Source organism: Salvelinus namaycush, chromosome 14 (assembly GCF_016432855.1).
Source record: "Salvelinus namaycush isolate Seneca chromosome 14, SaNama_1.0, whole genome shotgun sequence".
Lineage (NCBI taxonomy): Eukaryota > Metazoa > Chordata > Actinopteri > Salmoniformes > Salmonidae > Salvelinus > Salvelinus namaycush.
The window spans coordinates 13,602,091-13,746,269 of NC_052320.1; the positions used below are offsets into that span (position 1 = coordinate 13,602,091).

Consider the following 144,179-nt stretch of genomic DNA (forward strand, 5'->3'; position numbering starts at 1 on the left):
CAGCACATGGTTAGCTAGCTAACCTCTGACAGTTCAGCTACAGTTGGCTGCGCTAGCAAGCTTGCTAGGTAGCAGCATAAAGTCTGATGCTTTTTGTCATGCATGGTTGGGAATTCAGCTAGCTAATGAGCTAGCGAAACATTTAAACTTACAGAGTCAGTCGTAGATTCCTGTTTATCGACAGCCAGAGCCCAGGAGTCAGTAGCCATTGTTCACGTTTAATGTATATTATTTTACACCAATTTTCAGCTACACAACAAACTATGAAATGAAGCTGGGCGTCGAAAGGGATGCTGCTGCCTGCTAAGCAAAAGAAGCTGCCGCTGTTGCGCACCTAGCTGCACTCTTTCTGATGGGAACTCGGAAGTGGAATTCTGAGTTCCCATCAACTTTGTTTACCCCATTAGTTTGTGTAGGCCTTCGTTGAAAATGTGCAATACTACAGGCTCTATTAGAATAATACATTCTGTTATCAGATAAACAGGTTTGGCTATTGTTTTGTTTATTAATCGTCCACTTATTACAGCTATAAAGGATGTGTAATTTCTAGCTAATTTGGCTTTTTCTTTTGATTTGTCATCTGGTCCCAGAAAATCTGAGTAGTGTTGATAAAACGTTTACTGGAGACAGGAGAACAAGTGGAGACATAGGACGAGGTGGATAATTGTATAATAAGGCAGGTTTATTCAAGTGTAAAAATATTAGGCAAAGCGTGCAGCACGGCTCCTTCTGTCTGATTCGTATGGAATCGTCAGGAAAAGAGAACGCTCTAAACAGTACATTCAGATTATATAGGCAACTAGCAAAGTAGGTTGATCTTGTCGTCTGGCCTTCCGATTGGTCGATCTGGGTCGTGGGTTGTCCTGTCCGGGCCTGATGTCGACATTCCATTGGCTCTTCCCACAGTCCTTTGTCTTGTGCTCCAACCTTGAGTTGTGTGTGTCTGTGATTGTCATGGGGGAGGGGAGTTGTGTGTGTCGGTGGTTGTCATGGGGGAGGGGAGTTGTGTGTGTTGTGTCAACTATAGCTAATGTTGAGAAGTTGTTAAAACAAGTTACCAATATCGAATACAATTTCTTACAGTAGGAGAAGAGATGGCGGTCCTGATGAGTGACCCAGCCAGGTAGAAGAGACCTGTCAGTCCACATAAAGAGAGAGGGTGAGATGAGGCTGGGGGAGGGGATTGATTAATTGTGGAGCTAATGCAGCTTCAGCCAATAACTCCCACCCACATCATCCCTCCCTCACAAATGTGTTTTAAGATGCCATTAGAGGTCTACATCGATTGTCGTGGTTACGTCCTCAGTAAAAACAACACCAAAAAAACAGGTGGATCAGATTAACAGTGGCCACAACGCAGACAGCCAAAATCCTATCAACCACATTAGAATCTAAACATTATAGGCTTTGCAATAAAGCAGAGACAGAGCACTGGACTGGTGAGGGGGAAGGTTGATGCCTGGATGGAGGCGAGACGAGCTTTATGTTCCCCCCTCCCACTATTTATTGTTCTCCACGCCTGGCGTTGCATTTAATTTAGTCTGATCCCCCAGCTATCAAAAAGGATGCATGAATGGGGTCTCTCGTCATCGATTGCAGGGAAGAAGGAGAGTGGGTGGTGCTGATGCTATGAATGCAGAGGGGAGGAGTAGTAGGGGAAGGGGAGGGCGGAATGCTAATCTGTTGCACAGGTTTCTCGCTCTGTATCTCTGTCTGTCTCTCTCTCTCTCTCTCTCTCTCTCCCTTTCTTTCCCCGTCAGTGAAAACCTCTAACTCCAGCCACAGGGAGGGGGGAGAGACTGAGCTGAGATACTTTGTATAACCACATGTTGCTGTGCTGACTATATTGCTGCCAAGGTTGCTGCCTAGTGTCCACTGTCCTTCTCTGTTTTGTTTAGTTCCTCTGTGAAAAGCCAGAGACATTTAATTAATAGTTTATTTCCCCACCTCTGGTAGCTGGCATTTTCCACATACTCTAGAGGAAAGAAAAAAGGGATGGAAAAGAAATAGAGGCGAAAAGGACATATTTCATGAAAAGTGGGTATCCAAAAGACAGAAATCATCATCTCACCCCCAATTTACACAAATGAAAGGTAAGACTTCAATATTTCTGTAGTTGTTGCTGAATATTGTGCATGTATATTGTATATTGGCATTGATATGTTTGCAATTATATCAGCCAGCAATGAAATCCAGCAATAGCAATACAAACCATTCTGTATTATCAACAGATGGTTATTTCTGACCTGTTTCCTTGGAAAGCTGCTGTTATTGTGGTGTTATCATGACTGTACTGTATGGTGACTATGTGGATGATATTAGGCTATGTTTGGATGAGCCTTTCTGAAGAGCTCAAGACAATTCATACGACAAGGAGAGGGTCTCATGGGGTCTGTCACTTGGACACACTCATTATCACAGCCTGTCAGACTGAAAAAAGAAACTCCCATTAAGAGACAAACACTAATGGATTACCTTTAGGATTTTGCCATTATTGAAAAGGGCATAATATCAATCAACTTAATTGTGAACATTTTATGATTTTGCCCCAACATTTTTATTCCTCTTCTCATTTTTGGATATATTATATTATTTTTTAAAGTAGATTTAGGTTATTAATCACGGTTATTAATTATAGGTTATTAATCAATATGAGGCTGAATAATCTGATTGCACAATGCATTTCTGTATTGTCACAGCTAAAACAGTTTACAGTCCAGTTATGCTGTTCAATTTGTTTTTAGAATAAGGGAAGAATAATGGCATTGTGATGTGAGAGATGTTGCATTTTAGAGGAACAAGACACTCCATCTGCTTGTTCCCATCTTGTGTCCCTTAGGACACGTGGTGGCACTGTTGACACTGATTGCAGAGCAGGTGTGCGCAGTGAGCACTGTGGGTGCATCTGTCTGGCCTATTCCTTTTCACTAAATGACAACCTTGTGCCGGGCCAGCCAAAACCTCCTTTTGATTAATTAGTATGAGGAGGTGGCACACTTAAAACATATTTTTTAAATGAATTATGGATCCTGTAAATTGTGGATGCATTATGACAGCAGACAGTCATCTTGTCCAGGCAGGGAGTCAGGAAGACCAATGATCTTGAGATCCATCATGTAGATAATTCACAAAAATACTATTTGGCTGAAGGAGCAGTTTGGAGTTTTTCACTCTGTCTAAGTATTGTACTGTATGTAGTCTTACAGCCACTAATATTGGCATATTAGTTTGGAGGGACACTGGCCAGTATCATCAGCAGGCAGGCAACGGCTCAGTCTCTATGGAAATTTGCTGTCGTCACAACACCACGCATAAAGGCTGTGTTAGAGGCTCAGGCTATGGCTCTCTGAACACAACAGAAACCCAGGACACCACAACATAATAAAGTCTGGGTTGCTATATACAGTGCCTTTGGAAAGTATTCAGACCCCTTGACTTTTTCCACATTTTGTTAAGTTAAATCAAATCAAATCAAATTACAGCCTTATTCTACAATCTATTAAATATTATATTTTTCTGAGCAATCTACACACAATACCCCATTATGACAAAACAAAAACAGGTTTTTAGATTTTAAAAATATAAGTGCATCCTGTTTCCATTGATCATCCTTGAGATGTTTCCACAACGTCATTGGAGTCCACCTGTGGTAAATTAAATTGATTGTACATGATTTGGAAAGGCACACACCTGTCTATATAAGGTCCCACAGTTGACAGTGCATGTCAGAGTAAAAACCAGGCCATGAGGTTGAAGGAATTTTCCGTAGAGCTCCGAGACAGGATTGTGTCGAGGCACAGATCTGGGGAAGAATACCAAAACATTTCTGCAGCATTGAAGGTCCCCAAGAACACAGTGGCCTCCATCCTTCGTTTGGAACCACCAAGACTCTCCTAGAGCTGGCCAACCGGCCAAACTGAGCAATCGGGGGAGAAGGGCCTTGGTCAGGGAGGTGACCAAGGCCGGACGGAAGCCACTTCTCAGTGAAAGGCACATGACAGCTCACTTGGAGTTTGCCAAAATGCACCTAAAGACTCTTAGACCATGAGAACTCTTTGGCCTGAATGCGTAGTGTCACGTCTGGAGGAAACCTGGCACCATCCCTACGGTGAAACATGGTGGTGGCAGCATCATGCTATGGGGATGTTTTTCAGCGGCAGGGACTGGGAGATTAGTCAGGATCAAGGCAAAGATGAACGGAGCAAAGTACAGAGAGATTCTTGATGAAAACCTGTTCCAGAGCACTCAGCACCTCAGACTGGAGCGAAGGTTCACCTTCCTACAGGAGTGGCTTCGGGACAAATCTCTGTCTTTGAGTGGCCCAGACTTGAACCCGATCGAACATCTCTGGAAGAGACCTGAAAATAGCTGTGCAGCAACGCTCCCCATCCAGACGGACAGAGCTTAAGAGGATCTGCAGAGAGGAATGGGAGAAACTCCCCAAATATAGGTATATCAAGCTTGTAGCGTCCTACCCAATGAAGACTCAAGGCTGTAATCGCTGCCAAAGGTGCTTTAACAAAGTACTGAGTAAAGGGTCTGAATACTTATGTAAATGTGATATTTCAGTTTTTTTATATATACATTTGCAGAAATGTCTGAAAACCTATTTTTGCTTTGTCATTATGGGTTATTGTGTGTAGATTGATGAGGGGAAAAAACGATCTTACCAATTTTAGAACAAGGCTGTAATGTAACACAATGTGGAAAAAGTCAAGGGGTCTGAATACTTTCCGAATGCACTGTAGGATGACATTTGCATGAAAATACAGGTCGGCCATAAGCATTGTCCACTTCTCACAGCCCAATCTCATCTCGCACCCTCATTCATGCAATATTCTACCAGACCAGTGCACCTTTGGTGTTGATCATCTGTTTGATGGATGAGTCATGCTTTTTCTATAGTGGGAATTTGAAATGTTGTGTCCTGAATATAACCTTGAAAAATGTATATGTCTTCACTTGCTGCCTTTGCCTTGCATGTACAGTAGATCAGAGGCCCCCAACCATACTACATTAAAAATATCTCTCTCTAATGTTTTTGTTTTCATTTTCACCAATCGCCTTTGTAGTCTAAGCATAGTCTAAGCATGCAAGGACTGAACTGATAGTTTGAATTCTCCTGTGGTTTTATTGTCTGGGCCTGCTCTGCAGGGATGTAATGTTTTTGCTGATCAGAATTCTGGACAGCAAAAGACATGATTCTACTTCAAAGGCACTACAAAGGCCCTTACTGTTGTCTTTGATGTTATTGCTGGACAACAATGCAAGGGTGAGGATATCAGAGCTAGACTTATACTGATGTTTGCTTGTTTGTTGAATTATTGTACAAGTTATTCAAAAAGATTCTGAACATTATGTTTTTTACCCTCTGTCTATGATTGGCAATGAAAGAAACTCACCATGCCAGGCCTGATCAACAAGGGGAGTCAGAATGCTCTGCCTCTCAGTGTCTGCGAGATCACTTCCTGTGTCAGAGGTTACACCCTGGCCCTGACAGCATCCATGACCTACAATAACTTCGAGGACAATCCTATTGAGGGTGAGAACCTCATTTGTTATTACAAATATAAAAGTTATCATGAACATTCTCTGGGGGCCTTATACAAGTGTGTTTAGAATTATGACTCTGAATTTCCTTCCCTTGTCTCTGAGGTAGCCTCCAGAGCTTCCACAGTGCTTCTCAATATCAATCATTACTTTTAGTTAGTTTAGTTAGTTAGTTAGTTTTACTTAATTGCCTGTTTGTCTCTGGTTAATGTTAACTGTATTTGATGTAGGTGTCTTCATTTACCCGCTGGAAGAATGCTCTACCGTGGTGGGATTTGAAGCTATGATCTCCAACCAGATAATAACCGTGCAAATCAAAGACAAGTCCAAGATTGATGACTGTTACTTTGATTGCTGCACTACAACTAATGGTGCCCTTCAGAGTGGCAGTGGTAAGGATGGGTCTCATGTGAAGTGCTGTGGTCAGTGGTTGTGTAGTTTGGTCCCAGATCTGTTTGCACTGTCTTGCCAACTCCTATGGTCATTTGTATGACAATGACAGTAGGAGATGGAAAGACAGCACAAACAGAGACCAGGCTAGTGGTTTTGGGTCCAACTATCTTGATTCCTAGTCTAATCAATAAGGATAACATTTCTCTGAAAAATACAAAACATTACCATTTATGTGAGTTGTTCTGCTATGGTATTCCAGGACATATTGTGCTGGATGAGGACTTGGAGAGGACAGTTTTGGTGGTGAACCTGGGGGTCATCCCCCCTCTGGAGACGGTCAACGTGTTGGTCAGCACCTCCTCTGAGCTGCCCACCCTGCCCAATGGGGGTATCCGGGTCACCTCACCCACCGTGTGCACCCCCAGGGTCCAGAGGACCATCAACGAGGAGCAGGGACTCTCCCCAAACTTCCACAACAGAGCGTAAGAATACCGTGACAGAGTGTCATCATCATAACCACAACTGAATATCATCACTGTGCCACAGCTGAATGTCAATGCTGTCTTGTCCAAATCAAATCTCTATAGTGCCATTTTGATCTTTAAAGGAAACTTGAACTTTAACTGGTAACTTGGAGGTTAAGTTATTCACAGCATGCATGCATGCATGCATCAGACATCAATTATTTCAAATGTTGGGCTCCCGAGTGGCACAGCGGTCTAAGGCACTGCATCTCAGTGCTAGAGGCGTCACTACAGACACCCTGGTTCGAATCCAGGCTGTATCACAACCGGCCGTGATTGGGAGTCCCATAGGGCGGCGCACAATTGGCCCAGCGTCGTCCCAGCGTCGCCCAGCGTCATTGTAAATAAGAATGTGTTCTTAACTGACTTGCCTAGTTAAATAAAGGTTAAATTAAAAAAAGAATAATAACACAGACAGAGAGATAGCCGATTGGTGGACAAGTGTAACGTAGACGCTGGGAGTTGAGAAGCAGGTGGTAAGTTTAATATAAAAAACATGGAATGATACAACATAGGAGTAGCATCTAGACATGAACAACAGAAACAATAATGCCTGGGGAAAGAACCTAAGTCAGTGTCAGATAAAGGGGAGGTAATGAGTGAGGTAATGGAGTCCAGGTGTGCTTAATGATGAATGCCAGGTCCGTGTAATGATGGTTCCCAGGACCGGTGGTTAGTAAACCGGCAACGTTGAAGCCGGAGGGGAGGAGAGGGAGTAGATGTGACAACAAGACTATGAATTAAATGACTATGATTTTCTATTGTGGTATTTTCTGGCACAGGAGGGACAGCAGGCATAATTGTGCCCTGGATCCAAATGAGCAGACTCCTATCACCCCCCAGCTGTACATGGCTCAGCTGCTGGAGGAAGAGGCCATCAACTCCATTGACTATGAGTTTAGCTTCCAGCTGGAAATCAGAGCCCCGTATCTCCTTGCAGGTCAGAGACACAACATTCAACCATCTACACATTGCAGTTTATTTGTACTATATTACAATTTATGCTCCACTGACCAACAGACATCTTTCCTCTATGAGTACAAAGCTACCTCTGTTCACACAAACAAGATTAATTTGAGGTTTTTTGTGATATCTTGTTCTAGTATTTTCATGTGATTCCACTGTTTATTCTACACTGTAGATGCTTTAGAGGTGTCTTTGTGCAGGTGTGGAAAGCCCCTCTCATGCCATCCGGGCCGACGCAGACCCCCTGGCCCGCTCAGCCACCAGCGTCGTCATCACACTGGCTGACAAGTACACCTACGACTGCCCTGTGGAGATCATCATCTACCCCAGTGGTGGGTACTGTACTGTTGTGGACACACCACCCACCATTCAGCCTGCCAGGGACTACCATTACTCACGCCTCTTCAAATACAATATCACATACACAGAATAGGCCAGTGTTACATTTTACGTTTTAGTCATTTAGCAGATGCTCTTATACAGAGCGACTGGATAGCTAAGTGAGACAATGACACATCACAATCGTATCATGTACATTTTCCCTCAACAAAGTATTCATCAGCAAAGTCAGTGCTAGTGGGAAAATCATTGACTATGCGCTGCAAACAATTCGCCCTGTTATTTATATGTGGACAGTTCATCAGATCACACGGGAGTTGAGTCATCAGCCTTCGTCTGAGGGCATAGCGGGATTTCTTATAAGTGTCCGGATTAGTGTCCCGCTCTTTGAAAGCGGCAGCTCTAGCCTTTAGCTCGATGTGGATGTTGCCTGTAATCCATGGTTCTGGTTGGGATATGTACGTACGGTCACTGTGGGGATGATGTTGTTGAGGCACTTATTGATGAAGCCGATGACTGAGGTGGTATACTCCTCAACGCCATTGGATGAATCCCGGAACATATTCCAGTCTGTGCTAGCAAAACAGTCCTGTAGCATAGCATCCGCGTCATCTGACCACTTCCGTATTGAGCGAGTCACTGGTGCTTCCTGCTTTAGTTTTTGCTTGTAAGCAGGAATCAGGAGGATAGAATTATGGTCAGATTTGCCAAATGGAGGGTGAGGGAGAGCTTTGTACGCGTCTCTGTGTGTGGAGTAAAGGTGGTCTAGAGTTTTTTTCCCCTCTGGCTGCACATGTGACATGCTAGTAGAAATGTGGTAAACATGATTTAAGTTTGCCTGCATTGAAGTCCCCGGCCACTAGGAGCGCCGCTTCTGGATGAGCATTTTCTTATTTGATTATGGCTTTATAGAGTTGGTTGAGTACGGTCTTAGTGCCAGCATCGGTCTGCGGTTGTAAATAGACCGCTACAAATAATATAGATGAGAACTCTCTTGGTAGATAGTGTGGTCTACAGCTTATCATAAGGCGAGCAATAGCGAGACTTATTTAATATTAGACATCGCGCACCAGCTGTTATTGACAAATAGACACACACCCCCACCCCTCGTCTTACCAGACGTAGCTTCTCTGTTCTGCCTGTGCATGGAAAATCCTGCCAGCTCTATATTATCTGTGTCGTCGTTCAGCCACGACTCGATGAAACATAATATATTACAGTTTTTAATGTCCCGTTGGTAGGATAATCTTAATCGTAGGTCATACATTTTATTTTCGATATGATTGCACGTTAGCCAATAGAACGGATGGCAGTGGGAGTTTACTCGTTCGCCTACGGATTCTCAGAAGGCAGCCCGACCTGCGACCCGTTTTCCTCCGTCTTTTCTTCACGGAAATGACAGTGATTTGGGCCTGTTCTGGGGAAAGCAGTATATCCTTCTTGTCGGACTCATTAAAGGAAAAAGGAAAAAGCTTCTTCCAGTTCGAGGTGAGTAATCGCTGTTCTGATGTTCAGAAGTTATTTTCGGTCATAAGAGATGGTAGCAGAAACATTTTGTACAAAATAAGTAAAAAAGCAAGTTACAAACAACGCAGAAAAACTAACAAAATAGCACAGTTGGTAAAACGTCATCCATCCTTTTCGGCGCTATCTTATCATGATTCCATATGTTATTTCATAGTTTTGATGTCTAAACTACTACAATAAAAAAAATAGTAAAAATAAAGAAAAACCCTTGAATGAGTAGGTGTAATAAAACTTTTGACCGGTAGTGTATATTTACAGTATATACTGTATATATCTCTCTCTCTATCCTTATTTTCTTCTCTCTCTCTCTTTCTTCAAACCCCCATCCTCCCTTCTCTCTCTTTCTCTATCTTAGTCCTCTCCTGGTTGTCTTAATCTCTGCCTGAGCCAGTTGTCTCCCAGAGACAGGAATTAGTCCCCAGATTGCTTGTCCAATAAGGCTCTAAAGAGAGGGCTTTGTTTACAAACGGCCCTGGGGACAGTGGCTTGCTGTGCAATTCAATTCAGTCCACTGTGGGACTGGGGTTTCAATCTCATCAAGGAGACTGCTGAGCACAACCAGATGGCCATGGCAATAGAGAGATGTATGGAGTGCTTGCCGGAAGCAGTTTTCCCTCAGTTTTTGTATAGTGAAATTAACTTAAAATGATTTTGAAAAGTGACTGTTGGACGGTTTTCATCAAAAGCTTGATTTACTAAATGGTCAATAAAAACAGTTCGCCATGAACTTCACTGCAGAGAGATGTATTGATGGATGCCTGTGGAGAGAAGAATATGAGCAGAAAATAGCAAAGCACTTTCAATCACAGTAGTGGAGCTGGCATATTGACTTGACAGCCACAGCATTTCTCTGGAATCAAAATCCAAGAGGGACCTCAGTCTGTGACTAATCACTCATGGACAGACTACGTAAGCATAAATGGTACCATATATCTGTCATGATAAAACGGGATGCGTGAGATAACAAGCAGCATTGTTCCTGTGCTCAGGACATATCACGATTTTGCAAGTATTAGCATTTTTATTATTTTTGAAGGGGAGGGGACATTTGGCCCATAGACTTGCCCGTAACTTGCAAAGAGAGTGGGAGGAGCTCTTCGTTACGGTTCCGCTCCTCGTTCTATCACTTCTTTTAACACCCAGAACTTAATTGAGCACCTGACCAATTACGCAAGACTTTAGTTATGGGTTAACCGAGATTAGTCTGTGACAGAAATATATACTACTTGGCCACGTCTGCCTTTTCTCTGACAGGTGTTTGCAGGAATTGCGTATTGTACCCTTCTATCAGTGTTATGGCTCATACTGAAACCTGCTTGTTGTCAAGGTGATACTGTACCATATTAGTCTAGTGCCCATTGTTTCCTACTAGATCCTCATCTGCCTCTTGTGCTGATTGAGGATGGAGACATGACACTGGAGGAGTACGATGAACACCTCACAGGGAAGAGTGACTACATCAAGGCCATGAAGAAGGACTCCAGTAATGAAAAGAAAGTGAGTGCTGCATCTGATCTGATGTGATCTGTGTCTTACCCAGTAGCCTTATTGAGTGACAAAGAGGCAGCTGTCTGAGAGGACTCATATAGATTAAAGAGGCTTTGTAAAATGGCAAGATGCTGCTTATAATTAGAGGAGACAAGCATATAGCATCATGAATATTCAATAACAACAGATAATGAGACCTCTCTTATAAGAGTTTTGAAACTAAAGTAAAAGTGCAGTAACTGCAGTCGACTGTGGTATTTTGGATGCAGTAATTGCAGAATACTGCAAAATAAACGGTGTTATTTTCGACGCAGTACTTGAAGCATACTGCAGTTATACTGCACATTAACTACATTTATACTACAGTGTACTGCAGTTATACTGCAAAATAAACTGTTATTTTGGACGCAGTACTTGAAGTATACTGCAGTTATACTGCGCGCTGACTACAGTTATACAACAGTGTACTGCAGTTATACTGCACACTGACTACAGTTGTACTACAGTGTACTGCAGTTATTCTGAACATTAACTACAGTTATACTAGTGTACTGCAGTTATACTACAGTATACAGAAGGTATACTGCACACTAACTACAGTCATACTACAGTGTACTGCAGTTATACTGCACTCTGACTGCAATTTCTTTTTCGTAAGGGCTGCGTATCCACACCGTTTGCCAGTTTTGTGTGATTTGTTAGACCTGGTTTGGCCTGTATTAGTAGTGCATTCCAGTATTCTTGTGTCCATTATTATTATATGAAAGCAATTTATTTATTTCAACCTCTCTGAGATCATTTTAAAACCACACATGAATGATAGACATTGGAGTTACAGTATGTTGTTTGAATGGTGAGTTTATTATTTTTCTTGAGGTGAAATCGTGTCGGTACAGATTGTACCTTATTCTCCACATGTCTGAATGGCACTACGGTGGTAGATACAATTACATCCTTAAGTGACCAGTAGACCTCAATGGGAGGGAGAGAGAGGACACTTAGCCTAAAATGATGTGTGGGATTAAAAGGGTTTACTATGGAAACCACAAAAGGTCCTCAGTGTTCTGCTTGGAATTTCTACCTGCAAGAACACATGCACCAGTTGATTGAGTGTCCTTTCTCTTTCAAATCATTTGGGTGTCATTAAAAACAAATTCCCAACCGTAACTTCCTTGAATTGTACATTTCTATTTAAGAAGCATAGCTGAAATCAGCTTATCAAAAACGTTCCGTATGGAGAATATTTTAGTGTTAGATCTACGTATCTAATGGATCTTAGCATGAAGGAAACAGCTGTGTTGTAGTTTAGGGGAACGCTGCCTTGTAGAGCTATAGCTAATTTTAATAAAATTATAATTATTTTCTTATCAGATGTGACATGTAAGATATGTATAAAAAAATGACATGTACAAAGTCATTGCTGTATGTGAATATTGCTTTTATTCAAAGCTTGCATGATGTGATCTCATTCTCTTTCTTTAATACTTTTCTTACTGTATCCTCTGACCATGTTATCCTCTGACCATGTTAACCTCTCACCATGTTATCCTCTCACCATGTTATGCTCTGACCACATTATCCTCTCACCATGTTATCCTCTGACCATGTTATGCTCTGACCATGTTATTGTCTGACCATGTTATCCTCTGACCATGTTATCCTCTGACCATGTTATCCTCTCACCATGTTATGCTCTGACCACATTATCCTCTCACCATGTTATCCTCTGACCATGTTATTCTCTGACCATGTTATCTTCTGGCCATGGTATCCTCTCACCATGTTATCCTCTGACCATGTGGCAAAGTGAAGGTGGATATCATTCGTAAGCGTCTCCACAAGGACATCCTCCACAACCCTGCGGTTATGCTCAACTTCTGCCCAGACCTCAAGTCCATGACCTCTGACCTGAGGAAGGTGCATGGAGAGTTCATCTTCCTCATCGACCGCAGTGGGAGCATGAGCGGGGTCAACATCAGCTGTGTCAAGGTACTGTCATGACTTCATAACACGTTGAAAACCCATTCGTAATCTATTCTTAATAAGGGCATAAACATAATGAACTGAGTAGTTTCGCAAAACTAAACCTGGAGGATGGAGACTTATGGACAACTAAAGTAATGGAATGAATTATGAAGGAATAACATAGTTTACTAATTAGATATGTAAGATGTGCTATTAATGACTCAATGACTCACTGGTAATTTGATGGAAAGGTCAATGGAAACTCATCTCAGCTCAGCCTTTATTTCCAGTGCATCTGACTGTAATGTTACATGATTGGACTGGGCTGAGAGTGGTGATGTTTGACTAACCCCTGTTGGTCTGTCACGCACAGCAGGGAAGCGTGACTCATACTCAGAAATCTTCTGATTGGGGAGAGATGGGCATCCTCTCCCTCTGACACCCCAAAGCCTGACTTAAATCAAATTTTATTTGTCACATGCGCCGAATACAACAGGTGTAGACCTTACAGTGAAATGCTTACAAGCCCTTAACCAATGATGCAGTTTTAGGAAAATACCTAAAAAATAAAAAGTAAAAAAAAGTAAGAGATAAGATTTTTTTTTTTTTTAAGAGCAGCAGTAAATAACAATGGCGGGGCTATATACAGGGGGTACCGGTACAGAGTCAATGTGTCAATGTGCGGGTGCACCGGTGTCGAGGTATTTGAGATAAATATGTACATGCAGGTAGGGTTGTTAAAGTGGCTATGCATAGATAATAACAGAGAGTAGCAGCAGTGTAGTGGGGCGGTGCAAATAGTCTGGGTAGCCATTTGATTAGCTGTTCAGGAGTCTAATGGCTTGGGGGTAGAAGCTGTTTAGAAGCCTCTTGGACCTAGACTTGGCGCTCCGGTACCGCTTGCCGTGCGGTAGTAGAGAGAACAGTCTATGACTAGGGTGGCTGGAGTCTTTGACGATTTTTAGGGCCTTCCTCTGACACCGCCTGGTATAGAGGTCCTGGATAGCAGGAAGCTTGGCCCCGATGATGTACTGGGCCTTACGCACTACCCTCTGTAGTGCCTTGTGGTCGGAGGCCGAGCAGTTGCCATTCCAGGCAGTGATGCAGCCCGTCAGGATGCTCTCGGGTGCAGCTGTAAAATCTTTTGAGGATCTGAGGACCCATGACAAATCTTTTTACTCTCCTGAGGGGGGATCGGTCTGACCTGACCTGGCCCAGCCAGTCCGATGATGATGAAATCATTTCTCCTCGGTTTCTTTGATCTGCCAGAAACTCCCCCAAAATGCCAGGCCCCAATTTGATAGCATCTTTGACTGAATATAAGGAGAAAGAGAGATTTCTATGACACCAAAATGCCAGTGACCCCAAAATGCTAGCGAGCACCAATTTGATAGCACCTTTGAAAATGGGAGAAAGAACAGTGGAGATTTTCTATGACACAACGACTTGAAATTGACACGTTTCCTGTGAGCTGACTCTCTAATCAATCTCTGCAATAACATTCTCTATCCACTTTCTCTGTATTGTTGCATGTCATGAAGAAAGTCCATTACATATAACAAGTGCTTCATACGTGCATGCTTTATGACAGAGAAAATGCCATTACTGTTACTCAATGGGTCAGAGGAGGGTTGTAAAAGAAAGGAAATCATGTAATTTCTGTCAACTTTTTGTCATAGCAACACAGAAATGACAGGATTTACTTTCTCTTCACCATTATACACTGAGTGTAAATAAAACATGACATAGACTGACCAGGTGAATTCATATAAAAGCTATGATACCTTATTGATGTCACCTGTTAAATCCACTTCAATCAGTGTAGATGAAGGGGAGGAGATGGGTTTAAGAAGGATTTTTAAGCCTTGAGACAATTGAAACATGGATTGTGTAGGTGTGCCGTTCAGAGGGTAAATGGGCAAAACAGTATGCAGTATGAGAAAATTAAAAGTAGCCACCTGTCACGACATAATTGACCGACTCCCACCACGGTAAAGGAGGTGCAGCGGTTCTTAGTGTTTGCCAACTACTACCGGAGGTTTATCCAGCGTTTTGGTCAGGTGGCGGCTCCCATTACCTCACTGCTGAAGGGGGGCTCGGTGTGCTTGCAGTGGTCAGCTGAGGCGGACAGGGCTTTTAGTCACCTGAGGGCTCTGTTTACCTCGGCTCCCGTGTTGGCCCATCCAGATCCCTCTTTGGCGTTCATAGTGGACGCGTCCAAGGCTGGGATAGGAGCGGTGCTCTCTCAGCGCTCGGGTACGCCACATAAGCTCCGCCCCTGTGCATTCTTCTCGAAGAAGCTCATCCCGGCAGAGCGAAACTATGATGTGGGGGACCGGGAGCTGTTGGCTGTCGTCAAGGCCTTGAAGGCGTGGAGACATTGGCTTGAGGGGGCTAAACACCCTTTTCTCATCTGGATTGACCACCGCAATCTGGAGTACATCCGGGCGGTGAGGAGACTGAACCCTCGCCAGGCAAGGTTTTTCACCCGTTTTGTGTTTACCCTTTCCTACCGACCAGGCTCTCAGAACGTTAAGGCAGATGCATTGTCCCGGCTGTATGACACAGAGGAGCGGCCCATGGATCTCACTCCCATACTCTCGGCCTCTTGCCTGGTGGCACCGGTAGTGTGGGAGCTGGACGCGGACATTGAGCAGGCGTTGTGTAAAGAGCCCGCTCCCCTTCAGTGTCTGGCTGGGCATCTGTCACGCCCTGGCCTTAGTTATCTTTGTTTTCTTTATTATTTTAGTTAGGTCAGGGTGTGACATGGGGAATGTATGTGTTTTTGTAGTGTCTAGGGGTGTTGTATGTGTATGGGGCAGTGTCTAGTGTAGTTGTCTAGGTAAGTCTATGGTTGCCTGAAGGGTTCTCAATCAGAGACAGCTGTCATTCATTGTCTCTGATTGGGAGCCATATTTAAGGCAGCCATAGGCATTAGGTTAATGTGGGTAATTGTCTATGTTGTACGTTTGATGCTTGTGTATGCACTTACGTCATTAGCTTCACGGTTGTTTGTTGTTTTGTTTAGTTTGTAAGTGTTTAGTTCGTGGTTCATCTTCGTCTAATAAAAGAATATGTATTTTTCTCACGCTGCGCCTTGGTCCACTCTCTCACCTCAAGACGACCGTGACAGCATCTGTACATTCCGTCTGCTGTCCGCGACCGGCTGATCTATTGGGCCCATACGTCACCCTCCTCTGGTCATCCTGGTATCGGTGGGACGGTGCACTGTCTTAGTGGGAAGTACTGGTGGCCCACTTTAGCTAAGAACATGAGGGTTTATGTTTCCTCCTGCTCGGTGTGCGCCCAGTGCAAGGCTCCTAGACACCTGCCCAGAGGTAAGTTACAACCCTTACCCGTTCCACAACGGCCATGGTCGCAACTGTCGGTGGATTTCCTGACTGATCTTCCTCCTTCACAGGGTAACACCACGATCCTGGTCGTTGTGGATTGTTTTTATAAGTTCTGTCGTCCCCTCCCATTGCCCGGTCTCCCTACGGCCCTACAGACTGCGGAGGCTCTATTTACACACGTCTTCCGGCACTACGGGGTGCCTGAGGATATAGTGTCTGATCGGGGTCCCCAGTTCATGTTGAGGGTCTGGAAGGCGTTCATGGAACGTCTGGGGGTCTCGGTCAGCCTTACCTCAGGTTTTCACCCCGAGAGTAACGGGCAGTTGGAGAGAGTTAATCAGGATGTGGGTAGGTTTCTGCGGTCTCATTGCCAGGACCGGCCGGGGGAGTGGGCAGCGTTCGTGCCCTGGGCAGAGATGTCCCAGAACTCACTCCACCACTCCTCCACTAACCTTTCTCCCTTCCAGTGTGTATTGGGGTATCAGCCCCAATACAGTCAGGATGAGGCTCCTGTGGTGGACGACTGGTTCCGGCGCGTGGAGGAAACATGGGAGGCCGCCCATGTCCACCTTCAGCGCGCCGTACTGCGCCAGAAAGTGGGCGCAGACCGTCACCACAGTGAGGACCGGGTCTGGCTCTCGACCCGAAACCTGCACCTCCGCCTGCCCTGTTGGAAGCTGGGTCCGCGGTTTGTGGGGCCATTTAAAGTCCTGAGGAGAGTGAACGAAGTATGTTACAGGTTACAGCTTCCCCCCAATTACCGCATTAACCCCTCGTTCCATGTGTCTCTCCTCAGGCCGGTGGTGGCTGGCCCGCTCCAGGAGTCTGAGGTACGGGAGGTTCCTCCGCCCGAGGGGGCCCCGGCATACTTTCGTTCATTCCATCTGATTCGAGATGTCGGGCGAGGGGCCTTCAGTACCTCGTGGACTGGGAGGGGTATGGTCCGGAGGAGAGATGCTGGGTTCCGGTGGAGGACGTGTTGGATCCTTCTATGCTGCGAGATTTCCACCGTCTCCATCCGGATTGCCCTGCGCCTCGCCCTCCGGGGCGTCCCCGAGGTCGGTGCCGACTTCCGCCGAAGTCGGTCCCTCTCCTTGTTCGGGCGGTGTTTGGCGGTCGACGTCACCGATCTTCTAGCCATCACTGATCCATTTTTTATTTTCCATTGGTTTTGTCTTGTCTTCCTTCACACCTGGTTCCAATCCCATCAATTACATGTTGTGTATTTAACCCTCTGTTTCCCCTCATGTCCTTGTCGGAGATTGTTTTATTGTATGTGATTGTGCTAGTATGTGTTGGTGTGCGACGGGTTTTGTACCCACTTTGTTATTTTTTATATATTTTGGTTTTTAAAACGCTAATAGCGTTTCAATCGGTGACGTCACTCGCTCTGAGACGTGAAGTAGTTGTTCCCCTTGGCTTTTTTGGCACGATGGGTAACGAAGCTTCGTGGGTGACTGTTGTCTGTGTGCAGAGGGTCCCTGGTTTAAGCCCAGGTAGGGGCGAGGAGAGGGACAGAAGCTATACTGTTACATTGATGCTGTTGACCCGGATCACTGGTCGCTGCGGAAAAGGAGGAGGTCAAAAGGGAGGTGAGTGTAGCCGATGTGAAATGGCTAGCTAGTTAGCGGTGGTGCGCGCTAATAGCGTTTCAATCGGTTACGTCACGCGCTCTGAGACCTTGAAGTAGTTGTTCCCCTTGCTCTGTAAGGGCCGTGGCTTTTGTGGTGCGATGGGTAACGATGCTTCGTGGGTGTCAGTTGTTGATGTGTGCAAAGGGTCCCTGGCGAGAAGAGCACTTATTAAACGACTCCGTTTATACCAAGTTCGTTCTCCTGAGCCTGACTTCCCTGCAGCCAACACACACCCATTACACACCCCTTTGCCTTGATGACAGCTTTGCACACTCTTGGCATTCTCTCAACCAGCTTCACCTGGAATGCTTTTCCAACAGTCTTGAAGGAGTTCTCACATACGCTGAGCACTTGTTGACTGCTTTTCCTTCACTCTGCGGTCCACCTCATCCCAAACTATCTCAATTGGGTCATTGTGGAGGCCAGGTCATCTGATGCAGCACTCCATCCCTCTCCTTCTTGTTCAAATAGCCCTTACATATCCTGGAGGTGTGTTGGGTGATTGTCCTGTTGAAAACAAATGATAGTCCCACTAAGCGCAAACCAGGTGGGATGGCGTATCGCTGCAGAATGCTGTGGTAGCCATGCTGGTTAAGTGTGCCTTGAATTAAAAAAAAAAATCACTGACAGTGGCACCAGCAAAGCACCATCACACCTCCTCCCTTCATCACGATTGGAACCACACATGCTGAGATCATCCTTTCACCTACTCTGCGTCTCACAAAGACACGGCGGTTGGAACAAAAAATCTCAAATTTTGACTCATCAGATTTCCACCGGTCTAACATCCATTGCTCGTGTTTCTTTGCCCAAGCAAGTCTCTTCTTCTGATTGGTGTCCTTTAGTAGTGGTTTCTTTGCAGCAATTCGACCATGAAGGCCTGATTCACGCAGTCTCCTCTGAACAGTTGATGTTGAGATGTGTCTGTTACTTGAACTGTGTGAAGCATTTATTTGGGCTGCAATTTCTGAGGCTTGTAACTTTAATGAACTTATCCTCTGCAGCAGAGGTAACGCTGTGTCTTCTTTTCCTGTGGAGGTCCTCATGAGAGCCAGTTTCATCATAACGCTTGATGATTTTTGCGACTGCACTTGAAGAAACTTTCAGTTCTTGAAATGACCAATAAAATTTTATTTGATTTTTTTCAGTCATAAATAAATGAAACATTCACAAAGAAAAGGTATTAAATACACAATTTGGTGTAAAAAAACAACAACATAATACAGTGAAATATGATTACAGCCAAACTTGAAATGAATGGTTGTTATTGAGCATACTCTTTCTAATAATACACTGGCCCGTCCCTCTGTCACAAAGAGATAATAATAATAATAACACAATGGATTATGTTGCACTTCTCTAGTGCACCACAAAGATGCTCTCCAGTGTATAGTAACTAGCCTGCTGACAGAGAAGATGGAGATAAAGTTGTAATCTGGTCATACTGCCGCAGCCGAAAATGTTTAAAGGTCAAGAATAACACTTGCAGCCAGGTGAACAAGGCTGGTTGTTAGAGAGTGTCTTAAAGATTGACCGCCTTGTCTGCCTGTCTTGTTCTTTTTCCTTTTCATTTCCAGCTCTCTCCCTCTCTTTCCCTCTTTTCTCATTCTCCTCTCCTTCGTATTGACGTTGTGTTTCTATCATTTCTGTTCTGTTCCCAGGATGCCATGGTGGTGATCCTGAAGAGCATTGTGCCTGCCAGCCTCTTCAACATCATCGGCTTTGGCTCCACATTCAAAACACTGTTTTCTACCAGTCAGAGCTATGATGAGGCAAGCAGAACATAGTGTTTCTTTTTTCAGGTCAATATTATTGAACTGCATGTCAGTGATAAAATCTCTATTAGTAAATGCTTCATCTTGCGTGACAGATTTCACAACTACAGGTAGTACAGGTAGGGGTGACAGGTAGCATAGTGATTAAGAGCGGCGGGTCAGTAACCCAAAAAATAGCTGTTTCGAAAATTCTGTTGACGTGCCCTTGAGCAAGGCTCTTAACCCTAATTGCTCCAGTAAGTCGTTCTGGATAAGAGCGTCTGCTATATGACAAAAAAGGTAAACTGTAAATGTAGTCGGAGTACGACTATAATTCACAGACACACTTGTCTGCCTCTATTAGATGACTAAATGTTATTGTGTGTATTCTTATAATAAATGCTGCTATAATATGCTTCCCCCCTGTCTTTTCTCTGGGCAGCTACAAGTGTCTGTCACAAGAGACTCAAGACTAGTAAAATGCTTCTCTCCTGTCATCTCCATGCTTCAGGAAACAGTAACCATGGCTTGTGAGTACATCAGAAAGATCCGAGCTGACATGGGCGGCACCAACATCCTGGCACCACTCAACTGGATCCTGAGGCAGCCCATGCACGCGGGTCATCCACGCATGCTCTTCCTGCTCACAGATGGGTCCGTCAGCAACACAGGGAAGGTCATCGAGCTGGTCCGCAGCCATGCCCGCTACACCAGGTTAACACACCATCAACTTACTTAACTTGTCTCCAATTGCTATGGACTACCGTATTCAAAATTATGGTATTTCCATGTAAAAGATCCCATGAGCACCAACATGTGAAGTTCATAAGAGCATATTAAAGTGGGTGTCAAATGAAAGCTAAGAGTCTATATTTTGGGGAAATGAAGATACATTTTCCAACCATTTTCCATCTTAAGTAAAGGCTTTGATTTCTGGATAAACATACAGAAAAAGGGGTCTTAGATAACATCTACCATAAAAAGTCTTAAAAGGTATTAGAAATTCTTCAAAACACAATAATGTTTAAGTAGAGATCCCTGCCCACTAATATCAACACAAATGTTTGCCATCTGTAAGTTTAAGAAACATTGCCTTGCGGCTTGAAATTCCGTTACCAAACCTACATATCTTTAAGATATTTTCTAATTTCTCTCCCTTGTGAGGTGGGAGGATAATGAAAGTTCACAGAAGTAACAAGTAATGATAGACATAATTATATTTAATGCTATCAATCTAGTTTATGAATTATTAAGTGATTAAAACTCGTAATTCCATTGCCAAATTGGTAACTGAATTACCCAAAAATCAGTAACGGAATTACTGCAACTGAATTGGCTACAATGGGAAATCATAATAATACTCACAGTTGGGTCTCCTGCTACTGTCCTCCATTCCACTGGCATACTTTTATGTTCAGCTCATAGGGTCTCCTGCTACTGTCCTCCATTCCACTGGCATACTGTTATGTTCAGCTCATAGTGTCTCCTGTTACTGTCCTCTCTTTCACTGGCATACTGTTATGTTCAGCTCATAGTGTCTCCTGCTACTGTCCTCCATTTCACTGGCATACTGTTATGTTCAGCTCATAGTGTCTCCTGCTACTGTCCTCCATTCCACTGGCATACTGTTATGTTCAGCTCATAGTGTCTCCTGTTACTGTCCTCTCTTCCACTGACTGTTATGTTCAGCTCATAGTGTCTCCTGCTACTGTCCTCCATTCCACTGACATACTGTTATGTTCAGCTCATAGTGTCTCCTGCTACTGTCCTCCATTCCACTGGCATACTGTTATGTTCAGCTCATAGTGTCTCCTGTTACTGTCCTCCATTTCACTGACATACTGTTATGTTCAGCTCATAGGGTCTCCTGCTACTGTCCTCCATTCCACTGGCATACTGTTATGTTCAGCTCATAGGGTCTCCTGCTACTGTCCTCTCTTTCACTGGCATACTGTTATGTTCAGCTCATAGTGTCTCCAGCTACTGTCCTCCATTCCACTGGCATACTGTTATGTTCAGCTCATAGGGTCTCCTGCTACTGTCCTCCATTCCACTGGCATACTGTTATGTTCAGCTCATAGGGTCTCCTGTTACTGTCCTCCATTCCACTGACATACTGTTATGTTCAGCTCATAGGGTCTCCTGTTACTGTCCTCCATTTCACTGGCATACTGTTATGTTCAGCTCATAGGGTCTCCTGTTACTGTCCTCCATTCCACTGACATACTGTTATGTTCAGCTCATAGGGTCTCCTGCTACTGTCCTCCATTCCACTGACATACTGTTATGTTCAGCTCATAGGGTCTCCTGCTACTGTCCTCCATTCCACTGACATACTGTTATGTTCAGCTCATAGGGTCTCTGATACTGTCCTCCCTTCCACTGGCATACTGTTATGTTCAGCTCATAGGGTCTCCAGCTACTGTCCTCCATTCCACTGGCATACTGTTATGTTCAGCTCATAGTGTCTCCTGCTACTGTCCTCCATTCCACTGACATACTGTTATGTTCAGCTCATAGTGTCTCCTGTTACTGTCCTCCATTCCACTGACATACTGTTATGTTCAGCTCATAGTGTCTCCTGCTACTGTCCTCCATTCCACTGGCATACTGTTATGTTCAGCTCATAGTGTCTCCTGCTACTGTCCTCCATTCCACTGGCATACTGTTATGGTCAGCTCATAGTGTCTCCTGCTACTGTCCTCCATTCCACTGGCATACTGTTATGTTCAGCTCATAGGGTCTCCTGCTACTGTCCTCCATTTCACTGGCATACTGTTATGTTCAGCTCATAGCTATTTTCTTTCTCTTTCTGTTGTCTGGTGGTCAAACCAAGTGTGTTAAAACAGTCTGCCCCACTGAGCACCAACCGACAAGTAGTTGTAATTTGGTCAGTCCATAGATTAATTGATTACGATTGAACTGATTTAGTTACGTGCATTCGGAAAGTATTCAGACCCCTTGACTTTTTCCACATTTTGTTTAGGTTTACAGCCTTATTCTAAAATATATATATTTTTAAATGTCCTCATCAATCTACACACAATACCTAATACATTTTTGCAAATGTATTCTAATAAATAAAAAACAGAAATGTCACATTTACATTTAAGTATTCAGACCCTTTACTCAGTACTTTGTTGAAGCACTGTTAAGAGAATTTTGTTCTCAATGTTCATAAACTGAACTTCAATTAAACTACTCTGTCTGTTACTAAGAATTTGTAAGGTTCTTATTGAAATGAAACAGACAGAGGCCAGTCTACAATAGTCAGCAAAGTTTATTTACGAGAGCGCTGCCGTGCATATACAAAAACTTTCCTTTTATAATATTCTCTTAACCTACGCACATACATACACACTAATATTTGGATTCTCTCTTTTTCTCCTGGAGTCTCACCACAGTTTATTACCACTCAGCTGACAGTTCCAGTCCCCCCCAGATACGGGAAATCTGGAGGAGCTCTCCCTGTACTATCTTATCTCCCCAGAGTTATAGCCGGGTCGGTTCAAACATAGTTTAATGATCCACTTTGTTTTCTTTAGGCACACACATACAGTACATTCCTCTCTTCCTAGGTACATGTTACATAACCTCTTTCTTATGAACTAACATTATTAATCAATATAGAAAAACAGGGTAGAATTCAGTTAGTTATAGTTCTACGTTAAATGTATACATAATTTAGTCATTATTCATAAAAATCATAACAAGCACCTTTGGCAGAGATTACAGCCTCGAGACGTCTTTGGAATGGAAGGTTCTCCCATCTCCACAGAGGAACTCTGGAGCTCTGTCAGAGTGACCATCAGGTTCTTGGTCACCTCCCTGATGCAGTATTGTGTGTAGATTGAGGAGGATTTAAACAAATTGTATCCATGTTATTTCATAGTTTTGATGTCTTTGCTATTATTCTTCAATGTAGAAAATAGTCAAAATTAAGAAAAACCCATGAATGAGTAGGTGTGTCCAAACTTTATATATATATACAGTGCCTTGCAAAAGTATTCATCCCCCTTGGCGTTTTTCCTATTTTGTTGCATTACAACCTGTAATTTAATTTGATTTTTATTTGGATTTCATGTAATGAACATACACAAAATAGTCCAAATTGGTGAAGTGAAATGGAAAAAATAACTTGTAAAAAAAAAAAGAAAAGTGGTGCATACCCCCTTTGCTATGAAGCCCCTAAATAAGATCTGGTGCAACCAATTACCTTCAGAAGTCACATAATTACTTAGATTGCACACAGGGGGACTTTATTTAAGTGTCACATGATCTGTCACATGATCTCAGTATACATACACCTGTTCTGAAAGGCCCTAGAGTCTGCAATACTACCAAGCAAGCGGCACCATGAAGACCAAGGAGCTCTTCAAACAGGTCAGGGATACAGTTGTGGAGAAGTACAAATCAGGGTGGGTTATAAAAAAATATCAAAAACTTTGAACATCTCACGGAGCACATATGGAAGAAGGTACTCTAGTCAGATGAGACTAAAATTGAGCTTTTTGGCCATCAAGGAAAACGCTATGTCTTGCGCAAACCCAACACCTCTCATCACCCCGAGAACACCATCCCCACAGTGAAGTATGGTGGTGGCAGCATCATGCTGTTTTTCATCGGCAGGGACTGGGAAACTGGTCATAATTGAAGGAATGATGAATGGTGCTAAATACAGGGAAATTCTTGAGGGAAACCTGTCTCAGTCTTCCAGAGATTTGAGACTGGGATGGAGGTTCACCTTCCAGCAGGTCAATGACCCTAAGAATACTGCTAAAGCAACACTCGAGTGGTTTAAGGGGAAACATTTAAATGTCTTGGAATGGCCTAGTCAAAGCCCAGATCTCAATCCAATTGAGAATCTGTGGTATGACTTCAAGATTGCTGTACACCAGCGGAACCCATCCAACTTGAAGGAACTGGAGCAGTTTTGCCTTGAAGAATGGGCAAAAATCCCAGTGGCTAGATGTGCCAAGTTTATAGAGACATACCCCAAGAGACTTGCAGCTGTAATTGCTGCAATAGTGGCTCTACAAAGTATTGAAATTATTTTTTTGGGGGGGGTCGGGTAGTTATGCACACTCGGGTTTTCAGTTTTTTGTCTAATTTCCTGTTTGTTTCAAAATAAAAAATATTTTGCATTTTCAAAGTGGTAGGCATGTTGTGTAAATCAAATGATACAGCCCCCCCCAAAAAATCTATTTTAATTACAGGTTGTAAGGCAACAAAATAAGAAAAATGCCAAGGGGGGTGAATACTTTTGCAAGCCACTGTATATATATATATATATTCTTTTTTTTTCACGGACCCCCTGCAGTACATTCACAGACCCCTAGGGGGCACAACCCCCTGATTTAATACCCCTCGTTTACCATCAACATTAGTTTTCCATTCATACAACGTGTTAGGTAAATTGCCACAGTAGATTTGTACAGAAGTCTGCTCAAAAAATGACTGTTGTTCCGATAATAATTCCAACCAGAGGGCGAAATAGTCTTGAAAAATGTTGGCTGCAATCAAGACTAAAAGAAAATTTAGACATCCGTTAGAGAGCGGTAAATGACTGGCCAATGTTGTTTGCAATTGAGATCAGCTGTGCGGGTGATTTCAGAGCGTATTAATGGTTTAACAAGAGATCAGATGGCGATAATCTGGTGGTTTTCGATGGTTGCAATTAGCCCATTCAATATGATGGAGCCTGCTAATGTATGTCCTCTCTTGTTAATGATTATTTTGCTCACAGCATTTGCACAACATGCCATTCAGACATGTAATCAAGGCTAGAGGATTGGAGGGAGCTTAAGTGCAAAACCTTGTTATTGCTCAGTAATCCTTTTAAAATGAAGCTTGGAAATATGCACCTAATATTTGCACAGTTCTTGATATTATTAGGTGTGACTACAAAAAACTAAATCGGCGTTGGGTATGGTAAAGTCAAATCAACTCACTGTGTCAACAATGTCATATAGTGTTGGTAATAGTAATATTTTCAAACACTGCAACACGCTGACGCTCTGAACATGCCCCTACAGAATCAAAACACCAGCTGTTGATAGACCAAGAAAGGCAATAACACAGTACTCTCTGCAGGGAATGGGATATTGTTTCACTTTGTTTGTTGCATCTGCAATCTCAGTCCGCAGTCATCCTCTCCTGAACTACTCCTGATTTAATGACTTTAAGTCTTCTCCTTTTTTAATGGATGAATGCCCCTAGATGATTGGATTAGATACACAGTGGTCCGGCCAATCCGTCCACGCGTCCAGATTGATTATCGCTCCACTCTCACAAATCAGCACACCCCCGGTCAGTGGACAGAGCAAATACTAATGAATCTCTGCTACCAGGGCTGCGTCCCAAATGGCACCCTATTCCGTACCTAGTGCACTACCTTTGACCAGAGCCATGGGCCCTGGTCAAAAGTAGGGCACTATAAGGAATAGGGTAGCAGTTGGGACATATCCCAGGAGTCTACGTCAGACATGTAGCTATGCTAAATGTTGCGTTTCCTTTTTAATCCCCACTGTTTGACCTCATCAAATATGCAGAGGAGCCATCGCTGGTGCATCTGCTGGTGTTGAGACGGAGATCATCTCAGCCATCTCTAATTCATCCTCAGTATGAGCTGTGAAGTGTAATTGACAAACCTAATGAGAAAACTGATGAGATACAACATTAGACTGGATGATGAAAATAGACCATCAGCCAAGTCCGACCATTTCTCTCTCTCTTTATCAATCTCTCTCTCTCTCTCTCTTTCTCTCTCCTTTTCAAGAATCTCACTCCCCAGGCACGTCTTGGCTTTCAAGACTGAAATACAATTTCCAATTTGGCATCATCTTAGTTTTCTGCTACGATGCGCAACAAATTACATTACTGATATAACCCAATACTTTGAGGGGGCTGTTTTGTAATATAGCATCACCTATATGTACCACCGGACCATCTCATTTACATTTAAGTCATTTAGCAGACGCTCTTATCCAGAGCGACTTACAAATTGGAAAGTTCATACATATTCATCCTGGTCCCCCCGTGGGAATTGAACCCACAACCCTGGCGTTGCAAGCGCCATGCTCTACCAACTGAGCCACACGGGACCACAATCTCGATAGGGATTTCTCTGTGAGGGAATGCATGTCTATCTGAGAGAAAAGGTGTGTGACTTTTATTAGGCTCAGATAGCTATAGATCTTTTCAGGTCTTTCTCTAAGCCTGAGCTGAGGAGATGTGTATCTTGTTTTGGCAGGTGCTACACTTTCGGCATCGGTCAGAGTGCTTGCAGGAGACTGGTGACTGGACTGGCTACTGTTTCCAAAGGAACGGCAGAGTTCTTGGCAGAAGGGGAGAGACTGCAGCCCAAGGTCTTAATTTCCAATGACATGTTTATCCTCCTCTTTGCGACAACCAGCTATTCTGAATGTCATAGAGGAGGGTCATTATGCAGTGAATGCAGAACTACGGTTACCAATTAACAATTCATTTTGTTGAGCAAAACACCCATTAGAATCAGTCTGCTTCACAGCATACTTTTGAAATAATTAATTATTCTATTCTCACAGGCTCACAGGCTTACAGGCTTGTTTTCTCATTACCGGTATGTAAAACTCAAGGCAACAGAGACATGCAGACATACAATGTCACAATTGTATTGTACAGGCAGAGGGTTTCTGGGTATGTCGTAATAATTTCAATAGATCTCTATTCTATGCCATCTGTAGTCTCACGAGCCCAGACGCGCAATGCTGTGTTTTTGCAATCCGTACTGAACTTCTATAACGCTGGAACTCAATGCTATGTTACCTGCATTTCTCTGTCTATATGCAGCAGGTAGCCTAGCGGTTAGAGTCTGAATGTGTGAAATAGGACAAATATAAGTACCCACCAAATTATTATTAAGTCACTGAAAAACATAATAATCATTTCAATAGATCTCTCTTTCTATTCTATGTCAACTGTATATCTCTCTGTTTATATTCTCCCAGATGATCAAGTCTCTGAAGAAGACCATGGCCCCAGTGCTGAGTGACATTGCCATCGACTGGTTGTTCCCTGAGACCAAGGAAGTGTTGCTCTCCCCTGAAGGCTCCAGCTTCCTGTTCCCTGGGGACCGTCTGATTGGCTACAGTGTTGTCTGTGACACCACACGCTACCATCCCAACCCCAAGTCTGTAAGTAGGCCTACACCTTGACATAAAGTGGCTATGTAATATGTATTCATATAGTGTGTTTAACATATTGAGTCTTCTCACTCCTGAATGTGACTGTATCTGTTCCCCTGTATTTCAATTCAGTAGGTATTCTCTGGGCTCTATTTTCAGCTGACATTAAGGCGCACATTAGTTTGCAATTTCGTCACGTAAAAACTGCCGCACTGGCATTTTCCAGCCCAAACGCCAGGTTCAGCAATTTACCTGTCAAACATCAGCACGCTTGCGCCCAGATGGGAGGGGTGGAAATGTTTGAGGCGTGTCCTTAAAACATGATCTAAAGTGCTAATTTCAGGCAGCGCTGGTAGGGATATTTAAGACCAACCAAAAGCTTGTTTTAGCAGTAATGCAGTTGGTTATTACATGAATTTTTACAGCGGAAACGCAGCCTATCCAGCAGTGACGCACACTGCCCAATATGTGATTTGGTGCCTGTATACTTGGTGTTAAAAAAATACTTAATTGAAAGGAGGGACTATGTTTGTTTTTTTAATCAAATGAAATGGGGGTTTCATTCAAGTTTCTAAATTTTAGAACCATAAAACACTAATGTTTTTTCCCCATTTTATTTGATTAAAAACCAAACATAGCCTCCCCTTCTTTCAATTAAGTATTTTCTTATTTGTGTCCTGCCCGATGTAATCATGTAGACTAGTTAAGACCACCAGTAAAGTGTTTGGCTCGTCATGAGACTGCTTGGAAATAAATCTTAATCACCAAAGCTTTATTAAAATATGAAGTTTGAGATGAGCAAAACAGTGACTTGACATTTCCTTTTTATCTATGTATTGTAGGCATGCCTACATTATTTTAGCTATGTATTGTAGGCATGCCTACATTATTTTAGCTATGTATTGTAGGCATGCCTACATTATTTTAGCTATGTTTTGGACGTGTGTAAAACCTGCTCCATGATGTAGGCTACGTGTTTCCATGCCCATCATTAAACAAGAGATGAGAACCTCAGTGTTTGTTTTTCGTTTAATGTTTTTAAAACCCAAGCTCTTTGTAGGCTCCCCTTACTCTAGGCCTACTATAACGAAGGCTGGTTCAACAGCAATGCATCCTGTCTTTTTTATGTACCTCCCGGGTGGCGCAGTGGTCTAGGGCACTGCATCGCAGTGCTAGCTGCGCCACCAGAGTCTCTGGGTTCGCGCCCAGGCTGGGCTGGGTTCGCGCCCAGGCTCTGTCGCAGCCGGCCGCAACCGGGAGGTCCGTGGGGCGACGGACAATTGGCATAGCGTCGTCCGGGTTAGGGAGGGTTTGGCCGGTAGGGATATCCTTGTCTCAGTATGTAAAAATGTAATAAAATGTATGCACTCTACTGTAAGTCGCTCTGGATAAGAGCATCTGCTAAATGACTAAAATGTAAAAATGTAAAATGTTATGATGGGGATTTCATGATATCATTTATTCATTTATTGTTGAAAAACCAAACTTATTAGAATGATTCACTGTCCTAGTTTTATGTTGAGAATGTTGCTGGCATGCATGCAATGCAGCTTTTGGAGGTGTGACTACAATCTGTAAGATGGTTCCAATATGTACACTAAACGAAAATAGAAATGCAACATGTAAAGTGTTGGTCCCATATTTCATGACCTGAAATATACGATCCCAGAAATGTGCACTAAAAGCTTATTTCTCTCATATCCCTGTTAATGAGCATTTCTCCTTTGCCAAGATAATCCATCCACTTTACAGGTGTGGCATATCAAGAAGCAGATTAAACAGCATGGTCATTACAGAGGTGCACCTTGTGCTTGGGACAATAAAATACAACTCTAAAATGTGCAATTTGTCACACAACACAATGCCAAAGATGTCTCAAGTTTTGAGGGAACGTGCAATTGGCATGCTGACTGCAGGAATGTCCACCAGAGCTGTTGCCAGATAATTGAATGCTCATTTCTCTTCCATAAGCTGCCTCCAACGTCGTTTTAGAGAATTTGGCAGTACGTCCAACCGGCCTCACAACCGCAGACCACGTGTAACCATGCCAGCCCAGGACCTCCACATCCGTCTTCTTCACCTGCGGGATCGTCTGAGTCCAGCGACCCTGGCAGCCGATGAAACTGGGTTTGCTCATCCAAAGAATTTATGCAAAAACTGTCAGAAACCGTCTCAGGGAAGCTCATCTGCGTGCTCATCGTCCTCACCAGAGTCTTGACCTGACTGCAGTATCGTAACCGACTTCAGTGGGCAAATGCTCGCCTTCGATGGCCGCTGGCACCCTGGAGAAGTGTGCTTTTCATGGATGAATCCCGGTTTCAACTGTACCGGTCAGATGGCAGATTGCGAGCGTGTATGGTGTCGTGTGGGTGAATGGTTAGCTGATGTCATCGTTGTGAACAGAGTGCCCCATGGTGGCGGTGGGGTTATGGTATGGGCAGACATAAGCTACGGACAACGAACACAAACACACACAGATACTGTGACGAGATCCTGAGGCCCATTGTCGTGCCATTCATCCTCCGCCATCACCTCATATTTCAGCATGATAATGCACGGCCCCATGTCGAAAGGATCTGTACACAATTCCTGGAAGCTGAAAATGTCCCAGTTCTTCCATGGCCTGCATACTCACCAGACATGTCACCCATTGAGTATGTTTGGGATGCTCTGAATTGACGTGTACGACAGCGTGTTCCAGTTCCTGCCAATATCCAGAAACTTCACACGGCCATATTGAAGAGGAGTGGGGCAACATTCCACAGGCCACAATCAACAGCCTGATCAACTCTATGTGAAGGAGATGTGTCGCACTGCATGAGGCAAATGGTGGTCATACCAGTTACTGACTGGTTTCCTGATCCACGCCCCTACCTTTTTAAAAAGTTATATGTGACCAACAGATGCATATCTGTATTCTCAGTCAAGTGAAATCCATAGATTAGGGCCAAATGAATTAATTTCAACATGAACTGTAACTCTGTAAAATCTTTGGAATTTGTGCGTTTATATTTTTGTTCAATGTATATAAAACGTTATATTTAGAAGTAGTATAAAGGTGAGTGGACATTCTCCTTTCTCTTTATATTGGATCTTTGTCCAGCTGCTGTGAGAGGTTTGTATGTGCATAACACACTCCAATTATGGTGGTGCCTGTTAGTGTATTTAGACAGCCTATTTAAAACAAGTCGTTGTTTTGTTTAGAATTTGATTCGAATTATTCACTCTCTTTTTAGGCCTTATTAATAATACATTTAATCTTGCTAATAATGTATTTTATCTTGCTTATTGACAACATTTGGCATGTCCATGCTCAGCCATAATGCAATTTACAGTAGGCCTAACCCCTATATTAATTTTTTAATTTTTTAATTAAACTAGGCAAGTCAGTTAAGAACAAATTCTTATTTACAATGACGGCCTACCAGGGAACAGTGGGTTAATGGCCTTGTTCAGGGGCAGATTTTTTACATTGTCAGCTTAGCAAAGATTTTGGACTCAGAAGCTTCTAAAGCCATGACATAATTTTCTGGAATTTTCCAAGCTGTTTAAAGGCACAGTCAACTTATTGTATGTAAACTTCTGACCCACTGGAATTGTGATACAGTGAATTATAAGTGAAATAATCTGTCTGTAAACAATTGTTGGAAAAATTACTTGTGTCATGCACAAAGTAGATGTCCTAACCGACTTGGTCAAACTATAGTTTGTTCCGACAAACTTCCGACAACTGTATATCCTCTTTGAAAATGTGTCGAAAAACAATATCTTGAAATGAATGTCTCTGTCAGCAACTGTCAATTACTGTCTCTCAAGTGGTGTAGATATACAGGACTCACACATTTCCCATTCAACTCTTCCACCAGGATAAGAGGAAGCACTACAGTATGATGCGTTCCAATGACTCAGGCAGCTCTGTGTTCTACCACTCCCAAGAGGAGGACACAGGGACGACTACGGGCTTCTCTGACTGTCAGGGAACCCACAGGGACATACACTTCAGCCCTCTGTTTGACTCCTACCAAGACTCCATGTCAGAGAGCAGCCCTGGCCCCACAAAGCATAACGCCATGGGTAAGAATCCAGAGGTTTAATCATCTCTGCATTTCCACTGTTTTAAATGTCATCCAATGCAAACAGTAACGATCACTCAGTCAGACATCAAATCAAATCACATTTTATTGGTCACATACACATGGTTAGCAGATATTAATGCAAGTGTATAGAAATGCTTGTGCTTCTAGTTCCGACAGTGAAGTAATATCTAACAAGTAATCTAACAAATTCACAATGACTACCTTATACACACAAATGTAAAGGAATGAATAAGAATATGTACATGTAAATATATGGATGAGCGATGTCAGTGCGACATAGGCAGATGCAGTAGATGGTATTGAATACAGTATATACATATGAGATGAGTAATGTAGGATATTTATACATTATTAAAGTGGTGTTATTTAAAGTGACTAGTGATACCTTTATTAAATCCATGTATTAAATTCATTAAAGTGGCAAGAAATTTGAGTCTGTATGTTTGCAGCAGCCACTCTATGTTAGTGATGGCTGTTTAACAGTCTGAAGGCCTTGACATAGAAGCTGTTTTTCAGTCTCTCGGTCCCAGCTTTGATGCACCTGTACTGACCTCGCCTTCTGGATGATAGCGGGCTGAATAGGCAGTGACTCGGGTGGTTGTTGTCCTTGATGATATTTTTGGCCTTCCTGTGACATCAGGTGCTGTAGGTGTCCTGGAGGGCAGGTAGTTTGCCCCCGGTGATGCGTTGTGCAGACCGCACTACCCTCTGGAGAGCCTTGCAGTTGTGGGCGGAGCAGTTGCCGTAATAGGTGGTGATACAGCCCGACAGGATGCTCTCGATTGTGCATCTGTAAAATTTGGGGAGTACAGGAGAGGGCTGAGAATGCACCCTAGTGGGGCCCCAGTGTTGAGAATCAGCTCGGTTGAGATGTTGTTTCCTACCCTCACGACCTGGGGGTGGCCCGTCAGAAAGTCCAGGACCCAGTTGCACAGGGCGGGGTCGAGACCCAAGGTCTCGAGCTTAATGACGAGTTTGGAGGGTACTATTGTGTTAAATGCTGAGCTGTAGTCAATGAACAGCACTCTTACATAGGTATTCCTCTTGTCCAGATGGGATAGGGCAGTGTGCAGTGTGATGGCGATTGTGTCATCTGTGGACCTATTGGGGCGGTAAGCAAATTGGAGCGGGTCTAGGGTATCAGGTAGGGGGGAGGTGATATTATCCTTGACTAGTCTCTCAAAGCACTTCATGATGACAGAAGTGAGTGCTACGGTGTCGATAGTCATTTAGTTCAGTTACCTTAGCTTTCTTGGGAACAGGAACAATAGCGGCCATCTTGAATCATGTGGGCACAGCAGACTGGGATAGGGATTGATTGAATATGTTCGTAAACACACCAGCCAGCTGGTCTGCGCATGCTCTGAGGACATGGCTAGGGATGCCGTCTGGGCCGGCAGCCTTGCGAGGGTTAACTTCTCTGATCTACGGATCCCGGATACGGGTTTGAATTCGACAACATACGGTGATCGCCACAAATAGTCATATTAAACATTCCTGAAAATACATGTGTCTCACATGCTTCAAAAGCCTAGAATCTTGCTAATCCAACTGTGTTGTCAGATTTAAAAAAGGATTTACTGCGAAAGAATACGATGCGATTATCTGAGCACAGAGCCCCATACCAAACTACCTTTGAAGATCTTGCTCTGTTTGCAATCCCAAGGCTCATTGTTACACAATGAATGGTCTTTTGTTCGGTTAAATCCATTTTATAGCCTAACACGAAACATTTTGTGAACGCTTATCTCGTTGAATTTCGTGTCATTCAATTTTCGACGAAACATCCAAAGTAAATACACAGACTAAACCTGACTTTATCCAGTCATGTTTAGTTTCCTAGCAATCAACTGTTTGTTTGTAACACAACCAAACTTGATGGGTCATTTCGCGGGACGTATTGACCCGAAAAAAACGATTGGAAGACAAGAAGTAACGAGCTCATTGTGCACCAATTATATGACCGCTGTTTCGTTGATTGACTGTATTTTAACCCAATGACCACTAATCGTCTTGAAATCTAGCTGGGTAGATAGCCAACGAGCAGAGGTAAACGGCAATATCTAATGGTTCTTGTTGGAAGACCAACCCATATAGTGAACTCCGGAGTAACGAAGGTCTTTCGCCATTGCATTTTAGTACTGGAAGGAGCCAAGCTTATTACGCACAGCAGTATTTCGGTAACTTGCATCTTCAGCTGTTTATTTATCCAACATCATGGCGAATAAGTCAGGGAAAGCTAAATCTAAGACTAGATATACGAATGTAGACAAAATTATAGAGGAAATTGATCGTGAAAGTGAGACAGATCTGCTTTTTATAAGAGGACTCCATTAGCGACCATAGCCATAGCTATGATTCTGAAACGGAGGCATATTTTTTGAACGGAGAGGACATTGTTTTGGACTGGTAAGTTCTTCTCATGCTAATGCCGTTGTTTGAAATTAATAATATAAAATATTATTTGTGATTGTTTTTACATTTTATTTGCAATATATAAAAATGTAATGAAATGTGTAAAGTACACGTTGGCTATTCATTGTGAGTGAGGGTATGTTTGTATGTATGTGAACGACCCATAGCCTATGTTTGTGTGTGTGTATATATATATATAGGTTTCTTCCTAGGTTTTGGCCTTTCTAGGGAGTTTTTAGCCACCATGCTTCTACACATGCATTGCTTGCTGTTTGGGGTTTTTGGCTGGGTTTCTGTACAGCACTTTGAGATATTAGCTGATGTACGAAGGGCTATATAAATAGATTTGATTTGATAGAGGACTGAGGGTCTTCCAAATATTGAAAGTGTGTATATAGTTACCCATGTTATTTTGTAAATGTATATATTTTTTTCCCTCATATTTGTTTTTCAATTTTTTTCAATTTTTTTCCCTTTTTCCCCAATTTTTTTTCTCAATTTTTTGGGGGGGTGTGTTAGAATACCATTTTGGTATTTTGTATATAGTTATTTGTTTCAAAATGTATACCTTCACCAATGTCTCGTGTTTTAGCCATTGAATTGCGACTCTACTTTGTCTCTATACTGACGCTTTGCTTGTTTGATTGCCTTGCGGAGGGAATAGCTACACTGTTTGTATTTGGTCATGTTTCCAGTCGTCTTGCCATGATTAAAAGCGGTGGTTTGCGCTTTCAGTTTTGCGCAAATGCTGCCATCAATCCACGGTTTCTGGTTAGGAAAGGTTTTAATAGTCACAGTGGGTAAAACATCACCAATGCACTTGTTAATTAACTCGCTCACCGAGTCAGCGTATACATCAATGTTGTTGTCTGAGGCTACCCGGAACATATCCCAGTCCACACGTGATCGAAGCAATCTTTAAGCGTGGAATCCGATTGGTCAGACCAGCGTTGGATAGACCTGAGCACGGGCGTTTCCTGTTTTAGTTTCTGTCTATAGGCTGGGAGCAACAAAATGGAGTCATGGTCAGATTTGCCGAAGGGAGGGCGGGGGAGGGCTTTGTATGCGTCGCGGAAGTTAGAGTAGCAATGGTCGAGAATGCTACCAGCCCGTGTCGCGCATTCGATATGCTGATAGAATTTAGGAAGCCTTGTTCTCAGATTAGCTTTGTTAAAATCCCCAGCTACAATAAACGCAACCTCAGGATGTATGGTTTACAGTTTACATAGAGTCCAGTGAAGTTCTTTCAGGGCCGTTGATGTATCTGCTATACACAGCTGTGACTATAATCGAAGAGAATTCTCTTGGAAGATAATGTGGTCGGCATTTGATTGTAAGGAATTCTAGGTCAGGTGAACAAAAGGACTTAAGTTCCTGTATGTTGTTATGATCACACCATGAGTCGTTAATCACAAGGCATACACCCCCGCCCTTCTTCTTACCTGAGAGACATGATAACTCAGTCAGACATGATCACTCAGCCATGTTTATTTGTGCACAAAACTGATTGTAATCTTTTCACAAACCCATAGGTATGGACAGTAAAACGTCACCTAGAAGACATGGGTATAGCACCAACCAGATAGTGGACTACAACCCCAATATGAAGAAGACCTACACTCCCAGTGACCCCAGCTCTGTAGAGGGGAAGAACCCGCTGAGGAGAGCTAAGGTCCAGGAGCTGATTGGACAGACCAGCCCTGACTATGGAGCACAGTGGAAGACTGAATGCCAGGTGAGTGCAGAGTCTGTAATCTTGTTGCACTGGCAACAGATCTGGCTCTCGACTCTGGAGACTGGGGTTTGATCCCTGTGTCCACTGTTCCTACTGTGTCTCTCTCTTCTTCATCTATCTCCCACTCTACTTTTAATTTGAAGAACAATGACTATGAGGGGAATTTTTCTAGAAAATAAAAACATGTATAGAATACGTTAGAAACATGTCTTAATAAGATCCACGGTTCAATCTTCAATTTATTGTTCATTCTAAACCACAAAAAGCCATTTGAGAACACCACAGAATATGTAAGACATTGGAGCAAAAATAATATGCTTTCATAGGGAAAGTAAGAACCAGGTTGGTTTTTACAGGTTGATATTTCTGCATCAGGTGTTTTGGGTGCGCATGTACACGGATATTAAAATCTCAACTCTCTTTCGCTATGCCTGGCAGCAATACAACCCAGGCAGTCAATGTTGATATTACAGTGGCATTGGAGAAGTACAAAAGGGCTGGGAGAAAGCTATCTGACCTTGGGATGAGTTGGAGTGTAATCAAGAATACAAAAGAAGAAGGTGCTCTCATCACTAATGAGGGCCACAATCATTTCACGATTGACAATATAGGGTCTGAAAGTTGCCCGAAGAATATTGGCATAATCAAGACAAGGCTCACCTGTCTCTCAATGGTACCTGTCCTTGTACAAATGATTTACTTGTCACGACTTCCACTGAAGTCGGCTCCTCTCCTTGTTCGGGCGGTTTTGTCCGGGCATTTTTCATGTATCCATTTGTTTTGTCTTGTTCCCTGCACAACTGGTTTTCATTCCCCAATCAATCTACATGTATTTATTCCTCTGGTCCCCATCATGTCTTTGTGTAAGATTGTTTGTGTTACGTGTGTATTGTTGACGCGCCAGACTGGCTTGTTTTTCCGTGTTATTTTTCACGAAGATGTTTATTGTTAAACATAATTCTTGTGACTGTTTTGCGCGTTTTGCACTTTTGCCTAAATAAAGTGTGCGCCTGTTCACAAATCTCTGCTCTCCTGCACCTGACTTCGCTACCAGTACGCACACATCTGACATTACTTGGGAATTGACATTGATCTGCAAACTGTGATATTTACCAGTGATTTGGTACTGGGTGCTGAGATTATTGATCTGCTTATTTAAACAAACCGGTTTTATGGTACCAGTTAAAAGTTTGGACACACCTACTCATTCAAGGGATTTTCTTTATTTTTACTATTTTCTAAATTGTAGAATAATAGTGAAGACATTAAAACCATGAAATAACACATGGAATCATGTACAGTAGTAACCCAAAAAGTGTTAAACAAATCAAATATATTTGAGATTCTTCAAAGTAGCCACCCTTTGTCTTGATGACAGCTTTGCACACTCTTGGCATTCTCTCAACCAGCTTCATGAGGAATGCTTTTCCAACAGTCTTGAAGGAGTTCCCACATACGCTGAACACTTGTTGGCTGCTTTTCCTTCACTTTGCGGGCCAACTCATCCCAAACTATCTAAATTGGGTTGAGGTTGGGTGATTGTGGAGGCCAGGTCATCTGATGCAACGCTCCATCACTCTCCATCCTGGAGGTGTGTTTTGGGTCATTGTCCTGTTGAAAAACAAATTATAGTCCCACTAAGCGCAAACCAGATGGTGATGGCGCATCGCTGTAGAATGCTGTGGTAGCCATCCTGGTTAAGTGTGCCTTGAATTCTAAATAAATCACTGACTATGTCACCAGCAAAGCACCCCTACACCATCCCATCGAAATCGAAAATTTGGACTCATCAGACCAAAGGACAGATTTCCACTGGTCTAATGTCCATTGCTCATGTTTCTTGGCCCAAGCAAGTCTCTTCTTTTTATTGGTGTCCATACGTAGTGGATTCTTTGCAGCAATTTGACCATAAAGGCCTGATTCACGCAGTCTCCTCTGAACAGCTGATGTTGAGATGTGTCTTACTTGAACTCTGTGAAGCATTTATTTGGGCTGCAATTTCTGAGTCTGGTAACTCTAATGAACTTATCCTCTGCAGCAGAGGTAACTATGGGTCTTCCTTTCCTGTGCCGGTTCTCATGAGAGCTGGTTTCATCATAGCGCTTGATGGTTTTTGCGACTGCACTTGAAGAAACTCTCAAAGTTCTTGACATTTTCCTGATTGACTGATCTTCATGTCTTAAAGTAATGATGTGATGGACTGTAATTTCTCTTTGCTTATTTGAGCTTTTCTTGCCATAATATGGACTTGGTCATTTACCAAATAGGGCTATCTTCTGTATACCACCCCTACCTTGTCACAACTCAACTGATTGGCTCAAACACATTAAGAAGTAAAGAACTTCCACAAATTAACTTTTAACAAGGCACAATTGAAATGCATTCCAGGTGACTACCTCATGAAGCTGGTTGAGAGACTTACCAAGAGTGTGCAATGCTGTCAAGGCAAAGGGTGGCTACTTTGAATAATCTCAAATATAAAATATATTTTGAATTGTTTAACACTTTTTTGGTTACTACATGATTCCATATGTGTTATTTTATAGTTTAGATGTCTTCACTATTATTCTACAATGAAGAAAATAGTAAAAATAAAGAAAACCCCTTGAATGAGTAGGTGTGTCCAAACTTTTGACTGGTACTCTATGACAAAACATTTGATACAAATTGACATCGACTCATTTAAATTGTGGTGCAAGCAATATCATAACAGATAATCAGAATGTATCTGGCGTTTTATGTCTAACCCCTGACAGCCACAGCTGGTGAGCCTGTGTGCGACATCTGCCACGGCCTTCAGGGGGTGCCCTACCAATGGGGCTTCTCATAGGCCCTCCCCCCAGCAGGAGGGGGCTCCCCAGGAGGCGGAGCCAGAGCAGGCCCACTCCAAGCTGCAGGCCAGAGCCACCAGGAGCTGGGCTTATACAGAGCACGCCTTAGGAGGAGCCAGGAGCACCGTTGGGGAGGACGGCTCGTCCTCCACTGACCCCTCTGTCAGCAGCTTCGGAGACGCGGGTAGGTCCACAACCACAGCCCTCCCACTCACGCTAAAGATCGTGGTAGACACATACAGTCCCTCAAACCTTAATATTCTCTTCAAGTAAAGTAGTTTTAATGATGGGTATTAGTGATGGGTAATTATCTGATAAGCACAGTAAATTAAATTCAGCCCATCACTGCATTTATGACTAGTAGTGACCTAATATATTCAACAACTGATATCCAGACAAACAGCCTAACTACTCCTTATTGTTGTGTTACCAGACTGTTACCCTAATCAGCTGTGTGAGATCGAAACCCCCCAGGAGCCTCCAGCAACCCCAGACCTGATCTTAGCCCCTCAGGACAGGGACGTGGGGAAGGGGTTCTGTAAGGCTGTGGTGTCTGGCCTGCTCTGTGGGAAGCCAGTCAAGTGGGAGGTGACCTTTGACATAGAGCCCTACCTGAAGGGCAGAGAGCGGGAAGAGAAGGTTCACGAGGAACTCTGGAATGAAACGTTCCATCACCTGGCTGGACGTTCCATCATTCAGGACTTTGAGCACATGGTAGATCAGGAGTGTGAGATTGAGCATGGTATGTAAGACATGCGTAATATCTCAATGCTCAGATGGTGTCTTTTGGAGTGATTGGTGTCTTTAGGAGTGATTGGTGTCTTTATCGTCTTGTTTTGGTAATAGTTTGCTGTATCAAATAGTGACAACCTTGTGCTAATGATGAGGATTTCAGGTGAGAAATCAGATTGCGGATTTCTCCAAATATTTTTTTAATGGAATTTATGTAAATCATGAGATGATGAAGTGACAACAACATGTGATTTCTCAGGTTCTGGTAGAAGATACCAGTTATATGCCATTCACACCAGCAAGGCCTGTAACATTCTCAGTAAATACACTGCCTTTGTGCCTGTTGATCTGGACACTAATGAATATCTACAGACCTATATCGACTACATCAACCCAGGTGAGACACTCCTGTTCATGGTATGCATACATGCCTTGTATGTATGTATGGCAGGGAGTTTTTATATATTTTTTGATCCATTGTCATGACACTTCTTCTGACCTTTATTAAAGATAACAGAACTTTGTCCTTTAATAACCCTAACCCTAACCCTACAAAAGGGTAGAGTTCTAAGACCATAATAGGACTGTTGGTTAGGAAATAAATGATGTCTGTGTTGAAACCTGCTGTTGGGTGTTTCAGGTAAAGGTCTTAAAAAGGGCTCTCGCTCTGGGAACAGGAAGAACCGGGGTTACTCCATCGGACTGGGACGCTCCCAGTCTGGCTGCATGTCAGAGGAGGCTGAGGACGGACACCTGCCCACCAGTAAGATCTTCACCATACTACATACTAATCAACATTTGTATGTGAGAGGAAGAATGTTTGAAAATGTGTGACAACTCAAATCAAATTTTATTAGTCACATGGGCCAAATACAACAGGTGTAGACCTTACAGTGAAATGCTTACTTACGAGCCCCTAACCAACAATGCAGTTAAAAAAATAGGGATAAGAATAAGAAATAAAAGTAACAAGTAATTAAAGAGCAGCAGTAAAATAACAATAGCGAGACTATACACAGGGGGCTACCGGTACAGAGTCAATGTGCAGGACACCGGTTAGTTGAGGTAATATTACACATGTAGGTAGAGTTATTTAAGTGACTATGCATAGATGATAACAACAGAGATTAGCAGCGGTGTAAAGGGGGGGGCAATGCAAATAGTCTGGGTAGCCATTTGATTTAGGTGTTCAGGAGTCTTATGGCTTGGGGTAGAAGCTGTTTAGAAGCCTCTTGGACCTAAACTTGGCACTCCGGTACCGCTTGCCGTGCGGTAGCAGAGAGAACAGTCTATGACTAGGGTGGCTGGAGTCTTTGACAATTTTTAGGGCCTTCCTCTGACACCGCCTGGTATAGAGGTCCTGGATGGCAGGAAGCTTGGCCCCAGTGATGTACTGGGCCTTACGCACTACCCTCTGTAGTGCCTTGCGGTCAGAGGCCGAGCAGTTGCCATTCCAGACAGTGATGCAACCAGTCAGGATGCTCTCGATGGTGCAGGTGTAGAAACTTTTGAGGATCTGAGGACCCATGCCAAATCTTTTCAGTCTCCTGAGGGGGAATAGGTTTTGTCGTGCCCTCTACACCACTGTCTTGGTGTGCTTGGACCATGTTAGTTTGTTGGTGATGTGGACACCAACGAACTTAAAGCTCTCAACCTGCTCCACTTTCTGCCCCGTCGATGAGAATGGGGACTTGCTCAGTCCTCTTTTTCCTGTAGTCCACAATCATCTCCTTTGTCTTGAACACGTTGAGGGGGAGGTTGTTGTCCTGGCACCACACTGCCAGGTCTCTGACCTCCTCCCTATAGGCTGTCTCGTCGTTGTCGGTGATCAGGCCTACCACTGTTGTGTCATCGGCAAACTTAATGATGGTGTTGAAGTTGTGCCTGGCCATGCAGTCATGAGGGAACAGTGAGTACAGGAGGGGACTGAGCACACACCCCTGAGTTGAGGATCAGCTTTGCGGATGTGTTGTTGCCTACCCTTACCACCTGGGGGAGGCCCGTCAGGAGGTCCAGGATCCAATTGCAGAGGGAGGTGTTTAGTCCCAGGGTCCTTAGCTTATTGATGAGCTTTGAGGGCACTATGGTGTTGAACACTGAGCTGTAGTCAATGAATAGCGTTCTCACATAGGTGCTCCTTTTGTCCAGGTGGGAAAGGGCAGTGTGGAGTGCAATAGAGATTGCATCATCTGTGGATCTGTTGGGGCGTTATGCAAATTTGAGTGGGTCTCGGGTTTCTGGGATAATGGTGTTGATGTGAGCCATGATCAGCCTTTCAAAGCACTTCATGGCTACAGACGTGAGTGCTACGGGTCGGTAGTATTTTAGGCAGGTTACCTTAGTGTTCTTGGGCACAGGCACTATGGTGGTCTGCTTAAAACATGTTGGTATTACAGACTTGGACAGGGACATGTTGAAAATGTCAGTGAAGACACTTGCCAGTTTGTCAGCACATGCTCGCAGTACACGTCCTGGTAATCCATCTGGCCCTGTGGCCTTGTGTTTAAAGGTCTTACTTACATCGGCTCCGGAGAGCGTGATCGCAGTCTTCCCGGAACAGCTGGTGCTCCCATGCATGTTTCAGTGTTATTTGCCTCGAAGCGAGCATAGAAGTAGTTTAGCTCGTCTGGTAGATTCATGTCACTGGGCAGCTCTCGGTTGTGCTTCCCTTTGTAGTCTGTAAGGGTTTGCAAGCCCTGCCACATCCGACAAGTGTCAGAGCCGGAGTAGTACGATTCAATCTTAGTCCTGTATTGACGCTTTGCCTGTATGACGGTTCGTTGGAGGGCATAGCGGGATTTCTTATAAGCTTCCGGGTTAGAGTCCCGCTCCTTGAAAGAGGCAGCTCTAGCCTTTAGCTCAGTGCGGATGTTGCCTGTTATCCATGGCTTCTGGTTGGGGTATGTACATACGGTCACTGTTGGGACGACGTCATCAATGCAGTTTTTGATGAAGTCAATGACTGATGTGGTGTACTGCTCAATGCCATTGGAGGAATCCCGGAACATATTCCAGTCTGTGCTAGCAAAACAGTCCTGTAGCTTAGCATCTGCTTCATCTGACCACTTTTTTATTGATCTAGTCACTGGTGCTTCCTGCTTTTTTTTTGCTTGTGAGCAGGAATCAGGAGGATAAAATTATGGTCAGATTTGCCAAATGAAGGACGAGGGAGAGCTTTGTATGTGTCTCTGTGTGTAGAGTAAAGGTTGTCCAGAGTTTTTTTCCTCTGGTTGCACATTTGACATGCTGATAGAAATTTGGTAATTTGGTAAAACGGATTTAAGTTTCCCTGCATTAAAGTCCCCGGCTACTAGGAGTGCTGCCTCTGTGTGAGCGTTTTCTTGTTTGCTTATGGTGGAATGCAGCTCATTCAATGCTGTCTTAGTGCCAACCTCTGACTGTGGTGGTATGTAAACAGCTACGAAAAATACAGATTAAAACTCTCTAGGTAGATAGTGTGGTCTACAGTTTATCATGAGATACTCTACCTCAGGCGAGCAATAGCTCGAGACTTCCTTAGATATCGTGCACTAGCTGTTATTTACAAAAATACATAGTCCGCCCTTGTCTTACCAGACGCCGCTGTTCTATCCTGCTGGTACAGCGTATAACCAGCCAGCTGTATGTTGATATTGTCTTTGTTCAGCCACGACTCCGTGAGCATAAGATATTACAGTTTTGAATGTCCCGTTGGTAGTTTAATTTTACGCGTAGGTCATCGATTTTATTACCCAAAGATTGCACGTTTGCTAGCAGAATGGAAGGAAGTGAGGGTTTATTCGATCGCCTACGAATTCTCAAAAGGCAGCCCGCCCTCTGGCCCCTTTTTCTCCGCCTCCTCTTCACGCAAATCACAGGGATCTGGGCCTGTTCCCGAGAAAGCCGTGTATCGTTTACGTCGGGCTTGTCAGACTCTTTAAAGAAAAAAAGGATTCTGCCAGTCCCTGGTGAGTAATCGCAGTCCTGATGTCCAGAAGTTATTTTCGGTCATAAGAGACGGTTATGTACAAAATAAGTAAAAAAATAAGTTGCAAATAAACCAACAAAAAAACACACAATCGGTTGGGGACGGGTAAAACCTCTGCCTTCTTCTCCGTCGCCATTTTAACAAGTGATAGTTTGAAGAGGTCATCCGCCTGCCAAACAGACATATCTGACAGGTTTTAATATCCATATGCGTTGAATGTTTTACACATATAGTATACTGTTCATGTTGTCCACAGTGATACTTTTCAAATGGCATTGACCTATCTTTTTGGTGGGTTTTAGGTTTGGAAGATGGGGCCTCTCCATGTAGCACCCCCTCATCATCTGCCTGGGAAAGATGCAGCTTTACAGATGGTGAGTTTTTATCTGTCCTGTTTTGCTTTCAAGGAAAATGACTGGCTTCCAAATCGAGCAACTGAGAAAAGTGCTTTTGTTTTCTTATGGTCTACATTGATAAGATGTAATCAACACACACACATACACACATACACAGCTGCTAGATTGTGTGTCCTCTGCTGTGGCTGCCAGGCCTCTATAGGTGTATTTTATCTGTGATCTCTGTGGCAGTGTTGTGTGGAGTGGAGTCTTGAGCTCAGGGGAGAGAGAAAATAGCTAAATGGAAAACTAGCGTGCCCCGTCTCTCTTTCTCTCTCTCTCTCTCTCAGCCTCTCAGAGGAGCCCGTCGGTGACCTCAGACCAGAAGTCGGTGGAGAGCCTCTTCTCAGCCAAGTGGGTGATGGAGAGGGCCAGGCTGGAGACTGTCAGGGACAATAACATACTAACTGTACCGCTAGTGCTGTTTCATGGCCAACTGATAATAGAAAATGGGGACAGCGGAGAGGTTTTCAATTCACTGAGTTACATTGTTTTGTGTAATCGGCATGCATAATACACTTTTGCAGTTATAATGATTGTTTGTATGATGTGATGCTACTTAGCAGAGGCGGGACCAAGTCATTGTTTTACAAGTCACAAGTAAGTCTCAAGTCTTAGCACTCAAGTCCCAAGTCAAGTCCCAAGTCAAGACAGGCAAGTCCGAGTCAAGTATCAAGTCAAGACCGTCAAGTATCAAGTCAAGACCGTCAAGTATCAAGTCAAGTCTCAAGTCCTAAACATTGAGTTTTGAGTCCTAAACAAGTCATAATGTGCTCTTCACCAAATGTAATACCATTTCATATTTTTAACAAGACTAATAGTATATTACATTTACGCAAATCATGAATGCTTTTAAAGATATCTATATATTTATTACTTTCCAAATAGACGTTATATTTCCATGTAAATACATGGGTAGCCATGAGAAAGTCCCCCCCCCCCAATAGTGATCGACTATCGAAGATCGCTATGGGGCGATGTAGGCTTGTACACAATCGCCCAACCTTAACACACACAGGTTACAGTAGGCTAACATATGTCAATGGCTTTAGGAACAGCAGTAACATCAGGCAGAATTTCGGCTACCAACTGCCTAGCCAGTTGTAGCTCAATCTTGAGTGCAATGATCACGTTCCCGCACTGACTGACTGTGTGGAGGCTCATTGATGTAACGTTAAGTTGCCTATATGCTACACTAGTAAAGTTATAAATTATATAGCTGTCGTCTATATTAGCCACGACTTACCATTCTCTGTGCAGCTTCAAATGACGAACAAAGTTGGAAATTGTTGCGCCTCCGTCTGTAATTTTCTTCCCGCATGTTTTGCAAGTTGCAATCCGTTTTTTGTTGATACAGAGTAGTCTTTATATCCGAAAATAATAATTTGCGGTATCATCTTTCCAAGGGCTCCATCTGAATTCACCCACCGACGTTCCTCTGCACTGCCACGCACAACTGTTTCTCAGCTGGTACACAATTTGATTGGCTGCTGTCCGATTCAATCTGTAATCCGTTAAATGAAGAGCTGCACGCTTTTTTTAATAGCATAATTTTTAGTATTTGAGCTTGGGGAGGGTATCAAGTCAGGTCGAGTCAAAAGGCTCAAGTCCAAGTCAAGTCACGAGTCATTAGTGTCAAAGTCGAGTTGCAAGTCATCATATTTGTGACTCGAGTCCACACCTCTGCTACTTAGGGACCTACTAGATCTTATTTTCACTTCCTGTTACTATATAGTGAGCTCCAAAATTATTGGGACAGTGACACATCTTTGGTTGTTTTGGCTCTGTACTCCAGCACTTTGGATTTGAAATGATACAATGACTATGAGGTTAAAGTGCAGACTGTCAGTTTTAATTTGAAGGTATTTTCATCCATATCGGGTGAACCGTTTAGACATTACAGCACTTTTTGTACATACAGTAAAAATTCCCTGTCCTAGGTCAGAGAATGTTTTATTTCAGCTTTTATTTCTTTCATCATATTCCCAGTGGGTCACACGTTTACATACACTCAATTCGTATTTGGTAGCATTGCCTTTAAATTGTTTAACTTGGGTCAAGCGTTTCGTGTAGCCTTCCACAAGCTTCCCACAATAAATTGGGTACATTTTGGCCCATTCCTCCTGACAGAGCTGGAGTAACTGAGTCAGGTTTGTAGGCCTCCTTGCTCGCACACACCTTTTCAGTTCTGTCCACACATTTTCTATGGGATTGAGGTTAAGGCTTTGTGAGTGCCACTCCAATACCTTCACTTTGTTGTCCTTAAGCCATTTTGCCAAAACTTTGGAAGTATGTTTGGGGTCATTATCCATTTGGAAAACCCATTTGCGAACCAAGATTTATCTTCCTGACTGTGATGTCCTGAGATGTTGCTTCAATAAATCCAGATAAGTTTGCTTCCTCATGATGCCATCTATTTTGTGATGTGCACCAGTCCCTCCTGCAGCAAAGCACCCCCACAACATGATGCTGCCACCCCCGTGCTTCATGGTTGGGATGGTGTTCTTCGGCTTGCAAGCATCCCCCTTTTTCCTCCAAACATAACGATGGTCATTATGGCCAAACAGTTCTATTTTTGTTTCATCAGACCAGAGGACATTTCTCCAAAAAGTATGATCTTTGTCCCCATGTGCAGTTGCAAACCGTAGTCTGGCTTTTTTATGGCGGTTTTGGAGCAGTGGCTTCTTCCTTGCTGAGCGGCCTTTCAGGTTATGTCGATATAGGACTCGTTTTACTGTGGATATAGATTATTTTGTACCTGTTTCCTCCAGCATCTTCACAAGGTCCTTTGCTGTTGTTCTGGGATGGATTTGCACTTTCCGCACCAAAGTACGTTCATCTCTAGTAGACAGAACGCGTCTCCTTCCTGAGCGGTATGATGGCTGCGTGGTCCCATGGTGTTTATACTTGCGTACTATTGTTTGTACAGATGAATGTGGTACCTTCAGGCGTTTGGAAATTGCTCCCAAGGATGAAGCAGACTTCTGGAGGTCTACAATTTTTTTTCTGAGGTATTGGCCGGTAGGGATATCCTTGTCTCATCGCGCTCCAGCGACTCCTGTGGCGGGCCGGGCGCAGTGCGCGCTAACCAAGGGGGGCGGGTGCACGGTGTTTCCTCCAACACATTGGTGCGGCTGGCTTCCGGGTTGGAGGCGCGCTGTTTTAAGAAGCAGTGCGGCTTGGTTGGGTTGTGCTTCGGAGGACGCATGACTTTCGACCTTCGTCTCTCCCGAGCCCGTATGGGAGTTGTAGCGATGAGACAAGATAGTAATTACTAGCGATTGGATACCACGAAAATTGGGGAGAAAAGGGAATAAAAAAATAAAATAAATAAAATAAAAAAACTTAGTGTAACTTCTGAACCACTGGAATTGTGATACAGTGAATTATAAGTGAAATAATCTTTCTATAAACAATTGTTGGAAAAATTACTTGTGTCATGCACAAAGTAGATGTCCTAACCGACTTGCTAAAACTATAGTTTGTTAACAAGAAATTTGTGGAGTTTTTGAAAAATGAGTTTTAATGACTCCAACCTAAGTGTATGTAAACATTTTTTCCAAAGTATTGGAACAATTTCACTTATGTGTATTAAAGCAATCAAAAGTTTAGTATTTGGTCCAATATTCCTAGCACACAATGGTAACATCAAGCTTGTGACGCTACAAACTTGCTGGATGCATTTTCTGTTTGTTTTGGTTGTGTTTCAGATTATTTTGTGCCCGAAATGAATGGTAGCAAATGTATTGTATCTTTTTGGAGTCACTTTCATTGTAAATAGCAATATAATGTTTCTAAATACTTCTACATTAATGTGGATGCTACTATGATTACAGATAATCCTGAATGAATCATGAATAATGAAGAATGTTACAGATGCACAAATACCTCCCTAACCTGCCCTGTTATTGTGGTGAGAGGTAAGCATGTTTTAGGGGTATGATATTGGTGCATCTGTAACTTTCTCACTCGATTCATTCAGAATTATCTGTAATCATGGTAGCATCCACATTAATATAGAAATGTTTAGAAACATATTCTATTCTTATTTACCATAAAAGTGACTCCAAAATGACACAATTCATTATTTACCATTAATTTCTACTGGGCACAAAATAATCTGAAACACAACTAAAACAAACAACAAATAGATCCAACAAGTCACAGCTTGATGATGTTTTTGTGTGCTAGGAATATGGGACCAAATACTAAACTTTTGACTTCTTTAATACACATATAAGTGAATTTGTTCCAATACTTTTGGTCCCCTAAAATGGGGGGATTATGCACCCGTTATGAATGAAAATACCCTCAAATTAAATCTGACAGTCTGCACTTTAACCTCATAGTCACTGTATCATTTCAAATTCAAGGTGCTGGAGTACAGAGCCAAAACAACCAAAAATATGTCGCAGCACCAATACTTTTGGAGCTCACTGTATATTCTGGAGAGGGTACATGATAGGTTTAGTGACCACAGTTTATTGTTATTTATTATAACAGAGGGTTTTGTGATGCAATCTCCACAGCATGAATAAAGTAATCCATATGATGTCTCTTATGTTAGAACAGCTATTAAAACATCTAAATCTCAATAAGTGACTGTTGAGCTACACAGAAATGTTAAATACTTTTATATAAAGAACGAACATGTTTAATATAGGTGCCATTGACTTGCATTGGATTTGCGCCACAATGATTGCGGATGATGTCACCCCTGCATGTACAGGGGAAAAAGGATGTGGCCCAGAATTGACCCCTGAGGGACATCATAGTGAATAGGTACTGGGGACAATACTGAACCACCCATGCTCACCGAGAAACGACTGGTTCAGGTCATAGATATGACCTGAACCAGTCGAGGGCAATGCTGGAGATTCCCACCCACCTCTCCAGCTGGTCAACAAGGATGTTACAGTATGATCAATAGTATCAAACTGAGATCCAAAAGAACTAGAATATAGCTTTCACCGGCATCAGCAGCCAACAGAAGGTCATTACTGACTTTCAATAAATCATTTTCTGTGCTGTGAAGTGAGTGCAAGCCCAACTTACATTTTTCAAATAAGTTGTTCATACTCAAACAAGCCACCATTTGCTTGATAACAACTTTTTCAAAAATCTTGGATAAAAAAATACATTTAGAGAGAGGTCTATAATTACTCTGTGAGGAGGTAGAGCTTTAATAACAACACAGCTCAACAGAATTCTTTATACATCTCCTTTCTTCACCTCACCCCGATATCACCTTTATCTCTGAGGCACACATTACCACTCAGGTGCTTTTGTCCGCTAGACACCATTCATGCATTGCTCACTGTGAGGAAAAATTGCCCTTTTGCCACCCTTAAACAAAATGAAAACCACTTCACTGTGTGCCAGTGCCCTTGAGGTCCATTATATTCTTTAGGATGCTATTGAGTTCTATTGATGGAAAGATCTTAAAATTCGCATTGACCACTTATCCTGGAGCGTCCTTTTTTGTCATGAAATAACAAACGGAAGAGGCATTTGGTGTTTATTGAGTTCAGTTGTTATTTTATTGAGCTATATGTATGTGTTGAAAATGGCAGGGTTATGGTAAGACCATAATAAGGGCTGTGTATGCTCCTTTACATCGCAGAGAAATTCCAATGTATGTACTTGTACTCACAAATGGTAATGAATGAAAGGTAAAGTTGAACTGGAGGTGTTGTATCCCTCTCCTCTACTCTACAGGCTGACTCTCAACCGGACGAGACTCCTGACCCGGGCTGCCAGGGGCTTCATGTTTCGCTCACACAGCAAAACCAGCGACTCTGTGGGGGAGAGTGAGAACGAGAACAAAGACTACATTCCTCTGGTGCGTTGCTGCATAGGTGCACCATTAGTTTTAGTTAAAAGGCTGTTCGCTGGATCTAAATACAACCAACTGCCCATATGTTCTACATGGTTTTTAAGAATGTTTACTGTAATTCACTAGTGACAAAAGGGTATGTTTTTGAAAATATAAATGTTAAATGATAAACTCAAATCAAATGTTATTTGTCACATACACATGGTTAGCAGATGTTAATGTGAGTATAGCGAAATGCTTGTGCTTCTAGTTCCGACCATGCAGTAATATTGTCACGGCCGTCGAATGAAGTAGACCAAAGCGCAGCGTGGTGAGCGTACATATTCCTTTTATTTAGGATGACGCCGACAAAAACAATAAACCATACAAAAACGACCGTGAAGCTTAAGGCTATAGTGCCACAAACAAAGACAACTTCCCACACTGAAAGGAGGGAAAAGGGCTACCTAAGTATGGTTCCCAATCAGAGACAACGATAGACAGCTGTCCCTGATTGAGAACCATACCCGGCCAAAACATAGAAATACAAAATCATAGAAAACAAAAACATAGAATGCCCACCCCAAATCACACCCTGACCAAACCAAATAGAGACATAAAAAGGCTCTCTAAGGTCAGGGCGTGACAAATATCTAACAAGTAATCTAACCTAACAATTTCACAACAACTACCTTATACACACAAGTGTAAATGAATGAATAAGATTATGTACATAAAAATATATGAATGAGTGATGGCCGAACGGCATAGGCAAGATGCAGATGGTATAGAGTACAGTATATACATATGAGATGAGTAATGTAGGGTATGTAAACATTATATAAAGTGGCATTGTTTAAAGTGGCTAGTGATACATTTATTACATCAATTTTTTCATTATTAAAGTGGTTAGAGTTGAGTCAGTATGCTGGCAGCAGCCACTCAATGTTAGTGATGGCTGTTTAACAGTCTGATGGTCTTGAGATAGAAGCTGTTTTTCAGTCTCTCGGTCCCAGCTTTGATGCACCTGTACTGACCTCGCCTTCTGGATGATAGCGGGGTAAACAGGCAGTGGCTCGGGTGGTTGTTGTCCTTGATGATCTTTTTGGCCTTCCTGTGACATCGGGTGGTGTAGGTGTCCTGGAGGGCAGGTAGTTTGCCCCCGGTGATGTGTTGTGCAGACCGCACTACCCTCTGGAGAGCCTTGCAGTTGAGGGCGGTGCAGTTGCCGTACCAGGCGGTAATACAGCCAGACAGGATGCTCTCGATTGTGCATCTGTAAAAGTTTGTGAGGGTTTTAGGTGACAAGTCAAATTTCTTCAGCCTCCTGAGGTTGAAGAGGCACTGTTGCGCCTTCTTCACCACGCTGTCTGTGTGGGTGTACCATTTCAGTTTGTTCGTGATGTGTACGCCAAGGAACTTAAAACTTTCCACCTCCACTACTGTCCCGTCGATGTGGATAGGGCAGGGGTTCTTCAACTTGTTTAGCATGGGACCCAAATGAGGAATTCTGTGTTTTCCTGGGACCCAAGCCTACAAAAACATGCAACTATATGTAAATATCGGTACATTTCATTGCCCTTACGCCCATTAACACATAACTCACTACCCTCTGGAGAGCCTTACGGTTATGGGCGGAGCAGTTGCCGTACCAGGCAGTGATACAGCCCGACAGGATGCTCTCGATTGTGCATCTGAAAAGTTTGTGAGTGTTTTTGGTAAAGTCGAATTTCTTCAGCCTCCTGAGGTTGAAGAGGTGCTGCTGTGCCTTCTTCACCACGCTGTCTGTGTGGGTGGACCATTTCAGTTTGTCTGTGATCTGTACGCCGAAGAACTTAAAAATGTCTACCCTCTCCACTACTGTCCCGTCGATGTGGATAGGGGGCTGCTCCCTCTGCTGTTTCCGGAAGTCCACAATCATCTCCTTTGTTTTGTTGACATTGAGGGTGAGGTTATTTTCCTGACACCACATTCCGAGGTCCCTCACCTCCTCCCTGTAGGCCGTCTCGTCTGGGCATACTTGAACTAGTCAGTAAAGATATAAAGGAGTTGAAGACAAAAAAGCTGCAACAATGAGAGAAAATCTGGTACTTACTGGTATCAAAGAAAATGAGCGCGAAGATCTTAAGGTGTAGAGAATTAATTATTTCTGTAAGCACAGAAACAAAATCAAAAAATCAAACTCAAACGTGTACACCGTTTGGGACAGAGAGGATAAAGATATGAGCGCCCAAATGTTGACAAATTTGCATTCTTTAAAGATAGAATATTAAAGATAAAATAACCCTTGGTATGAAAATAGGCATGAATGAGCAGTTCCCAAAGGAAATTGCAGAACGGTGCAAAGTTCTGTACCGACTCTTCAAGGTGAATAGATTAAAAGGGAAACGTGTAGCTCTCGTAGTCGATAAACTGTGTATTGATAACCAACTGTTCCAAGACTACTCCTAGGCTATTCTAAATATTTCCCGGAGTCAAATAATGGAACGCCCAATACTAACCATGGTAGGGATTGTATTATTTTTTTTTTTTACAATAAATACAACAAACTGATAAAGAAATAAACTACAATAGACTATACCGTTCCTTTTTTTATATAGCCCTTCTTACATCAGCTGATATATCAGCTGTACAGAAACCCAGCCTACAACCCCAAACAGCAAGCAATGCAGGTGTAGAAGCACGGTGACTAGGAAAAACTCCCTAGAAAGGCCAAAACCTAGGAAGAAACCTAGAGAGGAACCAGGCTATGAGGGGTGGCCAGTCCTCTTCTGGCTGTGCTAAGTGGAGATCATAACAGAACATGGCCAAGATGTTCAAATGTTCATAAATGACCAGCATGGTCAAATAATAATAATCACAGTAGTTGTCGAGGGTGCAAAGAGTCAGCACCTCAGGAGTAAATGTCAGTTGGCTTTTCATAGCCGATCATTGAGAGTATCTCTACCGCTCCTGCTGTCTCTAGAGAATTGAAAACAGCAGGTCTGGGACAGGTAGCATGTCCGGTGAACAGGTCAGGGTTCCATAGCCGCAGGCAGAACAGTTGAAACTGAAGCAGCAGCACGGCCAGGTGGACTGGGGACAGCAAGGAGTCATCATGCCAGGTAGTCCTGAGGCATGGTCCTAGGGCTCAGGTCCTCCGAGAGAGAGAAAGAAAGAAAGAAAGAAAGAGAGAATTAGAGAGATCATACTTAAATTCACACAGGACACCGGATAAGACAGGAGAAATACTCCAGATATAACAGACTGACCCTAGCCCCCCGACACATAAACTACTGCAGCATAAATACTGGAGGCTGAGACAGGAGGGGTCAAGAGACACTGTGGCCCCATCCGATGATACCCCCAGACAGGGCCAAACAGGCAGGATATAACCCCACCCACTTTGCCAAAGCACAGTCCCCACACCACTAGAGGGATATCTTCAACCACCAACTTACCATCCTGAGACAAGGCCGAGTATAGCCACAAAGATCTCCGCCACGGCACAACCCAAGGGGGGGGGGGGGCCCAACCCAGACAGGAAGGCCACGTCAGTGACTCAACCCACTCAAGTGACGCACCCATCCTAGGGACGGCATGGAAGAGCACCAGTAAGCCAGTGACTCAGCCCCTGTAATAGGGTTAGAGGCAGAGAATCCCAGTGGAGAGAGGGGAACCGGCCAGGCAGAGACAGCAAGGGCGGTTCGTTGCTCCAGAGGCTTTCCGTTCACCTTCACACTCCTGGGCCAGACTACCCTCAATCATATGACCTATTGAAGAGATGAGTCTTCAGTAAAGACTTAAAGGTTGAGACCGAGTCTGCGTCTCTCACATTGGTAGGCAGACCATTCCATAAAAATGGAGCTCTATAGGAGAAGGCCCTGCCTCCAGCTGTTTGGTTAGAAATTCTAGGGACAATTAGGAGGCCTGCGTCTTGTGACCATAGCGTACGTGTAGGTATGTACGGCAGAACCAAATCGGAAAGATAGGTAGGAGCAAGCCCATGTAATGCTTTGTAGGTTAGCAGTAAAACCTTGATCAGCCCTTGCCTTAACAGGAAGCCACATTTTTTGGTTCTAGTCAGGATTCTAGCAGCCGTATTTAGAAATAACTGAAGTCTATTTTGTACTTTATCCGGGTAGCCGGAAAGTAGAGTGTTGCAGTAGTCTAACCTAGAAGTAACAAAAGCATGGATTCATTTTTCTGCATCATTTTTGGACAGAACGTTTCTGATTTTTGCAATGTTACGTAGATGGAAAAAAGCTGTCCTTGAAACAGTCTTGATATGTTCGTCAAAAGAGAGATCAGGGTCCAGAGTAATGCCGAGTTCCTTCACAGTTTTATTTGAGACGAATGTACAACCATCAAGATTAATTGTCAGATTCAACAGAAGATCTCTTTGTTTCTTGGGACCTAGAACAAGCATCTCTGTTTTGTCCGAGTTGAAAAGTAGAAAGTTTGCAGCCATCCACTTCCTTATGTCTGAAGACTTCTAGCGAGGGCAATTTTGGGGCTTCACCATGTTTCATTGAAATGTACAGCTGTGTGTCATCCGCATAGCAGTGAAAGTTAACATTATGTTTGCGAATGACATCCCCAAGTGGTAAAATATATAGTGAAAACAATAGTGGTCCTAAAACGGAACCTTGAGGAACACCGAAATGTACAGTTGATTTGTCAGAGGACAAATTCACAGAGACAAACTGATATCTTTCCGACAGATAAGATCTAAACCAGGCCAGAACTTGTCCGTGTAGACCAATTTGGGTTTCTAATCTCCAAAAGAATGTGGTGATCGATGGTATCGAAAGCAGCACTAAGGTCTAGGAGCACGAGGACAGATGCAGAGCCTCGGTCTGACGCCAATTAAAGGTCATTTACCACCTTCACAAGTGCAGTCTCAGTGCTATGATGGGGTCTAAAACCAGACTGAAGCATTTCGTATACATTGTTTGTCTTCAGGAAAGAAGTGAGTTGCTGCGCAACAGCTTTTTCTAACATTTTTGAGAGGAATGGAAGATTCGATATAGGCCGATAGTTTTTTATATTTTCTGGGTCAAGGTTTGGCTTTTTCAAGAGAGGCTTTATTACTGCCACTTTTAGTGAGTTTGGTACACATCCGGTGGATAGAGAGCCGTTTATTATGTTCAACATAGGAGGGCCAAGCACAGGAAGCAGCTCTTTCAGTAGTTTAGTTGGAATAGGGTTCAGTATGTAGCTTGAAGGTTTAGAGGCCATGATTATTTTCATCATTGTGTCAAGAGATATAGTACTAAAACACTCGAGTGTCTCCCTTGATCCTAGGTCCTGGCAGAGTTGTACAGACTCAGGACAACTGAGCTTTGGAGGAATATGCAGATTTAAAGAGGAGTCCGTAATTTTCTTTCTAATGATCATGATCTTTTCCGCAAAGAAGTTCATGAATTTATTACTGCTGTAGTGAAAGCCATCCTCTCTTGGGGAATGCTGCTTTTTAGTTGGATTTGCGACAGTATCAAAAATAATTTTAGGATTGTTCTTATTTTCCTCAATTAAATTGGAAAAATAGGATGATCGAGCAGCAGTGAGGGCTCTTCGATACTGCACAGTATTGTCTTTCCAAGCAACTCGGAAGACTTCCAGTTTGGTGTGGCGCCATTTCCATTCCAATTTTCTGGAAGCTTGCTTCAGAGCTTCATAACCAGAATAGAAAGATGAGTGGGAGGCCCCAGTGCACAACTGAGCAAGAGGACAAGTACATTCGAGTTTCTAGTTTGAGAAACAAACGCCTCACAAGTCCTCAACTGGCAGCTTCATTAATTAGTACCGCAAAACACCAGTCTCAACGTCAATAGTGAAGAAGCGACTCCGGGATGCTGGCCTTCTAGGCAGAGTTGCAAAGAAAAAGCCATATCCCAGACTGGCCAATAAAAAGAAAAGATTAAGATAGGCAAAAGAACACAGACACTGGACAGAGGAACTCTGCCTTGAAGGCCAGCATCCCGGAGTCGCCTCTTCACTGTTGACATTGAAAGTGGTGTTGCTTCAATAAATCCACATAAGTTTGCTTCCTCATGATGCCATCTATTTTGTGAAGTGCACCAGTCCCTCCTGCAGCAAAGCACCCCCACAACATGATGCTGCCACCCCGTGCTTCACGGTTGGGATGGTGTTCTTCAGCTTGCAAGCCTCCCCCTTTTTTCCTCCAAACATAACGATGGTCATTATGGCCAAACAGTTCTATTTTTGTTTCATCAGACCAGATGACATTTCTCCAAAAAGTATGATCTTTGTCCCCATGTGCAGTTGCAAACCGTAGTCTGGCTTTTTTATGGCGGTTTTGGAGCAGTGACTTCTTCCTTGCTGAGCGGCCTTTCAGGTTATGTCGATATAGGACTCGTTTTACTGTGGATATAGATTATTTTGTACCTGTTTCCTCCAGCATCTTTACAAGGTCCTTTGCTGTTGTTCTGGGATTGATTTGCACTTTCCGCACCAAAGTACGTTAATCTCTAGGAGACAGAACGCGTCTCCTTCCTGAGCGGTATGAAAGCTGCGTGGTCCCATGGTGTTTATACTTGCATACTATTGTTTGTGCAGATGAATGTGGTACCTTCAGGCGTTTGGAAATTGCTCCCAAGGATGAAGCAGACTTGTGGAGGTCTACAATTTTTTTTCTGAGGTCTTGGATGATTTCTTTTGATTTTCCCATGATGTCAAGCAGAGAGGCACTGAGTTTGAAGGTAGGCCTTGAAATACATCCACAGGAACACCTCCAATTGACTCAAAATATGTCAATTAGCCTATCAGAATCTTCTAAAGCCATGACATCATTTTCTGGAATTTTCAAGCTGTTTAAAGGCACAGTCAATTTAGTGTATGTAAACTTCTGACCCACTTAGAATTGTGATACAGTGAATTGTAAGTGAAATAATCTGTCTGTAAACAATTGTTGGAAAAATTGCTTGTGTCATGCACAAAGTAGATGTCCTAACCAACTTGCCAAAACTATAGTTTGTTAACAAGAAATGTGTGGAGTGGTTGAAATTTTAATGACTCCAAGCTAAGTGTATGTCAACTTCCGACTTCAACTGTATGTGTCTCTATGGACGCGGGCCTTCCTTTTTTTAACCATTTATCAATTTTCGAGCAAACGGAATGAGCAGCAGCTACGTTTGGCTACATTAGTGGAATTCCCGCGAGAGATTAACGGTTAATGTGATTGGATGTTAATTATTTGACTAGGCTCCTTGTATTTGACATTGTGTTCTTGTTACGCTGAACACTAGATGGTTTCATTTTATTTTGGGCAGTTAAACCTGGCAACACAGACGGAAAAAAAACTCACTCAAATGTATAGCCCCGTTGGAAAATATAAATGGACTGCTTGAAAATGTAAAAAAAACACATTTGAATCACATTTTTACTTGGCGTACCCTCGACGGCATTATGCGTACCCCAGTTTGGGAATACCTGAGTTAGAGGAAAAACAAAAAGAAATGCACAAACTTATTCAAGAAGGATCAAGTGTAATATATTATAAAAATAAATTGAACTGGATGGAATAGGGAGAAAAATGCTCAATGATTTTTTAATCTTCAACATAGAAATGCTATCAAAGATAATTTACTGAAACTTGTTACGAATGACAGAGTCACTCATGAGTCACCAAACAATATTTTGAAAGAGTAAACAAAGTGCTTTGTTTTAGTTTCAGTCTCCTCCATCTCAACTAACCGAAGTTAATTGTATGGATTTATTTTCTATTAATAATGTAAAATTAAGTGCTGTACAGAAAGACTAATATGAAGGTCAAATTACAGAGGAGGAATTTATTGATGAAATTAAGGCCTTTAAGTCCGGGAAAACTCCAGGGCTGGATTGTTTACCAGTTGAGTTACACTACAGTTCAAAAGTTTGGTGTCACTTAGAAATGTCTTTGTTTTTGAAAGAAAATAAAACTTTTTATCCATTAAAACAACATCAAATTGATCAGAAATACAGTGTAGACATTGTTAATGTTGTAAATGACTATTGTAGCTGGAAACGGCAGATTTCTTATTGAATATCTACATAGGCGTACAGAGGCCCATTATCAGCAACCATCACTCCTGCGTTCCAATGGTACGTTGTGTTAGCTAATCCAAGTTTATAATTTTAAAAGGCTAATTGATCATTAGAAAACCCTTTTGCAATTATGTTAGCACAGCTGAAAACTGTGGTGCTAATTAAATAGGTAATAAAACTGGCCTTCTTTAGACTAGTTGAGTATCTGGAGCATCAGCATTTGTGGGTTCGATTTCAGGCTCAAAATGGCCAGAAACAAAGACCTTTCTTTTCAAACTCATCAGTCTATTCTTGTTCTGAGAAATGAAGGCTATTCCATGCGAGAAATTGCAAAGAAACTGAAGATCTCGTACAACGCTGTGTCTACTCCCTTCACAGAACAGCGCAAACTGGCTCTAACCAGAATAGAAAGAGGAGTGGGAGGCCCCGGTGCACAACTGAGCAAGAGGACAAGTACATTCGAGTGTCTAGTTTGAGAAACAGACGCCTCACAAGTCCTCAACTGGCAGCTTCATTAAATAGTTCCCACAAAACACCAGTCTCAACGTCAATAGTGAAGAAGCGACTCCGGGATGCTGGCCTTTTAGGCAGAGTTGCAAAGAAAAAGCCATATCTCAGACTGGCCAATAAAAAGAAAAGTTTAAGATGGGCAAAAGAACACAGACACTGGACAGAGGAAGATTGGAAGAAAGTGTTATGGACAGACGAATCTAAGTTTGAGGTGTTCGGGTCACAAAGAAGATTATTTGTTAGACGCAGAAAAAAGTGCTTGAGGACATCTGTCAAGCATGGTGGAGGCAATGTGATGGTCTGGGGGTGCTTTGGTGGTGGTAAAGTGGGAGATGTGTACAGGGTAAAATGGATATTTAAGAAGGAAGGCTACCACTCCATTTTGCAACGCCATGCTATACCCTGTGGACGGCGCTTCATTGGAGCCAATTTCCTCCTACAACAGAACAATGACCCAAAGCACAGCTCAAAACTATGCAAGAACTGTTTAGGTAAGAAGCAGTCAGCTGGTATTCTGTCTGTAATGGAGTGGCCAGCACAGTCACCGGATCTCAACCCTTTTGAGCTGTTGTGGGAGTAGCTTGACCATATGGTACGTAAGAAGTGCCCATCAAGCCAATCCAACTTGTGGGAGGTGCTTCAGGAAGCATGGGGTGAAATCTCTTTAGATTACCTCAAGAAATTGACAACTAGAATGCCAAAGGTCTGTAAGGCTGTAATTGCTGCAAATGGAGGATTATTTGACCAAAGCAAAGTTTGAAGGACACAATTATTATTTCAATTAAAAATCATTATTTATAACCTTGTCAACATCTTGACTATATTTCCTATTTATTTTGCAACTCATTTTATGTATGTTTTCATGGAAAACAAGGACATTTCTAAGTGACCCCAAACTTTTGAATGGTAGTGTATACCAAACCTTTTTTGATGTACTCAGTGGTCCGTTATTAGCATGTTTTAACCACTCCTATAAAAATGGTAGATTATCAGATACTCAACAAGAAGGTCTGATTTCATTACTACTGAAACAGGACCCAAGTGGTAAATATAAAGTCCAGTCCATTTAAGAAATTGGAGGCCCCTTACAATTCAGTGTTGTGATGCAAAAATTCGGGCAAAATGCATAGAATTAAAAAGGTATTGGCGGATTTTATTCATCCTAATCAGACAGGTTTTTTACATGGAGGATACATTGGAGATAACATAAAACAAGTATTGGAAACAATAGAACACTATGAAAAATCAGGGAAACCAGGACTGGTATTCATAGCTGACTTTGAAAAGGCTTTTGATAAAGTACTACTGGAATTCATTAATAAATGCCTGGAATATTTAGTTGTTTGAGAATCTCTTTGTATAATGTGTTAAGTTACAGTATGTATAGTAATCCTAGTTGTAAAATATTAAATAATGGCTACTTCTCAGAAAGTATTAAACTGTCAAGAGGAGTTAAACAAGGTTGTCCTATATCGGCATATCTATTTATTATGGCCATCAGATCCAACGGGCTAGAAATCCAGGGCTTTAAAACAAAAGGGGTCATTGTAAGATGATGACTGTTTTCTTTTAAATCCACAATTTAGATCCCTCCACAGCCTCAAAGGGTCTAGATAATTTTTCTAACCTCTCTGGATTACAACCAAGTTATTATATTACGTATTGAATCACAAAAAAATGAAACTTTTACATTACCGTGTAATTCACCAATAAAATGGTCTGATGTTGATGTGGACATACTTGATATTCATATCCTGAAATAAATTATCTCACTACAATACATTTTTATAGAAAGTTAGCAAAAAAAGATAAGATCTTGCATCCATGGAAAGGAAAATACCTGTCTATTTGTGGGGGATAAAAATCACCCTGTATCAGGTTTCAGGTGAGACCCAAGTGCAAACTGTGTAGAAGTAACAATGTTTATTGTAACAACAGAGGCAGGAAAACGACAGGTCAAGGCAGGCAGGGGTCGATAATCCAGAGTAGTGGGGCCAAGGTACAGGACGGCAGGCCCATGGTCAGGTCAGGCAGAGGTCGGTAATCCAGAGTAGGGGCAAAGGAACAGGATGGCAGGCAGGCTCAGGGCCAGGCAGAGTGGTCAGGCAGGTGGGCTTGGAGTCAGGACAGGCAGGAGTCAAAACCAGGAGGGTGAGAAAAGAGAGATTGGGAAAAAGCAGGCGCTGAGACACAAAACGCTGGTGCGCTTGAACAAACAAGACTAACTGGCACAGACAGACAGAAAACAGAGGTATAAATACCCAGGGGATAAGTGGGGAAGATGTGCGACACCAGGAGGAGGGTGGAGACCAGCACAAGGACAGGTGAAACAGATTAGGGCGTGACACCCTGATTAACAATTTAGTCATAACCCAGTTTACCTATTTGCTTATGGCCTTGCCTACACCTAGAGACTTGTTTTTTTAATTATAAGAGCACAAACTATTCAATTTTATTTGGAACGGCAAGCTAGACAAAATTATACAGGCCTATTTATATAATTAATATGAATTCGGAGGGCAGGAATGATTAAATATTAAAGCATTAGACCTCTCACTAAAGGCTTCAGTCATACAAAAGTTATACTTAAATCTGAACTGGTTCTCTAGCAGATTAGTAGGAATGTCTCACCCCTTGTTCAAGAATGGCCTTTTTCCCTTTATTCAGATTACAACCTCTCACTTTTGGTTATTTGAAAATTAAATCTTCTCCAAAATATCGCTATTTTTAAAACAAGCCATAAAAACTTTGTTGCAATTTCAGTTAAATTCACCAGAAAAGACAGAACAAATAATACAACAAATATTTTGAGTAAAAACATAATTTTTTTTATTTTATAAAAAAAAAAATCTTTGTAGATGATATCATAAATAGGACTGGTGGAGTTATATGGAAAAATATATGGAAATGTCTGCTCTACCCAAAATGACAACCATGTAATTGCAGCATTACCACAAAAAATGGAAGGGTGAAAAAATAAGGAACTTGTCTGTCGGCTCTGCATTAAAGACCAAAATTGGTTTAAGAAAATTGTGACAAATAAAAAAAGTATACCAGTTTCATTTTAGGACCCAAAAAAGTGACACCTGTGCCATATAGATTGCAAAATAGTTGGGTAGAGATTTTTTATGTACCAATTCCATGGCACATGGTTTATTAGCTGAAACACGAAACACGTGATTCAATTTATTATACAAAATTCTTGCAACCAATAGAATGTTATATACAGTGGCTTGTGAAAGTATTCACCCCCCTTGGCATTGTTCCTATTTTGTTGCCTTACAACCTGGAATTAAATTGTATTTTTTTGGAGGGGGGGTGTATCATTTTGATTTACACAACATGTCTACCACTTTGAAGATACAAAATATGTTTTATTGTGAAACAAACAAGAAATAAGACAAAAAAACAAATCTTGAGCGTGCATAACTATTCACCCCCCCAAAGACAATACTTTGTAGAGCCACCTTTTGCAGCAATTACATCTTCAAGTCTCTTGGGGTATGTCTCTATAAGCTTAGCACGTCTAGGCACTGGGATTTTTTCCCATTCTTCAAGGCAAAACTGCTCCAGCTCCTTCAAGTTGGATGGGTTCCGCTGGTGTACAACAATCTTTAAACAAGTTCTTAGGGATATCCCCCTTTTTTCAATTTTCGCATAAAATGACATACCAAATCTAACTGCCTATAGCTCAGGCCCTGAAGCAAGGATATGCATATTCTTGGTACCATTTGAAAGGAAACACTTTGAAGTTTGTGGAAATGTGAATGTAGGAATGTAGGAGAATATAACACAATAGATCTGGTAGAAGAAAATACACAGAAAAAACAACTTTTTCCCCCCACCACCATCTTTGAAATGCAAGAGAAAGGTCCCAGTTCTAGCCATCAATATAGTTGTAATTTCGATGGTGTCCACAAGATGGCAGCAGTGTATGTGCAAAGTTTCAGATGAATAACTTGAAGTATGAGCGAACCACATGACATTTAGTATGAAGTCACCCAGGGACGTTTGCATTCATATTACATTTATCTGTAAGAATATTGTCAAATCTGTATACTTGGACTTTGATTTAGCTTTTCCAGTATTAGTAGCCATATTATAAGTTCAACATTTGCAAACAACCAGTTTTCATAACTTCAAAACTGAATTCTCAGAATTTCTGTCCAAAAGGAAAAGGCATGCTGTCGTACAAGGTTAGTAGCTACATTTTATGACATATACAGGGTTTATGGATACTCCCATAAAGCCCAGCTCATTGACTATATAGCTACATTTGTTTGACCCCGATTGGTGCTTATTTGACAAAGTTAGAGTCGTTCAAGTGAAGACCGGCTGCGTCATCGGCGTGCCATGAAGGCGTCGCTGTCTGACCAAATATGGTGTCCTATAGGATATGCTACACTCCTAATGATATAGTGAAGTCTGGTTACGTTCTAGGATCTCTGAGGAATACATATGAATGTGATTTGGCTGGTTGAAACAACGTTTAGGGTTAGATTTTCACAGATTACTTTCTTTGCAATTTGAACGAGTGGAAATACAAAATCGATTGTGTGTGCTATATGGACCTTTTTAGGATATGAAAAAGGATTTTATCTAACAAAACGACACTTCATGTTATCTCTGGGACCCTTTGGATGATGAATCAGAGCAATATGTCAGAATGTAAGTACACATTTCACCTTCAGAGGTGAATTTATCAAACCTATCGCGGTGAAAAAAGTGTTTTGTTGTTAAGAGCTCTCCTCAAACAATAGCATGGCATTTTTTCGCAGTAATAGCTACTGTAAATTGGACAGTGCAGTTATATTAACAAGAATTTAAGCTTTCAGCCGATATAAGACACTTATATGTACCGACATTTGTTGTTTCTCTAAAATCTGCAATCGTGACACAAGGCGCTGCATGATTTACAACTGTCCCGTTGTTAAGTCATACCACAGATTCTCAATTGGATTGAGGTCTGTGCTTTGACCATTCCAATATATTTAAATGCTTTAGCAGTATGCTTAGAGTCATTGTCCTGCTGGAAGGTGAACCTCCGTCCCAGTCTCAAATCTCTGGAAGACTGAAACAGGTTTCCCTCAAGAATTTCCCTGTATTTAGCGCTATCCATCATTCCTCCAATTCTGTCCAGTTTCCCAGTCCCTGCCAATGAAAAACATCCTCACAGCACGATGCTGCCACCACCATGCTTCACTGTGGGGACTTTATCCCTGACCTGTTTGGAAAGCTCCTTGGTCTTCATAGTGCTGCTTGCTTGGTGGTGCCCCTTGCTTAGTGGTGTTTCAGACTCTGGGGCCTTTCAGAACAGGTGTATGTATACTCAGATCATCTGACACTTAGATTGCACACAGGTGGACTTTATTTAACTAATTATGTGACTTCTGGAGGTAATTGGCTGCACCAGATCTTATTTAGGGGCTTCATAGCAAAGTGGATAAATGTCCCTATGCACGCACCACTTTTCTGTTTTTTAAATGTTTTTATTTTTTAAACAAGTTATTTTTTAAATTTCACTTCACCAATTTGGACTATTTTGTGTATGTCCAATACATGAAATCCAAATAAAAATCCATTTAAGTTACAGGTTGTAATGAAACAAAATAGGAAATACGCCAAGGGGGGTGAATACTTTTGCAAGGCACTGTATATGGGGGATAGAACCATCCTAGCTCTGCAGGTTTTGCTGCGAAGAAACAGAATCATTAAATAATTTGTTTTGATACTGTCCATATGTACAGTAGCTTGTTTTTGGTTGCAGGTTCAGGAATGGCTGAAGAATTACAACATTTACCTGGAGCTAACTCTGCCAATAGCACTGCTGGGTGATTTGAAAAGTCATAGTCAATCGATCAATAATATAATAATACTTTTAGCAAAAATGTTTATCTTTAATTTACAATCTGTAGAAACTATGATAATAGAAAGGTTCAGAACTTTTGTGAAACATCACAGCACAGTTGAAAAATATAAAAACTGGATGGTCTTCAGAGATAGATGGGAGGGGTTGAGAGTAGCTGAAGGATGGGACTAAAAACAAACAAAAGATACCTATTATAAAATACATGTATATAGTATGTATAAGCTTGGAGTAGAAGCCTATGTGTTGTTAGTTTACCATTAGTTTACTCCAATTAGGTGAGGGGTGTTAGGGTTAGGGGAACATAATAAAGGAAAATATATTTCACAATTTGTATTAAACTACCTCTCTCTGGTACAGGTGTCCTTACAGTTGGCATGTGGTGCGTTCTGCCTAGACAGCGCTCTGTGTGAGGCCATCAACGTGCCCATGGACAAGCTGAAGTGGACGTCTCCCTTCACCAGCCACCGGGTCAGTCTGGGTCACCACGTCTCCCACTCAGCCAGCTGCCGCTCAAACAGCAGCGCTGCAGACGACAGCCACAGGTCCACCTCTCCATCTCCGTTTGAGAGCTCAGCTAAGGAGACAAAAACCAGCCTGGCAGGCCACCACCAGCACCAGCCTGGAGACCTGGTCGTCAGCAGCCACAGACAGGGGGGGCACAGCCCCTCTCACCTGGCCAGGAGTCCACGGACTGAGGGTTGGCCTGGGTCTTCTCCTTCCTTCCTGGGCGGCTCCTCCACCCCTACCTCCTCCACCTATGCCGAGCACCCTCTCTCCCCTCACTCCCAGACAGACAGCGGAAGGGGTTCGGAGTCGGAGAGCGTGGAAACCCCCCCAGCAGCGCCCCCTGGTGGCCCGGGGTCCAGGAAGAGGCTGAATACGGAGGGCATGGTGTGGGCCACGGCTGTAGCCTTGGCCTGGCTGGAGCACAGCTCGGCCAGCTACTTCATAGAGTGGGAGCTGATAGCCGCTAAGGCTAGCATGTGGCTCAGTGCCCAGACCATCCCTGAAGGAAAGGACTTAGCCTCAGTCAAGTCTGCTGCCAACCAGCTCTTTATCATCCTCAGACACTGGGACGAGAACCTGCAGCTCAACATGCTCTGCTACAACCCCAACAGTGTCTGAGGCTGATTGCATCGCATGCACCGTCATCCATCCGGACATATTCAACCATACTATGCTAACTGACTAACGCTTTATTTACTACTATTTATTTTTTGCCATTTTGAGTATTGCCGAATTTGTTAGTGCAGCTATTGTGAGCATTGTGTAGTTGAATTGATTCTGTTATGAGAACTTCTAAACATGTCAGAAGCTTCCCAGAGGCACAAACTTGCTTGTTGTCTCCCTTTGGGTGGATACATTCACCAGCTATGGGTCTGATTAAACATGATTCTATTCACATGGTGAAGGATATCAGAAGTGTAAGAGTAAACATACATATTCTAAAAAATAAGTTTATGAAAATATATGTATTGTTTTATTTATGTTTAATATTTCCATCATATTGATGTCCAATGATGAGAGAATATGCCAAAAGAATTCCCATGAGACTTTTCCAATTATTTATATTGCATCTAATGTGTTTGATCGTCACAATCATTTCAAAATCAATATTGTGATATATGAACATTTGCCTGGTCCCAGATCTGATTGTGCTGTCTTGCCAACTATGGCCAATTCCTCTTCTCATGTTTGATGTTTTCGTATTGGTTCAGAGACCGTCCTTTTATCGCTGTTTATTTTGTATTCATTATGTAGCCATAAGTGCCTAACAATGATTAAAGACAAACAAAGATTGGTTATCAGAAATACGTATTTAGATGTTTCTCTGCTGTTATTGTTTGATATCAAATGTGTTTCCATATAAAAAATGCTCAGCGTGTTTTCTTTTGTAGGTGTTCTGAATAATGTGATAGAAACTTTCTAAAAAAAAAAAAAGTGAGTTTTTCTTTCCTTTGTCCTTTCCTTTCCCTTGTCCTTTCCTCTGTCCTTTCCTTTGTCCTTTTCTTTCCCTTGTCCTTTCCTCTGTCCTTTCCTCTGTCCTTTCCTTTGTCCTTTTCTTTCCCTTGTCCTTTCCTCTGTCCTTTCCTTTGTCCTTTCCTTTCCCTTGTCCTTTCCTTTGTCCTTTTCTTTCCTTTGTCCTTTCCTTTGTCCTTTCCTTTGTCCTTTTACTTCCTTTGTCCTTTCCTTTCATTTGTCTCTTTTGTAAGACATTGTACTCTGCTCTCATATTTCCTCAAAAACTTTGTTAATTTTACTCAGGTAGTATTATTTTCCTAAGGCTTTGAAATTTCATCCATCCTGCTGCATGAAAAACCAATGTTTGTGTTATAATATGTATCAACAGTGGGAGCAAAGCAATTCCCCCACAGCCAACCTGTTCTGCTGCATTTGGCCCAGGTCAAAAGTAGTGCACTATAGAGAGTCGGGTGCCATTTGGAACATACCTCTAGAAATATCGTAATTTAATTGTGATCTGTGTAAACTTATAGTGATTGTGGCGGCTGGCTTTACTTGTGTACAACTCGATTGTTGCTGTGTGTTTTGAAAATATGATTGTTGACTGTTTTGAGGCTGGTAAAGGCTTCCATAGTCTCAGTTTGCTAAATGTCAGTGGTATGACTATGCAACTGCATGTAATAAAATATATCCACTCATGAAGCCGTAGAAGTTTGCATCAAGACAAATATAAAACTATTGGTCCTGTTCGCTACACAAACAATATAACAGATGTTACCCTGCATGGTGCAATAGTGGTTTATGTCCATTTTTATGTTCAATTAATGATGCTTGACATTTAAACAGAATTGCACCCATAGGCAGCACTATTCATAGCCAGTAGATGATGCACCACACTTCAAAACACCATGAAGTTAAGAAGGTCTCTCATTGAACTTGACCAAATGAAAACAATTTCTATTTTACAGACGTTGGTGTGGTAAATTGGTGTGGTAAGCCGTACCTGACTCTGTCTGAGGGCCTCATTAACAACAAGTGTAGGAAGGAGCAACGGCTCAGAGAAAGCAAAGAGCCCATTAGGATAACAAGGATCTAGTCATGCTAGTAACACCATGACCTGGAAGCACATACCTTCTCTCTCTCTGTTAGAGATGCTGTATGAAAGAGAGGACCGGGGAGACAGAGTTGTAGGGATAGAGAGAAAGCGTGGGGGGAGAGAAAGAGAGTGAGAGAGAGATGGAGGTAGGGGAAAGAGGTGGGGAGAAAGAGAGTGAGAGAGATTGAGGTATGGAGGTATGGAGAGAGAGAGAGAGGTATGGAGAGAGAGAGATAGAAGTATTGAGAGAGAGAGCGTGAATGACGAAGAACCATGGCTCATTAGTGTTGTGACAGGTGATACATCTTGACCCTTCCTTTATACACAGAGCTACAAATGCTCCTGTTGCTGGTACACGAGGTACACACTGCACAGGGCACATGGTGCACACTACATGGTGCACATGGTACACACTACACAGGGCACATGGTACACACTACACAGTGCTTTGAAGAGCAATCCTCCAAAGCCAGTACCCAAAAGGGGATTTGACTGTGACCCTCAAATCTCAGCAACACTTAAACTCTGCTGGAGAGTTTTTGTGCAAGCAACTGACTGTGGCTTCAGGGATTAGAGGCACAGCACTGAATGACAGTTTGGTTTTCAGTTAGTTTATTGCCACTTTATTCCCTCATAATTATTTTTCTACTTTCTTAGTCAGAGAAATGATGTGCATAAGGACTTCTGATGTTCATATTGTTACAAGGCTACTGCTTCTATATTCAGAGAAAATACCTGTGTAAGGGAGGTGTTAGAACAGACCAACCCATGTTTTGCTGTGTCTCTTTGCATGAACAAATGAGCATTGTCTATAGATAACATGGCTATTGGAGCATCTTTATGTTGTTTAACAAGGTTTCTGAGTCGATTGAGCAGCAATGATCAGGAAAAATCTAAAATTTGTAGTGTATTTGAGGTTTAAAAAGGCTTCTGCCTCCTGAGTGCCGTGGAAAATGTATCACCCCCTACAAAAATGTCCATTAATTATAATCCACATAACAATTCACATTTCCTTTTGCTGCAGGATTATTTTCCTGCTGTAGCAAGCTGGCTCAAATTAAGATCTACACCCTAATTAGGGCTAACTCGGTGGTCATGATACTGACAGGCCCATCGATAATATGACTGTTGTTCTATCTCTATGTACAGGCCTACCAATGAATAAGCCTAAGTAAGAATACTGTTTGGAAAAGGATCCGATCACCACCCGAGTGGCGCAGCAGTCTAAGGCACTGCATCTCAGTGCTAGAGAAGTCACTACAGACCCTGGTTCGATTCCAGGCTGTATCACAACCATCTGTGATTGGGAGTCCCATAAGGCGGTGCACAATTGGCCCAGTGTCGACCGGGTTAGGGGAGGGTTTGGCCGTGGTAGGCCGTCATTGTAAATAAGAATTTGTTCTTAACTGACTTGCCTAGTAAAATAAAGGTTAAATAAAATAAACCACTTACAGTGCCTTCGGAAAGTATCCAGACCCCTTGTTTTTTCCACATTTTAATGTTACAGCCTTACTCTAAAACAGGTTTTTAGACATTTATAAAAAATAAAAAACGTAAATATCACATTTACATAAGTATTCAGACCCTTTACTCAGTACTTTGTTGAAGCACCTTTGGCAGCGATTACAGCATTAAGTCTTCTTGGGTATGACGCTACAAGCTTGGCACATCTGTATTTGGCGAATTTCTCCCCTTCTTCTCTACAGATCCTCTCCAGCTCTGTCAGGTTGGATGGGGAGCGTTGCTGCACAGCTATTTCCAGGTCTCTCCAGAGATGTTCGATAGCGTTCAAGTCCGGGCTCTGGCTGGGCCACTCAAGGACATTCAGAGACTTGTCCCGAAGCCACTCCTGCGTTGTCTTGGCTGTGTGCTTAGGGTCGTTGTCCTGTTGGAAGGTGAACCTTCGCCTCAGTCTGAGGTCCTGAGAGCTCTGGAGCAGGTTTTCATCAAGGATCTCTCTGTACTTTGCTCCATGAATCTTTGCCTCGATTCTGACTAGTCTCCCAGTCCCTGTCCCTGAAAAACATCCCCACTGCATGATGCTGTCACTACCATGCTTCACTGTATGGATGGTGCCAGTTTTCTTCCAGACATGACGCTTGGCATTCAGGCCAAATAGTTCAATCTTGGTTTCATCAGAACAGAGAATCTTGTTTCTCATGGTCTGAGAGTCTTTAGTTGCCTTTTGGCTAACTCCAAGTGGGCTGTCATGTGCCTTTTACTGTGTGGTTTCCGTCTGGCCACTCTACCATAAAGGCCTGATTGTTAGATGGCAGCAGAAATGGTTGTCCTTCTGGAAGGTTCTCCCATCTCTACAGAGAAATTCTAGAGCTCTGGTCAGAGTGACCATCGGGTTCTTGGTCACCTCCCTGACCAAGGCCCTTCTCCCCTGATTGCTCAGTTTGGCCGGGCGGCCAGCTCTAGCATGAGTCTTGGTGGTTCTAAACCTCTGTGTTCTTGGGGACCTTCAATGCTGCATAAATGTTTTGGTACGCTCCCCCAGATCTGTGCCTCGACACAATTCTGTCTCTGAGCTCTACGGACAATTCCTTCGACCTATGGCTTGGTTTTTGCTCTGACGTGCACTGTCAACTGTGGGACGTTATATTGACAGGTTTCCAAATCATGTCCAATCAATTGAATTGACCACAGGTGTAGAAACATCTCAAGGATGATCAATGGAAACAGGATGCACCTGAGCTCAATTTCGAGTCTCATAGGAAAGGGTCTGAATACTTAAGTAAATAAGGTACTTTTGCTTTTTTATTTTTAATACATTTGCAATAGAATTTCAAAAAAACTATTTTCACTTTGTCATTATGGGGTATTGTGTGTAGATTGATGAGGATTTTTATTTTATTTAATCCATTAGAATAATGCTGTAACGTAAGAAAATGTGGAAAAGGTCAAGGGGTCTGAATAGTTTCCAAAGGCACTGTATGTCACTAATGACAGCTGTAGGCCTATTGGCCGAGATGTGTTAGAGCTTTAACCAGGCACCCCCATCTCAGGCAAAATGAAATATAAGCTAAGTATTTTGACATTAACAAAACTTTTATTTTGTTCTAAAAATTGTTTGGTTTTTGCTATTCATGACAACGTACAGGATTGTGTGGCAAACACTTAATTGATGATGGCTACTGTATACAGTATAAATACAATGCAGCAACCCACATAGATATTATTAGAACGGAGGTTTTGTTCAAATGACATGATGTTGCTTTGAGAATGTATGAACCAAGGTCTTTTGGGGTAAAAAAACTGGTTGTCAAGCTTTCTCTAATGTCTCTGCCATTGCTGTTTGGAGCGTTGCCCTGTGGAATGAGTTTTATCAACCTATATTTATAAATCCTCCAAAAGCTCTTTGTTTGCAGATAAGATTATATTTCTGTGAAGGCTCTTTTAAATATGAGAATAGCAGTTAACTCTCTATGGTACGTTGTATTCATGTACCAAGAGGAACGGGCACCTCCTCTTCCATTAGAATACAGGTATCTGTTGACTCACTTTACAAAAAAGTTGCTATGGAAATATTAATAAGTAGGCCAAGTGTTACATAATTCCCTGTTAGAAATTATATTTTTGAAATGTTCTGTTCTAACACTCCCAGGAGTTTCATCGGAGAGGAAAAGGCGGAGTATACAGATACTCTTTGGTTTCATGAAGCTTTAGTGTTATTTTCTTATGGCGAGATGAGAGTGGATGGATCTTTTGGGAATAGGGTTGCTATTGAGTTCACGCTCAGCATCGAGAAGAACTATTAACTTAAGAACAAAACATGCAGATATATCCCGAAAGATCTTTCTCAAACGTTTAAACTGTTAATTTTAAGACAATCAGAAAAGGGTAGTGTTCTTGTCACTGTTTTTTCTTTGGTATGTTTTATTTCTTTTCTTTTCCAGGGGTTACAGGCAGGTCAATACACACACAGCAGCACAACACAGGCCCAGTCACTCACTCACACCACATGCCCTCTTCTCTGACTGCAATCTGATTAGTAGATTGTTCCTTTGTTTTTAGTTTTTTTATATGGTGTTGCTACCAAGTCTTTAGCCATGTTGTCCCCATTCTGACTCTGAATCTAGCCATGAAGGTACATGCCAGTGAGGGGTCAATTCCATTAAAATTCCAATCAATTCAGAAAGTAAACCAAATCACATTTACACAATTCCACATTTTCCTGGAATTGGAGTTGGAATTTCATTGTACTTCCTGAATTGACTGGAATTGAACTGGAATTGACCCCAAACCTGGTACATGCGACAGTGAGATAAACCTGTTAACTCCAACTGTTCACAGGTGTAACAGCTGTAAGCACAGTGCAGCAATGTGTTTCTGTACTGCTACACAAAACCTGTTGTATCTACCATGTAAAACATGCCTTAGCTTAACATGCCTTAGTTAAATTCAAGGCACATATTAAAGATGCACACCCAGAATAAAGCACATGCAAGGGACACAAACAGCCGTATCAAACCATGAAGGCATGGCAACAATGCGACCGTGGCAGCTCTGTCTGAATTAATCATGACTGACACATGAATGACTCAATTTGGCTCCAAGTCACGGTTGACATACAGGTCAAAGATTTCTATAACTAACTCAAGATAGACCAGAGCCTGTCATTTCCAATGGGAACAAATGAATCATAGTGGGCCAACAAGCAAGGTGTGCAGAGCCAAGCACAAGCTAGCGAGATGCTATTGGCGCGTTCTAGCATGTATTTGCATATTTCCGTTAGGGAACGCCTACTCTGTGAAATGCGCTTATGCAAAACTCAATTCGCTCTTGCACTCTTTCTAAAGAAATCATTTTTTTACTTTGGCAAAGAGTAAAGACTACAAAACTTAGTCAAATCTGTTCGTAACAGATTCCTGTTTTGGAAACAGAGAACTGTATTGAGATCAAATGTTTCATCAATAAGAAAATGAGTATAATGTCGGCCAAAATCCATCTCACCCCATCTTCTCCCACTGCCAGTCACTGGGCTTCCTCTCATCACCATATTTAGTAGTGAGTGGAAGCACCAACCGGATGCTTCTCATTTATACATCAGGTGAAATATCTGGCTCATTGTTCTATTTGTGAATAGATGTTGAATCTTCATTTGATCACTCTGTTGCTGAAGAAATCTAAAACTTGTAGTGTATTTAAGGTTTAAAGAGGCTTCTGCCTCCTGAGTGGTGTGGAAAATGTATCATTCCCTACAAAAATGTCCATTCATTATAATCCACATAATAATTCACATTTCTTTTTGCTGCAGGATTATTTTTGTGTTGTAGCAAGCTGGCTCAAATTAGGATCTACACCTGTAAAGGAGATCAGATATCCCTGCTGTTTAGGCTGCGTTTACACAGGAATCCTAATACTGATATTTTGCCCTGATCTTTGAAAGAAATGCAGTTTTATAATGCTATTCTGTCATGAGGCTAAGATAAAATGTTGCGGTTTTAAAGCAAATTTCCTGCTATTCTAAAATCGATTAAATATTTTTTTCACCTATGGGGGGGGCGACCTCCAGGTGGTCCACGATCCCCTAAAAAAAATCAAAAATTGGTTGGGGTCCCTCTGGAGGTCGGGGGCCCCGGGGCACGTGCCCTGTATGCCAATTCGGTAATCCGGCCCTGCATGTGAGTCACCATGGCAGAGGTAGTGGTGGCTGCCCTATAGGATGCCATGTAGCTGTAGGCAATTAACCCTGGGTTCAATATCATTTCAGAGATAATCATTTATTCAAGGGCGTAGTGACAGTTATTTAGCTTTTCACAGGCAAAGGGCAGATGCAGTACACTCCTCAATGATATCAGAGAAGAGCACCATTCACCTCATCATGTGGTACAGCTCATTGATCTTTTCAATGGTTACAATGTGCTAGTTGAAATAGTAGGACTGGGATGTGAATTTTCTAACTTTCTGGAATGTTTTTCAAACCTATTAACTGGTTTTCTATATCAGCCAGAAAAGTTATGCCCACACATACTATAGATAAATTCAATGCCATTTTTTCAGTGTTATGTATAGCCACTTGACCACTTCATGCAATAGTCTAGTCTTGGGAGTTTTGTTATGTAATATAATAGTCCATTACTGTATATCATAACAGCTTAACGTACACCACACACGTGCACGCACGCACGCACGCACGCACGCACGCACGCACGCACGCACACACACACACACACACACACACACACACACACACACACACACACACACACACACACACACACACACACACACACACACACACACACACACACAAACTGACCAAACAAAAGTAATTATGGGTTTTAGCTCCAAACAGCAGTCCAAAGAGAGGTCTCATGGTGCAAAAAAAATTTATCCTACATAGTCTCAGCTTAACAGCAACAACTGCGCTGGGAGCAGGAGCTAGAGGCTCTGAGCAGTTGCTAAGGCAACAGTCCTGACTTTGGCAATCCGTGGTGTGTTGTGTTTTCCCAGCTCATGGTTGTCATACCAAGAGTTCCGCCATGTGTTACCCTTGTTTCCTGGGGAAATCACGGAACCCCAGGGTGTCTAGCATGATGTTCCCTTTCACATTTTTAATGATATCAGCCAGAAACCTCAAAATGGAAAGCTATCCACCAGTGGACCATGTAAATACTGTATCTTACACTCGGTGGCTCACAACTTTTTCCAACCAGATTTTGTCTTCATTGCTATAATTTCCCTGTAATGTTACCATAATATGTCACTTTCATTCAGTTATTATAATAATGTGTTGATGCTTTCTGCTGTGAGGTGGAGTTAAATTCTGACAGAAAAACACCGTCACAATGTCAAAAGAAATGTGAACCATGATGGTGAAGATGCTTTGAATCAGCTGTACCATCTGTGTTGTGCATTGAAACCTGAGAAACAAGCTCCCATACAAAGAAACCTCTTGGTAAATGTGGACATACAGTACCAGTCAAAGGTTTGGACACACCTACTCATTCAAGGGTTTTTCTTTATTTTTAAAATGTTCTACATTGTAGAATAATAGTGTCACGCCTGCTCCCACTGTTCATCAGTTTGTTTCCCGTGTCTGCATTATTGTCGTTATGTTTCCCGTGTCCAGACTGTCACGTTCCTGACCTGTTTTCTTTTGTCTTGTATTTATTTAGTTGGTCAGGGCGTGAGTTGGGTGGGTTTGTCTATGTGTGATTTTCTATGTTGGGATGTTTGTGTTCGGCCGGGTATGATTCTCAATCAGAGGCAGCTGTCAATCGTTGTCCCTGATTGAGAATCATACTTAGGCAGCCTGGGTTTCACGTGTGTGTTGTGGGTGTTTGTTTCCGTGTTTGTATCCGTGCCACACGGGACTGTTGTCGGTTGTTTCATTGTGTTATTTTGTTTCGTGTTCATTTTCGATTTAATAAATTATCATGAGCACTACCCACTCTGCGTGTTGGTCCGATCCATGCTCCTCCTCGTCTGAGGAGGAGAACGACTATGACGACCGTTACAGAAACACCCACCAAGAAAGGATCAAGCAGAGTGGGGACAGACAGCAGCAGCAGCAGAGACCGAAGACACAGGACTCATGGAGTTGGGAGGAGATCCTGGCAAGGGACCCTGGGCTCAGCCAGGGGAATATCGCCGTCCCAAGGCGGAGTTGGAGGCAGCGAAGGCAGAGAGGCGCTGGTATGAGGAGGCAGCGCGGCGACGCGGTTGGGAGCCCGAGAGTCAGACCCAAAAATGTCTTGGGGGGGGGCACACGTGGAGTGTGGCAAAGCCGGGTAGGATACCTGAGCCAACTCCCCGTGCTTGCCGTGGAGTGAGAGGGCGTCGTACTGGTCAGACACCGTGTTATGCGGTAAAGCGCACGGTGTCCCCAGTACGCGTGCTTAGTCCAGTGCGGGCTATTCCACTTTGCCGCACTGGCCGGGCTAGGTTGGGCATCGAGCCGGGTGTCATGAAGCCGGCCCAACGCATCTGGCCTCCAGTGCGTCTCCTCGGGCCGGCGTACATGGCACCAGCCTTACAAATGGTGTCCCCGGTTTGCCAGCATAGCCCAGTGCGGGTTTTTCCACCTCGCCGCACTGGCAGGGCTACGGGGACCATTCAACCTGGTAAGGTTGGGCAGGCTGGGTGCTCAAGAGCGCGTGTCCTCCTTCACGGTCCGGTTTTTCCGGTGCCACCTCCACGTAACAGTCCTCCAGTGGCAGCCCCCCGCACCAGGCTGTCTCTCCGTCTTCTCTCTCCAGTTGCTCCCACCTGTCCAGCGCTGTCAGAGCCTTCCTCCTCTCCAGCGCAGCCAGTGTCTGAGCTGCCTGCCTGCCCAGCGCTGTCTGAACTGTCTGCCTGCCCAGCGCTGTCTGAACTGTCTGCCTGCCCAGCGCTGTCTGAACTGTCTGCCTGCCCAGCGCTGTCTGAGCTGCCTGCCTGCCCAGCGCTGTCCGTCTGTCCCGAGCCGTCAGAGCTGCTCGTCTGTACTGAGTCTTCAAAGCCGCCCGTCTGTACTGAGCCTTCAAAGCCGCCCGTCTGTACTGAGCCTTCAAAGCCGCCCGTCTGTCCTGAGCCTTCAGAGCCGTCTGCCAGACAGGAGCCGCTAGAGCCTTCCGCCAGACAGGAGCCGCTAGAGCCTTCCACCAGACAGGAGCAGCCAGAGCCTTCCGCCAGACAGGATCCGCCAGAGCCGTCCAGCCAGGACCAGCCAGAGCCGTCCAGCCAGGACCAGCCAGAGCCAGCCAGCCAGGATCCGCCAGGGCCGCTAGCCAGCCAGGATCCGCCAGGGCCGCTAGCCAGCCAGGATCCGCCAGGGCCGCCAGCCAGCCAGGATCCGCCAGGGCCGCCAGCCAGCCAGGATCCGCCAGGGCCGCCAGCCAGCCAGGACCAGCCAGAGCCAGCCAGCCAGGAGCCGCCAGAGCCAGCCAGCCAGGAGCCGCCAGAGCCAGCCAGCCAGGATCCGCCAGAGCCAGCCAGCCAGGATCCGCCAGAGCCAGCCAGCCAGGATCCGCCCCTCAGTCCGGTGCTGCCCCTAAGTCCGGTGCTGCCCCTCAGTCCGGTGCTGCCCTTTAATCCAATGGGGTTTATATGGAGGGTGGCCATTGGGAAGAGGCCACGGAAGCGGGGTTTGACTATGGTGGGGTGGGGACCACGACCAGCGCCAGAGCCGCCACCGTGGACAGACGCCCACCCAGACCCTCCCCTAGAGTTTATGCTGGTGCGCCCGGAGTTCGCACCTTAAGGGGGGGTTATGTCACGTTCCTGACCTGTTTTCTTTTGTCTTGTATTTATTTAGTTGGTCAGGGCGTGAGTTGGGTGGGTTTGTCTATGTGTGATTTTCTATGTTGGGATGTTTGTGTTCGGCCGGGTATGATTCTCAATCAGAGGCAGCTGTCAATCGTTGTCCCTGATTGAGAATCATACTTAGGCAGCCTGGGTTTCACGTGTGTGTTGTGGGTGTTTGTTTCCGTGTTTGTATTCGTGCCACACGGGACTGTTGTCGGTTGTTTCATTGTGTTATTTTGTTTCGTGTTCAGTTTCGATTTAATAAATTATCATGAGCACTACCCACTCTGCGTGTTGGTCCGATCCATGCTCCTCCTCGTCTGAGGAGGAGAACGACTATGACGACCGTTACACAGACACTGTCCTTGTTTGTTTCATGTCAGTTATTTATTAAATGTTCACTCTCTGTACTTGCTTCTCATCTCCCAACGTCTGTCCTTACACATAGTGAAGACATCAAAACTATGAAATAACACATATGGAATCATGTAGTAACCAAAAAAGTGTTAAACAAATCAAAATATATTTTAGATTCTTCAAAGTAGCCACCCTTTGCCTTGATGACAGCTTTGCACACTCTTGGCATTCTCTCAAGCAGCTTCATGATGTGGTCACCTGGAATGCATTTCAATTAACAGGTGTACCTTGTTAAAAGTTAATTTGTGGAATTTCTTTCCTTCTTAATGCGTTTGAGCCAATCAGTTGTGTTGTGACAAGATAGGGTTGGTATACAGAAGATAGTCCTATTTGGTAAAAGACAAAGTCCATATTATGGCAAGATCAGCTCAAATAAGCAAAGAGAAATGCCAGTCTATCATTACTTTAAGCCAATACGGAACATTTCAAGAACTGAACATTTCTTCAAGTGCAGTCGCAAAACCATCAAGTGCTATAATGAAACTGGCTCTCATGAGGACCGCCACAAGAAATGAAGACCCAGAGTTACCTCTGCTGCAGAGGATAAGTTCATTAGAGTTACCAACCTCAGAAATTGCAGCCCAAATAAATGCTTCAAGGAGTTCAAGTAACAGACACATCTCAACATCAGGCCTTCATGGTCAAATTGCTGCAAAGAAACCACTCCTAAAGGAAACCAATAAGAAGAAGAGACTTGCTTGGGCCAAGAAACATGAGCAATGGACACTAGACGAGTGGAAATCTGTCCATTGGTCTGATGAGTCCAAATTAGAGATTTTTGGTTTCAACCGCCGTGTCTTTGTGAGACGCAGAGTAGGTGAACGGATGATCTCGCATGTGTGGTTCCCACCGTGAAGCATGGAGGAGGATGTGTGATGGTGTGAGGGTGCTTTGCTGGTGACACTGTCAGTGATTTATTTAGAATTCAAGGCACATGTAACCAGCATGGCTACCACAGCATTCTGCAGCGATACGCCATCCCATCTGGTTTGCGCTTATTTGGACTATCATTTGTTTTTCAACAGGACAACAACCCAAAACACACCTCCAGGCTGTGTAAGGGCTATTTGACCAAGAAGGAGAGTGATGGAGTGCTGCATCAGATGACGGCCTCCACAATCACCCGACCTCAACCCAAATGAGATGGTTTGGAATGGGTTGGATCACACAGTTAAGGACAAGCTGCCAACAAGTGCTCAGCATATGTGGGAACTCCTTCAAGACTGTTGGAAAGCATTCCAGGTGAAGTTGGTTGAGAGAATGCCAAGAGTGTGCAAAGCTGTCATCAAGGCAAAGGGTTGCTAATTTGAAGAATCTGAAATATAAAATATATATGTTTACACTTTTTTGGTTACTACATGATTCCATGTGTTATTTCATAGTTTTGATGTCTTAAGTATTATTTTACAATGTAGAAAATAGTAAAAATAAAGAAAAGCCCTTGAATGAGTAGGTGCATCCAAACCTTTGACTGGTACTGTATATAATGTGTCTTCAGTATGAAATGTCTTCAGTATGAAACCAGGACTGTGAGTTTCTCTTTTTCATCTTCTAACAAAGCCTCTATTATACAAAACCTCAAGTCCTACTGATTAATGATGCACATGTAGTACACGTTGATTGGCGGCATATAAGATGCTTGCAAGTGAGAGCTTGTTTTGATTATGCGTTGTGTGTTTTTGATAACAATTACAGACCTCTACATGCTTTGTAAGTAGGAAAACCTTCAAAATCGGCAGTGTATCCAATACTTGTTCTCCCCACTGTATATCAATTGAGCAGTAAAGATGCTCCTAATTCAAAGCTAAAGCCACCATATACAATAACAGTAGCCTAGATGAGATTCAGGATACCAATCAATCAATCAATCAATCAATCAAGTTTATTTTATATAGCCCTTCGTACATCAGCTAATATCTCGAAGTGCTGTACAGAAACCCAGCCTAAAACCCCAAACAGCAAGCAATGCAGGTGTAGAAGCACGGTGGCTAGGAAAAACTCCCTAGAAAGGCCAAAACCTAGGAAGAAACCTAGAGAGGAACCAGGCTATGAGGGGTGGCCAGTCCTCTTCTGGCTGTGCCGGGTGGAGATTATAACAGAACATGGCCAAGATGTTCAAAATGTTCATAAATGACAAGCATGGTCAAATAATAATCAGGAATAAATGTCAGTTGGCTTTTCATAGCCGATAATTAAGAGTTGAAAACAGCAGGTCTGGGACAGGTAGGGGTTCCATAACCGCAGGCAGAACAGTTGAAACTGGGACAGCAGCAAGGCCAGGTGGACTGGGGACAGCAAGGAGTCATCATGCCCGATCACAGGTCAATCACAGGTCAATTTTCGATTGTAGTCTACCGTAATAATACAAGTACTCATAAGAGTCTCTCCATTATCTCTTTACCAGCCCAGATTACACAGTGATTTAATTTCCTATTTTGTCACTCACCTTGAGACCTGGGGCTCACCTGTGAGGTAATTGGCTTCACTGGTGTGTAATTACTCTCTCTCTTGCATGCATTCTCTGTCAGCCCGATAGGGCTGTATATTAGTAGATTTGAAAGGCTACAGCGATTTCTGGAGCAGTAGATGAATTCAGGTGAATCTTTTGTTTTAAATGGATCTGTATTCCCATAGTACTGAGAGAAACACCAAGGAGCAAAGGGTGGTTTGTGAAGCAAATCGAATCTTGATAGTAAAAGATACAGTACGGTTGGTATGGGAACCACATTTCAGAGGCCATACTGAGAAGGAAAAAATAATAGGAAGAATGCTGGTAATTATACAGTAGATTTTCAAGAGGGAGCCTGCTGAATCAGTGAAGTTGCCTAAGTAGCTATGATTTGTCCTTTAAGGTCGTCATAAAATGATTACCAGTGAGAGGAGGGCCATTAGGTTCCTCTTGCTAATCTGGTATCCTCAGAGTCAGTGAAAACATCTTCTGAAGTCACAGCACCCTGGGTGTAGTGCTGTGGCACTTAGTGGCTGACAGTGTCAATGTAATAACAGGGCCTACTTTAGGTCATTATTGATGTATGAAACTGTAATTAACAGAGTATAGCAATAATGGTTTGTTTAGCGGTAAAGAGTGCAAAGTGATGCAAATAATGGGTCAGCCAGGGAGAAGGGAAACAAGGTACACAATTCATTTTCACATTTTAATACTTGACTGTACATTACAAACACAGCCCTGTTCAGTGAAAAGTGGTGCAACATACACAATATTGAAATAATATATTATTGGGGTTTGTCATTCCAAGTTGCAAACAATATGTATGCCAGTAATTTCTTTTGACACAGAGACACTTCTGCTCAGACTATTCCATGCCAGGGCAGATATTGACAAAAAAAGCCCTCAAACAAACATGATCAGAAATGCACATTGGGCCATTGGACATATCACTGACAATACATGTATGTAATGGCATCTTCTGAGATATTTGGCACAGTTGTGATCATATTCCCCATGACAGCACTGTATTATAAAAATGTGTTGACTGTTACAATCACAAAACAGGAATAGTTTTAGTTGTTTCATATGCCTGATGTTAAAATACGTTTTTCACATTAGAATGAGCAGGCAGTTTGCAGCAACAACATAAGTACAAATGGCAAAACTCAAAAGTGCATGATTAAAAACAGTAGTCCTTCAATTGTCATTCTGTAAAGAAACAAGTGGTCATCACTACCAAAAGGGTATCCACAAGTTATTGATGTATGCTATTAAAGGTGAAAACACATTAACACAGCTTTTAACATTTTGTACAAAAGTATTGAAACTTTGCAAGACTGAACAGTACAGTAGCAAAATAAACAGCCAAGATAGAGTAAAAATAAGAGCACGTTTAGGATCTGTTGTTCCTCTACATATTATCCCATACAGTATATCCTTTGCATTTTACCAGCCTTCGCATTGGGGAATAATTTCCATATCATTAATCAATCATTTAGACTGGATCAATTAATGAAGTTCTATAACATGTGCTTTAAAAGCAAATGACCAAGTGAAGTAATTTCACAGTTCTTTTCTGTTTGGAAGCATGGACTAATAGGCATCACTGAAATAAATACAAAACGAGAACATACCAACGTGCTTTTTTGCTGAGCAAGGATAGTAGGCCTACAGTATTTTACTTCCAACCTTCTTTTGGGTTATTCTAGACACCGGCAGGTGTTTTTTCTGCTGGGTCCTTCATCTTCAATGACAACTGGCGATTAGAAGAAAACACAAAATTGTGAGGATTCACTCAGATTGTCAGTCAAACTAAGATGGTGGATTTCATACAACGCCCTCTATATCTCTACTCATGGAAAAGTTCATTTATACATGCTGTCTCCAGTCAAGCCACAGGAAAATATTAACATTTTCCAATGAAAGAGCCCAACTCTGTATTTTTGAACACACACACCCTATTTTCAAAAGTGTTTATTTAATTTATTGTAATGATTATTTAAAAACGTCCTTTGTTGACAATAGTCTCTCACCTCGTTTACCTCTCCCAATCTGTCCGGGTTTAGGTGCTATTTTAGTCAGTGCAGCACAATAGAAGTTGCTGGTATCCTGCAGGCACACGTGATGGAGACCTTTCCCACGTCGCCATCAACACCATAATATTTCTCGTTGAAAGGCAATACTCCCGACATGTCTTCACAGTACAAGGTTAGTCAATAATCGATACTGAAAGACGCCGGTGAAAAAGCAGATATCATAACACACTGAAAATGATATCGTCTAATATCGCTAACATTAAAAATTATTTATTCAAAGTTTTCTGTCCTCTTTACGAATAAACGGGCCATGTATCAATGGAATACAGTACATTTACATAATAAAATGATACCGTTGTAAAATATTAGGCTAAATCTGATAAGGAGTGCGATGCAAAACAATCCCGAGAACTGGTAGAAAATACACGTCGCCGACGGAGGTACACTTTTCCTTCTCCATCCACCAGTCTCACCACGACACGCTCCTTATGTTACATGTTTTGTACCTTCATGGTTCAATGAGAATCCCCTTATAGTCAACCCATTATGAATGAATAATTAAATATCATTGTATACCGCCTCATCTCATTTCTATAAGAGATAACTGATTCAGTCACTTTGTAGGCTAACTTGGGGGACATACTTGATACTTTTCTTACATTATAAAATGTTTCTATCTTGCACATGTTTTCTTTCTGTACTTTCACTGCTCATATCAAATTCGATGGCTTATGCAAAACATAACATTTCACTGTTGAAAACATGTATGAAAGGCAGAAGTCACTCTGTCCTGGCAGCAATACATATTTTCATAACTGTGTGGATAGTTAGTATACAGATGTAAATGTATACTCCAACTTTGAAAAATAAGTTGAGGATTTGTTTTGTGTTTTTCTTTCTTTATTCAAAATGGCTTTGATGTGCTTTGGAGAAACATTGAGGTGAAGACATTCAACTTCTGAGTTGATTCTACAACTCTCTATGGAAAAAGGACATCTTTTCCTCAACTGATAGAACTCAAATCAACATATGCATAATTACAACACAGCATTACAAGTAAGGTTGATCTTTCAATGAAATGTTAAAGCTACAAGTACCACTTTAAATGATACACAGTCATTTTCCTGTCACACAAAAAAAGACAAACAAATACACAATCCTTTTTTCAGTAACATTAGATTAGTCCAGTTACAATCGCCATGGCATTGTCCATTAGCTGTTATAAAGCGGTACTACCCTCTCTATCGGTGCCCTGCAGATAGGGCACTTCTTTGGCTCTGGAAGAGCCTGGTAGCACTGGTCACAGGCACAGACATGCCCACACTCCAGGAACACACAGGAACGCTCCCGGCTCAGACACACCGTACAGGCACTAGGGGAAACACTGGTCTCCTCTACATTCAGCTCCCTCATCCTCTTCCTCTGATGCTCCTTGAACTCCTCCAGGACGTTCTTCTCCTTTCTCCTCTGTCTGTGGTAAACCCACTGCTTCCACAGGATGAAGAGGAGCGTCGTAGAAGCTACCACACCAAACACCGCGGTCAGGACCCTCCAGACTCTGACGCTGCTCTGCTGCTTCTCCACCAGGGAGTCATAGTCCAGTCGGCTGAGGAAGTACCTCAGGCCCTGCTTGGGAGGCTGGAGCTTCACCAGGTTGTTGTCCAGCACCAGCTCCCCGACCCCGGTCACACTCTCCCCCAGACGCAGCATCTCCTCCGTCTCGTGGATACCTATAATAATAATAGTAATAACAACAACAACAACATATGCCATTTAGCTTTTATCCAAAGTGACTTAAAGACTTACATGCATGAATGCATTTTACTATGGGTGGTCCCAGCAGCAATGTAACCCACAACGCTGGCTTTGCAAGTGCCATGCTCTACTAAAGCAGTGTTGACCTTAGCCCTGGGCTTAACTGAGCAACACAGGACCACACAAAAGGACCATACCTTTAGGGCGCTCCCCGCTGATGAAGTGGCCAATGACATTGGTCAGGGACTGGACCGTGGGGTGAAAGTTCTCGTAAGTGGTCTCCAGGTCTAGCTCCGAGGAGTCCAGGGGACGGATGACCCGGATGGTGGCGGCCATGGCCATGTCGTGGGATGCCAGGTCAAAGGGCACCGTGTTGGTGCGCTGGTGGATGACCTTTTCACTCTCGTTCCTGACAGGTACAAAATATTAGAGATATCTAGAGAGATGTGTATCCACAAAAATATGCGGTGTAGAGCATAACATTATTTTCATACATTTTGTTTGTGTTTACAAATTATTTTATGTTTATTTATTAATTCAAGGTAACACAAGAGGAACAAAAGTTAACTGTTGGGCCATCGTTAGTGTGTGTGTCTTCACACGCAAACCATACATCCACACAAACTGAGCCTCCTAACAGCCATCAGTAAGAGAGCGTGCAAGAATACATCATAGCACTTCAATGTACAGTCGTGGCCAAAAGTTTTGAGAATGACACAAATTAATTTTCACAAAGTCTGCTGCCTCAGTTTGTATGATGGCAATTTGCATATACCCCAGAATGTTATGAAGAGTGATCAGATTAATTGCAAAGTCCCTCTTTGCCATGCAAATTAACTGAATCCCCAAAAAACATTTCCACTGCATTTCAGCCCTGCCACAAAAAGACCAGCTGACATCATGTCAGTGATTATCTCGTTAACACAGGTGTGAGTGTTGACGAGGACAAGGCTGGAGATCACTCTGTCATGCTGATTGAGTTCGAATAACAGACTGGAAGCTTCAAAAGGAGGGTGGTGCTTGGAATCATTGTTCTTCCTCTGTCAAACATGGTTACCTGCAAGGAAACACGTGCCGTCATCATTGCTTTGCACAAAAAGGGCTTCACAGGCAAGGATATTGCTGCCAGTAAGATTGCACCTAAATCAACCATTTATCGGATCATCAAGAACTTCAAGGAGAGCGGTTCAATTGTTGTGAAGAAGGCTTCAGGGCGCCCACGAAAGTCCAGCAAGCGCCAGGACCATCTCCTAAAGTTGATTCAGCTGCGGCATCGGGGCACCACCAGTACAGAGCTTGCTCAGGAATGGCAGCAGGCAGGTGTGAGTGCATCTGCACGCACAGTGAGGCGAAGACTTTTGGAGGATGGCTTGGTGTCAAGAAGGGCAGCAAAGAAGCCACTTCTCTCCAGGAAAAACATCAGGGACAGACTGATATTCTGCAAAAGGTACAGGGATTGGACTGCTGAGGACTGGGGTAAAGTCATTTTCTCCGATGAATCCCCTTTCCGGAAAAAAGCTTGTCCGGAGAAGACAAGGTGAGCGCTACCATCAGTCCTGTGTCATGCCAACAGTAAAGCATCCTGAGACCATTCATGTGTGGGGTTGCTCCTCAGCCAAGGGAGTGGGCTCACTCACAATTTTGCCTAAGAACACAGCCATGAATAAAGAATGGTACCAACACATCCTCCGAGAGCAACTTCTCCCAACCATCCAGGAACAGTTTGGTGACGAACAATGCCTTTTCCAGCATGATGGAGCACCTTGCCATAAGGCAAGGATAACTAAGTGGCTCGGGGAACAAAACATCGATATTTTGGGTCCATGGCCAGGAAACTCCCCAGACCTTAATCCCATTGACAACTTGTGGTCAATCCTCAAGAGGCGGGTGGACAAACAAAAACCCACAAATTCTGACAAACTCCAAGCATTGATTATGCAAGAATGGGCTTCCAGCAGTCAGGATGTGGCCCAGACGTTAATTGACAGCATGCCAGGGCAGATTGCAGAGGTCTTGAAAAAGAAGGGTCAACACTGCAAAGACTCTTTGCATCAACTTCATGTAATTGTCAATAAAAGCCTTTGACACTTATGAAATGCGTGTAATTATACTTCAGTATTCCATAGTAACATCTGACAAAAATATCTAAAGACACTGAAGCAACAAACTTTGTGGAAATTAATATTTGTGTCATTCTCAAAACTTTTGGCCACAACTGTACTTTAGCACCTACCAGAGATGAGTGGTGCGATTCCACACCATCTTCTTCTCCTTTAGAGTTAACCTCTCGATGACCCCTTTGCAGTTGTCCACAAACTGGCTGTTCAGGGTTTCTTTAACAGATCTCACAACACCTTCGATCACAGCGTACGGAACACATTTTCCTGGTGCTGCTGTCAGGATGTTCTTCAGATCCTGATCAATAGACACTCTCTTGGCTCCCTGTAAAACATAAAGCATATTGAAGAACAATCAAAAACTTCCAATGATCATTATGATGAAGTGAAATCCTTTCCTGGTAAAACGCAAATGACAGTATATCTGAACTATTGATAATATCACATTGGATTTCTAGGTGCAGTGCTACTGTATGCTCTGGTAAGTTGCAAACAAAACAATTTAAAGAGATTCTCTGACACTTTTGTATACTTTTTAGCCAGGAGTTCATTAAGTAGTGCTCACAAGCCAAAAGTGGTCCCCCAAAATTGCGTACTACGTCACATATGTGCTCACCGTCTCTCGCTCTGCCGTGTGTGTATCTTGCTAGCTGTCACTGAAATGGCGAGGAGCTAAAGCTCATTGGCTGGAACTCGAATTGATAAGGGGCTGGCCCACGTGGGGGAAAATGGCGCTGCGCAGCTTCCAGTAAACTGTCGCTTTCAAACTAGGGATTTCGTGGCTACTTGAGGTAACACAGTAATTCTGCTCATAGATTATGTATGTACTGTACGAACTACACATTGACAAATACAGCCCAAAGTGAGAGGTATAAATACTTACGTCGCCAACGTTCCGGACCATGTCTTTAAACTCCCCTCAAGATGTGTAATTTGTCAATGATTAGCCTAACCACAATCCTACCAGATTTAAAGAGATAAGAAAGATAGATGAGACAAGCCTATAATGTGATTACCTTTAATCTTGCTACTGTTGTTGTCCTCCTCCTGTACACAGAGTAGAAGACTGCAGTCAGTGCTGAGCTGGTGGTTAATAGTAGGACTTGGGCTGTGGAGGGTTTCCCACTAGAATCCATCTTTTCAGAGAACACAAGGGCAGGTGTAACCCCACCTGCATTGGGAGTCAGATGACATTCTATAAAGCTATGGTCATGTGTTAGTTGGACCTTGATGGAATATGTGAATGCCATGTAATTACACTACAGAATTATACTTGGCCAGTTGGTTTGTCAGCCTAATAGTCCATATTTACAGAGACTTGACTGACTGCCACCTAGCTGGGTGATTCTTATGAACCATGTTTGTAGCACATTGAGATACAAAAACCATGATGCATCTGCAAAAATCAACTATCGTTCTGAGGACTAAGATGTGTACTTTTTGGCTAAGTGTCTTATTTTAAATACATTTTCTCCTGAATTGTGTACATTTTCACCCCAAATTCTCATTATCGAAATGCGTCCGGATTAAACTCTGGTAATTTTATAAGATTTTACTTTAGAAAAGCTTGCTTATTTGAATAAAACACCAAATATGTTGCTGCAGTTTATCCATAAATCATAAAAATGGTATACTAGTTGAAGTTTACATTAAACTACAATATGTATTACATACAAACACAGTGTCTGTTGGCATGTGTCTCATTTCCGTAACACTTTTTAAAATTCCTTTAAAAACAAAGTTTTATTCACCCATGATGCATCATCTAGATGAGTAGTATAAATTAAGTACATTTATTTGCTTCAGAATTAGGTTCTTAGTCTCAAACAGCCCCTTTACCCCCCTTGGCCTTCTCACTAACAAAACAGCTAAAAAGCTCAGAAATTTGAGTCCAATATAATTTCATTATCATTTTATAATTTCATTAGAAATATTTTTATTTTCAGTGTTATGTTTAACTCACACCTTTTCATTAGGGGAGCAATGTAAAAAATGTATTAGACATTGATTTCATTATTACTTTTTTGGACTTTTGTGGTAATAGGAATTTTGTGGAAATTGTCAAGTTTTGAGGGAGCGTGCAATTGGCATGCTGACTGCAGGAATGTCTACCAGAGCTGTTGCCAGAGAATTGACTGTTCAGTTCTCTACCATAAGCCGCCTGCAACATCATTTAAGATAATTTGTCAGTACGTCCAACCGGCCTCCCGACTGCCCCACCGTATATGTGTATGGCGTCGTATGGGCGAGCAGTTTGCTGATTTTAACGTGGTGAACAGGGTGCCCCATGGTGGCAGTGGGGTTATGGTATGGGCAAGCATAAGCTAAGGACAACGAACACAATTGCATTTTATCGATGGCAAGTTGAATGCACAGAGATACCGTGACCAGATCCTAAGGCCCATTGTCATGCCATTCATCCGCCGCCATCACCTCATGTTTCAGCATGATAATGCACAGCCTCATGTCTCAAGGATCTGTACACAATTCCTGGAAGTTGAAAATGTCCCATTTCTTCTGGCCTGCATACTCACCAAACATGTCACCCATTGAGCATGTTTGGGATGCTCTGGATCAACATGTACGACAGCTTGTTCCATTTCCTGCCAATATCCAGCAACTTCGCACAGCCATTGATGAGGAGTGGGACAACATTCCTCAGGCCACAATCAACAGCCTGATCAACTCTATGTGAAGATGTGTCGTGCAGCATGATACAAATAAATGGTGGTCACACCAGATACTGACTGGTTTTCTGATTCACGCCCTACTTTTTTGTTTTGTAGGCAGATGCCATACCATGCTATTTTTGTTCAGTATAGATAAGTACAGATACCTAATCTCAGTGATCAAAGAGGACATTTCGTTAAAAATGAAACTCATTTTTGGGTCAAATTTCGTGAGAATGACCCAGCTAATTATTACTGTAGCTAACGTAATCGAGGACTCCAATTTTGATCCAGCAAAAAATCTATTTGGGTTGACTGACCTTCTGGAGGCGAGTGACCATTTCAAATGCTTAGCTAATGACAACAACGCAGTCGCCAAAATACAAAACATATTAAAACATTTGGCATCATACAGAATATATTGACTGAACATGAAAACCTGTCAGTAGCTAGCAAGATTGTTGACATTGCGCTAGCTAAGGGGCTCTGTAATTTAGCCCTTCACTGGTGTAGATAGTTTGTAAACACACAGATCTCTCACCCAGCAAATTACGTTTATATTTTAAAAACGATCGACTTCGTTCCAAGATTAGATAAATACAGCCACAAGTAGCTAGCACTCACCCTCCACTTTCTCACAGTAAACACTATTTCCGGGTTCCTTTTCTCACTTCAAAATAAAAGTTATTTCAATGTGGTCATTTGACCAGCAGGTGACAGTGTTCAATCATTTATCAAGTGAAAAGCTTCTACTTCTGTGGGTTTTATGGGAGACTACAACCCAAAAAGGTCTATTACTGCTACCAACTGGACGGGGTTGAAAAACCAAGGTAGGGAAACTAACTTAATCCACCCAAAATAAATCAATTTTAAAAAACACATTGATGAAACTAAAATCCCAAAACTCCCACTTCTTCCTTCAAATCTCAATATCTCCCTTCTCAGGCTCTATGACCCGAGAGGGTGGTACGGCTTGTGCCAATACTCCATGCAACTCCTCCGCCGAGAAGTCTTTCAGTCCCAGGAACCGTTCCACTGCATCCACAAGGATATCTATTTTTCTGGACTTCCTCTCCACCTTGGCAGTGCCATTGATCACCATAGCTATAAAGGCCACAAAGTCCACCTTCTTAACCTTTAACATATCTGGGTCCAGCTGTTGAACAGCAACCCCTGCAGCCTTCAGTGAAGGCTCCATGGACTCTTCAGGAGCACCATTCGAACCCTTAACCCTTTTATACAGCCGCTGCATATGAAATGCTCTGGACAGCCCTGACTTTGGCCACCTCATTCTCTTCCACCCTTGTTGGGCATTCCAACAACTTGGCTTCATGGTTCCCACCACAATTGCAACATGTCACATTTTCATCACTTTTAAAACACGACATGATCTTTTCCACAACTTGCACAACTCGGCTTCTCCCTTCTGCAAACACTTGAAACATGTCCACAAGCTTCACAGTGATCACACTGCATTGGTCTTGGAACAAATGCTCTGACTCCGTAGTTTTTATAGCACTTGAGTAGGGAGAGATTCCATATCAAAAGAAGAGTAGGGAGTGATTCCATATCAAAAGAAGGGTATGGAGAGATTCCATATCAAAAGAAGAGTAGGGAGAGATTCCATATCAAAAGAAGAGTAGGGAGAGATTCCATATCAAAAGAAGGGTATGGAGAGATTCCATATCAAAAGAAGGGTATGGAGAGATTCCATATCAAAAGAAGAGTAGGGAGAGATTCCATATCAAAAGAAGGGTATGGAGAGATTCCATATCAAAAGAAGAGTAGGGAGAGATTCCATATCAAAAGAAGGGTATGGAGAGATTCCATATCAAAAGAAGGGTATGGAGAGATTCCATAGCAAAAGAAGAGTAGGGAGAGATTCCATATCAAAAGAAGGGTATGGAGAGATTCCATATCAAAAGAAGGGTATGGAGAAATTCCATATCAAAAGAAGAGTAGGGAGAGATTCCATATCAAAAGAAGGGTATGGAGAGATTCCATATCAAAAGAAGGGTATGGAGAAATTCCATATCACAAGAAGAGTAGGGAGAGATTCCATATCAAAAGAAGGGTATGGAGAGATTCCATATCAAAAGAAGGGTATGGAGAAATTCCATATCAAAAGAAGAGTAGGGAGAGATTCCATATCAAAAGAAGGGTATGGAGAGATTCCATATCAAAAGAAGGGTATGGAGAAATTCCATATCAAAAGAAGAGTAGGGAGAGATTCCATATCAAAAGAAGGGTATGGAGAGATTCCATATCAAAAGAAGAGTAGGGAGTGATTCCATATCAAAAGAAGGGTATGGAGAGATTCCATATCAAAAGAAGAGTAGGGAGAGATTCCATATCAAAAGAAGAGTAGGGAGAGATTCCATATCAAAAGAAGGGTATGGAGAGATTCCATATCAAAAGAAGGGTATGGAGAGATTCCATATCAAAAGAAGAGTAGGGAGAGATTCCATATCAAAAGAAGGGTATGGAGAGATTCCATATCAAAAGAAGGGTATGGAGAGATTCCATAGCAAAAGAAGAGTAGGGAGAGATTCCATATCAAAAGAAGGGTATGGAGAGATTCCATATCAAAAGAAGGGTATGGAGAGATTCCATATCAAAAGAAGGGTATGGAGAAATTCCATATCAAAAGAAGAGTAGGGAGAGATTCCATATCAAAAGAAGGGTATGGAGAGATTCCATATCAAAAGAAGGGTATGGAGAAATTCCATATCACAAGAAGAGTAGGGAGAGATTCCATATCAAAAGAAGGGTATGGAGAGATTCCATATCAAAAGAAGGGTATGGAGAAATTCCATATCAAAAGAAGAGTAGGGAGAGATTCCATATCAAAAGAAGGGTATGGAGAGATTCCATATCAAAAGAAGGGTATGGAGAAATTCCATATCAAAAGAAGAGTAGGGAGAGATTCCATATCAAAAGAAGGGTATGGAGAGATTCCATATCAAAAGAAGGGTAGGGAGAGATTCCATATCAAAAGAAGGGTATGGAGAGATTCCATATCAAAAGAAGGGTATGGAGAGATTCCATATCAAAAGAAGGGTATGGAGAAATTCCATATCAAAGAACAAAATAACAGATACTGTAGTCTTCACCACACGATTCATCCGACGAGCATCAATCACTCCATGAATGTTTTTAATCTCTTCAACATCGACTTTCAACAAAACGCCAGATATAACCTCCTTGAGGGGTGCCCTGTTCTGACGAGACACACAGGACACATCAAACTTCGCAAATCGGGTGAGACACAACACACGCTCCTTCTGATCTTCAGAAGAACAAAAAAATCAAAACAAGCCCGCGTCTCATGATCCTCACAGCCTTCACTTTACGCAGCACCCTCTCCACCAGTTTGGATATCTCAAATGGATTCTTCAAAATTGGTAATCCAATCAGCTGCTCCTCATTAACAAAACATACTCCTACAAGATAAGAATGGACATTCTCATCACTGTATGCTACTTTACTCCGTTTTCTATTATTTTGGACAATATTCCAACTCTCCTTGATTCCCCATTATAGTCATGCTGCACATCAGCGTCCGCTTCTTCCGTCTTTCTTTCCATCAATTTGACTGACTCCCAAGTGAAAAGCACATCACAGATTTGTTATTATAGTCGTATGGGCTCTGTGATATGAAATGAGATGATATCCCATGTTTATATTCAGTTTTGTTTGTTAGAATGATGAACAACCATTGATTTCATGATAAACAACATTGTGTAAAGAAACATGTATTTAACTTCAAAATGTGTTGTCTAACTAGTGGTGTACAGAATAAAAGAAGCACTGGATCATAAACACAGAGAAGCCTTTTTATTCTTGGTAATCTTAATAACTCAATGTTTTTATTTTACTAGGCAAGTCAGTTAAGAACAAATTCTTAATTACAATGACGGCCTACCCCGGATGATGCTGGAACAATTGTGTGCCGCCCTATGATACAGCCTGGAATCAAACCAGGGACTTTAGTGACGCCTCTTGCATTGAGATGCAGTGCCTTAGACCCCTGCGCCACTCGGGAGCCCAAAGTCTGTATGAAACATACAAATAAAGTAAAGGAATAGCCTAGGGCAGGTTTGTGCATTGTATTGTGTGGAGACCTTAGTATTACACAAGCATTTCACTACACCCGCAATAACATCTGCTAAATATTGGTATGCAACCGATAAAATTGGATTTTGATTTGATTACAAGCAGCTACAGGAAACAAGAAGGGGGGAGTTTAAGTAATTGTATGAAGCATCACTGCACTTTATGTAGCTGCCAATGTTTTCTGTTACCTCCTTCTCTTGTAAAGATGTTGGCCTACATGAATAGGTAGGGTGGCCTGCATGAATAGGTAGTGTCATGACTTGCCCTCTTGGATGGAGATCAAAGGTGCCGGCTAATTAAAGGTTTCAAGACCACCATTTTCTGGGGGAGTTGGCCAATTTTATGACAGTCGTAAATATCTTGCAGGAACTTTCTCTCCCTTGCCATGCAGTATTGAGGGGAAAGAACCCTTTTGTTACAAAGATATTCTTCCCGCCAAAACTCCAACATCCAAAAGTGGATAATAAAACAATATTTCTAACACAAAGAATGTTCAAAATAGTCGTGAGGGACTTAAAGAAAAATCATGTCAGATCATTTATTGTTTTGTGATATCATTAAAGACGTTGTAATGGAAACTATTAGAAATCAAGGTAAGAACCAAGTGCAGACTGTGTGAAGTAACAATGTTTATTCTAACAACAGGGGCAGGCAAATGACAGGTCAAGGCAGGCAGGGGTCGATAATGCAGAGTAGAGGCCAAGGTACAGGACGGCAGGCAGGCAGGCTCAGGGTCAGGTCAGGCAGAGGTCAGTAATCCAGAGGTGGAGCAAAGGTACAGGACAGCAGGCAGGCTCAGGCAGAGTGGTCAGGCGGGCGGGTACAGGGTCAGGACAAGCAAGGGTCAAAAACCAGGAGGACGAGAAAAGAGAAACTGGAAAAAGCAGGCGCTGAGACACAAAACGCAAAACAAACAAGACGAACTAGCAACAGACAGACAGAAAACACAGGTTAAATACCCAGAGGATAAGTGGGGAAGATGGGCGACACCTGGAGGGGGTGGAGATAAGCACAAGGACAGGTGAAACAGATCAGGGCATTACAGGAAACATTGTAACTTTGAGAGCTTTCACAATGTACTGTATATGTCAGAGTTACATCTAAATGTTGTAAAACTTATATGATTAAATATGAAACTATTTGTGTGAAGATGAAATGTGATTTTAGCCTTCTAGAGGAGAATTGTTTTTCATGTAAGCTTTTGCCGAGTCAGTGACCACGCCCAGGTGAGCACAGAAATTGTGTCAATGTGATGGAACCGCCCTCCAAAGCTAGTGCATAAAAGGACTGCTAACGAAATTTACATTAGACCAAAAACATGCTGGGTTGCTGCCAGCGTGTAAAGAGGTTCTAGCTGTACCCTGAATAATCAACCATTGAGACCAGACAGCGTGGAGTGGTGGCTACGCGGCTGACAAATGGTTAAAAACTACAAGACCAGAAAGCGTGGTGAGGTGACTACACGTTGAAATGGTTGCAATTTAAATATAGACCAGCATGACCGACAGCATGAGCTGAATGTTACGAAATGGTAAGACCCTCTCAAACTCTCGACGAGTGAAGGCGAAGACTATACCAAACATTCTCAGTCTGCAGGCGGGCAATGTAAAGTAGTCTAGAACTTTGACCGAAGATGAGAAAAGAGGAACATTTCCCTCTCAAACGACCATTGGAACGTCTGATTTATCAATTCTAAAGAACACTTCCAAAACAAAGAAAGCCTACTACTACAACTGAGGACATTGTGACCTCTGGTGGACAACCAGAGACTTACACAACCAGAGACTTTTTGTTGAACGACTCCCCATAGATGGACCGGGTGATTTCAACAGAGAGAGACAACAAAGACATACAAGCGTAAATATATGCATTGCAATTCTTTTCGAATGAGCGGTCGTTCATTTGCAAAGTATTCACATTCCCATGAGCATAGTTTTCCAACTGTATGTACGATGGGTCCCCTCTCTGTCTCTCCCGCTCTTTCTTTCCCTACCCCTTTCAATGTGTAACAAGGTCATTTAATCACGTAATAATTAAACACAGTTAATTGATTTGATAAAATAACCATCATCACATTAATGATAGTCACGTCACGACAGTAGGGTGGCCTGTATGAATAGGTAGGGTGGCCTGCATGAATAGGTAGGGTGGCCTGCATGAATAGGTAGGGTGGCCTGCATGAATAGGTAGGGTGGCCTGTATGAATAGGTAGGGTGGCCTGCATGAATAGGTAGGGTGGCCTGCATGAATAGGTAGGGTGGCCTGCATGAATAGGTAGGGTGGCCTGCATGAATAGGTAGGGTGGCCTGCATGAATAGGTAGGGTGGCCTGCATGAATAGGTAGGGTGGCCTGCATGAATAGGTAGGCTGGCCTGCATGAATAGGTAGGGTGGCCTGTATGAATAGGTAGGGTGGCCTGCATGAATAGGTAGGGTGGTCTGCATGAATAGGTAGGGTGGCCTGCATGAATAGGTAGGGTGGCCTGCATGAATAGGTAGGGTGGTCTGCATGAATAGGTAGGGTGGCCTGCATGAATAGGTAGGGTGGCCTGCATGAAAAGGTAGGGTGGCCTGCATGAATATGTAGGGTGGCCTGCATGAATAGGTAGGGTGGCCTGCATGAATAGGTAGGGTTGCCTGCATGAATAGGTAGGTTGGCCTGCATGAATAGGTAGGGTGGCCTGCATGAATAGGTAGGGTGGCCTGCATGAATAGGTAGGTTGGCCTGCATGAATAGGTAGGGTGGCCTGCATGAATACGTAGGGTTGCCTGCATGCATAGGTAGGGTTGCCTGCATGAATAGGTAGGGTGGCCTGCATGAATAGGTAGGGTGGCCTGCATGAATAGGTAGGGTGGCATGCATGAATAGGTAGGGTTGCCTGCATGAATAGGTAGGTTGACCTGTATGAATAGGTAGGTTGGCCTGCATGAATAGGTAGGTTGACCTGTATGAATAGGTAGGTTGGCCTGCATGAATAGGTAGGGTGGCCTGTATGAATAGGTAGGTTGGCCTGCATGAATAGGTAGGGTGGCCTGTATGAATAGGTAGGTTGGCCTGTATGAATAGGTAGGGTGGCCTGCATGAATAGGTAGGTTGGCCTGTATGAATAGGTAGGGTGGCCTGTATGAATAGGTAGGTTGGCCTGCATGAATAGGTAGGGTGGCCTGTATGAATAGGTAGGTTGGCCTGCATGAATAGGTAGGGTGGCCTGTATGAATAGGTAGGTTGGCCTGTATGAATAGGTAGGGTGGCCTGCATGAATAGGTAGGTTGACCTGTATGAATAGGTAGGTTGGCCTGCATGAATAGGTAGGGTGGCCTGTATGAATAGGTAGGTTGGCCTGTATGAATAGGTAGGGTGGCCTGCATGAATAGGTAGGTTGGCCTGTATGAATAGGTAGGGTGGCCTGCATGAATAGGTAGGTTGGCCTGTATGAATAGGTAGGTTGGCCTGCATGAATAGGTAGGGTGGCCTGCATGAATAGGTAGGTTGGCCTGTATGAATAGGTAGGTTGGCCTGTATGAATAGGTAGGTTGGCCTGTATGAATAGGTAGGGTTGCCTGCATGAATAGGTAGGTTGGCCTGTATGAATAGGTAGGGTTGCCTGCATGAATAGGTAGGTTGGCCTGTATGAATAGGTAGGGTGGCCTGCATGAATAGGTAGGTTGGCCTGTATGAATAGGTAGGTTGGCCTGTATGAATAGGTAGGTTGGCCTGTATGAATATGTAAGGTGGCCTGCATGAATAGGTAGGTTGGCCTGTATGAATAGGTAGGTTGGCCTGTATGAATAGGTAGGGTGGCCTGCATGAATAGGTAGGTTGGCCTGTATGAATAGGTAGGGTGGTCTGCATGAATAGGTAGGTTGGCCTGTATGAATAGATAGGTTGGCCTGTATGAATAGGTAGCGTGGTCTGCATGAATAGGTACGGTGGCCTGCATGAATAGGTAGGTTGGCCTGTATGAATAGGTAGGTTGGCCTGTATGAATAGGTAGGGTGGTCTGCATGAATAGGTAGGGTGGCATGCATGAATAGGTAGGGTAGCCTGCATGAATAGGTAGGGTGGCCTGCATGAATAGGTAGGGTGGCATGCATGAATAGGTAGGGTGGCATGCATGAATAGGTAGGGTGGTCTGCATGAATAGGTAGGGTGGCATGCATGAATAGGTAGGGTGGCATGCATGAATAGGTAGGGTGGCATGCATGAATAGGTAGGGTGGCCTGCATGAATAGGTAGGGTGGTCTGCATGAATAGGTAGGGTGGCCTGTATGAATAGGTAGGGTGGTCTGCATGAATAGGTAGGGTGGCCTGTATGAATAGGTAGGGTGGCATGCATGAATAGGTAGGGTGGCCTGCATGAATAGGTAGGGTGGCCTGCATGAATAGGTAGGGTGGCATGCATGAATAGGTAGGGTGGCCTGCATGAATAGGTAGGGTGGCATGCATGAATAGGTAGGGTTGCCTGCATGAATAGGTAGGGTGGCATGCATGAATAGGTAGGGTGGCCTGCATGAATAGGTAGGGTGGCCTGCATGAATAGGTAGGGTGGCCTGTATGAATAGGTAGGGTGGCCTGCATGAATAGGTAGGGTGGCATGCATGAATAGGTAGGGTTGCCTGCATGAATAGGTAGGGTGGCATGCATGAATAGGTAGGGTGGCCTGCATGAATAGGTAGGGTGGCATGCATGAATAGGTAGGGTTGCCTGCATGAATAGGTAGGGTTGCCTGCATGAATAGGTAGGGTGGCATGCATGAATAGGTAGGGTTGCCTGCATGAATAGGTAGGGTGGCATGCATGAATAGGTAGGGTGGCATGCATGAATAGGTAGGGTTGCCTGCATGAATAGGTAGGGTGGCATGCATGAATAGGTAGGGTGGCCTGCATGAATAGGTAGGGTGGCCTGTATGAATAGGTAGGGTGGCCTGCATGAATAGGTAGGGTGGCCTGTATGAATAGGTAGGGTGGCCTGTATGAATAGGTAGGGTGGCCTGTATGAATAGGTAGGGTGGCCTGTATGAATAGGTAGGGTGGCCTGTATGAATAGGTAGGTTGGCCTGCATGAATAGGTAGGGTGGCCTGTATGAATAGGTAGGGTGGCCTGTATGAATAGGTAGGGTGGCCTGTATGAATAGGTAGGGTGGCCTGCATGAATAGGTAGGTTGACCTGTATGAATAGGTAGGGTGGCCTGTATGAATAGGTAGGGTGGCCTGCATGAATAGGTAGGGTGGCCTGCATGAATAGGTAGGGTGGCCTGTATGAATAGGTAGGGTGACCTGCATGAATAGGTAGGGTGGCCTGTATGAATAGGTAGGGTGGTCTGCATGAATAGGTAGGTTGGCCTGCATGAATAGGTAGGGTGGCCTGTATGAATAGGTAGGGTGGCCTGTATGAATAGGTAGGGTGGCCTGTATGAATAGGTAGGGTGGCCTGTATGAATAGGTAGGGGCGAAAGATTGCAATTTGCTGAACAAGCACAAGAGGAGAATAAAATAAGAACACAGACACAAAAATACTTGATATCAAACTGAGACACGTCACATGATTTTTTTACTGGTCGACACGATGAATACACTCTTTATATAAACAACAATAATGCAATGGAGAAGTGCAGTGGCAATAAAGATGAGGAGTATGAAATTATTTGGGGTGAAATATGGTGTCAGCATGCAGCAGTGGGAAAAGTATGCTTCAGTTCAGAACCATTCAACTGAGCCTGTTGTGTAATCTCAGTCTCACAAATCCACTGACTGACTGTCACTCACTCTGCCCAGCTCCACAGGCAGCAGCCATCCACTTCTTTCTAACCAGGGGTGCGTCCCACATGGCACCCTATTCCCTACAGTGTGCACTATTTTTGACCAGAGCCCTATAGTGCACTATAGGGAATAGGGTTCCATTTGAGATGCAGCCCCAGTTAGAAAGAAGTGAATGGATGCTGCCTGTGGGGCTGGGCGGAGTGAGTGACAGTCAGTCAGTGAATACAGGATTAGCATACTACCTCCCTGCTTCGTCAGTTCATTTTCCACACTGAACAGTCACTGCCAATTTGATATTTCGTTACAGGATAGTGTTTTTCAGGTTTATGGAATGAGCTGGCAGGGCAAGTGGCCCCAGACTTGGTTTCCCAACAATTATTTGTGGTTAAATAAGTAATGCAATGAAACACAATAGTCACAAGGATGCAGAATGTACAAACAACATGTGACAAGGGTGTTAGATGTACAAAGCATAGGCCTGTGGTGTACTTCCCTACAACATGTTGGATAAATGTGGATTTATGTATTTGAATCTCTCCTGTATTTGAATCTCTCCATCTCTGTATGTCTGAGCGAATTGAGTGCAGCACAGAGATTTGGAAGCAGGATAAATCACAAATGAAAACCACTCTACTGTACTTTTCAAAAAAGTTTTGAAAATCTCTATAATGAGACAACAAGAATAACATGGCTACAACAACAACAAAATTCCCTCAAACACTGTATGAGAAAGTAGGCTGAATCAGTAGTCTGAATCAGTAGTCTGAATCAGTAGTCTGAATCAGTAGTCTGAATCAGTAGTCTGAGTCTGAATCAGTAGTCTGAATCAGTAGTCTGAATCAGTAGTCTGAGTCTGAATCAGTAGTCTGAATCAGTAGTCTGAGTCTGAATCAGTAGTCTGAATCAGTAGTCTGAATCTGAATCGGTAGTCTGAATCAGTAGTCTGAATCAGTAGTCTGAGTCTGAATCAGTAGTCTGAGTCTGAATCAGTAGTCTGAATCAGTAGTCTGAATCAGACTTTGATATCATTTAACTGACAGCTGAAATATTATGAGAGAACTTGGAGCTACCAAACTCCAAATACAGGAGAGGTGTAGGCAGTGTAACCCCTCCCATATCAACTCAAAAAGGGAACCGAACATGCCTGAGGGCTTTGTCTCAATATTAGTCACCATGATGCAGTCATCTATGGCAACTGCTCGGCATCTGACCATAAGGCGCTACAGAGGGTAGTGCATACGGCCCAGTACATCACTGGGGCCACGCTTCCTGCCATCCAGGACCTATATAATAGGCGGTGTCAGAGGAAAGCCCCAAAAAATGGTCAGAGACTCCAGTCACCCAAGTCATAGACTGTTTTCTTTGCTACCGTACGACAAGCGGTACCGGAGCACCAAGTCGAGAACCAAAAGACTCCTTAACAGCTTCTAATCCCAAGCCATAAGAATGCTGAACAATTAATAAAATGGCCACCGGACTATTTACATTGACCCCCCCATTTGTGTTGTACACTGCTGCTACTCACTGTTTATTATCTATGCATAGTCACTTCACACCTACCTACATGTACAAATTACCTTGACTAACCTGTACCCCCGCACATTGACTCGGTACCGGTACCCCCTGTATATAGCCTCTTTATTGTTATTTTATTGTGTTACTTTATATGAATTCTTCTTGAACTGCACTGTTGGTTAAGGGCTTGTAAGTAAGCATTTCACGGTAAGGTCTACAATTGTTGTATTCGGAGCATGTGACAAATCAAGTTTGATTTGATCTAGTAACAGTGGAAAGTGTCCCTTCCTTCCTGTAGACAGACAGCGCTCCACAGCTAACCTCTCTAACTCCCATGTCTCTGTCTGTTTTCCTGATGCCTGCCTGCACCCATCTACCCATCCACCCATCCATGTGGAGGTATAGACAGAAATAGCCCTTGCTGGCAGATGGAAGATAGAAAAAGGGAGAAACTTTGAAGGAGGAGTGCAGGGAGGCAGGGATGGAACCAGATGAGTCTGTCTCAATGCTGTGGAGAACATCGCTGGAGGCATGGAAACATGGAGGCATGGCTATGACTGATGCAGATGTGTCTTAATGTACGTTACACCTAGTACACCTCTTCAGGATCAGATGTTACATGAACAGATGTCACCCCAATATGCACACACACACACGCACACGCACACGCACACGCACGCACACGCACACGCACACGCACACGCACACACACACACACACACACACACACACACACACACACACACACACACACACACACACACACACACACACACACACACACACATAAGTTAAAGAAAATGAGAGACTATGGAAATCTAATTTATGAAAGCATTTTAGGTAATAATGTAATCATGCAGATTGTGACAGCATGTTGCGATTGTTTTTGTTTGTGAATGAAATAGCAATTACATGATGATAGAATGTAATCAATTAGTTCTGGAAAATGATTCTTAGGAGAACGAGTAGTAATGTCATTGCCAATGTCTCTTGTTTACATGTTGCCAAGATTCTTTGATACCTATACTCTCATTTAGTTGATGTCTGCTATTTCTGTTACAGTATTGTAACTACTTTACCCTTTTGAGGCTTGGCTTTTTCAAATTCGATGGACTGTACTGACTATTGATGATAGTACAATGACTACATATTTTATTATAGATCACAGCTGAAGAGTTGTAAACACCCTTAGAAAGCACTCAAAGCACTCACTTAAAGGACTCCCTCTTTTTTCTGTGCTTATTCAAAGCAAATCAAATCAAATGTTATTGGTCACATACAGATGTTAATGCGAGTGTAGCGAAATGCTTGTGCTTCTAGTTCCGAGAGTGCAGTAATAACTAACAAGTAATCTAACAAATGTACCTTATACACACACATGTAAAGGGATGGAATAAGAATATATACATATAAATATATGGATGACCGATGGCCGTGCGGCATAGGCAAGATGCAATAGATGGTATAAAATATATATTTTATTTTTATTTAACTAGGCAAGTCAGTTAAGAACAAATTCTTATTTACAGTGACGGCCTAGGAACAGTGGGTTAACTGCCTTGTTCAGGGGCAGAACGACAGATTTTGACCTTGCCACCTTTCGGTTACTGGCCCAACGCTCTAACCACTAGGCTACCTGTTGCCAGTATATACAGTATATACATATGAGATTGTCACACCCTGATCTGTTTCACCTGTCTTTGTGATTGTCTCCACCCCCATCCAGGTGTCGCCCATCTTCCCCATTATCCCCTGTGTATTTATACCTGTGTTCTCTGTTTGTCTGTTGCCAGTTCGTTTTGTTTCGTCAAGCCTACCAGCGGTTTTCCCTCTGCTCCTGTCTCTCAATTGTTCCTGTTTTCTAGTTTTCCCGGTGTTTGACCATTCTGCCTGCCCTGACCCTGAGCCTGCCTGCCGTCCTGTACTTTTGCCCCACCTTTCTGGATTACTGACCTTTGCCTGCCCTTAGCCTGCCTGCCGTCCTGTACCTTTACCTCACCTATCTGGATTACTGACCTCTGCCTGCCCTTGACCTGCTTTTTGCCTGCCCCTGTTCAATTAATAAACTGTCGGGTCTTACCTGAAACTTGATAGAGATGAGTAATGTAGGATATGTAAACATGATTAAAGTGGCATTATTTAAAGTGACTAGTGATACCTTTATTAAACCAATTTATTAAAGTAGCCAGTGATTTGAGTCTGTATGTTGGCAGCAGCCTCTCTTTGATGGCTGTTTAACAGTCTGATGGCCTTAAGATAGAAGCTGCTTTTCAGTCTCTCAGTCCCAGCTTTGATGCACCTGTACTGACCTCGCCTTCTGGATGATAGCGGGGTGAACAGGCGGTGGCTCGGGTGGTTGTTGTCCTTGATGATCTTTTTGGCCTTCCTGTGACATCGGGTGGTGTAGGTGTCCTGGAGGGCAAGTAGTGATGTGTTGTGCAGACCGCACTACCCTCTGGAGAGCCTTGCAGTTGAGGGCGGTGCAGTTGCCGTACCAGGCAGTAAAACAGCCAGACAGGATGCTCTCGATTGTGCATCTGTAAAAGTTTGTGAGGGTTTTAGGTGACAAGTCAAATTTCTTCAACCTCCTGAGGTTGAAGAGGCGCTGTTGCACCTTCTTCACCACGCTGTCTGTGTGGGTGGACCATTTCAGTTTGTTCGTGATGTGTACGCCAAGGAACTTAAAACTTTCCACCTCCACTACTGTCCCGTCGATGTGGACAGGGCAGGGGTTCTTAAACTTGTTTAGCCTGGGACCCAAATGAGAAATTCTGTGTTTTCCTGGGACCCAAGCTTACAAAAACATGCAACTATATGTAAATATCGGTACATTTCATTGCCCTTACGCCCATTAACACATGCAACACAGACAAATAACAATGAAATGAAATACCCATATAAATAGCTATTCATGTTTATTTGTACCCATTAAAAACACTGCAACATATCTGTCTAGATTGGAACTGTTGCTGTTAAACTACATTAAATCACACACACACACACACACACACACACACACACACACACACACACACACACACACACACACACACACACACACACACACACACACACACACACACACACACACACACACACACACACACACACACACACTCACACACACACACACACACACACACACACACACACACACACAGTCCTAATGATAGGTGTGTGACTGGTTGAAGTTTTCAACTAGCAGGTCTATTTCTGGGCTCCGTTTTTGACAGTTGAGAACCCTGACTGGTTCAGTTATGTGGTGCCAAACTGGATCAGAACATCAACCGCTTTCTCAGTCAGTTTCTCAGCCTCAAAAAGCATCTTGTGTCAATTACTGTATTCCAGTTGAGAATAAAAATTATTGCTTGTATTTTAACAGCAACTCCATCTGTACTGTTACTTAGGGTTGCACTATCAGTATCTAGATACAGTAGCTTGCATTGGCTAACGTTAGCTAGCTAGCTATTGGCTGTGTACAAGGGGATTGTTTGAAAGAGAAACTCACATTGACTACTATGAGAGATGGTGCTCCCTTATGACAGAAGTGCCTTGCAAGCTGACTTACTTTTCCACTGTCGAAGAACTGTTTCCTGAAGCATTATGCCCCTGTTCTGAAAGAACTCCCTGGGTTTACCATCATGCTGTGGATGTTTGGTCAGGACCTGTCATTTCAACTTTGTTTTATTTCGTTTAATTCGTTTTGAGAGACACATTACTAAGCACTTCCATGCACAAAACACATTGTGGGCGCTCCTCGTTATTTCTCAAAGTTTGTATTAAACCAAGAGAGAGAAACTCATCGCTGTATTTGCGTTTCATGACAATGGAACTCAGTCAGAACTTGTGGCTAGCTTAAGTCCATTCGACGGTGAGTGGGAATGACAAGCCAGTGGCTGACAGCGCATCATCTGCTGCTGAACAACAGCACTGCAGTGTATGGGTAGTGTTGTGATCTTCAAAAAAACTGCAGAAAAAAGATCCGGTAAACCTTAAAGCACATGGTCATCTTCCACCCAGTCGCGCAGCTGACAAACTGATCAGAGACACTGCTGACAAACTGAGAAGAGACACTGTTGACAAACTGATCAGAGACACTGCTGACAAACTGATCAGAGACACTGCTGACAAACTGATCAGAGACACTGTTGACAAACTGAGAAGAGACACTGCTGACAAAATGATCAGAGACACTGCTGACAAACTGAGAAGAGACACTGTTGACAAACTGATCAGAGACACTGCTGACAAACTGAGAAGAGACACTGTTGACAAACTGATCAGAGACACTGCTGACAAACTGATCAGAGACACTGTTGACAAACTGATCAGAGACACTGTTGACAAACTGATCAGAGACACTGTTGACAAACTGAGAAGAGACACCGCTGTCAAACTGAGAAGAGACACCGCTGACAAACTGAGAAGAGACACCGCTGACAAACTGAGAAGAGACACCGCTGTCAAACTGAGAAGAGACACCGCTGCCAAACTGAGCAGAGACACCGCTGTCAAACTGAGCAGAGACACAACTGCCAAACCGAGCAGAGACACCGCTGTCAAACTGAGCAGAGACACCGCTGTCAAACTGAGAAGAGACACCGCTGCCAAACTGATCAGAGACACCGCTGTCAAACTGAGAAGAGACACCGCTGCCAAACTGATCAGAGACACCGCTGTCAAACTGATCAGAGACACCGCTGTCAAACTGAGAAGAGACCCCGCTGTCAAACTGATCAGAGACACCACTGTCAAATTGAAAAGAGACACCGCTGTCAAACTGAGCAGAGACACCGCTGCCAAACTGAGAAGAGACACCGCTGTCAAACTGATCAGAGACACCGCTGTCCATCTGAGAAGAGACACCGCTGTCAAACTGATCAGAGACACCGCTGTCAAACTGAGCAGAGACACCGCTGTCAAACTGAGAAGAGACACCGCTGCCAAACTGATCAGAGACACCGCTGTCAAACTGAGAAGAGACACCGCTGCCAAACTGAGAAGAGACACCGCCCTCAAACTGAGAAGAGACACCGCTGTCAAACTGATCAGAGACACCACTGTCAAACTGAGCAGAGACACCACTGTCAAACTGAGCAGAGACACCACTGTCAAACTGAGCAGAGACACCGCTGACAAACTGAGCAGAGACACCGCTGTCAAACTGAGCAGAGACACTGCTGTCAAACTGAGCAGAGACACCGCTGCCAAACTGATCAGAGACACTGCTGTCAAACTGAGCAGAGACACCGCTGTCAAACTGAGCAGAAATACCGCTGCCAAACTGAGCAGAAACACCGCTGCCAAACTGATCAGAGACACAACTGTCAAACTGAGAAGAGACACCGCTGTCAAACTGATCAGAGACACAACTGCCAAACTGAGCAGAGACACCGCTGCCAAACTGAGCAGAGACACAGCTGCCAAACTGAGCAGAGACACCGCTGCCAAACTGATCAGAGACACCGCTGTCAAACTGAGCAGAGACACCACTGCCAAACTGAGCAGAAACACAACTGCCAAACTGAGCAGAGATACTGCTGTCAAACTGAGCAGAGACACCGCTGCCAAACTGAGAAGAGACACCGCTGCCAAACTGAGAAGAGACACTGCTGCCAAACTGAGCAGAGACACCACTGTCAAACTGAGCCGAGACACCGCTGTCAAACTGAGAAGAGACACAACTGCCAAACTGAGCAGAGACACCGCTGTCAAACTGAGAAGAGACACCGCTGCCAAACTGATCAGAGACACCGCTGTCAAACTGAGAAGAGACACCGCTGCCAAACTGAGAAGAGACACCGCTGTCAAACTGATCAGAGACACCGCTGCCAAACTGAGAAGAGACACCGCTGTCAAACTGATCAGAGACACCGCTGTCAAACTGAGAAGAGACACCGCTGCCAAACTGAGCAGAGACACCGCTGTCAAACTGAGCAGAGACACAACTGCCAAACTGAGCAGAGACACCGCTGCCAAACTGAGCAGAGACACCACTGTCAAACTGAGAAGAGACACCACTGCCAAACTGATCAGAGACACCGCTGTCAAACTGAGAAGAGACACCGCTGCCAAACTGATCAGAGACACCGCTGTCAAACTGATCAGAGACACCGCTGTCAAACTGAGAAGAGACCCCGCTGTCAAACTGATCAGAGACACCACTGTCAAATTGAAAAGAGACACCACTGTCAAACTGATCAGAGACACAACTGTCAAACTGAGCAGAGACACCACTGTCACACTGAGCAGAGACACCACTGTCAAACTGAGCCGAGACATCACTGTCAAACTGAGCAGAGACACATCTGTCAAACTGATCAGAGACACCACTGTCAAACTGAGCAGAGACACCACTGTCAAACTGAGCAGAGACACCACTGTCAAACTGAGCAGAGACACCGCTGACAAACTGAGCAGAGACACCGCTGTCAAACTGAGCAGAGACACTGCTGTCAAACTGAGCAGAGACACCGCTGCCAAACTGATCAGAGACACTGCTGTCAAACTGAGCAGAGACACCGCTGCCAAACTGATCCGAGACACCGCTGTCAAACTGAGCAGAAACACCGCTGTCAAACTGAGCAGACACCGCTGTCAAACTGAGCCGAGACACCGCTGTCAAACTGAGAAGAGACACCGCTGTCAAACTGAGCAGAAATACCGCTGCCAAACTGAGCAGAAACACCGCTGCCAAACTGATCAGAGACACAACTGTCAAACTGAGAAGAGACACCGCTGTCAAACTGATCAGAGACACAACTGCCAAACTGAGCAGAGACACCGCTGCCAAACTGAGCAGAGACACAGCTGCCAAACTGAGCAGAGACACCGCTGCCAAACTGATCAGAGACACCGCTGTCAAACTGAGCAGAGACACCACTGCCAAACTGAGCAGAAACACAACTGCCAAACTGAGCAGAGATACTGCTGTCAAACTGAGCAGAGACACCGCTGCCAAACTGAGAAGAGACACCGCTGCCAAACTGAGAAGAGACACTGCTGCCAAACTGAGCAGAGACACCACTGTCAAACTGAGCCGAGACACCGCTGTCAAACTGAGAAGAGACACAACTGCCAAACTGAGCAGAGACACCGCTGTCAAACTGAGAAGAGACACCGCTGCCAAACTGATCAGAGACACCGCTGTCAAACTGAGAAGAGACACCGCTGCCAAACTGAGAAGAGACACCGCTGTCAAACTGATCAGAGACACCGCTGCCAAACTGAGAAGAGACACCGCTGTCAAACTGATCAGAGACACCGCTGTCAAACTGAGAAGAGACACCGCTGCCAAACTGAGCAGAGACACCGCTGTCAAACTGAGCAGAGACACAACTGCCAAACTGAGCAGAGACACCGCTGCCAAACTGAGCAGAGACACCACTGTCAAACTGAGAAGAGACACCACTGCCAAACTGATCAGAGACACCGCTGCCAAACTGATCAGAGACACCGCTGTCAAACTGATCAGAGACACCGCTGTCAAACTGATCAGAGACACCGCTGTCAAACTGATCAGAGACACCGCTGTCAAACTGAGAAGAGACCCCGCTGTCAAACTGATCAGAGACACCACTGTCAAATTGAAAAGAGACACCACTGTCAAACTGATCAGAGACACCACTGTCAAACTGAGCAGAGACACCACTGTCACACTGAGCAGAGACACCACTGTCAAACTGAGCCGAGACATCACTGTCAAACTGAGCAGAGACACATCTGTCAAACTGATCAGAGACACCGCTGTCAAACTGAGCCGAGACACAACTGTCAAACTGAGCAGAGACACCACTGTCAAACTGAGCAGAGACACCACTGTCAAACTGAGCAGAGACATAGCTGAGAAACTGATCAGAGACACTGCTGTCAAACTGAGCAGAGACACCGCTGCCAAACTGATCAGAGACACTGCTGTCAAACTGAGAAGAGACACCGCTGCCAAACTGAGAAGAGACACCGCTGTCAAACTGAGAAGAGACACCGCTGTCAAACTGATCAGAGACACCACTGTCAAACTGAGAAGAGACACCACTGTCAAACTGATCAGAGACACCGCTGCCGAACTGAGCAGAGACACCACTGTCGAACTGAGCAGAGACACCACTGTCAAACTGAGCAGAGACACCACTGTCAAACTGAGCAGAGACACAACTGTCAAACTGAGCAGAGACACCGCTGTCAAACTGAGCCGAGACACCACTGTCAAACTGAGCAGAGACACCACTGTCAAACTGAGCAGAGACACCGCTGACAAACTGAGCAGAGACACCGCTGTCAAACTGAGCAGAGACACTGCTGTCAAACTGAGCAGAGACACCGCTGCCAAACTGATCAGAGACACTGCTGTCAAACTGAGCAGAGACACCGCTGCCAAACTGATCCGAGACACCGCTGTCAAACTGAGCAGAAACACCGCTGTCAAACTGAGCAGACACCGCTGTCAAACTGAGCCGAGACACCGCTGTCAAACTGAGAAGAGACACCGCTGTCAAACTGAGCAGAAATACCGCTGCCAAACTGAGCAGAAACACCGCTGCCAAACTGATCAGAGACCCAACTGTCAAACTGAGAAGAGACACCGCTGTCAAACTGATCAGAGACACAACTGCCAAACTGAGCAGAGACACCGCTGTCAAACTGAGCCGAGACACCACTGTCAAACTGAGCAGAGACACCACTGTCAAACTGAGCAGAGACACCGCTGACAAACTGAGCAGAGACACCGCTGTCAAACTGAGCAGAGACACTGCTGTCAAACTGAGCAGAGACACCGCTGCCAAACTGATCAGAGACACTGCTGTCAAACTGAGCAGAGACACCGCTGCCAAACTGATCCGAGACACCGCTGTCAAACTGAGCAGAAACACCGCTGTCAAACTGAGCAGACACCGCTGTCAAACTGAGCCGAGACACCGCTGTCAAACTGAGAAGAGACACCGCTGCCAAACTGAGCAGAAACACCGCTGCCAAACTGATCAGAGACACAACTGTCAAACTGAGAAGAGACACCGCTGTCAAACTGATCAGAGACACAACTGCCAAACTGAGCAGAGACACCGCTGCCAAACTGAGCAGAGACACAGCTGCCAAACTGAGCAGAGACACCGCTGCCAAACTGATCAGAGACACCACTGTCAAACTGAGCAGAGACACCACTGCCAAACTGAGCAGAAACACAACTGCCAAACTGAGCAGAGATACTGCTGTCAAACTGAGCAGAGACACCGCTGCCAAACTGAGAAGAGACACCGCTGCCAAACTGAGAAGAGACACCGCTGTCTCTGCTCAGTTTGGCAGCGGTGTCTCGGCTAAGTTTGACAGTGGTGTCTCTGCTCAGTTTGACAGTGGTGTCTCTGCTCAGTTTGGCAGCGGTGTCTCTGCTCAGTTTGACAGTGGTGTCTCTTCTCAGTTTGACAGTGGTGTCTCTGATCAAACTGAGCAGAGACACCGCTGCCAAACTGATCAGAGACACCGCTGTCAAACTGAGCAGAGACACCGCTGTCAAACTGAGCAGAGAGACCGCTGTCAAACTGAGCAGAGACACCACTGTCAAACTGAGAAGAGACACCGCTGCCAAACTGAGAAGAGACACCGCTGTCAAACTGATCAGAGACACCGCTGTCAAACTGAGAAGAGACACCGCTGTCAAACTGAGAAGAGACACCGCTGTCAAACTGATCAGAGACACCACTGTCAAACTGAGAAGAGACACCACTGTCAAACTGATCAGAGACACCGCTGCCAAACTGAGCAGAGACACCACTGTCAAACTGAGCAGAGACACCACTGTCAAACTGAGCAGAGACACCAGGATTTTTTTGTATGAAGCTATACGTTGGTACTGTAGAACTGGGCATACTGTATGGAAGATTTGAACAGAACATCTTCTGTATACTGTACGGAACACACTGTACAAAACATTTGTATTAGAGTAGGCTACAGCAGAGCCTTATATTGCTCTGCTGTTCAGGATAAATTGAATGCAGTGAGTCAGTCACTTTCTGTGACAGCTCTCTATAAATGCCATGTTGGGGAACATGATGCACACAATTTCCATAAATTCCAAACCTTCCCATGAGTTCTAAGGAAGTTTTCACAACTCTTATCTTTCTTCCTATTAATTCCTTCGATCAATACCCCACTACTCCATCTAATAAATCACCTATAGCATGATGCCCATACACTCTCAGAAGAAAGGGTTCCAAAAAGGGTTCTCTGCGGAGTGTTAGGGTTCTACCAAGAACCATTTTGAGCAGAATTACCCTTTTTGAAAGACAAGGGTCCTTTGTAAGGAAAAGGGTTCTATTGTCATAAATACACAGAACAAAAATATAAACGCAAAATGTAAAGTGTTGGTTTCATGAGCTGAAATAAAAGATCTCAGAAATCTTCCATTTGCACAAAAAGCTTACCATAAGCCGCCTCCATCATCATTTTAGAGAATTTGGCAGTACGTCCAACTGGGCAGGCATGGGCAGGCATAACCTATGGACAACAAACACAATTGCATTTTATCGATGGCAATTTGAAAGCACAGAGATACCATGACGAGATCCTAAGGGCCATTGTTGTGCCTTTCATCTGCCGCCATCACCTCATGTTTCAGCATGATAATGCACGGCCCCATGTCACAAGGATCTGCTACAGGATCTTTGCATCCTGCAGCACAAACTCCAAAAAGTTCTGGGACACTGTAAAGTCCATGGAGAATAAGAGAACCTCCTCCCAGCTGCCCACTGCACTGAGGCTAGGAAACACTGTCACTACCGATAAATCACCTATAATTGAGAATTTCAATAAGCATTTTTCTACGGCTGGCCCTGCTTTCCACCTGGCTACCCCTACCCCAATCAACTACCCGGCACCCCCCACAGCAACTCGCCCAAGCCTCCCCCTTTTCTCCTTCACCCAAATCCAGATAGCTGATGTTCTGAAAGAGCTGCAAAATCTGGACCCCTACAAATCAGCCGGGCTAGACAATCTGGACCCTCTCTTTCTAAAATGATCTGCCAAAATTGTTGCAACCCCTATTACTAGCCTGTTCAACCTCTCTTTCATATCGTCTGAGATTCCCAAAGATTAGAAGGCTGCCGCGATCATCCCCTTCTTCAAAGGGGGAGACACTCAAGACCCAAACTGCTACAGACCTATATCTATCCTACCATGCCTTTCTAAGGTCTTCAAAAGCCAAGTTAACAAACAGATTACCGACCATTTCGAATCCCACCGTACCTTCTCCGCTATGCAATCTGGTTTCAGAGCTGGTCATGGGTGCACCTCAGCCACGCTCAAGGTCCTAAATGATATCATAACCGCCATCGATAAGAGACATTACTGTGCACCCGTATTCATCGACCTGGTCAAGGCTTTTGACTCTGTCAATCACCACATTCTTATCGGCAGACTAAACAGCCTTGGTTTCTCAAATGACTGCCTCGCCTGGTTCAATGCCATACAACTCTCCTTCCGTTGCCCCCAACTACTCTTAAATGCAAGTAAAACTAAATGCATGCTCTTCAACCGATCGCTGCCCGCACCTGCCCGCCCGTCCAGGATCACTACTCTGGACGGTTCTGACTTAGAATATGTGGACAACTACAAATACCTAGGTGTCTGGTTAGACTGTAAACTCTCCTTCTAGACTCACATCAAACATCTCCAATCCAAAGTTAAATCTAGAATTGGCTTCCTATTTCGCAACAAAGCATCCTTCACTCATGCTGCCAAACATACCCTCGTAAAACTGACCATCCTACCGATCCTCGACTTCGGCGATGTCATTTACAAAATAGCCTCCAACACTCTACTCAACAAATTGGATGCAGTCTATCACAGTGCCATCGTTTTGTCACCAAAGCCCAACATACTACCCACCATTGCGACCTGTACGCTCTCGTTGGCTGGCCCTCGCTTCATACTCGTCGCCAAACCCACTGGCTCCAGGTCATCTACAAGTCTCTGCTAGGTAAAGCCCCGCCTTATCTCAGCTCACTGGTCACCATAGCAGCACCCACCCGTAGAACGCGCTCCAGCAGGTATATCTCACTAGTCACCCCCAAAACCAATTCCTCCTTTGGTCGCCTTTCCTTCCAGTTCTCTGCTGCCAATGACGGGAACGAACTGCAAAAATCACTGAAGCTGGAGACTCATATCTCCCTCACTAGCTTTAAGCACCAGCTGTCAGAGCAGCTCACAGATCACTGCACCTGTACATAGCCCATCTGTAAATAGCCCATCCAACTACCGCATCCCCATACTTTATTTATTTATTTATCTTGCTCCTTTGCACCCCAGTATCTCTACTTGCACATTCATCTTCTGCACATCAGTCACTCAAGTGTTTAATTGGTATATTGTAATTGCTTCGCCACCATGGCCTATTTATTGTCTTACCTCCCTTATCTTACCTCATTTGCACACACTGTATATAGACTTTTTATACTGTATTATTAACTGTATGTTTTGTTTATTCCATGTGTAACTCTGTGAAGTTGTATGTGTCGAACTGCTTTGCTTTATTTTTTGCCAGGTCGCAGTTGTAAATGAGAACTTGTTCTCAACTTGCCTACCTGGTTAAATAAAGGTAAAATTAAAATAAATTAAAATAAAATAATCTGTACACAATTCCTGGAAGCTGAATATTTCCTAGTTCTTCCATGGTCTGCATATTCACCAGACATGTCACCAGTTGAGCATGTTTGGGATGCTCTGGATCGACATGTCCATCAACATGTTCCATTTCCTGCCAGTATCCTCCACTTCGCAAAGCCATTGAAGAGGATTGCGACAACATTCCACAGGCCACAATCAACAGCCAGATCACCTCTATGCGAAGGAGATGTGTCGCGCGGTTTAAGGCAAATAGTGGTCACACCTGATACTGACTGGTTTTCTGATCCACTCCCCTACCTTCTTTTTTTAAAGTGCATATCTATATTCCCAGTCATATGAAATCCATAGATTAGGGCCTAATTAAGTAAAATCTTTCAAATTGTTGCATGTTGCGTTTATATTTTTGTTCAGAATACTTACATTTTAAAGGCTAATAAGGCCGGTGGAACCTTTCATAGAAGGTTCTAGGAAGAACCCTCCAAAGATGTTTTCTGCCCCTCCCAAAATATAGAATTTGTAGATAATTGGCCCTCTTTCTGGGACTCACCCACAAACAGGACCAAGCCTGGCCTGCTGAGGAGTGATGGACTCCATCCTAGCTGGAGGGGTGCTCTCATCTTATCTATGAACATAGACAGGGCTCTAACTCCTCTAGCTCCACAATGGGATAGGGTGCAGGCCAGGCAGCAGGTTGTTAGCCACCCTGCCAGCTTAGTGGAGTCTACCACTAGCATAGTTAGTGTAGTCAGCTCAGCTATCCCCATTGAGACCGTGTCTGTGCCTCGATCTAGGTTGAGCAAAACTAAACATGGTGGTGTTGGCCTTAGCAATCTAACTGGAATAAAGACGTACTCCATTCCTGTCATTATTGGAAGAGATTGTGATATCTCACATCTCAAAATAGGGCTACTTAATGTTAGTTCCCTCACTTCCAATGCAGTTAGTCAATGAACTAATCACTGATCATAATCTTGATGTGATTGGACTGAAACATGGCTCAAGCCTGATGAATTTACTAAAATGTTAAATGAGGCATCTCCTCCTGGTTACACAAGTGACCATATCCCCCGCGCATCCTGCAAAGGCGGAGGAGGTGTTGCTAACATTTACGATAGCAAATTTCAATTTACAAAAAAAGACTGCTTTTTCGTCTTTTGAGCTTCTAGTCATGAAATCTATGCAGCCTACTCACTTTTATAGCTACTGTTTACAGGCCTCCTGGGCCATATACAGCGTTCCTCACTGAGTTCCCTGAATTCCTATCGGACCTTGTAGTCATGGCAGATTATATTCAAATTTTTGGTGACTTTAATATTCACATGGAAAAGTCCACAGACCCACTCCAAAAGGCTTGCGGAGCCATCATCGACTCAGTGGGTTTTGTCCAACATGTCTCTGGACCTACTCACAGCCACAGTCATACTCCGGACCTAGTTTTGTCACGTGGAATAAATATTGTCGATCTTAATGTTTTTCCTCATAATCCTGGACTATCGGGACCACCATTTTATTACATTTGCAATTGCAACAAATAATCTGCTCAGACCCCAAACAAGGAACATCAAAAGCCGTGCTATACATTCTCAGACAACCCAAAGATTCCTAGATGCCCTTCCAGACTCCCTCCACCTACCCAAGGACGCCAGAGTACAAAAATCGGTTAACCACCTAACTGAGGAACTAAATGTAACCTTGCGTAATACCCTAGATGCAGTCGCAACCCTTAAAACAAAAAACATTTGTCATAAGAAACTAGCTCCCTGGTATACAGAAAATACCCGAGCTCTGAAGCAAGCTTCCAGAAAATTGGAACGGAAATGGCGCTACACCAAACTGGAAGTCTTCAGACCAGCTTGGAAAGACAGTCCCGTACAGTATCGAAGAGCCCTCAATGCTGCTCGATCATCCTATTTTTCCAACTTAATTGAGGAGAACAAGAACAATCCGAACTTCTTTGATGAAAAGATCATGATCATTAGAAAGCAAATTACGGACTCCTCTTTAAATCTGCATATTTCTGCAAAGCTCAGTTGTCCTGAGTCTGCACAACTCTGCCAGGACCTAGGATCAAGGGAGACACTCAAGTTTTGTAATACTATATCTCTTGAAACATTGATGAAAATAGTCTTGGCCTCTAAACCTTCAAGCTGCATACTGGACCCTATTTCAACTAAACTACTGAAAGAGGTGCTTCCTGTGCTTGGCCCTCCTATGTTGAACATAATAAACGCTTCCCTATCCACCGGATGTGTACCAAACTCACTAAAAGTGGCAGTAATAAAGCCTCTCTTGAAAAAGCCAAACCTTGACCCAGAAAATATAAAAAACTATCGGCCTATATCGAATCTCCCATTCCTCTCAAACATTTTTGAAAAAGCTGTTTTGCAGCAACTCACTGCCTTCCTGAAGACAAACAATGTATATGAAATGCTTCAGTCTGATTTTAGACCTCATCATAGCACTGAGACTGCACTCGTGAAGGTGGTCAATGACCTTTTAATGGCGTTGCATCTGTCCTCATGCTCCTAGACCTTAGTGCTGCTTTTGATACCATCGATCACCACATTCTTTTGGAGAGATTGGAAACCATAATTGGTCAACACGGACAAGTTCTGTTCTGGTTTAGATCTTATCTGTCGGAAAGATATCAGTTTGTCTCTGTGGATGGTTTGTCCTCTGACAAATCTATTGTAAATTTCGGTCTTCCTCAAGGTTCTGTTTTAGGACCACTATTGTTTTCACTATATATTTTGCCTCTTGGTGATGTCATTCGGAAATATAATGTTAACTTTCACTGCTATGCAGACGATACACAGCTGTACATTTCGATGAAACATGGTGAAGCCCCAAAATTGCTCTCCCTGGAAGCCTGTGTTTCAGACATAAGGAAGTGGGTGGTGGCAAATGTTTTACTTTTAAACTTGGACAAAACAGAGATGCTAGTTCTAGGTCCCAAGAAACAAAGAGATCTTCTGTTGGATCTGACAATTAATCTTGATGGTTGTACAGTCATCTCAAATTAAACTGTGAAGGACCTCAGTGTTACTCTGGACCCTGATCTCTCTTTTGACTTACATATCAAGAATATTTCAAGGACAGCTTTAAGATATTGAAGATATTCCTCTAGTGGTGTAGGGGCTGTGCCTTGGCAAAGTGGGGTTATATCCTGCTTGTTTGGCCCCAGTGTCTCTCAACCCCTCCTGTCTCAGCCTCCAGTATTTATGCTGCAATATTTTATGTATCGGGGGGCTAGGGTCAGTCTGTTATATCTGGAGTATTTCTCACGTCTTATCCGGTGTCCTATATAGGCTCCCTCTAATTCTATCTCTCTCTTTCTCTTTCTCTCTCCCTTTCTCTCTCTCTTTCTCTCCCTTTTCTCTCGGAGGACCTGAGCCGTAGGACCATGCCTCAGGACTACCTGGCCTGATCAATCAATCAAATGTATTTATACATCCCTATCTTACATCAGCTGATGTCACAAAGTGCTGTACAGAAACCCAGCCTAAAACCCCAAACAGCAAGCAATGCAGGTGTAGAAGCAGGAAAAATTCCCTAAAAAGGCCAGAACCTAGGAAGAAACCTAGAGAGGAACCAGGCTATGAGGGGTGGCCAGTCCTCTTCTGGCTGTGCCGGGTGGAGATTATAACAGAACATGGCCAAGATGTTCAAATGTTCATAGATGACCAGCAGGGTCAAATAATAATAATCACAGTGGTTGTCGAGGGTGCAACAGGTCAGCACCTCAGGAGTAATTGTCAGTTGGCTTTTCATAGCCAATCATTCAGAGTATCTCTACCGGTTCTGCTGTCTCTAGAGAGTTGAAAACAGCAGGTCTGGGACGAGTAGCACATCCGGTGAACAGGTCAGGGTTCCATAGCCGCAGGAACCCAGGTGGACTGAGGACAGCAAGGAGTCATCAGGCCCCACAGCCCCCACACCCTCTAGTGGTATGGGGACTGTGCTTTGGCAAAGTGGGTGGGGTTATATCCTGCCTGTTTGGCCCTGTCCGGGGGTATCGTTGGACGGGGCCACAGTGTCTCCTGACCCCTCCTGTCTCAGCCTCCAGTATTTATGCTGCAGTAGTTAAAGTGTCAGGGGGCTAGGGTCAGTCTGTATTTCTTTTGTCTTATCCGGTGTCCTGTGTGAATTTAAGTATGCTCGCTCTAATTCTCTCTCTCTCTCTTTCTCTCTCTTTCTTTCTCTCTCTCTCTCTTTCTCTCTTTCTTTCTTTCTTTCTCTCTCTCTCTCTCTCTCTCTCTCTCTCTCTCTCTCTCTCTCGGAGGACCTGAGCCCTAGGACCATGCCTCATGACTACCTGGCCTGATGACTCCTTGCTGTCCATAGACCACCTGGCCAGGCTGCTGCTCCAGTTTCAACTGTTCTGCCTGCGTCTATGGAACCCTGACCTGTTCACCGGACGTGCTACCTTGTCCCGGACCTGCTGTTTTGGACTCTGTCTCTAACTCTGAGTGATCGCTATGAAAAGCCATCTGACATCTGCTCCTGAGGTGCTGACCTGTTGCACCCAGCACCAAAAAGGGTTCCCCTATGGGGACAAACCGAAGAACCCTGTATGGTTCTTCTACTTAGCACCTTTTTTTTCGAAGAGTGTAAATGCAGGGGACTTCACCTCGCAATCCCCTGTGGCCATATCTATTAGTTTATCACAGGAGGAGGGACCCACAGTCCCAAAGTCTTTCTGGCTCCTGCAATTACGCTGTTAATTAAATTATGATTTGTCTAAACTTTGTTATGTAAGGGCTATGCCTATGGGGAATATATGGCACTGTGCAAAGAAATGCACCCATTATTGATTTCCATCCCTGCTTACCTTTTTGCAGACAAAGGAAATACATACAGTACTATACTTCAGTACTATTATTGGCACCCAATTCCCCAATTCCCCAATTCACCCAATTCTTCAGTACTATAATTGGCACCCAATTCCCTATATAGTGCACTACTTTTAACCAGAGCCATATAGGCTCTAGTCAAAAGTTGTGCATTATGTAGGGAATAGGGTACAATTTGGGATGTAGCCTCTGTCTCCTCCCCGCCCCCAGTCATCCCATTCCAGGCACTCGGATTTGTATTCATTTTCTTGGTTCCTCAGCATGAAGGGTAGTTGGCTGTTGCAGTCTGATAGAGGAATAACACAGCAGCCCATGCTCTGTCATCTCTCCCTGACAGTCTTTACAGTGAGCAGAGCCCTGTCTCTTATTGCCTCTCTCTCTGCTAGCTGCCCTCATGGAGCTCCATAAATCAGACAGCAGGCTGGGGCCTCTCTCTCTCTCTCTCTCTCTCTCTCTCTCTCTCTCTCTCTCTCTCTCTCTCTGCCAGACCGCTCTCGTTCTTTGATTACAGTCTGTAGGGTAAGTGTAGCGTGCTGAAGAAGGAGCTCAATTTAATTAGCTTGCCCAGGTAGACATATGTAGCATACAGTCCCCTGGACAAGGCAAGGGCCCCTAGAACAAAGTAAAGAAAGGTAATAAGAAAGAAGAATGGGTTCCTTTCCTTTTGGATACTGGAGAGGAAGGGGGTACGCTCAGATAAGAGTAATTGGATTGCTATAGGAGTGGTCTGCACCTCGGGTTGGGGCGAGAGCTGATAATAAATGGCTACGGGTGCCAGAAAGAGCCAGGCGGGGCTGAAGGCTGGAGCTGAAACTGTGCAGTACTTTTGGCCTCATAGGGCTTAAGTCAGAAGTAGTGCACTATATAGGGAATAGGATGCCATTTCAGTTTTAACCCAAGGCTCCAGCTTCCTGTAAACAAACCTAAACTGCAGCTCATTTAGCAAAGTGGATGGTTGCCTTTAATAGCAGGAGCCTACAGAACTCCTCGCTCTCTGTCACAGTCGGGTTATAATAAAGCAGTGATGTAGTTGCCAAATTTTCCTTGATTGACATTTTGTTCCAGTGCGATAGTCTAATAAACAGAGGACACAAATATGTCACTACATTACACAGCGTAATGACTGTTTTTACCATGCCACGGGGACATCACTGATTCTCCAAAACAAATTAAGCCTGTTAAGAAGTTAATGCAGACAACACAAATCACATGGGCAAGATAATACATTATGTTCTCTCTCCTGGGAGTATGACGAGTGTTAGAACAGTAGAACACTAATACATTATGTTCTCTCTCCTGGGAGTATGACGGGTGTTAGAACAGTAGAACACTAATACATTATGTTCTATCTCCTAGGAGTATGACGGGTGTTAGAACAGTAGAACACTAATATATTATGTTCTATCTCCTGGGAGTATGACAGGTGTTAGAACAGTAGAACACTAATATATTATGTTCTATCTCCTGGGAGTATGACGGGTGTTAGAACAGTAGAACACTAATACATTATGTTCTCTCTTCTGGGAGTATGACGGGTGTTAGAACAGTAGAACACTAATATATTATGTTCTATCTCCTGAGAGTATGACGGGTGTTAGAACAGTAGAACACTAATACATTATGTTCTATCTCCTGGGAGTATGACGGGTGTTAGAACAGTAGAACACTAATACATTATGTTCTATCTCCTGGGAGTATGACGAGTGTTAGAACAGTAGAACACTAATACATTATGTTCTATCTCCTGGGAGTATGACGGGTGTTAGAACAGTAGAACACTAATACATTATGTTCTATCTCCTGGGAGTATGACGAGTGTTAGAACAGTAGAACACTAATACATTATGTTCTATCTCCTGGGAGTATGACGGGTGTTAGAACAGTAGAACACTAATACATTATGTTCTATCTCCTGGGAGTATGACGGGTGTTAGAACAGTAGAACACTAATACATTATGTTCTATCTCCTGGGAGTATGACGAGTGTTAGAACAGTAGAACACTAATACATTATGTTCTATCTCCTGGGAGTATGACGGGTGTTAGAACAGTAGAACACTAATACATTATGTTCTATCTCCTGGGAGTATGACGGGTGTTAGAACAGTAGAACACTAATACATTATGTTCTATCTCCTGGGAGTATGACGGGTGTTAGAACAGTAGAACACTAATACATTATGTTCTATCTCCTGGGAGTATGACGAGTGTTAGAACAGTAGAACACTAATACATTATGTTCTATCTCCTGGGAGTATGACGAGTGTTAGAACAGTAGAACACTAATACATTATGTTCTATCTCCTGGGAGTATGACGGGTGTTAGAACAGTAGAACACTAATACATTATGTTCTATCTCCTGGGAGTATGACGAGTGTTAGAACAGTAGAACACTAATACATTATGTTCTATCTCCTGGGAGTATGACGAGTGTTAGAACAGTAGAACACTAATACATTATGTTCTATCTCCTGGGAGTATGATGGGTGTTAGAACAGTAGAACACTAATACATTATGTTCTATCTCCTGGGAGTATGACGAGTGTTAGAACAGTAGAACACTAATACATTATGTTCTATCTCCTGGGAGTATGACGAGTGTTAGAACAGTAGAACACTAATACATTATGCTGAATCATATACTATAGCTGCAGCTACTCATTCCTCCTGTTTATTATCATATAGAAGAACATTCAGAAGTTTGCCCTCACATACAAATGATTCTAGAAAGATCCATTATTTTAGGCTCAGAATGAGCAGAGTACAATTCCAGAAACAAAAAGGACTGATATAGATTAAAAGGGAAATTTAACAAGGTTTAGGAGTTGATCTTCCCGCCAACGTTTCCTAATTTCATTCACCGACTCTCCAATAACCCTGGTGGCATCAGATAAGTCAATACTGAACACGGGCCTCCATCTCGGGAAGCAGTGATGGATCATGGATGACCAGCGCTGTTGCGTGATCTCTGTGTTAATCTCTGAGGCTGAGAGGAGAAGCTGTCTCAAATCTCAGCTGTGATTTATGGAGCCCCATATGTTCTGAAAAAGCCGCTCAGTCAAGCTCCCTTGAGACTGAATCATGAGAGACAAGAGAAGGCATGATACACACTCATAATGGGTCAGATCTCAGTAGGGCTTGCCCACTGGGCAACAACTGGTTGAAATAACATTGTTTCCATGTCATTTCAACCTCAAAATTAAATGTGATGACGTTGAATCAACGTTGAAAACTGATTACATTTGAAAAAAAAGTAATGAACGTAAAGGAATTCACGTTGAATTCATGTTAGTTTACAACCCAGCCAAATGCAAATCAAAAGTAGACGTTGAACCGACGTCTGTGCCCAGTGGGTGGTTATTTGCACATTCAACTATCTATTTTGAGGTTAAACTAAAAATCTCTTGAGCTGCTCATGAGAGCAAACTGTTAGTGTGTCTCCTATACTAATGTATCCAGAACATCCTCCTCCTCTCCTCTTAACATTATACTCTTAAAAAAAAGGGTTCCAAAAAGTTTCTTCAGCTGTCCCCATTAGGGGAACCCTTTTTGGTTCCAGGTAAAACCGTTTTTGGTTCCAGGTATAACTATTTGGGGTTCCATGTTGAACCCTCTGTGTAAAAGGTTCTAGATGGAACTCAAAAGGGTTCTACCTAGAACTAAAAAGGGTTCTTCAAAGGGTTCACATATGGGGACAGCCGAAGAACCCTTTTAGGTTCTAGATAGCATCTTTTGAGTGTAGGTGGGAAATTGCAGTTAATTTTTTTCAGAAACTTTCTCAAACCCCAAAATAAGTCTAAAGTTGGTTATTGACTATGGATTTGGTTTCTGTTGAAAAGGGCTCTTTTCAATTGAGAATGTCTTGGGTTGCAAAATATGTACTGTAAAAAGGGGTTATTGAATGCAGAGGGCTTTTCTTCTGGATCCCCAAATATTGCTTGTTATAATCTACATGGCTCCTTTACTAATTGAATAATCTAAATGAGCTTTTCCTATATTTGATCATTTTATAGTGTCTTATTACTTTAGTCTGCATTTAACATAGTCATGGACTTTCTTCTCATTTACTGCGCAAAGCCCACAAGGCCAAAACTATAACTTTTGTCCATATAACTACACAGCTCATCTCTGTTTGATTCATTTTCTCACAAGAGGACTTCATCTACACATGACAAATGTAGTCCCACTCCCTGGCACCCTCAGTGGCAGATAGAAATGATTCTCACAATGATTCATTGCTAGAAAACTGTCCACCAGAAACGCTGCCCTGTGATGTGCCCTCCCAATACAGTCAGTCAGTCAAGCAATAGACATACAGTAGCACACATCACAATAACGTTGGATAGAGGGCAATGTCATGGTCACATAACATTCCCAGGTTTGCAAAGGGAGGGTATAGTACTGGAAACTTTAGCAGTTTACCAGTAAACAACCAGAATTTTGGTAACATTCAAGTTTACATTTTTTAAATAATCAGATAACATCGAGTGGCCTTTTTGGTTATGATAGGGGTCTGTAATAATCTATGGCCCTCTGTGTGGCCGTATCACATGTAAAATATATAAAATAATACATTAAGATTATTTTAAAGTAAAACAATAGAATGACAAAGCTGTAAAACATTATCCTAAATATAAACCATCAACTTAGTGAATACCATTGGTGTTTAATATGAGGGTTTCAGTATGAAATATGTTTTTTACACACTTTTATTTATTTTCCTATGTCAATATGTCAATATTTCTGGTGGCAGTTGTGAAAAAAAGTCAATAGTTGGAAGAGTTACAGAGTTAATTGAAAATAATGCCATTGATGCTTTTTTCATTAATTTGGCTTTTTTCTCTTGAACTATATGGTCATTCCACTAGAAACTAATGAACAATATGGACACATATATAAAAAAAATAATACTATATATGAATACATTAAGTTATTCAAGTATAAATGACCAAAGTCACCATAGGGAACCATTTAATAGCATTGACGTGGTCATGTTGAGTCCTTAGACATTCCAATGGCAATGATAGTTTGTTGTCATTGACACATTGTCAATGTCACTACTACCACTCTCCAAAACAAGGAAGCAAAAAGAATTAGAACATCTTTCCAACCTTTGACCTCCATATCATAATGTAATAACAGGACAAATACAAATCAATAAGGGTTAACCCTCTCACAGTACCCAGGGTTAAGATGAACATAAACACAAAGAAATCCCAATATCCATCTCAGACCTGGCCGGATGAATGAAAGGGGTTGGCGAGCTATTTGGAAAGAAACAGTGAAGGAGTGAGGGGGGAGAAGGGGGGGGGGGGTGCTGAAGCACAGGGCTGAGTCCTCAGCACTGATCAGAGCTGCATGATGCAGACAGACGAGGAGAAGGAGGGAGGGAGGAGGAGGAGGAGAGGAAGGAGGAGCGAACAGTGGAACATACTGGCTGAGGCTCGCAGCTCTCAGTCTTTCCTCTGTGCTTGGCAGAGCTGCTTCTCTATTTCTCTCTGCTCTCTCTCTCTCTCTATTTCACTGACAAAAACACACGCAGGTAGGAGGGCTCACCCCCTCAAACTCTCCCTGCCTGCACCATGCTGCCCTGGAAAAGAAGTAAGTTTGTTCTGGTGCAGGATGAGGCCAAGATCAAGCCTAAGAGACTGATAGCTGGGCTGACCTACCAGTCCATCCTCTCCTCCCTGATGCGCTCCTGTCCCGACCTGCTCCCCGACTCGACCACCTTCAACTGGCTGGGCTCCATCTTCCAGACCAAGAGGCAGAAGGTGGAACTCAACAAGGAGGAGCCCACCTACACCGTACGTTACCTGGGGAGCATTGTCACCATCACGGCTAAAGGAGGAGGCTGTACACAGGACCCAGTGGCTAAGATCTGGCAAAGGAGTAACTACGGAGAGCATAGCGTCAAGATGAGATTAACCGTGGGACCTCAGGGAATCCAGATGGGCACCGACAAGACGGGCAAGAAGAAACCCACCAACCTCTACTCTCTGAACCGGATCACCTACTGCACAGCTGACCCCTGCCGACCCAAGATCCTAGCCTGGATCTACAGACATCAAGTCAAGAACAAGGCGGTGGTTCTCCGGTGCCATGCCGTTCTAGTCAGCAAGTCGGAGAAGGCCAGGGCCATCGCACATAGTCTCTACCAGACGTCCACCTCAGCCTTCAGTGAGTTCAAGCGGCTGAAGAGTCAGAGTGATTTCAGGCACTGCCAACAGCAGCTGCTGGGGGAGGACATGGTGCCGTTGATGCCCCTAAGGAGGCTGCTCAATGGGCAGTGCCACTACCGGCCACCTGCCGACAGCCCTGGAGGCCCCAGCACCACCCGTCTCTGCTCCATCGCAGAGGAGGAAGAAGAGGAGGAGGAGGAAGAGGAGGAAGAGGAAGAAGATGAAAGGGAGGTGGAGGAAGAGGGGTACGAGGCGGATGAGGAAACTCTATCGGACACTGACCTAACTCATTCATATGGGTCATGTGAGATGAACCTAGGGGACATATTTGATGGACTGGACGAGTGTTATATCAACATCAACATAAACATCAGCGACAGCAACAACAACACACTGACATTTGTCAGCTCTCTAGTGTGAGACGACAGAACATGGACATGGATATCATATCACATCATCACAGAGCCACATTCCTTCTCTTCTCCTTCACTGTCTGGTCCCTTTCTATCACAGGTTATATCCTGCTTTATCACAGTGTGAAGAGGATAGATTCTGTCTGTCAGGAAAGTTCTTCCCCAGGATTTATTTTTACAGATGGCTCAGACAGACATTGGCTTGACAATTTCAGTTGACTATAGCAATTTTGTGAGAGTATTTACAAAGAGGGCTGCGAGAAAGTGATAATAGCACAATGTAAAGGGAATAATCTAAGATACTATTGAGAGAACTAGCACTGACTGAGCTTGTCATAATATTGCCATGCCAGGTGTACACAGCACCCTAAGCCCAAGGTGTGTTTACTTCTGTTTTCCTTGATATTTTGTAAGTACAGTAACATTAATGTTTGTTGCCATGAGTGATTTTCAATTAACTTGTACTTTTTTCAGAGGTTATTTGTATGAAAAATATGTATACTTTCTACTAAGACAATCTGTATAATGTAATTTCCACACTTGACCTTTCTGAGTGCATTTAACCCTGAGGAGAAGTTTAATAAAATGTCACTACAGTATAACCCCTGCAAATGAATGAATTAGGTTATAATTTAGGAATCAAGCCATTGAGTTGACATATTTATTGCTGACATTTGTTAAAGCCCTGTGTATCATTTAGCATGACAAGTCAGCAGTGATGTTTAACGCTTAGTCTTTTGTCTTTCTTAATGGGACACCTTTGATCTCAAAGCTGTTATGCTATACAGTAACTCCACACTGGGATGCATTTCTGACCAAGGAGAGTTTGAAGAAATATGTCTAGTTTTTGTGCATTTGTTTTTCCTATGAACAAAACAGAACTACATTCCCCTGAAGGTGTACTAGATTTCTATCAACAGGATTAAGGCTGTATGTTTGCTTGACTGCCAAAATGGCAGAGATACTGAGGACAGAAAGGTACATCTCTTCTTTACCGATGGATGGACCAGACTGCTAAATATTTTGGCTATTCTTTTATCAAATTTCATAAAGATAAAATCTTTACTATTTAACAAAACCATTGTGATCGGGGTCCACATGGGATCTACATGAGATTAAGTGATTTTCAAAATGTGTTGAATAAAATACCCTCACTTTTACCTAGTAAGAGAATTGTAATTTTTTATATGAGTGACACATTTAGACAATTAGCGACAATCAAAGCTGAGCATAGAGCGTTTATCTGATTATGGTAAATCTGACAACTTGATTTTATGCATCTTTCGAAGGTATTGTATATTTTGATGTTAGTCAAAACAAGACAGGGAACAACAAAGAAATCAACCAAACACAAAGCTTCTCAGGGCCACAATTACCGAAGATCTTTTTTAATATCCACCACCACAAGACATGGTCCTCCACAGTCATGCCACATTACACCACATCTAAATTGGCCCTTGCCACTTGGTTAGATGTAGATCGGACAGAACAATCTCTGCTGGGATGGTATTGGCCACTCAGCCCTTTTCTTTGAGTGAACCAATTAATCAGAGAATTGAATAGTCCGGGAAATGAACAGAAAATACCTTCCTAGGCAAAAGAGGGCTGTCTGTCAGAATGATACAGAACCAACTGAAATGAGATGGATAGTAGGAAGCTGTCACAACCATCAACTATTTTACTGAAGATATGCTAATCTGGATATCAGACCAAATTATGCCATATTACAGATAATGATATGTGATGTGATTTTCTTCAGGAATGTTTTTTAAATGGTTTATCAGTTATCTCAAATGGAGATTGAATTAATTATACATTTCTCCAGTTCCTGCAGCTTTTGGTAAATAGTAATGCAACATAACATTCACACTTTTTCCATTTACTATTTCAAAACACATCACAAACTAGAATATTTACTCACTTTTGTTACATAAGAAATAAAAACAGACCTGCTATGTTTGACAGAGCAGAGTCTCCATACATAAGACTTCCTGTCTTTGTTAGTTTGCTGATGTTGCAGAACACAGAGCCAGTTCAGTTTTCTCAGGTTTAAATTATTTAGATGGATTGGTCTTTGGGGAGAGTTTCTGGAATTGTTGTTGTCAATATTTTTACTAATAAACTACCTCTGAAAGGGTAGAGGATCACCAATCTGTACTGAAACAATAAGGAATCTCTAAACAACAAATATACCCTAGTCTGGGAACCCTGGTGAAATACAAAAGAGAATAAAAGAGTTAATTGTGTCTGTACATTTCTTCCCTAGGATGGCATCACGTCCCACCCTGTGTGATGCCCTGCTTTTACATACGGTAGATAGGCCTACATTCAGATGTATTGCGAAATACAGATACATAGTAATACTTCAAGCAACATTGTTGGTCTTATGGCATTCATACATCACAGGAGGTTGGTGGCACCTTAATTGGGGAGGACGGGCTTGTGATAATGGCTGGAGCGGAATTAGTGGAATGGTATCAAATACATCAAACACATGGTTTCCACATAGTTTCCATGTGTTTGATGCCATTCCATTTGCTCCATTCCAGTCATTATTATGAGCTGTCCTCCCCTCAGCAGCCCCCACTGTCATACATGAATATGTTACGTGACATTCAATTTGTCCATCTGTACTCTATCCATCATATGGGGGATTTAGATGCATTATACGACACACAGTAATAATTCAAGCAACATTGTCATTGATTGTCTTGTGAGTGTGCTATGTCTGACATGGGCCTATCACATGCAGTTAGAGGAGGAGCCACACTGTGTGTTGTGTAAACATGTGCATTCCCAGCCAAACAGAGCTAACAGGAACAGATGGCAGCAGAGCAGGCTAGGTGGATCATGGTACATCATGGATGTCTTCCAGAATACTGGGGCTCACTCTCTCTATCTCTGTCAGCAAACTAGCCACCAGAGACTGGTGTTCTTAATGAACATGAAGTCTAATGAAACACGCAGTATAAACAGTGGCAGGTCACATGGTGTGTTATGTGTTGCCCACATGCAGTAGATAAGAACAGAGAGGGAGCAGGACATGGTGTGTTATGTGTTGCCCACATGCAGTAGATAAGAACAGAGAGGGAGCAGGACATGGTGTGTTATGTGTTGCCCACATGCAGTAGATAAGAACAGAGAGGGAGTAGGACATGGTGTGTTATGTGTTGCCCACATGCAGTAGATAAGAACAGAGAGGGAGCAGGACATGGTGAGTTATGTGTTGCCCACATGCAGTAGATAAGAACAGAGAGGGAGCAGGACATGGTGTGTTATGTGTTGCCCACATGCAGTAGATAAGAACAGAGAGGGAGCAGGACATGGTGTGTTATGTGTTGCCCACATGCAGTAGATAAGAACAGAGAGGGAGCAGGACATGGTGAGGTTGTTCTGCCCTCACAGCTGTTCTCTACCTGACTTCCTCAGTATTTCTTTCTCTTTCGCTCTCCCTCTCTCTCTCCCCCTTCTCTCTCCCCCTTCTCTCTCTCTCTCTCTCCCCCTTATGTCATTCTCTTTCTTTCGCTCTCTCTCACACTTCTCTCATTCTCTCTCTCTCCCCCTTCTCTCTTTCTCTCTCCCTCTGTTATGCAGTAAACAACGCTCAGGTCAGTGTGACACCACCACAGGCACATCTTCGTCACCTGCTGCGAGGGGGAACAGAATGGAGCGTTCCACAGCAATTGCACGTCTGTGGTTTCCAGGGAAGAGCCTTAGGAGAATGTGTTAATCAGCCAGCAAGCGGAGAGGGAACAAGGTGTGCCATGGGCAGAACATTGTGGCTCAGTGTGCCATAGCTCGGGGGGGGGGGGGGGGGGGGGGGGGGGGTGCACTTGGAAGGTGATGAGACCTTTAACTCATGTGGGGGGGGGTGGGGGGTGGGGGGGGGTACCTGGAAGGTTATGAGACCTTTAGCTCATATGGCTGGGGGGGGGGGGGGGGGGGGCATGTGTGATGGAATATACTGTTTTCACCCCTTGAACCAAATCAGACATATTATATTACATTTCCCATTTATTCTCAATAAAAAGCAATCTATAGTTTAATGAATGGAAGTCAAAATCTGTGACAAACTGGATATAATGCAACCACATTGAGCTCCAAACTAGCAAAGCTTGCTAACTGACTACCTTTTCCATTTCATGCATCTCTTAATGTTATCCTAAAAAAAAGTCGCACACCTGGCGAGTTGCAAATGAGCTGCCCTGTGTTTTTCTGTTACACAAAGCTGTCAAAAACAGAGGCAGGAGAAGCATCTACAGAGGAAATTAATCACTACAGTCAAAAGCATCACTATAATGATTAGCATTATCAAGCAGCCTTCCCACAAGCATTTGGCTCAGCGACACAACTGACAAATAAAGAGTAGCTTGTGATGCATATTGAATGGCTCTTTAGGAAATAGGAAGGAATACTTCTCTCTCTCTCTCTCTCTCTCTCTCTCTCTCTCTCTCTCTCTCTCTCACACACACACACACACACACACACACACACACACACACACACACACACACACACACACACACACACACACACACACACACACACACACACACACACACACACACACACACACACACACACACACACACACACACACACACACACACACATCAAATAACTCATGTGTTGCTAGGCTGTGGTATATTCTCCCAGGGTCTCTTCTAGTCTGTTCTGTTCTGCAGTTGTACTAGACAGTGTCTGATTCAGAACCCATAAAACCTTTGGCCTTGAACATCAGCCAAACTAGTCTATACAATTTACTAATTCATGAGAACCAGGGGTAAGTTACTGCCATGAAACTTTTATGGTGTTATTCCATCATAACACATACAAAATACCAAATAAACAACCACTGCCCAGACAGTCTTTAGTATGCATGCTAAGTCATTGTGTTCAACAAAGTGGTAATACATTTCATATCCCCCTTTTCTCTTATAGGATAGTGAGTTTACACCTAAATGCACTGTTCCAGTGATTTAGCGAAGCATGGCGAAAGTGCTGCTGAATTTATAATACTGACATAGTAAATTACACAGCCTTGAATCTTTTTCTTCAGTCTGTATTAATAGTCAGTGGTAGCAATGTCCTCAGATTTAATAGAGCTGGTTTTATGTAATGCACTTCTTAAAGACATTAACTGCACTGTCCTACACATCCACAAGTCTGTTCATACAGAATAAATATTTATAATAAGTAGCTCATATGTAGCTGAGTACATTACAAAATCTTGCTACACAGAGACATAATGTATTATAAGCATTGTTATAATACATTATAAATACATGCTACATACAACCATACATGCTTATAACAGGTAAAAAAGCCTTATACCTGCAGCAGTGGAGGCTCCTCAGAGGAGGATGGGGAGGACCATCATCAGTGAATTTCATAAAAATAATTTTTTTAACATTTTAAAAATGATCCTTTTTAGATAAAACTACACTAAATATATTCACGTCACCAAATAACAAACTATTTTGCGATGAAGGTCTACAGTATCCTCCAACAGCACTCTGTAGAGTAGCACCATGGTGTAGCTGGAGGACAGCTGTCTTCCGTCTTCTGGGTACATTGACTTCAATACAAAACCTAGGAGGCTCCTGATTATCACCCTCTTCCATAGACTTACACAGTAATTATGACAACTTCTGGAGGACGACCTCCAACCAATCAGAGCTCTTGCAGCATGAAGTGACATGTTGTCCACCCAATCAGAGAATGAATCTAGTACTCCACTTACTTAGCTAGCAAATGCAGCTAGCTAGTTTAGCCTACTAACACCCTGCTCAAACAGAGGGATGCTATGTTAGCTAGATGGCTATGACTATCCAACACACCACTAGAACTCTTCCAAGTCAAGGTAAGCTTTAGTTTTTTTGATTCTGAAGAAGGCAATTGAAGGCAAAAAAAATCAATCATCAATCTTTTATACATGTCTAATAAAACGACAAATTTTTAATGGTGAGCGAGCGTTGCGCCTTTTCCTGTCCAATGATGTCTGCACATTTTTAGGTTACACCTGTATTCACGGTGGCTAAGCACCTACTTCTTTCCAGCTTAAGGTTTTACTAATTTATTGCCACCAGGGCCCGCCAGTGTAACTGCTAAACTGCTTACTGACTGACCGTACAGTGTAACGTTACTGCATGATTGTAGTGGGTTTAATAACGTGTTAGTTCTATCAGCTATGTTGACTAGCTAATATGGTGACAACAATGTAGGCTGTGTGTAGCGGTTATGATATGGTTTGGATAGAATGTTTTTTTTTGCCTGGTCACATACAGCTGACTTGTTGTGCATTGAAGTCCAGAAGCGAAGGGAAAAGGTGAGGAGGAGACCGCATAGATGTGAGAAGGAATACAAAGTGGCTGCTATGAAATTTAACTGTGTTTACACGCGATCAGCAGTGTATTCATACCGCGTTTCTTAAACGGAATGAAACGGAATGAAACGGGGATAAACATACCTGAATTTGTCGAATAGAAACTCTCCTTTGCAAGTGTTGGACTAATGATTACTAGATCAGCTACAGTAGATGCAGGCAAGAGTGTGCAATTTTTCTCTCGACCTGTGTGCACCTACGTTGTAAACTTTCATTCATAGGCTAGGTTGTAGCAACCACATGATGAGTATAGGGAAAATTCAAGTATCATGTAGTAGCCTAAACCTATCAATGCTACATTGAACTGGGTGAATGGAATATGAATGACAGTCATCCAATATGCTGTAATAGAAACAAGGCTATGCTCATAATAAACATAAATCATCCTCCCTCATCTTAAATGGCACCGACCGCCACTGACCTGCAGGCTATAATGTGTTCCTGTGTACCTATTACCAACACAGTCATGATATAGATTCATCCTATATGGTCCTCTTGCTGTTAATCATATACATACACAGTACCTGTACGTTATTGGCTGACATATTACGTAACATCACAGTCATGATATATGGGTCCATCCTTTATGGACCTCCTCTTCCTGCTAGGCTCATATACCTGTACGTCATTGGCTGGGCTCCACAGTGCGACCTTTAGATGACCTTTAGGCACAGCACAGATAGGAGGATGGAAGGTGACGCATACTGTACACGGCCATTTAACTTGCTGCTGTCAGAGCCTCCACTGACGTCGTTAGCCCCACTAAGAGGACTAATTATGAAATCAATAACCTGGATAAGAGAGGAGAGGCTGGTTGGTTGTTGTGTAAAAGTGTTATTTTATGTGTTCCAAATGAACCAGGTGTTCCTAATGTCTCAGGATGTGCTGAAATAGGTCTGTGGTATAATTAAGAAATAAGGGTGTGTGGTATATGGCCAATACACCACGGCTATTGGCCGTTGGTTAGGGTTAGGGTTAGGGTTAGGGTTAGGGTTAGGGTTAGGGTTAGGGTTTAGGGTTAGGGTTATTAACCCCGTGGTATATTGGCCATTTATACAACAGGTGGGTCTAATCCTGAGTGCTGATTGGTTAAAACCGCATTCCAGCCGGTGTCTATTCCACAACTTACCACCGGCTAAATCTATGACGTTCAAATGCCTATTTACTCTGTTCCATCTGACTGCGCAATCCACTGTCTCATCAGCCCAGCCAGGCAATTTATAAACTTGATCGCCACTATAAAAAGCATCTAGACATTATCTCACATTTCTTTTAGACTAACATTTAGTTTTCAACAGAGGAGATGTCTATAAACCTTGCTGCCTGTCTCTCCAACATTTGCAACAGTGTTTCAATATTCCAATTCGATCTCCAGTTGTCGCATAGTAATAAACGTGTCAGTAGTCGGGATGAGACAGACAGGCAGGCAGCGTTTCTCAGTCTAAATCATGAATCAACATAATTTTTATGAATATATACAAAGAAATGTCAATAGAAAACAGGTAAAACAAAATGAAGTGCAGCTAGTTTGCAGTCTTTCCAGCTTCAGTTGGAAGTGATTGTGTTAGCTGTGTTGTTGGCTAGCTCCTCTAAACAACAGTGTCCTGACACGAGAGCACTAGAAAACAGCCTAAACAAATGCAAATGCAGCTACTGTTGTTATTCTGGCTGCACTGTTTGACGTGACCGTAAGTTAGCAATAGTTGGCTAGCTAGCAAGCAAGGGATAAGCACGTTGCCAGCCAGTATGGTAACAGAAAACATTTAGAACGAACATCCATAGATACAGAACAAAAAGACTGAATGACTGGGTCGTGTCTCTGGCAACAGAACCAATAGAACGATTGACCAGGCGGCTTGTGTCGGGACTAAATCTTGTGGAAGGATGAAATTGTATGAATAAATTGATAAAAATAAAAAAAAATCTGAAAATATGTAAATCATTATTGGAACATTTTGTATAAAAGTGATAATGCCCTCCAAGCTGGTGTTTGGAGGATATATTGTCATGGTCTGGTAACAACACTTGTGCCAATATATCCTCCAAACACTGGCTTCTCGGGCATTATCACTTAAATATCATAAAACCCTGAGGTGCCATATTGCTATTATAAACTGGTTACCAACATAATTAGAGCAGTGAAAATACATGTTTTGTCATACCCGTGGTATATGGTCTGATATATCACGGCTTGCAGCCAATCAACATGCAAGGCTTTAGCCACCCAGTTTATAATTATAGTAAAACTCTGAGAGTATGTGCATCAGTTGGTCCCTGACCCTGTAATTGCACTCAAACGGGTTCTGCGGCTGTCCGCATAGGAGAACCCTTTTTGGTTCCAGGTAGAACTCTTTTGGGTTCCATGTAGAACCCTCTGTGGAAAGGGTTCTACATGGAACCCAAAATGTTTCCACCTTGAACGAAAAGGGGTTCTTCAAAGGGTTCTCCTATGGAGACAGCCGAATAACCCTTTTTGGTTCTAGTTAGCACCTTTTTTCTGAATGTATGATACCAAATTACATTATGGCAATGTCCATCTTTTGTAGGAACACTATAAAAGAACTATGGGAAGGCTGGATATTTATCTATCATATGACATATTCAATATGTCATTCCCCTCACCTTGGTTTACCCCCTCCAGCTCTCCCAGCTCCTATCTCAGATTAAAACCACCAGGAGGTTGTAATAAAGATAATGCACCAGACTGCCAGAGAATAATGTCTGATGTCACTGATTTAGCCAACAGCCCTTTATGAGAACCCATCCCCCTGCAGACAGACAGAAGACTAATAAGCCCAGTTCAAGCCACCATGATTATTACGTACTGAATAAGATATAAATGTAATATCTTAAGGGTAAGATTGTTATCTAAAATTGGTCAAAATTAGCACCATATTTCAAGCCATTTGTGTTTTAGTCATTCTATCGAAGGGTCGTAGCAGAACACTGTCTCAATCCAAAAGTCAGGTCTGGGTTCATTTTCTCATTTCAATCCCTTGGAGGTCTTACTAAGCAATATTTAGGACAAACCACACAGCCATTTTATAAAGTTCTGTGTACCAATGCCTTTGACGCACTAGACAACAACCCCTCTCTATCCCAAATCTACATTTGCCCCTTGAGCGTTCTCTGGGACAGCAAAGAGGCAATCAGCCCTGCATCCGCTGGTTCCCAACTCCCTATTGCCTTGGGAACGATGAAATGAGGAATCAGAGAGAGCATTCACTTAGACTAAGGGACACACACACACAGGCGAGCATGTACACACACACACCCAAACACACAGTGAGAGAGAGAGAGAGAGAGAGAGAGAGAGAGAGAGAGAGAGAGAGAGAGAGAGAGAGAGAGAGAGAGAGAGAGAGAGGAGAAAGCAGAGAGAGAGAGGAGAAAGCAGAGAGAGAGAGGAGAAAGCAGAGAGAGAGAGGAGAAAGCAGAGAGAGAGAAGAGAAACAAAGAAGCAAATTAAAAAAATGTCAAAGCGTTCCAGGCCAAGATCAGACATCTCCTTCATGAGGAACTACGGGGAATGACAGTTGGATTAAGGGGGCATTGCAGTCAGTGGGTGGATTTGGCTGGCATGTGAGAGGGTTGTCAAATGAGGGTGGACTATATCCATGGCCTCAGTACCTACGGTGTATAAACACGGGTCAGGCAAGAGATAGGACAACTGAAAACCATTCATGATTTTTTTATGCAATAAAACATCTTACTCTGAGTAATACTATAAATTGAGAATCTGTATTCATTATAGCATTTCTATATGCTAACATTTTGTTATGTTAAACATCAAAGAAAACATATACTTCATATCGTGCTGACGACCTGACCTGAGTTATTGCCTTCCACTTGGTTTGCTTCCGTCATCGACAATCTATGTGCGTGATGAAACCCACTGGGACTCTGACAGAGAGAGAGAGAGCCCACATTCATTTTGGGATCAGCAGGAAATCATTATCACACCTGTCAATCTGCTGGGATGAAACATTGCGTGTACCGTTAAGAGGCCTTATAGAGGCATGCTTTAATAAAGTATAGGATGGGTTAAAGATGAAGACGTTACACCGCATAAAGGTTTATCGAAAGCCAGTCGCCATCTTAGTTCTTAACTGGCAAAGTAAGGAACATCAAGTTTGAAAAGTTAACTTTGCACATATTAGGCTACATTAAACCCCATTGCCAAAGACCCCCATGTAGACTTCTCTCTCATTCTCAATTTTCCTTCTCACTGTTATTCTCACCCTAACTTTAGCTTAATTTCCACATCCGGGTTCAACCCTAACCCTAACCCTAGCTTCAACCCTAACCGAAACCCTAGCTTCAACCCTAACCAAAACCCTAGCTTCAACCCTAACCAAAACCCTAGCTTCAACCCTAACCCTAACCCTAGCGTCAACCCTAACCCTAGCTTCAACTCTAACCCTAACTTCAACCCTAACCCTAACCCTAGCTTCAACCCTAACCCTAACTTCAAACCTAACCCTAACCCTAGCTTCAACCCTAACCCTAACCCTAGCATCAACCCTAACCCTAACTCCAACCCTAACCCTAACTCTAACTTCAAACCTAACCCTAACTTCAATCCTAACCCTAGCGTCAATAACCCTAGCGTCAACCCTAACCCTAACCCTAACCCTAGCTTCAACCCTAACCCTCCTTACTTTGTTCGTTCCTTCCATTCTTGCAGCTCTTTTGACTGTCCTTGAGAATGAGGGGCTGATGATCATCTAAATATCCATTTTACCAGCCATCTCCCACAGGATGACATGTCAGTTCTGGAGAGCTTGACAGGGACAAGAGGGGAATACTGATGTGGTCAACAAATGTCTTATGCGACACTGCGCTATGAATACGTATGTATGTCGTCACAGCTGTGGGGGAGTTATTGAGACACATGGATGGAGCTGCAGAGTCCGTCAGGTAAAAGAAGCCCACTAATTGAGGTCAAATTCTTTCATTTGTATCTTTGTTAAAGCTGCACTATGTAACTTTTTGGGCGACCCAACCTTAGTTATAGAACTGTCATTCTCATTGAAAGCAAGTCTAAGAAACGGTTGATCTGTTCTACAGCGTGTGCACTGTATTTCTATACTTCCGTTCTGAAGTTTAGTTTTCCAATTTATAGTGCATCTTTAATGATTCATGAGGAAAGGGGGTTCATGGGGTGATTACCAAGCATGAATATTCCCTTCTCATCTATTCAGTAAAGCCTTCCTCACCTTTCAACCATGACAGTTTTGAAAAATGAGCGTTTTGGTCATTTTGTCATGATGAATGGAGACAAAGCTTGTCAGCTTTATCAGTTTTAGACAGATATGACAAAAGAGCAGGATGGATCCATTTTCCCTTGGGTGTTTTTCTGTTGAGTTTCTATTGGATAAGCATGAGTGTTTAATATTCTCTTTGAAAAAGAAGAGAGAGTGAGAGTGTGAGAAAGAGAGTGAGAGAGGGAAAGATAAATAGAGAGTGTGTGAGATAAAGAGAGAGCAAGAGAGGGATAGAGAGAGTGTGTGCGCTTGAGAGAAATTGCACTTATGTAATAGTTTCTTACCCCCAATTCCATGTATAAAGGGGGCATACCTGAGTCAATTGTACAACTGAAATGTGTCTTCCGCATTTAACCCAACCCCTCTGAATCAGAGAGGTGTGGGGGGCTGCCTTAATCAACATCCACAGTGCCTGGGGAACAGTGGGTTAATTGCCTTGCTCAGGGGCAGAATGACAGATTTTTACCTTGTCAGCTTGGGGATTGAATCCCTAAACCTTTTGGTCCAATTCTCTAACCACTAGGCTACACCTCCAGTCAGTCACTGACTCTGTCTCCTCTCAGAGCTTACCAGAGCTGCTTTCCTTTCTGTAGAGCAGTCCCAGCCAGTCCTTCGGTCAACCACTGTTAAGTGATACAAATTGAGCTTCTATCTATCAGGTCTCTTCCAGACACTAAACAGCCTGACCAAGGGATGTCAGACTGATTAACCACGGCTAATGAAATAAAATAAAATCCTGCCTTGGTCACTTGTATAATGTGCATGAATGGTGAAAGTGTGTTCATGTACTCTTGTATTATAAGTGTGTGTGTGTGTGTGTGTGTGTGTGTGTGTGTGTGTGTGTGTGTGTGTGTGTGTGTGTGTGTGTGTGCGTGTGTGTGTGTGTGTGTGTGTGTGTGTGTGTGTGTGTGTTGTCAGACTGATTAACCACGGCTAATGAAATAAAAGAAAATCCTGCCTTGGTCACTTGTATAATGTGCATGAATGGTGAAAGTGTGTTCATGTACTCTTGTATTATAAGTGTGTGTGTGTGTGTGTGTGTGTGTGTGTGTGTGTGTGTGTGTGTGTGTGTGTGTGTGTGTGTGTGTGTGTGTGTGTGTGTGTGTGTGTGTGTGTGTGTGTGTGTGTGTATTGAGGGCTTTTGATACATAAAGTATGCTTGAAATTGTGATTAAAACAAAAACCCTCATTATTTGATCTACATTTCTTGCTACCCAGCAATCTGTTCTAACCCTTCAACAGAATTTCAGTTGGTGCAGTCAATCAAAGTCTCAAAACTTGTATTTTAGTCACGTTGTTTTTATTACATAATGCAACACAGATCTTTGTGCAGTTTCTTTCCTCCCATCTTACTCACAAAACCGTGTTCCATGGTTGATGGTAGCTTTCCCACTGGGTACAGTGCTCTCATGAAGGTTGACTGACTGAAAGAGCCACAATAAGACATGTGCATCTGCCTGAATGTGTGCAGAGACTTTTTCCTGTTTTTCCAGTTTTGCCTTTTGCCTCCAGCACCTTCACTAATCAGTTCTGGATGTATGGTAGATTCTGCCTATTATCCACTGGGTACAGTTGAAATGCCATTCCAAAATATGAGCTAGACCAAGTTACAGTGTTAGCACTCTCGACAAGGCAGGCATATGCGTGTCTGGTGCAGATATCGTTGAAGAGCATCTACAGTAAATTGTTGTGAGCCAGCCTCTCTCTCTCCTGTGCCCCCACAGCACTACAGGAACTAGAGGCAGGCAGCTGCCAACATATAAATATAATTACTAGAACTGGAATTCCCATTCAAGTCAATGTTCCATAATTCCATCTCTATGGCTCCCAATCCCTCCTTTTTGCAGGGAAGTGTGACCGAGAGCATCTAGAGGAAAAACAAGACTCCCAACAAAATGAACCAGTAATGTTAGGTGGCAGGTAGCCTAGTGGTTAGAGCACTGGGCCAGTAACTGAAAAGTTGCTGGTTTGAATCCCTGAGGTGACAAGGAAAAAAATCTGTATTTCTGCCCCTGAACAAGGCAGTTAACACACTGTTCCCCAGTAGGCCTTCATTGTAAATAAGAATTTGTTCCTAACTGACTTGCCTAGTTAAATAAAGGTTCAATAAATATCAGAATGTAGCAGAGAGATGCCATTCAATATGTTTAAGTCAAATCATAGTGGTTAATTCGGAGAGTTATCTTGGTACCACAACCAAATCTAGCGTGTGCTTTGGCCAACTATTATTTTTGGTTAACATTTAAATGTTAACATCTGTCACGAGAGACTATCAAGAGAGTGATACTGCTGGAGAATCTGCTGTAATTTGAGAATGAGATTCAAAAAAAGTTATTGGTCAGGGTTATTTAAATCACTGACCACCCGTGACCTCAATCTGCAGCTGCAAATAAAGCTCATTGAGTCTTATTGCTGAAAAGTACAATTTTAACATCTGTTTATGCTGAATACGGTGCTGAATAAAATATAGCTCTCTCTGCCTCGAGGAGCTATTCGTGCTGATAGGACTGAATTCAACCACAGCCTCCTACTTTACTGTAGTGAAGACTGGAACACGAACAAGAATGATTTCATCAACTCACTGCATTATATAAGTTTGATCACATTAACTTGTCAAATTTAATGTGACAACATCCCAAACTCCAACCTAATAAGGTGTTCATCAGAAAGTTTAAATCCCACTACCTAAACTGTATAATGCTACTGCCCATCTGTGCGGAATAGACTGGGACATTATGGTTGTTTCCCATCATACTGCTGTGTTTTCTGTCACTTTATTGCTTTCTGGGAGCGTCTCGATGACGCATAGAGAAAACAATCACCTCAAATCACATGGGGGAGGGACTGGGTTGGCTGAGTGTGGTGAGGTGCCACTAACAAGACATTAAACAGGAGAAAATAACTGCTCAGCACAACAACACAACGACACCACGACACCACCACATGTTTTGATTAACAGCCCAGACCCATGTTTTGATTAACAGCCCAGACCCATGTTTTTATTAACAGCCCAGACCCATGTTTTGATTAACAGCCCAGACCCATGTTTTGATTAACAGCCCAGACCCATGTTTTTATTAACAGCCCAGACCCATGTTTTTATTAACAGCCCAGACCCATGTTTTGATTAACAGCCCAGACCCATGTTTTGATTAACAGCCCAGACCCATGTTTTTATTAACAGCCCAGACCCATGTTTTGATTAACAGCCCAGACCCATGTTTTTATTAACAGCCCAGACCCATGTTTTTATTAACAGCCCAGACCCATGTTTTTATTAACAGCCCAGACCCATGTTTTGATTAACAGCCCAGACCCATGTTTTGATTAACAGCCCAGACCCATGTTTTTATTAACAGCCCAGACCCATGTTTTGATTAACAGCCCAGACCCATGTTTTGATTAACAGCCCAGACCCATGTTTTGATTAACAGCCCAGACCCATGTTTTTATTAACAGCCCAGACCCATGTTTTTTCTGGAAAGTCCTGTGAGTATCTAATAACAACAACCAAGATGATTTTAGAGGTATATCACACCTGACAGACTAGCTTATTACTGTGGACATTGTTGTGTTTTGAGCAGTCAGCTATTAGCTATCTGTATTTATTTACCATGCCAAGGGACTACAGAGGGAAATTAGCCTAACTTCCCCATGTTTACTTCTAATTCTGAGATATTGATCACTATGAATTGTACCTGTAAATATACACATTTGTGTCTGTAAATATACACCTTTGTGACCACCATGGGTTCTCTTCTCTGCTTTCCAACCATACAGTATACTATAGTTTCATGGGGCTCCCATCGCTGCTCAATCTTAGTAAACCTGTCAGCCGACTGGTCTCTAACCTAAGTTAGAGGTCAGCCTCTCTCTCCCCTGAGGGTTGAACTGCAAATGGCTTCCATCTCCGTCCCTCTGCTCACTGGATAGGCCATAAAGTATGTAAATAGCAGCTGTAAATATCCAGTCATGAACCTGCCTCAGCTTTCCATTAGGTGAGACACAAATCTCTATTGAAGGGACAAAGGTAGGAAACAGAGCACTATTAATCCCCTATAATAAGTTAGTGGATGTGGGTTCATCTATAGGCTACTACATTAAAAAAATGGCAGCCTAATTCCCTATATAGTGCACTTAATTTGTCCAGTTGAAAATGATTGCAGTATATAGATAACAGGTACCTTTTTAGACGCACACCCTGGCAAAGGACTCTATTTACAAGAGATGTAAAGTGAGAGGGTAGAAGTGAATCAATTCATATTGGAGATGTCAAGGAGGCTTGTCTTTGTAATGCCCTTATAATTATATCATTATAACATAAAGTGTGTTCGAAATGAAAATTCCAATATGATCTTGACAAATGATAATACATCTTCCATTTTCTATAATCATCACCTTGCACCGTTTCTGTTCTGACATTAATGTGGTTGGACGTTTTAATTGGTTGTTGCAGGGAACCTCAGGATGTCCCTGTAGATCCGTGAGATACACTCTGTAGTGTAGCCTACATATATGATATACATGACACTTTATATTATATTACACATTACATTGTATGTCCCTTGGTATTTGATTCCTAGTATTCATCTGATTGGCTACGCTTTGGCATTTGATGGTTCTTATTATGTGGGTAACATGTAATGTCAGTACCATTCAAAACAAATTGAAACCAAAAGATTTACAACACACAGTCTCTTATTGCAATGTCCTTGGTGTAATGAGAGCCTTTTAAATGTGAGGTTGCCCAGTGGAGGTTCATCACCACAGGCCACTCACCTCTGACTCCATCCTTCTCTGCTTTTATAGTGGTGGAGACCTTCTCAATGGGAGTAATCCCTCTCTGGTATAACAGTGGTGCAGACCTTGGCAATAGGGATTAAACACTATTTCCTGACTGATATTCCCTGTGCTCTGCTGGTATAGACAGACCTGTCTGTCAAGTCCAGTACCTGCCGCAGGATAGTCAGACAGAAAACAGGCTCACTTCAATTCAGTTCAGCTCCCACTTCAGCCTGAGCCAACCTGCTGTAAATCCATCCAGCCCTCATATCACAGCCTCACAGCAGTTAGGACTGGGGTAATCTCCTGGAGCTTTAAACAATGTGGCTGTCTTTCCCGACAAGCCCTTAGAGCAAAGCTTACTCTCACACAGCTCACACAGAGGCAGAATGATCCCCCCTAACCCAGCCTAGCTCTGTTCTGCTCTGCTCTGTTCAGCCCATGCTCTGCTCTAGGACCCATTAGAGTGTCTGAAAAGCATCTGGGCATTGGGTCTTCATAAGCCTTGCCCCCAGGTGTGCAGGCATCTCACCTCAAGCCATCCTTGAACGAGTACTCAGTGTCATGGTCTGGTCCTGCGAGAATATGTCTCGGTAAACGTTTGACCTACAAAGACCTGAACTGACGGTCCTGAGAGAACAACGTTCCAGACTGATGGTAGAAAATACAAATTGTCTATATGTGCTGTGGCTAATTTATTATCCAATAAAAATCACATAGTGGGATACAATTAGATGTCCAAGACAACAGCATTAATCATAAGGCACTGTATCATAACTTCAGTACAATGTTGTAAAAGGCACAGCATAGTGTAGATTTCCACACATGACTCTCCTCCCTCCTAACAACACTTGACACAGTTCATCATACATCTCATTCACACCCATAAATAGTCTGATACAGTCGTTGGCCAGCCCACCATCTCACTGCATTATTCAAGAGACATGCGTGGTCGTGGCTTCAGATGGCGTTCTGGGATTTCACTTGCCAACAATATAAAGGGGTTAGTCATGGTTGTGTTCTAGAATTAGGTAAATCACAGTTCTGGTTGTGTTCTAGAATGAGGTCATACAGTGGAGTGAATGCAGACCTTACATGGATGTGGTTATTATTATATCTAGTCCATGTATTAGGCCACCAGAGTGTTACACTGCGTTCACCTGCAGAGAGTGAGACAACAGACAGAACAATTTCATCTCTCAAAGGATGTGGGCATGGCTGTAGCTACATCGGAGGACACTGAGGTCCACACTTGGCCATTTTTTATAGTATAATAAACAAGGTGCAATTTTGAAAATTGGTTGTGCATCAGTAGTGACAGTCACTCAATTAGCCTGTCATATTTTTTATTGGTTAATTAGTCTAGTCTAGTTAGCTATCTAAACTTGTAGTAATTATGGTCGAATTACCGACACTTTCATTCAGATATCATATTAACATTAGCCTGGGTACCAGTCTCTTTAGCTAATCCACTCCCTGTACTCCATGTCATGTGCCAAAAGAGACTGGCCTTTCTGCCATCTTCAAACATCATTAATGAGCTCGAGGACAACAGAGGATTTGATCCAGATTCAATCACCCTCACAGCTACCCTCCAATCACAATGATTATGCAGCTATTGGAACACTTTTTTTCTCCACAGAACACAGTTGGTATCCGGTTGCTAAGCAACTATTTTTTTGTTCGTCCAGCCGAAACCAGTCTGTCAAAAGTTGCTAGCTCATGTATAAATTCCTATGGATACACTCGCTATGGTCGCCAGTCCACCCATTATGCCATCATTGACTTGAATGGGGACACCAGTTATATTTAAGTGATAATGCCAGAGAAGCTGGTGTTTGGAGAATATTGGCACAGGTGTTGTTAGGTTCGAGACGAAGTCGAGCGTCGGCAAACCGTGCCAATATATCCTCCAAACACTGGCTTCAAGGTCATTATCACTTTTATACAACGGGTTACCAACATATTCAAATAATGATTGACATATTTTCATTAAAAACGTTATTTTCATGAATTTATTCATACTATGTCATCCTTCCACAAGATATAGTCCTGAAACAAATCTAGGGTTGCTACTCAAGCCGGCTGGTCGTTCGTTCTATTGGTTCGGTTGCCAGAGACGTGACCCAGTCGTTGTCTTTTTGTTCTGTATCTGTGGACGTGACACAGTTGTTCGTTCTAAATGTTCTATTGCCATACTGGCTGGCAACGTTCTTATCCCTTGCTTGCTAGCTAGCCAACTACGGCTAACTTACAGTCCCGTCAAACAGTGCAGACAGAATAACAACAGTGCTTTCAAAGTGTTGTCAGATTGTCCAATCTGAATTATTTAAGGAGATTTGAACTGGGACATGCTTACATCTGTATCGGACTCTTTGTAAGGACTGATTACTCTCTGAATCTTGCTCAATTAATTAATGCACCTACAAGACTGAATCCCAGAGCACCTAACAAATCAACTCTATTGCGCGTTCTTCTAACGAATACACCTCGAAAAAATACACACCGACTGGTATATTCTGTAATGATGTCAGTGATCACTGTGCAATTGCTTGTGTTATAAATACAAAAATGACCAAAGCCAAACACCGTTATATTTTTAAAATAGATTTTAGACAATTTGATGAGCAAGCGTTCTTACATGATCTGTACCATAATATTGACAGAGTAAGTTTGATTCCTGATGTTGACAGTCACTGCCTGGGACTATTTTTATATGAAATTTGTGTCGATTTGTGATAAGTATGCCCTTGTGAAGAAATGTAGAATCAGTGGAAGGGACAATCCCTAGTTTTCAGATAACTTGGCAGAATTAATTCGAAAGAGAAATATCTCTTGGGCTCAAGCTAGACATACAAATGCTCATGTTGACTGGGCCTCCTTCAGAGCACTAAGAAACAAATGCACAGGTTTGATCAGGAAGTCCAAATCAGATTGCTATTTAAATGCAGTCACAGAGAACCTAAACAACCCTACCAAGTTCTGGAAGCTAATCAAATCAGTGTCAGGTTCTAATGTATCCTCAGGCCTTCGTGACCATTAATGATGGATTCAATGAAGTGAAGGATAAAGCTGATATTGTAGGGTTTTTTAACAAGCACTTCATATCTGCTGGTTCAGTTTTTGATAATGGTGGGGGCCAGGCCTCTAATGTTTTTATTTATTTAATTTTTTATTTCACCTTTATTTCACCAGGTAGGCCAGTTGAGAACAAGTTCTCATTTACAACTACAACCTGGCCAAGACAAAGCAAAGCAGTGCGACAAAAACAAAAACATATAAACAAACGCACAGTCAATAACACAATAGAAAAGTCTATGTACAGTGTGTGCAAATGTAGTAAGATTAGGGAGGTAAGGCAATACATAGGCCATAGAGGCGAAATAATTACAATTTAGCATTAACACTGGAGTGATAGATGTGCAAGTAGAGATACTGGGGTGCAAAAGTGCAAAAAATAAATAAATAACAATATGGGGAAGAGGTAGTTGAGTGTGCTATTTACAGATTGGCTGTGTACAGGTACAGTGATCGGTAAGCTGCCCTGACAGCTGATGCTTAAAGTTAGAGAAGGAGATATAAGTCTCAGCTTCAGTGATTTTTGCAATTTGTTCCAGTCATTGGCAGCAGAGAACTGGAAGGAAAGGCGGCCAAAGCAGGTGTTGGCTTTGGGGATGACCAGTGAAATATACCTGCTGGAGCGCGTGCTATGGGTGGGTGTTGCTATGGTGACCAGTGAGCTGAGATATGACGGGGCTTTACCTAGCAAAGACTTATAGATGACCTGGAGCCAGTGGGTTTGGCGACAAATATGTAGCAAGGGCCAGCCAACAAGCGCATACAGGTCGCAGTGGTGGGTAGTATATGGGGCTTTGGAGACAAAACGGATGGCACTGTGATAGACTACATCCAATTTGCTGAGTAGAGTGTTGGAGGCTATTTTGTAAATGACATCGCCAAAGTCAAGGATCGGTAGGATAGTCCGTTTTACAAGGGTATGTTTGGCAGCATGAGTGAAGGAGGCTTTGTTGCGAAATAGGAAGCCAATTCTAGATTTCATTTTGGATTGGAGATGCTTCATGTGAGTCTGGAAGGAGAGTTTACAATCTAACCAGACACCTAGGTATTTGTAGTTGACCACATATTCTAAGTCAGAACCGTCCAGAGTAGTGATGCTAGACGGACGGGCGGGCAGGTGCGGGCAGCGATTGGTTGAAGAGCATGCATTATCACGCCCTGACCGTAGTGAGCTTTTTTTATGTCTCTATTTGGTTTGGTCAGGGTGTGATTTGGGTGGGCATTCTATGTTCTTTATTTCTATGATTTGTGTTTCAATGTTTTGGCCGGGTATGGTTCTCAATCAGGGACAGCTGTCTATCGTTGTCTCTGATTGGGAATCATACTTAAGCAGCATGTTTTGCCACCTTAGGTTGTGGGATGTTGTTTTTTTGTTAGCTCTGTGTAGCCTTCAAGACGTGACGTTCGTTGCTCTTCTGTTGTTTTGTTT

General features: G+C 43.1%; 3 protein-coding genes across 4 annotated transcripts; 2 read left to right on the forward strand and 1 right to left on the reverse strand.

The window, feature by feature from the left end:
• The first annotated feature begins 5,403 nt into the window (after nt 1-5,403).
• vwa5b1 (von Willebrand factor A domain containing 5B1) lies at nt 5,404-65,222 on the forward strand. The gene is given in 20 exon segments (XM_039008747.1): nt 5,404-5,542; nt 5,781-5,942; nt 6,203-6,444; nt 7,311-7,393; nt 7,620-7,765; nt 10,672-10,796; nt 12,600-12,776; nt 19,401-19,511; nt 20,005-20,207; nt 26,746-26,860; nt 27,482-27,667; nt 31,525-31,732; nt 35,703-35,905; nt 38,662-38,920; nt 39,170-39,478; nt 39,728-39,865; nt 40,109-40,231; nt 44,121-44,184; nt 49,549-49,672; nt 64,410-65,222. Coding segments are annotated over 20 exon segments (3,885 nt in total). The 3' UTR covers nt 65,178-65,222.
• Nucleotides 65,223-82,139: 16,917 nt separating this feature from the next.
• On the reverse strand, nt 82,140-88,449 carry mul1b (mitochondrial E3 ubiquitin protein ligase 1b). 2 transcript variants are annotated; one of them, XM_039007594.1, is made up of 5 exons: nt 88,415-88,449; nt 86,138-86,292; nt 85,238-85,446; nt 83,202-83,413; nt 82,140-82,979 (listed from the first exon to the last, which is right to left on the reverse strand). In XM_039007594.1, exons 2-5 carry the CDS (start codon nt 86,255-86,257, stop codon nt 82,462-82,464), a joined length of 1,059 nt encoding a protein of 352 aa, XP_038863522.1. In that variant the 5' UTR covers nt 86,258-86,292; nt 88,415-88,449; the 3' UTR covers nt 82,140-82,461. The 2 variants fall into 2 exon arrangements, with proteins under 2 accessions (XP_038863522.1, XP_038863523.1); XM_039007595.1 differs by lacking the exon at nt 88,415-88,449 and adding an exon at nt 88,332-88,404.
• A 33,782-nt stretch (nt 88,450-122,231) lies between these two features.
• Nucleotides 122,232-123,041, forward strand: fam43b (family with sequence similarity 43 member B; the record flags this gene model as incomplete). Its single annotated transcript, XM_039007764.1, has 1 exon — nt 122,232-123,041. A coding segment is annotated over exon 1 (810 nt), but the record flags the coding sequence as incomplete, so codon positions are not given.
• Between the last annotated feature and the right edge of the window lie 21,138 nt (nt 123,042-144,179).

Coding starts and splice junctions, on each gene's coding strand:
- mul1b (XM_039007594.1), bottom strand. CDS start 86,257: ATGGATTCTAGTGGGAAACCCTCCACAGCCCAAGTCCTACTATTAACC. Junction 83,414..85,237: donor AATCGCACCACTCATCTCTG/GTAGGTGCTAAA, acceptor TGTACCTGTCAG/GAACGAGAGTGAAAAGGTCA. Junction 82,980..83,201: donor CAGCGGGGAGCGCCCTAAAG/GTATGGTCCTTT, acceptor TTATTATTATAG/GTATCCACGAGACGGAGGAG.